The 139,615-nt window shown below is 43.7% G+C and overlaps 3 protein-coding genes across 3 annotated transcripts; all 3 read left to right on the top strand.

The window, feature by feature from the left end:
• The first annotated feature begins 4,237 nt into the window (after positions 1–4,237).
• Positions 4,238–9,606, top strand: LOC146610163 (kelch-like protein 10). The gene is made up of 5 exons (XM_085344063.1): positions 4,238–4,389; positions 5,477–5,957; positions 6,370–6,984; positions 7,704–7,853; positions 9,244–9,606. The coding sequence occupies exons 1-5, from the start codon at positions 4,238–4,240 to the stop codon at positions 9,604–9,606; spliced, it is 1,761 nt and encodes a 586-aa protein (XP_085200189.1).
• An 8,417-nt stretch (positions 9,607–18,023) lies between these two features.
• On the top strand, positions 18,024–75,651 carry LOC146610162 (uncharacterized). The gene is made up of 6 exons (XM_085344944.1): positions 18,024–18,033; positions 61,049–61,264; positions 63,290–63,505; positions 63,887–64,138; positions 74,574–75,548; positions 75,611–75,651. The coding sequence occupies exons 1-6, from the start codon at positions 18,024–18,026 to the stop codon at positions 75,649–75,651; spliced, it is 1,710 nt and encodes a 569-aa protein (XP_085201070.1).
• Positions 75,652–91,615: 15,964 nt separating this feature from the next.
• Positions 91,616–96,984, top strand: LOC146610161 (kelch-like protein 10). Its single transcript, XM_085345052.1, has 5 exons — positions 91,616–91,767; positions 92,855–93,335; positions 93,748–94,362; positions 95,082–95,231; positions 96,622–96,984. Exons 1-5 carry the CDS (start codon positions 91,616–91,618, stop codon positions 96,982–96,984), a joined length of 1,761 nt encoding a protein of 586 aa, XP_085201178.1.
• The last annotated feature ends 42,631 nt before the right edge of the window (positions 96,985–139,615 follow it).

Here is a 139,615-nt window from a genome sequence, read left to right as displayed (position 1 = left end):
ACCGAGCGTGACCGAAGAGAAAACAGATGATGGTTCCAATGCCGGAGAGATTGTCGAACGGAAGAGCCATAGAAGTTCCGTAGTGTGAAGGTATTTCGGCTATTTCAAGTCTGACAAAAAACAGAGCAGCGTGCACTGTAAATTGTGCCGAAAGCAAGTCTGGAAATACAATAAACTGGTGCATGCGTCACACTGTGCGCCACGTTATTGTTTCGGTGAAATGAATTTCTACAATACTGTTAATTCTACTCTCTGCAGTGTTTAAATGCTTACATATACACACAGTTACTGTCCCTCCACACATACGACTCGGTTCTGCTTCTATGCCGCAGCTTTGTTTACTTTTTCCCACCGAGGCTTCTAGACTTCTGATTGGCCAACATTTCTGCACAGTTAGGAATCTAGCGCCACCTGCTGCTTTGGCATGTTCATAGCAGCGTTTTTCTTCATTTCTGCCTTTATGTGTGGACGGGATTATTTTTTAAAACGAAAACGGAAAATCTCCGTTTTCAAAAATACCCGTGTACGTGTGGACGTAGCCTCAGTCTCTGACTGGAAGCGCTAATTCGTCATTCGGCTTTTGTCAGACTAAAGTAACTGTTAAAACTCAAATTCAAATTTCAAATTCAAATTTTATTTGTCACGTACACAGTCATACACAGTACGATATGTAGTGAAATGCTTGGACAACTGCTCGTGACCTAAAGAGAACAAAAAAGGAAAAGGCTATGAATAAGATAGGAAATAAATATGAAAAATTAAAAAGGGTAAATTTAACTAGGAAGGAATAAAATATAAATTAAGGTTAAAAATGAAATAACTGTACAACACAAATTAGAATGAAGGGTAAATTTAACTGGGAAGAATAAGATAAAGATAAATATATAAATTAAAGTTGAAAATAAAATAACTGTACAACAAAATACACAATATAGAACTATATAAGAATGTATGAAGAAATCTAAATATAAATAAATATATACACACTAACAGCAGCTGTACAAGTATTAACCGGAAATGAAGAATATAGTGACCAGTGTTGTGCAAAACCAAAGTCCAGAAAGTCCAGTGTGTGTGTAAGAACTGTATGTGTGGGTCAGGACTGTGTGGTGGTGTGATTGAGAGACCGTATCGCCTGCGGGAAGAAGCTCCTCCTCAGTCTCTCTGTGTTGGTCTTCAGGGAGCGGAATCGCTTTCCTGACCTCAACAGAGAGAACAGTCCGTTGTTGGGATGGCTGAGGTCCTTCACGATCTTCCTGGCCTTGGTCCAGCACCGCCTGCTGTAGATTGAGTGCAGGTCAGGGAGCTCGGAGCGGATGGTGCGCTCAGCTGACCGCACAAAACTGTTTGAAAAGCTCAGCTATACAACAAGGAGAGATTGAGAATTTCCTTTTAGTTCTCAGTTTATTTGATATTGACAAAAGTTTGTCAGTTTTGTCTGTTCTTCTGTAAAACAAACTAAGATTTATTTTTAGAATTAATATTTTGTTTCTAAGTGGAATTGACAATTTAGTCTGTTTCGTTTGTTCTATTTTGAAACTTAAACGCTTCAGCGGCTGCCTTTTGTGTAGTTTGCAATATTTGCCTTTATTTATCTGAAAAAGTCTCATGTTCCTTAAGTACATCTACCCTGTTGAACTTATTATGGGAAATAAATATTTAAATAAAAACAAGCTGCTGATTATTTCACATTTTACTTGTGAGCAACGGCACATTTAAATCTTACAAATATAGTTATTTGGCTTATATCGTGATAGATATCGTTATCGCCTGAAATGAAAAAAACATATCGTGATATGAAAAAATCTCATATCGCCCAGCTCTACATGGTAGCATTTACAGGATATTGTTTTTGATGATGTTATACAAAGGACCCTGTTTCTGCAATGCCCTTTGTTTGAACCTCATCTCCTCTTGCTGTGACCCCATGGGCGACTTCCCTTGGCCTGCTGGTCTGGAAAATCCAACAGTTCATCTATATGTAAAGAAGGCACTTAAACTGGAACAGGCATAGCTGCTTGATCCTGCCGTGGAACAATAGGACGGGGTGCAAGCTCTCATGCTCCCAGGACGTGGGGGTGCATTCCTGGAGTGCACACCAGGCTTGCAGCCTGCTAAGGATCACACACAATTGATTATGTGCCTCTGGGTATACATGGTTAAACATTTCCTAATGCAAATAACTACATGCAGTATTCTACCATGTGCAAACTTATATCACTAAAGGATTCTAACTGTCTAGTGTTTAACGGACCTTTCAAAGGTATGTTGAGATTATAGAAGGCCCCTTTCAGAGCTAGGGGGAACTTCCTTATATGGTTGTAACTTGAAACTTGTTGACACACAAACCCTTCTGCCTATAAAAACTGCTGCACAAAGAATAAACTTTGAGTTAGTTTGGGATGACAATTTAGAACAGTCTCCGCGTCTTTTTGTTCTTCCAAACTGCTCCCGGTACTCCGGCCGGTGCCGTAATTAACCGTTGATCATGCTTGAGAATATTTTAATTGTTATAGGAGGATGAACTCTGATGATGAAAGCCCACGCCTCAGAGAAACCCGGAATGGAGTTTCTTACAGTTTCCAAACCAAAGAAGATAAGATGAAGCATACCTGCGCAGCGGTGGGTGATGAGGAGAGGCCGCAGCGTGTCTGTCTTAAAGTGCAAGTTTGTGACAGTTTAAAGCTTAACAAGCTAAGACGCCAAACATCCAGAGCACAAAGACAAGTCAGAGGGCTTTTTCAGACACACACTTCTAAACCGTCGTGCTCAACAGTGTCTCTGCTAAAACTGCGTCTGTGCTCTACCCCTGTAAAGTTGCCTATCGAGTGCTTAATGATAAGGTGCATGGTAGCTGCTTTCCTCTGCAGGTGGATGAAGCCACTGATAGTGACAAAGGAATGACTTCTCTGGTGTATGCCTTATACCAGGGGTGTCAAACTCAAATACACAGTGGGCCAAAATTCAAAACTGGAACAAGGTCGCGGGCTAACATTAATATTTATTGAAAAAAAAATCTTCCTCCAGATTTAAGAATGAATCTCTTCTTATGGACTCAAACAAGTTTTGCTGAAAAACTGAATATGGAACAAGCAAAGTTTAATACTAAACAATATGTATATTAGTTGTATAATACCAGTAGGCCAGCTCTAATAATAATTTGGTATGGCTTCGCGGGCCAAATGTAATTAGGCTGCGGGCCAAATTTGGCCCGCGGGCCAGAGTTTGACACCTATGCCTTATACTGTCATCACTGCCACCCTGCTGCAACTGACTGAAGCATCCTGATGCCAGGCTGAGCATGCATGACGCATGATCCCGCGTGATCCCTTGCATGACCATCTGACTGTTCTTGGTGGAAGTGACTTGACAGAGCTATCGAGATGAAGTTCTCTAACCTGTACAACAACCTGGCCTGTGGCAGTTTGCGTGTCGCCTCCACATTGCCAAAGATCACTAGCATATCCAGACACTTCCTTGGCCAGCATTTAGTGTTGATGTCTCTCCCACTGAATATGCCTGGGTAATTTTGGGCTGGCATGTTCATTAGAGGCAACCAGAACCCATTGCAGCTGGATGCTGCATTTATCTATGAATGGAAAGAAATTGCTCAACAACAGATCTGCAGTCTGTGCTCAGACAGGTGACTGCTTGCACCTGTCTGAGGTAATACTGTCAAGCACCGTCATTATAACAGTCTTGTACTATACATACAGTGTATATATGTGTTTTGTTTCTTTCTTTCTTACTACTATTGTACATCAGTAAAGTGCAGGAGCCCATTTTTCCAACTAGATAAAAGTCTAATACAACCCAAGAAAACAGCTTAGCCATGAATCACACTTTGTAATATCTGTGTTTGGATATTACAAAGTGATTTTATTAAACAAAATGGCCTATTAAGGTTAAATATGAGCTAAATATGATATTGTAGTCCATTCGTAAGAGTGTTTTGAAGTGCTTATTTTACTAGGTGACCTCTGTGAGGCAAACATACAAAATGCTGTATGCTATCTGTGAGGCTCATATGCAATTTCTTAAATCCAAATCAAATCAAAACAAAGCTTTTTTTTTATGCAATGTAAATATACATTTCAAAACAATTCATGGCAACAGTTGCCAAGTCATGATGATGTCATGGGCTCCATTCCCCAAATTCCACAGTTAGGTTTGATTTTGAACACTTCAAGACAAACTGCAGACAAAAAAACTAAGAAAAGCAGTCACAAAACTCAAGATGAGTGAAGGAGGCCAGCTGCCATACAAGTCGAGCTCAGTAAATAATGAACTCTGTTTGGAGGGACAATTTTGTGATGCAATCATCAAAGTGGAGGATGTTGAATTTCCGGTCCACAGGATCATCCTATGTAACTGTACGCCGTACTTCAGGTGAGTTGCTTACCTGATAATGTGAAGGACAGTTGACTGATTTATACCTGTGAAAAATGTAATTCATGGTCTTAGTTGGTGAAACAGTGCCAACCAAAAGGAACAGGTTGAATCATAAAACTTTTCTGATAGAAAGACTTTGTCACGGTCAACTGACAGATACACCCAAAACATAATGCAAACATTTGCAGATTTCATCATTACCTTCACAGAGCTCCAGATTCCACTTCAGTAAATGTGCCATTTAAAAAGCACTGTGAATCACTTGGTGATTGTGTGAAGTCTAATTGAAGTGTTTTATTAAGTTACATTAATATCTTCCCCACTGTTATTGAGACAGTAAGACACACCAGACTTCCTGATACTAAAAAGGTTGAACTGTGTTATACAGTTATACGCTGAGCAAAAGTTTTGAGTTGCCTCTCATTTTTTTATATTTTGCTTTGAAACAGATGATTTTTTAAAAGTCCACTTGAGCAATAGTTCTGTGTTTTTTTGAAGACTTATAAAGGTTTGGTTTGGACATTTTTCACCCTTTTTAGTCCAGTGCTTGTACCCGATCATTTTCAGAGGAATGGTTTCCTCATCCTCATCAGAAATGGTTTCATGGTTCATGTAAAACCTGTTAAAACCAATAAATAAATGTTAAGAAAAAAAAAGAAAAGAAATGGTTGTGGAAGGGAAACAGAGACTGTAATTAAGCAACATGCACTGGAACTTCCATAAGGAAAGGAAACAGACTGAGGTATGCCAAATTACGCAATAACTAGACTAAATATCAGGGTAAACTGGCCCTATGGAGTTGATTTCAATATTTGTCATAGAGGTACAACAGTGAGTGTTTAGAGTTAACTTTAAAGCACGGTGGAGGCTCTGTCATGGTGTGGGACTGCATTGTGTTTGGCAATAGCTTCATAAACATGCTGCCAATGTAATAAAGACATTGAAAACCCAACAATCAAGTGCACTAAACATGTACAAACTCTGTTTTGGAGTTACTTGGAGTACTTGTGCATGACATAGTTTATTATCTTGTTGCCTCCACACCTTTTAATATTCTCTACTCTGTCTCCATCTCTACCCTCAGGGCTCTTTTCACCCACTGCAGCGACCCAGACAAACAGGTCTTCAACATACCTGGCTTGTCTTCTGAGATGATGGCACTCATCATTAACTTTGCATACACCGGCTCAGTTTCCATAACGGGGGAAAATGTAGTGGAACTTCTCATGGCAGCTGATCAATTCAATGCAATGGACATTGTGAAACTCTGCTCTGACTTCCTCGGGGAGCAACTGTGCCCAGAGAACTGCGTTGGCATTTGGCAGTTCACAAAAGTATGCTTATCACCCGAACTACGCACCAAGGCCTACCACTACATCATCAGTAACTTTGAGCAGGTTGTTCTTGAGGAGGAGTTCCTGCACCTAACTGTGGAGGAACTTGCTGACATCCTTGATAGAGAGGACCTCAATGTGTGGGAGACCACTTTGTATGAAGCGCTTACAAAGTGGATTAGCCATGTACCTGTACAACGGAAACAACACCTCACCGCTCTGTTGTCCAAGGTCTATAAACTTTCATTACTACATTTAGTTTGGACTTAAATCTTCAGCATTTAAGTCATAGATTGAGTCGATCCATCTGGGTATAAGGATGCTTTAATATCTTGAGATTTTGCTCTTTTCAGGTGTAGCCAAACCACATTTAAGAAATTCTCTTCAAGAGCATTAAAACCGTATCAGATCTCTACACACATACTATAGAATAAATTATATTTATTAAGTATAGTTGCTAGGGCTATGACTAAAAACTGTCCCTGTTGACGAAAAGGCTAATGGTGTCTGACTTTGGTCGCTCTCTTGCTAGCAATAAGAAAATTAAACAACATTAGGAGCATTATCCTAAAGAAGCTTGAGTTTACTAAAACTGATGTAGTTGAAATTCATAGTCACATTCTCTTCTGTCATCTCTCTATAGGTCCGACTGGGATTGATGACGTCAGACTACCTAAAGGACAATGTGCTGTCTAGTGAGCTGGTGGAGGCCAATTCTGAGTGCCTGTCCATGATAAGTAATGCCATCTTAGACATACATGATCTAGGAAGCAGACCCTTCATGTCTGCCTTGTATCACCCTCTTGCTCGTCCCCGCCTGCCTCATTCCATCCTGCTGGCCATTGGGGGGTGGAGTGGTGGTGAGCCAACTAACGGCATCGAGGCCTACGATTGCCGGGCTAACCGCTGGGTCAACGTAACGAACAACCTCGAGTGTCCTCGTGCTTATCATGGAGCCGCCTTCCTCAACGGGTACGTCTACTCCGTTGGTGGCTTCGACGGGGTGGAGCATTTCAACAGCGTCCGTAGGTTTGACCTGACCACTCACGCCTGGAATGAGGTGGCGCCCATGCACTCCCGCCGCTGCTATGTGAGCGTGACTGTGTTGAACGGGTTCATCTATGCCCTGGGAGGCCACGACGGGCATGTACGACTCAGCAGTGCAGAGCGCTATCAACCTGAAATCAACCAGTGGAGTCTTATTGCACCGATGCACGAACAGAGGAGCCACGCCAGCTGCACAACACTTAACAACCGGGTGGGTGAAGTAAAACAGTAGCAGAGAAATAGAGTAGGGTCTAAGGCACACAGGCCTAGAGACCTGTCAGCAACCTTTGGTAACAACCAGTTGCTAGGGGAAAATGTGTACTCCTCAGCTGGTTAGGCAGTGGTTGTATGAAAGACTCTACAGATTTCTACAGCAAATAGTTTGAGTATTTGCAGTAAGTCAGAGTACTCCATGCAAACCTCAACAGTCTGCTTACGACCAAAGGAAACACAAGGAGGCTTGTGGTGCAAAACCTTCCTGGTTACAATTTCACAGTAGTGACAGCCATCAACCTCCAGCAACCACTTGCCAACCAGTCAGGGAATACACATTTTTACAGTGAAGCGAGGTGCAAGATAGGTCACAAACTGGTTTCTATGTTCATGTTTTCAAATTTAAAAGTATAGTTTAAAAAGTTGAAAAATATACTAATATATATCTATTTTGTTTCTAACTGATCACAAGTGCATCTTTGCATTTATGTACAGTACTTTATTTGAGTTGACTTGTCAACTAAAATATAACAGATATTAAAAAAATTGTAAAACACACACATTTGTTAATTGTCATATTTTTCAGTTGGACACTTGGGTACTGAGTATCGGTCTTACTTCACAAATGATGTGGAAACATTTCACTTACAGGTAACATTGTTTCCAACTGAAATCTAAGAAATGTAAAAATTTTTAATGTCCCTTTTTTGTTTTCAGATTTACATTTGTGGTGGACTCAATGGCAACGAGTGTCTGCAGACAGCTGAATATTACAACCCAGAGAGCAACCAGTGGACGATGATCAGTCCCATGAACAGCCGCCGCAGCGGGATAGGTGTCATTGCATATGCGGATCATGTCTTTGCAGTAAGACCACAAAGTAGTGCTGACACTCACGTAACATACAAATCAAATCTGTAATGTGCTTTGATCAGCAAGGCTTAACACAGATTTGGCTGACACAGAATTTGGCTAACTTTGTTTTGTATTTATCAATGATCAGATTCCTATCCTGACCACAGGTTCAGAGAAGGCATTCTTACTCATTCTATGTATTAATTTAACTGATTAGTGATGTTTCTGCCTCTCTTTTTTTTTTCATGTGCCTCATTCCCAAAATGTTGTGTCTTTGATGATTTCACATTTCACTCAGTACAACAGAAATACTTATTCAAAACCAACATTGTCATCCTCATCGTTCCATAGAGGACATATGTTAGAGACAATTTCAAACTTATCCTGCAATACCTTTAGAAAAATGAGGGAATAAGCCAAGTGATTAGAACTCATCCTCTGGGGACGGTAGGCCTTTTAGCTGTAAATTTATCTTGCTATTTGCCTTAAAACCACTTATTTAGTTGTTTTGCAGCTGCACCCTTTGGTAAAAAGCAAAGATTTTAGTCTCACCTTCTGAGACACACTTCTTTATTTAGCTAGCTACCGTTTAGTATTTATTTTCTATTCAGACTAAGTCTCTATTCAAAAAAAGGAAAAGTTATCATCAGCAGAATGCAGTGACCTTACCCTGGTGCTGACCTCAGGGTCTTTGATCAGGCTTATAGGCACTTATAGCCTGTCAGGGCTACTTTAATCTGTTATAGGAAGAAAGGACTGGAACTCAGTGTTCCTTTTTGGACTAAAGGCAAAAGAGCTGTGAAGACATTTATACTGAAAACACAAATACTTTTTGTCGAGGGCTATTCATCTTTGTTGATAATAGCGTGGTGTAATAGACAACAGCACTTTAATAGCTGTAGTTGAGGCTTGAGTGAAAAAAGGTCTCATACAGACTTCCACAACAGCTGGCTTCTACTTTATTTTACTTTCTCCTTTTAATTCAGAAGTCATTTTCACACACCACTGCACCCTGATCTTTTCTAGACATTCCCAACAAATGCGGGCCTGTGAAAATGCAAATACTGGGACGTTAATGGGCCTTTTTTAAACAACTTTTATGTGTAAACTCCATATAACAGCATGAGAATATGTCAGGTAGCTGTTCGCTTTATCCAGGTAAAACCCTAAACCAATCAGAGTATTTCCAGTAGTCAGATCACACCTAAGGTAAACAATTTCCTTGTATCTGCTACATATTAAGGGCAACTTTGGACAATATTGCAACTTAATTCTTCCGTCACTTTCTGGAGTATCTGTGCAAAAGCAGCTAAAGACATATAGCAGGTGCATTTTCTTACAGGGGTACGGTGAAGCTGGTTACACTTACATTCAATCATTTGAGCCACGTATTTACTTTTAGGTTGGTGGCTTCGATGGAAACAACTATCTGCGCACCGCTGAGGCTTACAACCCGCATACCAACACGTGGAACCTCGTGTTCTCTATGCTGACCCCCCGCAGCAACTTTGGCATTGAGGTAATTGATGATCGCCTCTTTGTCGTCGGGGGTTTCAATGGCTTCACCACCACTTCGGACGTCGAGTACTACACCGCTTTAACCAATGAGTGGTATGAGGCGTGCGACATGGATATTTTCCGCACAGACTTGAGCTGCTGTGTGATGTCCGGACTTTCCAACCTGACTGAGTACACCTTTCCTCGTGACTTCCTGCCACTTGAGGATGTTCTGAAATTAGCAATGGAGTCAGCAGAGTCCACGTAAAATCTTTAAAGTGCAGTACTGCCATGTGTCAACATCTGAGTCTCGAACATGAAGGACTGAAATAAATCTTTAGAGCATTAAACTGCTGGTGAACTGGACATTTTATGTATGTATCTCAAAAACTTTCAGTAGGAGAGCCTGCACTGTAGATACTGGGTTTTATTAAGAGAATGCAATTGCAACAATAACAAATTGAAAAGATTTTTTCATTCCCTGTAATGTATGGCTGCTGAGCAGCCATACCAGACATGCACACAGGGTGACCAGATCACAATAAGCCGCATGTCGGACTTTTCAACTCTTGCTAGGTAAACACCATAAGAATAAAGGGAAGTTTTCACTCTCCCTTGTTATTTCAGCTGCGGTTCTGTCTGGTAACAGTCTATAGGTTTGAGTAAGGATGTATCCAATATTTTACAGTTGTACTAGCCAATACCCAATAAAGCAATTCTTACTTTTATACCAAACTAGTCAGTCTCAGCTTAGTCAATTTACTCTTTCACAGTAGAGCCTATTTTCTGAATAGTCTTCTGTCTAAACTCAAGATTAAAGAAAAAAAAAATCTTAAAATTAACTAAAAGCGAGGCTGTCTCTGCACTGCACAAACCAAACACAAAATGTCGGCATGTTAGCCAATATTATCGTGCACCCTTAATTATAACACTGGGCTAACCTGGCCAAATTACAAACAAAAATCAATCACAACCAACATGGACTGTAGTAGCCGTGGAAGGAGAGAGGAAGTCCTTTCCTATAGTCCATCTGACCATATTGGCTTTACTGGCCAATAAAAGCAGTCCACTCAGCCATGCTCTTCTTGTAAGATGATGTGAGATCTCTCTCATGGATTTTGTCCAAGAGAACCTCCGTCTGTATGACGGAAAGCAGAGTGGCTACACACTTTGGGTATGTAAGGTGAAGGGTGTAATAGTAGGCCATAAGGTATAAAGCACCCTCGGTAACCAAGTCTTTTGGAAATGTGGTTATTGGCACATCTCCTACCGCTAGGATGCAGTTGGATGGACTCACAATCAGGACTGGGCAGGAGAGAGGACGTTTCATCAGATAGGTATTAGGGTCTTCTTGGTCCTTTAACACATAACACAGACATACTTTTGTAAGGATGATGCACTTTTGTTTCAAACACATAACTAAAGCTAAATTACAACAAAAGTTGAGGTTCTGAGAAAACACATCTGAAATTGCTACTTTTAATTATTCTCGATGGAATTACTGTTCACATCTGTCTAGCCTTCCTGAAAAACAGAAAACCAAGGCTACATTTAATTAGGTATCATTGAGGTGATAAAAATGTGCTACCACGTAATGCATCCATGTTTGTATTTACTGGTCACAGAGATCTAACCTGTGAGAACCCTCATTCCAAAAATGTGTTTTAGGTGCCTTTTGAAGGCTTAGAACATATAATATGTGAATATAAAATACTTTGGCACTCATCAGAAGCATTTTTTAATACTGTTGTCCCAAAAAGAACAAAAACAAAAAACAACTACTACATTTTACACAACTCACCTCAAGGACATGCACCAGAGCCTCACTCGCATCCCGTGCCCTCTTTGGAGGAGCAGAGGTGGATGGGAAGAGTGATGGCAGCACATGTAGGATCTCAAGAGCCTGTTCAGCTATACAGAAAAAAGAATCATCATCTCATTACCACACTTAAACAAAATCCTCAAGCATGTCCAGCAAAATCGCTGGACATGCTCGTAGGCAAGAAGTGAAGCAGCACATGGCGGGGAGAAATGAGGGGTGAGAACAGACACAATTTTGCACCGGAGGTTTTCGGGAAGCTTTTATTTTGGTATTTCCGTTGATTCGTACAATAAATTTGCATATTAGCCTAAACATTTAGGTTTAACATTTAACATTTAGATTTAAATATAATATTTAGATTTAATATTTAACATTTAGATTTAATATTTAACATTTGATGAAAAGTTACAAATATTTTACTAAATGTTGTAAAAAATTACTCGAAAAAACATGTTTTTGTAAGGTTTTGAGCTAAATGTGGAAAAATGTTGCCGTTAATTTCAGCATGTTTCAGTTTACAAACGGCGCCCCATAATTATCAGACTATTTTTGCCGATTACTGCTCACAATTTCTTTGTATTTTGACTTCAAACAACATTTTTTTTTGCGATTAAGTGTCAACAGAGATACAGAAAAGTGGTTACACCTAAAAAGCAAGGTCACTGAAGGCAGCGGTGTGGTTGTACAATGGTGCTGTAACCTTGTCCTGTCACCAGGGGGCGACGTCAAAATATCTGCTGTTGTCTTGTTGGCCCTTGGCTTACGGTGCATTCCAGATTGAGTCGGAAGTCGGAATTCCTGAGCTCCCAGTAGTAATTTTCATCTGGAACTCCCCCTCAACTAGTATTTCCTTCTTGGAAAGTCAGAGCAGGCAGCCTCAACAATCCAAGATGGTGACAGAGAACATAAACATAATCTGCTCTGTCACTCACCTGTATTTGTGACTCATGATATAAGCCACATGCTAAGCACTTACCACATTCTATCAATGAACGTGCTGCAGCTAAAATAAATCCCATCTTACTTTGCTTTTCTGACTTTCCTGCTGGAATGCACAAACTCGGGAATGACGTCACTGCCAAAAAGGACCACAGACATCAGAACATTGACACAGCTGCCAGGTTGGAAAAGTGAAGCAACAAAACAAAAAAACTGTACTCCATTTACAGGCCACCAGGGGGCGACCCCTGCGTCTGTAAAAGACTTCTGGCCCTATAGAGGTCTCTGGGACCTCTGTGAACAGTTCCCTGATGTGTTCAAGGGTTCAGTTTCTCATTTCAGAACACAGCTGAAATGATCAAGACTCACTGAAGGGGTGTGAAATGTGTCTAAATCTAGGGAACAGAGGCCTGATCGACGATATGTTCTGCAGACTCGTGTCTTTGTTCATAAACAGAAAAATGAAGGTAAAACACAAAGGCTTCCTTCAGTTTGACCTCTCAAAGGTCAAGGTCAGTCCAGTCTAACATGTTTTACTTTAACATGAAACGCTGCTATGACCGAGTCTCAAACAACAGAAAATCCAGAGTCTGCTCATCAGCTAACGACTCTGTTTTATGCTGTCGGTGGGTTAAATATCATGAAACGCCTCATTCAGTCAGCTGCATGTTCTTTAGAACCAAACTGGCTGCTCGAACTGATGAATGATACCACACTGAGCTCTCTGCAAGGGAACGAATGAGCTCGATTCCCTAAAATATCAGCCAGCGAGTCCAAACACACTGATTTTTACTAACGGATAAAATGATGTTAACTTTTCTATCAACTTCTTTTGCTCGTTATCACCTTATTAACTGTTCGGGGGTGAGAATGAAGCCTTGTACAAACTCTGGGTAAAGTAGTGTTTAGAAACGAGAACACTGAACGGGAAGTTAAAACACATCATAGACACCTCAGCTTCACTACTGGAACTTCAACATTATGCACTACACACTGTACAGTAATGCCACTGTCTTGCACATGTCTCAACTCTGTATATTTTTATATATTTTATTTTATTTTTACTCTATTTAATTTGTAAAAATGTGTATACACACACACACACACACACACACAGAAAAACATTTAGTATACACATCCAGAAATGCATATACTATTATATATTGTACATATATTTATTAGTTTCAGATTAGCCATCCTTGTATTTTGCTTTGTTTACGTTATTGTATTTGCACAACTCTGTTGCTTGTGAAGCTCGCACACAAGAATTTCACTCACATGTACTGTACCAATGTACCTGCACATGTGATGTGACAATAAAAGTGATTTGATTTGATTTGATAAAAGAAAAAGGCGCAGCGGTGTTCCTTCTCCGAGTGGGGGGGCTTCTTCCGTCTCCAGGCGTCTTCAGGAGTTTTTAAGTTTCCTTGGTGTAGAGGCTAAGCCTACGCTTGAAGCCACTGAGGTGGTCGTTAACGGGGGTGACGCGATGTCACTGGTATGCATGAATGTTCACAGTCCAATAAATCCAGCAGTATGTATCTTGTCATTTTTGGTCTTTATTCCGTATCGACATAGCATAACAGCGCAACAGTCACAAACTGTTTGCCTTCTCAATGACACACCTGATGCCGATTACGTGCGTCTACCTTAAATACCTTTACATTACATAATCAAAACAGAAAAAGGTAACCTCTAGTGACCACATAAGGTATTAACCCAAGAATGGCTCCTACACCCCGGCCCCTAATTGAAATGGCTATCAGACATGGCAATTCTAATCACAAAGAAAATAAGGAGCCACTAATAGAGTCTACTTTAGACCTATACATTCACATAAATAAACATAAGTAACACACTTTTAGATTACAGTCTCATGTAACAAGCAAAGTTTGGTTACAGGTCTTTCCAGAATATTAGTCTTTGTTTTTAAACGTGCAGATCGCACGAGTCCTTTTTTGTCACAAATGGCTTCCAGAACTCTTCCAAGTGGCCAGGAACCACGCGGTGCAGAAGAATCCATTATAATGACTATATCTCCAGGTTTTAGATTCTTCTTCTTTTGGTTCCATTTTTGTCTCTCCTGTAACAAAGGCAGGTATTCGCGTATCCATCGTTTCCAAAAAAGGTCTGAGATGTACTGAGCCTGTTTCCATCTTCTCTTCAGATACATATCCTGAGGGTCAAATAGTCCGGGTGGTAAAGATGGTTTTCCTTTCATCAGGAGGATGTGATTTGGTGTAAGTGGCTCTAGGTCTTTTGGATCATCAGAAAGCTTTGTGATGGGTCTGTCATTTAAAATTGCTTCAATTTCACATAGAACCGTATTTAAGCCATCGTCGTCCAACTGTTGTTGCTGAAGAACGGATCTCAGAATCTTTCTGATCATACGAATTATCCGTTCCCAAATTCCACCATGATGTGATGCTCCAGGCGGATTAAAACTCCATCTTATTCCAATGTGTCGCAAAGCATCCGCTATTTGGGTATGTTTCAGCGATTCAAGAGCCTCCCTTAACTCTCTGTCTGCTCCGACAAAGTTGGTTCCATTGTCCGATTGGATGTGAGCGACTTGACCTCTTCGACTCACAAAACGACGCAAAGCATTAATGCAGGCATCTGTGTTTAGAGAGCTAGCCACTTCCAAGTGCACTGCTCGGCTGGCTAAACAGGTGAAAATGACTCCATAGCGTTTAGCTGTACCTCGTCCTCTTTTCACTTCAATAGGTCCGAAGTAATCAACCCCGACATTGGTGAATGGTGGGTTATCTGGCAAGATTCTTTCCTTGAGTAAATCTGCCATCTTTTGCTCCAAGGCTTTTCCATGATATTTCCTGCAAAAATTACATTCTGCGATAACCTTCCTTACAGCTGAGTTGGCCTTTGTGATCCAGTATCTTCTCCTTAGTGTGGATAAGGTGTGGTTACGACCGCTATGACCAAGCTGTTGATGAATGTGCTTTAGGATGAGACTTGCTACATGTTGATCCTTTGCAAGAACAAAGGGATGCTTTATTTCTTCTGGTAAGGAGCCCTTTGTCAGTCGTCCCCCAACTCTTAAGAGGCCTTTATCGTCAAGATAAGGATCTAATCTATAAATTGAGCTGTGCCTGCTCACAGAACCTTTCCCACTTGACAACGTAGCAACCTCCTCTCCAAATCGTTGTTGCTGGCAAAATCTAATAATGGCAAGCTCAGCTTCCAGAAGATCCTTTGAAGATAGTCTGTACAGTTGCGTTTTCTTTACTTTCTCCTTTGTAGTACCTTTACAAATTGGGTTATCTGAGTAAGGTTGCGGTCTTTTTTTCTTATTTCTCATTGAACGAAGGATTTCCTTCAGTCTAAGGAACCAAGCAACAGCAACCTTGAGCCTTCTCCAGTCTGAGAAGTACACCATCAATTGACATGTAGCATCTAGCAAGTCTTTTACCTGAGTAACATTTACTGTGGCCTCACCTTTGACTTCAGGGTCCTCTGGTTCTAAGGAGCATTCCATTAAATTGGTTGGCCAATCACTTTCCGGCTTCTGCAGAAAGCTTGGTCCTTCGATCCAGCGGCTGCTATGAACAACGTTCCCAGCCTTGAGCCCTCTTGTAGCATCATCTGCTGGGTTTTTCTTCGAGCTTACATATCTCCATTGTGATTGTTTAGTTGCAGTTGTAATGAATGAGACTCTGTTTGCCACAAAGGTAAGGAATCGTTTATCCTCATTCATTATATATTTTAATACAGATGTACTATCTGTCCAAAATATAGATTGCTCGAGTTTCATTCTCAACTGAGCCCTTAACATGAGATCCACTCGGACGGCAACTACAGCAGCTGTTAGTTCCAGACGTGGAATAGTGACAGGTTTTAGAGGTGTTACTCTTGCCTTGCCCATCAAGAACGCGACGTGGATGGATTTCCTATTATCTTGCATGCGCAGATATGACACGGTTCCATATCCAGATTCACCAGCATCTGAAAAATGGTGTAGCTGTGCATGTGAGAGAGGTCCAAACTCTCTTGGTTGTATACACCTTTTAACCTTGAAATGGGAAAGCATTTGCAAATCACTGAGCCAACCTTTCCACTTTTGCAACATGGTTTGGGGTATTGGTTCATCCCATCCCAGTTTCCTTTTGCAAAGCTCCTGCTGCATTCCTTTGGCAGGCAGCAGGACTGGTGCAAGAAATCCCAATGGATCGTAAATGGAACTTGATATTGATAACATTCCACGCCTAGTACAGGATTTTTGAGGGATATCCATTTTGAAGTTGAATGTATCAGTTTCCACGCACCACTGCAAGCCCAGAGCTCTTTCTACCGGAAGTTTGTCTCTGTCAAGATTTAATTCTTTCAAGTCTTTAGCCCTTTGCTCCTCAGAGATACTTTGCAACAGGGTGCGATTGTTACTGACCCACTTGGTCAGTGTAAATCCTCCCCTTTGACTGTGCTGAAAGATCTTTGACCAAATCGACAGCATCTGAGGTGGAGGCCACACTCTTTAAACAGTCGTCCACATAGAAGTTCTCTTTCAGCGTTTCACATACCTTGTCTAGGAATTCAGTCTTATTGTCCTCAGCTGTTTTTCTCAAAGCGAAACTGGCGCAGCTAGGGGAAGATACTGCACCGAACAGATGAACAGTCATGCGAAACTCAATTATGTCCTTGCTCAGATCTCCATCTGGCCACCATAAAAAACGCAGAAAGTCTCTGTCTTCTTTGGCAACTTTAACTTGATAAAACATTGCCTTTATGTCACCCATAAATGCGACTGGATCCTGTCGAAATCTAAGCAAAACCCCAAGCAATGTGCTTGTGAGATTAGGACCTTGTAAGAGCTGCTTGTTTAATGATGTCCCCTGGAATGATGCCCCACAGTCAAATACAATTCTTATGGATCGTTTTCTGGGATGGTAAACTGCGTGATGAGGAATGTACCACTTCTTTCCATTTTCGCAAGACAGCTGCTGTGAAGGTATTTGCTCTGCATATCCATTACTTATCATCTCGTCCATAAAGTTTTTATATTCTTTATGCAACTGTTCATTGTTGAGAAGTTTTCGTTGTAGACTTTGCAATCTTTGTTTAACTATGGAGAAATTGTTTGGCATCTTTATGTTATCCTTTTTAAAAGGTAACTTCAAACAGTAGTGTCCGTCTTCCATTGTTGCAGATTTTTCCATGATCTTCATGAACTTAAGGTCCTCCCTTGACAAACCCTTTTCCTCTGTAACCCTTTCATTAAAGTCATAGTTATATTGACTTTTCAGCATCTCCTCCAGCTTACAAACAGATATCCTATTTACAACTGTTGGTGGGTGCTCGCTGTCCAAGTTGCTTTTACCATCTTCCATGGGCCCATTTATGACCCAGCCCAATGCTGTTCTTATAGCATATGGGCCATTCCCCTGGCTATGAATGACCTCCCATGGTTCCAATAACTTGGGAGCGTTGCATCCAATCAGCAGGTCCACATTAGCCATTATGTGGGGAATTTGAACCTTTGACAGATATGGCCACCTGATCAGATCTTCTTCCTTTACAAAGTTATCCGTGGTGACAGGCATCCTTTCCTGTGTTAGGATTTCTGGAAGTTCATAGAAGGCATTGCTGCCTAAACCAGAAACTTCAAGACCAGTAAGTGAGTGGGCAGAGACGACCTTTTCTTGACCCATCGTTTGTAACAGGAAGTGAGTTCTTTTGCCCACAAGATTTAGCTTTTGCATGAGGTGCTCTGAACAGAAGCTAGCTGAACTGCCAGGATCTAAAAAAGCATATGTCTGTATGACATGACTACCTTTAACAGACTTTATTTGAACTGGCAGAATGGAAAGCAAACCGCTTTCTCTTCCGGCCCCTGTATGACCACAAGTTTTTACATTCTTTGAAGAGGAGGGCTCTCCATAGCATTCAGGGCTTACGCCATCGTTATCAATATGGAGGACAGTGGGATGACCTTTACCACACGTTCTACATATCAAACGCTTAGCACAGTCCTTGCTTATGTGCCCAGCACCTAAGCAACCAAAACACAGCCCTTTCTCCTTTAGAAAAAGCATTTTGTCTCTGTGCTTCTTCCGCTGAAACTGTTGACACTCCTCCAGTGTGTGTCATTGAGTACAGCAGACACAAGATGGCTTTACTGTAAAGTCATGGCTTGTTGTAGTAATCAGCCTTTCCGTACTGTAGGTTTTTTTCATGATCATGGGTGTGGCTGTAGCAGCAAAGCTGTTCCCTTTAATTTGTTTGCTTGGTTGTGACTTCAGTCTGTTGTCAACCTTTGAGACAGGGATTGTTGACGTTACATTCTGAATGTCCCCAAACAAAGGATCTGAAAGAATTTTCACCTGCTTTTCAATAAATGCAACCAAATCTTCAAACTGAGCTCTGTGTTTAGAGGTTTCCAATATATCATATGCGAACGCTCTCCATTTCTCTCTCATTTTATATGGCAACTTGCACAAAATGATTTTCATGTTCACTGGCATGTCCAGTTCCTGCATATGTTGCAATGTTTCCATGACATTACAACTCCCACGTAAGAAAAGAGAATATGCTTGCAATGATTTCACATCTTCATTTTTAATTGCAGGCCAAGATAACGCCTTGTCAATATAAGCAGTTGCAATTTTATATTCATTTCCAAAGTGTTCTTTGAGCAGTTGCTTTGCTTGTATATAGCCTTGTCCTGCAGCCATATGTTGACAACTGCGTACCAGCTCTCTCGGCTGTCCTGTTGTAAACTGCTCCAAATAATACAAGCAGTCCCTCTTATTGGCCTTTTCTTCCACTCCTTGTTCAAACACATTAATGAAAGAGATATACTGAAGAGGATCACCATCGAATACAGGTATTTTCCTGGATGGTAATGACGATGCACGCTGATGCTGAACAAGGGTTGCAGTTATTTCATTTTGTCTTTGTAAAATGGTACAAATGTCCTCCAACCGTCCTTCTGCCGCTGTAGGAATTGACCTGGGCGATGGAGGATCCACATTGTGAAATTGCATTGTGATGACCGTTTCAGCTTGTGGCTCACCTTCAATTTCCGTTCCTGGCAGGATCATTGCAGATATGTTGCTTTCAGTCTGTACTATTTGCACTGCAGGTTTATCTTCATTGACTGGTGTACTAGGCTTGACTGTGGCTGAAGCAGCTGTTTTCTTGATTTCCCTTTCATAATATGAATTCATAGCATTGGACGATATGTTAGATATACTTTGAACTTCAGCAGCTTGGAGAACAGCTAACTTTGCAGAAGAGGCAGAAAGCAGCGCTTCAAGCTCAAGCTGTTCACGTTTCCTCCTTAGCTTTAGCTCTTGCTCCTCCAAAGCATGCTTCTCTTTTAAGACTGCCATACAAGCGAGTAATGCTGCCTTTTCTGCTTTTGCCTTGATTTTGGCAGAAGAAGTTGTGCTCACTTTACCACTAGATGAGCTTTTAGTGACTGAAGATTTACCAACAACATTTGAAACACTGTCCTCTGGCTTAACGCCATCATCAACACCATGATCATCCTTTAAATGTAAATATATACAGAACTTGAGGACATTACCTACATGTAAATATCTAAATAATTATAAATTTGTTGTGTTTTCTTTAACAATGTCAGAAGGAGAGAGGCACTGAGGCACCGTCTTCCGCCCCCCGACGCTCCTGCTGCGCCTCCTCCTTCTGACAGGAACTGCCTACAGAACAAGCATGAATGATGCCTGAGTGGACACACACAACTCACAAGTTCCTGGCTCTGTCAGCTCCTCTGCAGAGGGTTTCCCTAAGAAGGTGGACCTAGCAGGGTCACCGGGGGACGGGGAGCTGTGCCTCACGGCCCTCACTTCGTCGGAGAAACCCTCATGCAGAGTTCAGAAACTTGTGTGTTGAGTATGTCGCTGTGAGCCTCCACCATTTAACTAGTGGGTGAAGCCTGAACTGTCTAGAGACAGACCAGACCAGCTGCACAACACAGACACTTCAAACCTGAGGACAAATCTGAGAGAACAGAAAAAGGAAAGGAAACTTAGCTTAGAAACATGCAGCGCTACAGGAGACGGCAGCACTGCAGAGGTGAGGACCGGCACCTGTTTGAAAGAGACAAATGCACACAAACACACACAACAACGAACGAGAAACAAACACAGAGAGAGGAAAAAGTGGTTATACAGAACTTGAGGACATTATCTACATGTAATTATCTACATAATTATAAATTTGTTGTGTTTTCTTTAACAATGTCAGAAGGAGAGAGGCACTGAGGCACCGTCTTCCGCCCCCCGACGCTCCTGCTGCGCCTCCTCCTTCTGACAGGAACTGCCTACAGAACAAGCATGAATGATGCCTGAGTGGACACACGCAACTCACAAGTTCCTGGCTCTGTCAGCTCCTCTGCAGAGGGTTTCCCTAAGAAGGTGGACCTAGCAGGGTCACCGGGGGACGGGGAGCTGTGCCTCACGGCCCTCACTTCATCATCCAGTGAACAAATGACTATCAGTGAATGTTTCTGTGGCAACATAAAACGCAAGCTAAATTCTCAATAGGTGACCGTTTTCATCCTTCTTGAGCTTTCTTATCATCACATTAGTCACTATTTTCTTGTGTCCTTTTGTTGAACACGAAGGTCTGGATGATCAGCAGTTCTGTGACCATGAGAGGAGCTCCAGTCTCAACCAGGAGGACCCAGAGCCTCTACAGACTAAAGAGGAACAGGAGGAAATCTCCACCAATAAGGGAGGAGAGCAGCTTGCACTGAAGCAGGAGGATGAAGGGATTAATGTCTGGACCGGAGAACAGCTGGATTTGTTGTGGAAACCTGGATCACGGCTGACCAGATTTGGTATGTAAAAGTGTAATAAGCAGATTTCATAATATAGAAATGAATATGACTTATAACAAAATGTCACAAAGACACATGGCGTGCATTACCGCCTGGGATACTGCCTCACTGGAGACATGTTTTCTGTTTCAGATTTAAGTCATGTTAGCCCAGAACTGTACGCAGAATGTAGAAAAATGTTGAGACAATGAAAACTGTGGATTATTGGCCACAAGGACCAAGTTGGAGTAGTGAGCTGTACGCCTCATAAATGATGACTTTCTGCATGTAAACAGAATTCTTCTCTGTTCGCTGCATGAGAGAGAATATTTAAATATCGCTCACATATCTGAGAGACCTGCTCACAGTGTGACTTTTTTCTTGTGTGTTCTGTCCATCAAGACCTCCCACAGCAACATGATTGTAAGGAAAATGAGGATCTGGATGACCCGCAGGTCTGTAGCCAGGAAAGGAACTCCAGTCTGGACCAGCAGAACACAGAAACACTATAAAATAAAACTACAATATAAGACGAGAAACGTCTTATATTGGGATATGAGATTTTGGTCATGTCGCACAGCCCTAGCTAATGTTAGTCTTTAAAAAAAGAATGTACTTCCAGATGTTTCTTTCGGGTGGAGTCTTTATAGTTGAGAGCAGCTCGGTTTCTGGGTCCATTGTATAACTGACGCCACCAACATTACCAAGAGACTTACACTAGAGCTTCTTGTTGCGTGTTTTGTTTGGGTTTCCGGTAATGCGTGAAATCAACAAAATTAGAGAGGGTATAGCCTGACATATGAAACAGGAAAAGACCATCGTGTAATCCATTTATTTAGAAGTAACTGTATTCTAATTATTACCAAATTATCGGTAACTATCGGCGGCACGGTGGTTAGCACTGTTGCCTCACAGCAAGAAAGTCCTGAGTTCAATTCCACCATCAGGCCGGGGTCTTTCTGTGTGGAGTTTGCATGTTCTCACCGTGTTTGCGTGGGTTCTCTCCGGGTACTCCGGCTTCCTCCCACCGTCCAAAGACATGCAGCTTGTGGGGATAGGTTAATTGGATAATCCAAATTGCCACTAGGTGTGAATGTGAGTGTGAATGGTTGTCTGTCCCTATGTGTTAGCCCTGCGACAGACTGGCGACCTGTCCAGGGTGTACCTCACCTTTCGCCCTATAACAGCTGGGATAGGCTCCAGCGCCCCCCGCGACCCTGAAAAGGATAAGCGAATGGATGGATGGATATCGGAATACAGTTACTCATGTTTTGTATTTTAAATGCATAATGCCGGTACATGTATGCCGTTACTCCCTAACACTGCATCTATGTAAACATACTTACGGCCACTTTGTTAACTACACCCGTTCAACTACTCTTTAATCCAAAATGTAATCAGCCAATCAGATGGCAGCAGTCCATGCATTTCAGCATATAGCGATCAGTGACGGTGATTGAAATCACTTTGATCATGGTGTGGGTGTTGGTGCCACATTGGCTGATCTGAGTATTTCAGAAACTGCTGATCTGTTTAAATTTCCAGCACAAACATCTGCATGATTTACAGAGAGTAGTCCAAAAAAGAGAAAATATGCAGTTCCCTTAAAATGACATTGAGTTCTCTGTACTCGGGTCTCCAGAGTTACCAGCTCTCAACCCAACAGAGCATCTTTGGAATGTAGTGGACCATGAGATTTGCATCATATTTATTAGTAAAATGTTAAAAGATTAGCATTAACAGCATATCTTACCTGCTGTCGTAAAATACTTTAAGCTTTCATGATCATATTCAGATCATGCTGCTGTTCATTTGTTTGTTTATTCACAGTGTGTGATGATCACTGGCAGTCACATCTAAAAATCAGACCCCAGACAGCTGTAAGGTTATCAACATCATCCAGTGAACAAATGACTATCAGTGAATGTTTCTGTGGCAACATAAAACGCAAGCTAAATTCTCAATAGGTGACCGTTTTCATCCTTCTTGAGCTTTCTTATCATCACATTAGTCACTATTTTCTTGTGTCCTTTTGTTGAACACGAAGGTCTGGATGATCAGCAGTTCTGTGACCAGGAGAGGAGCTCCAGTCTCAACCAGGAGGACCCAGAGCCTCTACAGACTAAAGAGGAACAGGAGGAAATCTCCACCAATCAGGAAGGAGAGCAGCTTGCACTGAAGCAGGAGGATGAAGGGATTAATGTCTGGACCGGAGAACAGCTGGATTTGTTGTGGAAACCTGGATCACGGGTGACCAGATTTGGTATGTAAAAGTGTAATAAGCAGATTTCATAATATAGAAATGAATATGACTTATAACAAAATGTCACAAAGACACATGGCGTGCATTACCGCCTGGGATACTGCCTCACTGGAGACATGTTTTCTGTTTCAGATTTAAGTCATGTTAGCCCAGAACTGTACGCAGAATGTAGAAAAATGTTGAGACAATGAAAACTGTGGATTATTGGCCACAAGGACCAAGTTGGAGTAGTGAGCTGTACGCCTCATAAATGATGACTTTCTGCATGTAAACAGAATTCTTCTCTGTTCGCTGCATGAGAGAGAATATTTAAATATCGCTCACATATCTGAGAGACCTGCTCACAGTGTGACTTTTTTCTTGTGTGTTCTGTCCATCAAGACCTCCCACAGCAACATGATTGTAAGGAAAATGAGGATCTGGATGACCCGCAGGTCTGTAGCCAGGAAAGGAACTCCAGTCTGGACCAGCAGAACACAGAAACACTATAAAATAAAACTACAATATAAGACGAGAAACGTCTTATATTGGGATATGAGATTTTGGTCATGTCGCACAGCCCTAGCTAATGTTAGTCTTTAAAAAAAGAATGTACTTCCAGATGTTTCTTTCGGGTGGAGTCTTTATAGTTGAGAGCAGCTCGGTTTCTGGGTCCATTGTATAACTGACGCCACCAACATTACCAAGAGACTTACACTAGAGCTTCTTGTTGCGTGTTTTGTTTGGGTTTCCGGTAATGCGTGAAATCAACAAAATTAGAGAGGGTATAGCCTGACATATGAAACAGGAAAAGACCATCGTGTAATCCATTTATTTAGAAGTAACTGTATTCTAATTATTACCAAATTATCGGTAACTATCGGCGGCACGGTGGTTAGCACTGTTGCCTCACAGCAAGAAAGTCCTGAGTTCAATTCCACCATCAGGCCGGGGTCTTTCTGTGTGGAGTTTGCATGTTCTCACCGTGTTTGCGTGGGTTCTCTCCGGGTACTCCGGCTTCCTCCCACCGTCCAAAGACATGCAGCTTGTGGGGATAGGTTAATTGGATAATCCAAATTGCCACTAGGTGTGAATGTGAGTGTGAATGGTTGTCTGTCCCTATGTGTTAGCCCTGCGACAGACTGGCGACCTGTCCAGGGTGTACCTCACCTTTCGCCCTATAACAGCTGGGATAGGCTCCAGCGCCCCCCGCGACCCTGAAAAGGATAAGCGAATGGATGGATGGATATCGGAATACAGTTACTCATGTTTTGTATTTTAAATGCATAACGCCGGTACATGTATGCCGTTACTCCCTAACACTGCATCTATGTAAACATACTTACGGCCACTTTGTTAACTACACCCGTTCAACTACTCTTTAATCCAAAATGTAATCAGCCAATCAGATGGCAGCAGTCCATGCATTTCAGCATATAGCGATCAGTGACGGTGATTGAAATCACTTTGATCATGGTGTGGGTGTTGGTGCCACATTGGCTGATCTGAGTATTTCAGAAACTGCTGATCTGTTTAAATTTCCAGCACAAACATCTGCATGATTTACAGAGAGTAGTCCAAAAAAGAGAAAATATGCAGTTCCCTTAAAATGACATTGAGTTCTCTGTACTCGGGTCTCCAGAGTTACCAGCTCTCAACCCAACAGAGCATCTTTGGAATGTAGTGGACCATGAGATTTGCATCATATTTATTAGTAAAATGTTAAAAGATTAGCATTAACAGCATATCTTACCTGCCGTCGTAAAATACTTTAAGCTTTCATGATCATATTCAGATCATGCTGCTGTTCATTTGTTTGTTTATTCACAGTGTGTGATGATCACTGGCAGTCACATCTAAAAATCAGACCCCAGACAGCTGTAAGGTTATCAACATCATCCAGTGAACAAATGACTATCAGTGAATGTTTCTGTGGCAACATAAAACGCAAGCTAAATTCTCAATAGGTGACCGTTTTCATCCTTCTTGAGCTTTCTTATCATCACATTAGTCACTATTTTCTTGTGTCCTTTTGTTGAACACGAAGGTCTGGATGATCAGCAGTTCTGTGACCATGAGAGGAGCTCCAGTCTCAACCAGGAGGACCCAGAGCCTCTACAGACTAAAGAGGAACAGGAGGAAATCTCCACCAATCAGGGAGGAGAGCAGCTTGCACTGAAGCAGGAGGATGAAGGGATTAATGTCTGGACCGGAGAACAGCTGGATTTGTTGTGGAAACCTGGATCACGGCTGACCAGATTTGGTATGTAAAAGTGTAATAAGCAGATTTCATAATATAGAAATGAATATGACTTATAACAAAATGTCACAAAGACACATGGCGTGCATTACCGCCTGGGATACTGCCTCACTGGAGACATGTTTTCTGTTTCAGATTTAAGTCATGTTAGCCCAGAACTGTACGCAGAATGTAGAAAAATGTTGAGACAATGAAAACTGTGGATTATTGGCCACAAGGACCAAGTTGGAGTAGTGAGCTGTACGCCTCATAAATGATGACTTTCTGCATGTAAACAGAATTCTTCTCTGTTCGCTGCATGAGAGAGAATATTTAAATATCGCTCACATATCTGAGAGACCTGCTCACAGTGTGACTTTTTTCTTGTGTGTTCTGTCCATCAAGACCTCCCACAGCAACATGATTGTAAGGAAAATGAGGATCTGGATGACCCGCAGGTCTGTAGCCAGGAAAGGAACTCCAGTCTGGACCAGCAGAACACAGAAACACTATAAAATAAAACTACAATATAAGACGAGAAACGTCTTATATTGGGATATGAGATTTTGGTCATGTCGCACAGCCCTAGCTAATGTTAGTCTTTAAAAAAAGAATGTACTTCCAGATGTTTCTTTCGGGTGGAGTCTTTATAGTTGAGAGCAGCTCGGTTTCTGGGTCCATTGTATAACTGACGCCACCAACATTACCAAGAGACTTACACTAGAGCTTCTTGTTGCGTGTTTTGTTTGGGTTTCCGGTAATGCGTGAAATCAACAAAATTAGAGAGGGTATAGCCTGACATATGAAACAGGAAAAGACCATCGTGTAATCCATTTATTTAGAAGTAACTGTATTCTAATTATTACCAAATTATCGGTAACTATCGGCGGCACGGTGGTTAGCACTGTTGCCTCACAGCAAGAAAGTCCTGAGTTCAATTCCACCATCAGGCCGGGGTCTTTCTGTGTGGAGTTTGCATGTTCTCACCGTGTTTGCGTGGGTTCTCTCCGGGTACTCCGGCTTCCTCCCACCGTCCAAAGACATGCAGCTTGTGGGGATAGGTTAATTGGATAATCCAAATTGCCACTAGGTGTGAATGTGAGTGTGAATGGTTGTCTGTCCCTATGTGTTAGCCCTGCGACAGACTGGCGACCTGTCCAGGGTGTACCTCACCTTTCGCCCTATAACAGCTGGGATAGGCTCCAGCGCCCCCCGCGACCCTGAAAAGGATAAGCGAATGGATGGATGGATATCGGAATACAGTTACTCATGTTTTGTATTTTAAATGCATAACGCCGGTACATGTATGCCGTTACTCCCTAACACTGCATCTATGTAAACATACTTACGGCCACTTTGTTAACTACACCCGTTCAACTACTCTTTAATCCAAAATGTAATCAGCCAATCAGATGGCAGCAGTCCATGCATTTCAGCATATAGCGATCAGTGACGGTGATTGAAATCACTTTGATCATGGTGTGGGTGTTGGTGCCACATTGGCTGATCTGAGTATTTCAGAAACTGCTGATCTGTTTAAATTTCCAGCACAAACATCTGCATGATTTACAGAGAGTAGTCCAAAAAAGAGAAAATATGCAGTTCCCTTAAAATGACATTGAGTTCTCTGTACTCGGGTCTCCAGAGTTACCAGCTCTCAACCCAACAGAGCATCTTTGGAATGTAGTGGACCATGAGATTTGCATCATATTTATTAGTAAAATGTTAAAAGATTAGCATTAACAGCATATCTTACCTGCCGTCGTAAAATACTTTAAGCTTTCATGATCATATTCAGATCATGCTGCTGTTCATTTGTTTGTTTATTCACAGTGTGTGATGATCACTGGCAGTCACATCTAAAAATCAGACCCCAGACAGCTGTAAGGTTATCAACATCATCCAGTGAACAAATGACTATCAGTGAATGTTTCTGTGGCAACATAAAACGCAAGCTAAATTCTCAATAGGTGACCGTTTTCATCCTTCTTGAGCTTTCTTATCATCACATTAGTCACTATTTTCTTGTGTCCTTTTGTTGAACACGAAGGTCTGGATGATCAGCAGTTCTGTGACCATGAGAGGAGCTCCAGTCTCAACCAGGAGGACCCAGAGCCTCTACAGACTAAAGAGGAACAGGAGGAAATCTCCACCAATCAGGGAGGAGAGCAGCTTGCACTGAAGCAGGAGGATGAAGGGATTAATGTCTGGACCGGAGAACAGCTGGATTTGTTGTGGAAACCTGGATCACGGCTGACCAGATTTGGTATGTAAAAGTGTAATAAGCAGATTTCATAATATAGAAATGAATATGACTTATAACAAAATGTCACAAAGACACATGGCGTGCATTACCGCCTGGGATACTGCCTCACTGGAGACATGTTTTCTGTTTCAGATTTAAGTCATGTTAGCCCAGAACTGTACGCAGAATGTAGAAAAATGTTGAGACAATGAAAACTGTGGATTATTGGCCACAAGGACCAAGTTGGAGTAGTGAGCTGTACGCCTCATAAATGATGACTTTCTGCATGTAAACAGAATTCTTCTCTGTTCGCTGCATGAGAGAGAATATTTAAATATCGCTCACATATCTGAGAGACCTGCTCACAGTGTGACTTTTTTCTTGTGTGTTCTGTCCATCAAGACCTCCCACAGCAACATGATTGTAAGGAAAATGAGGATCTGGATGACCCGCAGGTCTGTAGCCAGGAAAGGAACTCCAGTCTGGACCAGCAGAACACAGAAACACTATAAAATAAAACTACAATATAAGACGAGAAACGTCTTATATTGGGATATGAGATTTTGGTCATGTCGCACAGCCCTAGCTAATGTTAGTCTTTAAAAAAAGAATGTACTTCCAGATGTTTCTTTCGGGTGGAGTCTTTATAGTTGAGAGCAGCTCGGTTTCTGGGTCCATTGTATAACTGACGCCACCAACATTACCAAGAGACTTACACTAGAGCTTCTTGTTGCGTGTTTTGTTTGGGTTTCCGGTAATGCGTGAAATCAACAAAATTAGAGAGGGTATAGCCTGACATATGAAACAGGAAAAGACCATCGTGTAATCCATTTATTTAGAAGTAACTGTATTCTAATTATTACCAAATTATCGGTAACTATCGGCGGCACGGTGGTTAGCACTGTTGCCTCACAGCAAGAAAGTCCTGAGTTCAATTCCACCATCAGGCCGGGGTCTTTCTGTGTGGAGTTTGCATGTTCTCACCGTGTTTGCGTGGGTTCTCTCCGGGTACTCCGGCTTCCTCCCACCGTCCAAAGACATGCAGCTTGTGGGGATAGGTTAATTGGATAATCCAAATTGCCACTAGGTGTGAATGTGAGTGTGAATGGTTGTCTGTCCCTATGTGTTAGCCCTGCGACAGACTGGCGACCTGTCCAGGGTGTACCTCACCTTTCGCCCTATAACAGCTGGGATAGGCTCCAGCGCCCCCCGCGACCCTGAAAAGGATAAGCGAATGGATGGATGGATATCGGAATACAGTTACTCATGTTTTGTATTTTAAATGCATAACGCCGGTACATGTATGCCGTTACTCCCTAACACTGCATCTATGTAAACATACTTACGGCCACTTTGTTAACTACACCCGTTCAACTACTCTTTAATCCAAAATGTAATCAGCCAATCAGATGGCAGCAGTCCATGCATTTCAGCATATAGCGATCAGTGACGGTGATTGAAATCACTTTGATCATGGTGTGGGTGTTGGTGCCACATTGGCTGATCTGAGTATTTCAGAAACTGCTGATCTGTTTAAATTTCCAGCACAAACATCTGCATGATTTACAGAGAGTAGTCCAAAAAAGAGAAAATATGCAGTTCCCTTAAAATGACATTGAGTTCTCTGTACTCGGGTCTCCAGAGTTACCAGCTCTCAACCCAACAGAGCATCTTTGGAATGTAGTGGACCATGAGATTTGCATCATATTTATTAGTAAAATGTTAAAAGATTAGCATTAACAGCATATCTTACCTGCCGTCGTAAAATACTTTAAGCTTTCATGATCATATTCAGATCATGCTGCTGTTCATTTGTTTGTTTATTCACAGTGTGTGATGATCACTGGCAGTCACATCTAAAAATCAGACCCCAGACAGCTGTAAGGTTATCAACATCATCCAGTGAACAAATGACTATCAGTGAATGTTTCTGTGGCAACATAAAACGCAAGCTAAATTCTCAATAGGTGACCGTTTTCATCCTTCTTGAGCTTTCTTATCATCACATTAGTCACTATTTTCTTGTGTCCTTTTGTTGAACACGAAGGTCTGGATGATCAGCAGTTCTGTGACCAGGAGAGGAGCTCCAGTCTCAACCAGGAGGACCCAGAGCCTCTACAGACTAAAGAGGAACAGGAGGAAATCTCCACCAATCAGGGAGGAGAGCAGCTTGCACTGAAGCAGGAGGATGAAGGGATTAATGTCTGGACCGGAGAACAGCTGGATTTGTTGTGGAAACCTGGATCACGGCTGACCAGATTTGGTATGTAAAAGTGTAATAAGCAGATTTCATAATATAGAAATGAATATGACTTATAACAAAATGTCACAAAGACACATGGCGTGCATTACCGCCTGGGATACTGCCTCACTGGAGACATGTTTTCTGTTTCAGATTTAAGTCATGTTAGCCCAGAACTGTACGCAGAATGTAGAAAAATGTTGAGACAATGAAAACTGTGGATTATTGGCCACAAGGACCAAGTTGGAGTAGTGAGCTGTACGCCTCATAAATGATGACTTTCTGCATGTAAACAGAATTCTTCTCTGTTCGCTGCATGAGAGAGAATATTTAAATATCGCTCACATATCTGAGAGACCTGCTCACAGTGTGACTTTTTTCTTGTGTGTTCTGTCCATCAAGACCTCCCACAGCAACATGATTGTAAGGAAAATGAGGATCTGGATGACCCGCAGGTCTGTAGCCAGGAAAGGAACTCCAGTCTGGACCAGCAGAACACAGAAACACTATAAAATAAAACTACAATATAAGACGAGAAACGTCTTATATTGGGATATGAGATTTTGGTCATGTCGCACAGCCCTAGCTAATGTTAGTCTTTAAAAAAAGAATGTACTTCCAGATGTTTCTTTCGGGTGGAGTCTTTATAGTTGAGAGCAGCTCGGTTTCTGGGTCCATTGTATAACTGACGCCACCAACATTACCAAGAGACTTACACTAGAGCTTCTTGTTGCGTGTTTTGTTTGGGTTTCCGGTAATGCGTGAAATCAACAAAATTAGAGAGGGTATAGCCTGACATATGAAACAGGAAAAGACCATCGTGTAATCCATTTATTTAGAAGTAACTGTATTCTAATTATTACCAAATTATCGGTAACTATCGGCGGCACGGTGGTTAGCACTGTTGCCTCACAGCAAGAAAGTCCTGAGTTCAATTCCACCATCAGGCCGGGGTCTTTCTGTGTGGAGTTTGCATGTTCTCACCGTGTTTGCGTGGGTTCTCTCCGGGTACTCCGGCTTCCTCCCACCGTCCAAAGACATGCAGCTTGTGGGGATAGGTTAATTGGATAATCCAAATTGCCACTAGGTGTGAATGTGAGTGTGAATGGTTGTCTGTCCCTATGTGTTAGCCCTGCGACAGACTGGCGACCTGTCCAGGGTGTACCTCACCTTTTGCCCTATAACAGCTGGGATAGGCTCCAGCGCCCCCCGCGACCCTGAAAAGGATAAGCGAATGGATGGATGGATATCGGAATACAGTTACTCATGTTTTGTATTTTAAATGCATAACGCCGGTACATGTATGCCGTTACTCCCTAACACTGCATCTATGTAAACATACTTACGGCCACTTTGTTAACTACACCCGTTCAACTACTCTTTAATCCAAAATGTAATCAGCCAATCAGATGGCAGCAGTCCATGCATTTCAGCATATAGCGATCAGTGACGGTGATTGAAATCACTTTGATCATGGTGTGGGTGTTGGTGCCACATTGGCTGATCTGAGTATTTCAGAAACTGCTGATCTGTTTAAATTTCCAGCACAAACATCTGCATGATTTACAGAGAGTAGTCCAAAAAAGAGAAAATATGCAGTTCCCTTAAAATGACATTGAGTTCTCTGTACTCGGGTCTCCAGAGTTACCAGCTCTCAACCCAACAGAGCATCTTTGGAATGTAGTGGACCATGAGATTTGCATCATATTTATTAGTAAAATGTTAAAAGATTAGCATTAACAGCATATCTTACCTGCCGTCGTAAAATACTTTAAGCTTTCATGATCATATTCAGATCATGCTGCTGTTCATTTGTTTGTTTATTCACAGTGTGTGATGATCACTGGCAGTCACATCTAAAAATCAGACCCCAGACAGCTGTAAGGTTATCAACATCATCCAGTGAACAAATGACTATCAGTGAATGTTTCTGTGGCAACATAAAACGCAAGCTAAATTCTCAATAGGTGACCGTTTTCATCCTTCTTGAGCTTTCTTATCATCACATTAGTCACTATTTTCTTGTGTCCTTTTGTTGAACACGAAGGTCTGGATGATCAGCAGTTCTGTGACCATGAGAGGAGCTCCAGTCTCAACCAGGAGGACCCAGAGCCTCTACAGACTAAAGAGGAACAGGAGGAAATCTCCACCAATCAGGGAGGAGAGCAGCTTGCACTGAAGCAGGAGGATGAAGGGATTAATGTCTGGACCGGAGAACAGCTGGATTTGTTGTGGAAACCTGGATCACGGCTGACCAGATTTGGTATGTAAAAGTGTAATAAGCAGATTTCATAATATAGAAATGAATATGACTTATAACAAAATGTCACAAAGACACATGGCGTGCATTACCGCCTGGGATACTGCCTCACTGGAGACATGTTTTCTGTTTCAGATTTAAGTCATGTTAGCCCAGAACTGTACGCAGAATGTAGAAAAATGTTGAGACAATGAAAACTGTGGATTATTGGCCACAAGGACCAAGTTGGAGTAGTGAGCTGTACGCCTCATAAATGATGACTTTCTGCATGTAAACAGAATTCTTCTCTGTTCGCTGCATGAGAGAGAATATTTAAATATCGCTCACATATCTGAGAGACCTGCTCACAGTGTGACTTTTTTCTTGTGTGTTCTGTCCATCAAGACCTCCCACAGCAACATGATTGTAAGGAAAATGAGGATCTGGATGACCCGCAGGTCTGTAGCCAGGAAAGGAACTCCAGTCTGGACCAGCAGAACACAGAAACACTATAAAATAAAACTACAATATAAGACGAGAAACGTCTTATATTGGGATATGAGATTTTGGTCATGTCGCACAGCCCTAGCTAATGTTAGTCTTTAAAAAAAGAATGTACTTCCAGATGTTTCTTTCGGGTGGAGTCTTTATAGTTGAGAGCAGCTCGGTTTCTGGGTCCATTGTATAACTGACGCCACCAACATTACCAAGAGACTTACACTAGAGCTTCTTGTTGCGTGTTTTGTTTGGGTTTCCGGTAATGCGTGAAATCAACAAAATTAGAGAGGGTATAGCCTGACATATGAAACAGGAAAAGACCATCGTGTAATCCAGTTATTTAGAAGTAACTGTATTCTAATTATTACCAAATTATCGGTAACTATCGGCGGCACGGTGGTTAGCACTGTTGCCTCACAGCAAGAAAGTCCTGAGTTCAATTCCACCATCAGGCCGGGGTCTTTCTGTGTGGAGTTTGCATGTTCTCACCGTGTTTGCGTGGGTTCTCTCCGGGTACTCCGGCTTCCTCCCACCGTCCAAAGACATGCAGCTTGTGGGGATAGGTTAATTGGATAATCCAAATTGCCACTAGGTGTGAATGTGAGTGTGAATGGTTGTCTGTCCCTATGTGTTAGCCCTGCGACAGACTGGCGACCTGTCCAGGGTGTACCTCACCTTTCGCCCTATAACAGCTGGGATAGGCTCCAGCGCCCCCCGCGACCCTGAAAAGGATAAGCGAATGGATGGATGGATATCGGAATACAGTTACTCATGTTTTGTATTTTAAATGCATAACGCCGGTACATGTATGCCGTTACTCCCTAACACTGCATCTATGTAAACATACTTACGGCCACTTTGTTAACTACACCCGTTCAACTACTCTTTAATCCAAAATGTAATCAGCCAATCAGATGGCAGCAGTCCATGCATTTCAGCATATAGCGATCAGTGACGGTGATTGAAATCACTTTGATCATGGTGTGGGTGTTGGTGCCACATTGGCTGATCTGAGTATTTCAGAAACTGCTGATCTGTTTAAATTTCCAGCACAAACATCTGCATGATTTACAGAGAGTAGTCCAAAAAAGAGAAAATATGCAGTTCCCTTAAAATGACATTGAGTTCTCTGTACTCGGGTCTCCAGAGTTACCAGCTCTCAACCCAACAGAGCATCTTTGGAATGTAGTGGACCATGAGATTTGCATCATATTTATTAGTAAAATGTTAAAAGATTAGCATTAACAGCATATCTTACCTGCCGTCGTAAAATACTTTAAGCTTTCATGATCATATTCAGATCATGCTGCTGTTCATTTGTTTGTTTATTCACAGTGTGTGATGATCACTGGCAGTCACATCTAAAAATCAGACCCCAGACAGCTGTAAGGTTATCAACATCATCCAGTGAACAAATGACTATCAGTGAATGTTTCTGTGGCAACATAAAACGCAAGCTAAATTCTCAATAGGTGACCGTTTTCATCCTTCTTGAGCTTTCTTATCATCACATTAGTCACTATTTTCTTGTGTCCTTTTGTTGAACACGAAGGTCTGGATGATCAGCAGTTCTGTGACCATGAGAGGAGCTCCAGTCTCAACCAGGAGGACCCAGAGCCTCTACAGACTAAAGAGGAACAGGAGGAAATCTCCACCAATCAGGGAGGAGAGCAGCTTGCACTGAAGCAGGAGGATGAAGGGATTAATGTCTGGACCGGAGAACAGCTGGATTTGTTGTGGAAACCTGGATCACGGCTGACCAGATTTGGTATGTAAAAGTGTAATAAGCAGATTTCATAATATAGAAATGAATATGACTTATAACAAAATGTCACAAAGACACATGGCGTGCATTACCGCCTGGGATACTGCCTCACTGGAGACATGTTTTCTGTTTCAGATTTAAGTCATGTTAGCCCAGAACTGTACGCAGAATGTAGAAAAATGTTGAGACAATGAAAACTGTGGATTATTGGCCACAAGGACCAAGTTGGAGTAGTGAGCTGTACGCCTCATAAATGATGACTTTCTGCATGTAAACAGAATTCTTCTCTGTTCGCTGCATGAGAGAGAATATTTAAATATCGCTCACATATCTGAGAGACCTGCTCACAGTGTGACTTTTTTCTTGTGTGTTCTGTCCATCAAGACCTCCCACAGCAACATGATTGTAAGGAAAATGAGGATCTGGATGACCCGCAGGTCTGTAGCCAGGAAAGGAACTCCAGTCTGGACCAGCAGAACACAGAAACACTATAAAATAAAACTACAATATAAGACGAGAAACGTCTTATATTGGGATATGAGATTTTGGTCATGTCGCACAGCCCTAGCTAATGTTAGTCTTTAAAAAAAGAATGTACTTCCAGATGTTTCTTTCGGGTGGAGTCTTTATAGTTGAGAGCAGCTCGGTTTCTGGGTCCATTGTATAACTGACGCCACCAACATTACCAAGAGACTTACACTAGAGCTTCTTGTTGCGTGTTTTGTTTGGGTTTCCGGTAATGCGTGAAATCAACAAAATTAGAGAGGGTATAGCCTGACATATGAAACAGGAAAAGACCATCGTGTAATCCAGTTATTTAGAAGTAACTGTATTCTAATTATTACCAAATTATCGGTAACTATCGGCGGCACGGTGGTTAGCACTGTTGCCTCACAGCAAGAAAGTCCTGAGTTCAATTCCACCATCAGGCCGGGGTCTTTCTGTGTGGAGTTTGCATGTTCTCACCGTGTTTGCGTGGGTTCTCTCCGGGTACTCCGGCTTCCTCCCACCGTCCAAAGACATGCAGCTTGTGGGGATAGGTTAATTGGATAATCCAAATTGCCACTAGGTGTGAATGTGAGTGTGAATGGTTGTCTGTCCCTATGTGTTAGCCCTGCGACAGACTGGCGACCTGTCCAGGGTGTACCTCACCTTTCGCCCTATAACAGCTGGGATAGGCTCCAGCGCCCCCCGCGACCCTGAAAAGGATAAGCGAATGGATGGATGGATATCGGAATACAGTTACTCATGTTTTGTATTTTAAATGCATAACGCCGGTACATGTATGCCGTTACTCCCTAACACTGCATCTATGTAAACATACTTACGGCCACTTTGTTAACTACACCCGTTCAACTACTCTTTAATCCAAAATGTAATCAGCCAATCAGATGGCAGCAGTCCATGCATTTCAGCATATAGCGATCAGTGACGGTGATTGAAATCACTTTGATCATGGTGTGGGTGTTGGTGCCACATTGGCTGATCTGAGTATTTCAGAAACTGCTGATCTGTTTAAATTTCCAGCACAAACATCTGCATGATTTACAGAGAGTAGTCCAAAAAAGAGAAAATATGCAGTTCCCTTAAAATGACATTGAGTTCTCTGTACTCGGGTCTCCAGAGTTACCAGCTCTCAACCCAACAGAGCATCTTTGGAATGTAGTGGACCATGAGATTTGCATCATATTTATTAGTAAAATGTTAAAAGATTAGCATTAACAGCATATCTTACCTGCCGTCGTAAAATACTTTAAGCTTTCATGATCATATTCAGATCATGCTGCTGTTCATTTGTTTGTTTATTCACAGTGTGTGATGATCACTGGCAGTCACATCTAAAAATCAGACCCCAGACAGCTGTAAGGTTATCAACATCATCCAGTGAACAAATGACTATCAGTGAATGTTTCTGTGGCAACATAAAACGCAAGCTAAATTCTCAATAGGTGACCGTTTTCATCCTTCTTGAGCTTTCTTATCATCACATTAGTCACTATTTTCTTGTGTCCTTTTGTTGAACACGAAGGTCTGGATGATCAGCAGTTCTGTGACCAGGAGAGGAGCTCCAGTCTCAACCAGGAGGACCCAGAGCCTCTACAGACTAAAGAGGAACAGGAGGAAATCTCCACCAATCAGGAAGGAGAGCAGCTTGCACTGAAGCAGGAGGATGAAGGGATTAATGTCTGGACCGGAGAACAGCTGGATTTGTTGTGGAAACCTGGATCACGGCTGACCAGATTTGGTATGTAAAAGTGTAATAAGCAGATTTCATAATATAGAAATGAATATGACTTATAACAAAATGTCACAAAGACACATGGCGTGCATTACCGCCTGGGATACTGCCTCACTGGAGACATGTTTTCTGTTTCAGATTTAAGTCATGTTAGCCCAGAACTGTACGCAGAATGTAGAAAAATGTTGAGACAATGAAAACTGTGGATTATTGGCCACAAGGACCAAGTTGGAGTAGTGAGCTGTACGCCTCATAAATGATGACTTTCTGCATGTAAACAGAATTCTTCTCTGTTCGCTGCATGAGAGAGAATATTTAAATATCGCTCACATATCTGAGAGACCTGCTCACAGTGTGACTTTTTTCTTGTGTGTTCTGTCCATCAAGACCTCCCACAGCAACATGATTGTAAGGAAAATGAGGATCTGGATGACCCGCAGGTCTGTAGCCAGGAAAGGAACTCCAGTCTGGACCAGCAGAACACAGAAACACTATAAAATAAAACTACAATATAAGACGAGAAACGTCTTATATTGGGATATGAGATTTTGGTCATGTCGCACAGCCCTAGCTAATGTTAGTCTTTAAAAAAAGAATGTACTTCCAGATGTTTCTTTCGGGTGGAGTCTTTATAGTTGAGAGCAGCTCGGTTTCTGGGTCCATTGTATAACTGACGCCACCAACATTACCAAGAGACTTACACTAGAGCTTCTTGTTGCGTGTTTTGTTTGGGTTTCCGGTAATGCGTGAAATCAACAAAATTAGAGAGGGTATAGCCTGACATATGAAACAGGAAAAGACCATCGTGTAATCCATTTATTTAGAAGTAACTGTATTCTAATTATTACCAAATTATCGGTAACTATCGGCGGCACGGTGGTTAGCACTGTTGCCTCACAGCAAGAAAGTCCTGAGTTCAATTCCACCATCAGGCCGGGGTCTTTCTGTGTGGAGTTTGCATGTTCTCACCGTGTTTGCGTGGGTTCTCTCCGGGTACTCCGGCTTCCTCCCACCGTCCAAAGACATGCAGCTTGTGGGGATAGGTTAATTGGATAATCCAAATTGCCACTAGGTGTGAATGTGAGTGTGAATGGTTGTCTGTCCCTATGTGTTAGCCCTGCGACAGACTGGCGACCTGTCCAGGGTGTACCTCACCTTTCGCCCTATAACAGCTGGGATAGGCTCCAGCGCCCCCCGCGACCCTGAAAAGGATAAGCGAATGGATGGATGGATATCGGAATACAGTTACTCATGTTTTGTATTTTAAATGCATAATGCCGGTACATGTATGCCGTTACTCCCTAACACTGCATCTATGTAAACATACTTACGGCCACTTTGTTAACTACACCCGTTCAACTACTCTTTAATCCAAAATGTAATCAGCCAATCAGATGGCAGCAGTCCATGCATTTCAGCATATAGCGATCAGTGACGGTGATTGAAATCACTTTGATCATGGTGTGGGTGTTGGTGCCACATTGGCTGATCTGAGTATTTCAGAAACTGCTGATCTGTTTAAATTTCCAGCACAAACATCTGCATGATTTACAGAGAGTAGTCCAAAAAAGAGAAAATATGCAGTTCCCTTAAAATGACATTGAGTTCTCTGTACTCGGGTCTCCAGAGTTACCAGCTCTCAACCCAACAGAGCATCTTTGGAATGTAGTGGACCATGAGATTTGCATCATATTTATTAGTAAAATGTTAAAAGATTAGCATTAACAGCATATCTTACCTGCCGTCGTAAAATACTTTAAGCTTTCATGATCATATTCAGATCATGCTGCTGTTCATTTGTTTGTTTATTCACAGTGTGTGATGATCACTGGCAGTCACATCTAAAAATCAGACCCCAGACAGCTGTAAGGTTATCAACATCATCCAGTGAACAAATGACTATCAGTGAATGTTTCTGTGGCAACATAAAACGCAAGCTAAATTCTCAATAGGTGACCGTTTTCATCCTTCTTGAGCTTTCTTATCATCACATTAGTCACTATTTTCTTGTGTCCTTTTGTTGAACACGAAGGTCTGGATGATCAGCAGTTCTGTGACCATGAGAGGAGCTCCAGTCTCAACCAGGAGGACCCAGAGCCTCTACAGACTAAAGAGGAACAGGAGGAAATCTCCACCAATCAGGGAGGAGAGCAGCTTGCACTGAAGCAGGAGGATGAAGGGATTAATGTCTGGACCGGAGAACAGCTGGATTTGTTGTGGAAACCTGGATCACGGCTGACCAGATTTGGTATGTAAAAGTGTAATAAGCAGATTTCATAATATAGAAATGAATATGACTTATAACAAAATGTCACAAAGACACATGGCGTGCATTACCGCCTGGGATACTGCCTCACTGGAGACATGTTTTCTGTTTCAGATTTAAGTCATGTTAGCCCAGAACTGTACGCAGAATGTAGAAAAATGTTGAGACAATGAAAACTGTGGATTATTGGCCACAAGGACCAAGTTGGAGTAGTGAGCTGTACGCCTCATAAATGATGACTTTCTGCATGTAAACAGAATTCTTCTCTGTTCGCTGCATGAGAGAGAATATTTAAATATCGCTCACATATCTGAGAGACCTGCTCACAGTGTGACTTTTTTCTTGTGTGTTCTGTCCATCAAGACCTCCCACAGCAACATGATTGTAAGGAAAATGAGGATCTGGATGACCCGCAGGTCTGTAGCCAGGAAAGGAACTCCAGTCTGGACCAGCAGAACACAGAAACACTATAAAATAAAACTACAATATAAGACGAGAAACGTCTTATATTGGGATATGAGATTTTGGTCATGTCGCACAGCCCTAGCTAATGTTAGTCTTTAAAAAAAGAATGTACTTCCAGATGTTTCTTTCGGGTGGAGTCTTTATAGTTGAGAGCAGCTCGGTTTCTGGGTCCATTGTATAACTGACGCCACCAACATTACCAAGAGACTTACACTAGAGCTTCTTGTTGCGTGTTTTGTTTGGGTTTCCGGTAATGCGTGAAATCAACAAAATTAGAGAGGGTATAGCCTGACATATGAAACAGGAAAAGACCATCGTGTAATCCATTTATTTAGAAGTAACTGTATTCTAATTATTACCAAATTATCGGTAACTATCGGCGGCACGGTGGTTAGCACTGTTGCCTCACAGCAAGAAAGTCCTGAGTTCAATTCCACCATCAGGCCGTGGTCTTTCTGTGTGGAGTTTGCATGTTCTCACCGTGTTTGCGTGGGTTCTCTCCGGGTACTCCGGCTTCCTCCCACCGTCCAAAGACATGCAGCTTGTGGGGATAGGTTAATTGGATAATCCAAATTGCCACTAGGTGTGAATGTGAGTGTGAATGGTTGTCTGTCCCTATGTGTTAGCCCTGCGACAGACTGGCGACCTGTCCAGGGTGTACCTCACCTTTCGCCCTATAACAGCTGGGATAGGCTCCAGCGCCCCCCGCGACCCTGAAAAGGATAAGCGAATGGATGGATGGATATCGGAATACAGTTACTCATGTTTTGTATTTTAAATGCATAATGCCGGTACATGTATGCCGTTACTCCCTAACACTGCATCTATGTAAACATACTTACGGCCACTTTGTTAACTACACCCGTTCAACTACTCTTTAATCCAAAATGTAATCAGCCAATCAGATGGCAGCAGTCCATGCATTTCAGCATATAGCGATCAGTGACGGTGATTGAAATCACTTTGATCATGGTGTGGGTGTTGGTGCCACATTGGCTGATCTGAGTATTTCAGAAACTGCTGATCTGTTTAAATTTCCAGCACAAACATCTGCATGATTTACAGAGAGTAGTCCAAAAAAGAGAAAATATGCAGTTCCCTTAAAATGACATTGAGTTCTCTGTACTCGGGTCTCCAGAGTTACCAGCTCTCAACCCAACAGAGCATCTTTGGAATGTAGTGGACCATGAGATTTGCATCATATTTATTAGTAAAATGTTAAAAGATTAGCATTAACAGCATATCTTACCTGCCGTCGTAAAATACTTTAAGCTTTCATGATCATATTCAGATCATGCTGCTGTTCATTTGTTTGTTTATTCACAGTGTGTGATGATCACTGGCAGTCACATCTAAAAATCAGACCCCAGACAGCTGTAAGGTTATCAACATCATCCAGTGAACAAATGACTATCAGTGAATGTTTCTGTGGCAACATAAAACGCAAGCTAAATTCTCAATAGGTGACCGTTTTCATCCTTCTTGAGCTTTCTTATCATCACATTAGTCACTATTTTCTTGTGTCCTTTTGTTGAACACGAAGGTCTGGATGATCAGCAGTTCTGTGACCATGAGAGGAGCTCCAGTCTCAACCAGGAGGACCCAGAGCCTCTACAGACTAAAGAGGAACAGGAGGAAATCTCCACCAATCAGGGAGGAGAGCAGCTTGCACTGAAGCAGGAGGATGAAGGGATTAATGTCTGGACCGGAGAACAGCTGGATTTGTTGTGGAAACCTGGATCACGGCTGACCAGATTTGGTATGTAAAAGTGTAATAAGCAGATTTCATAATATAGAAATGAATATGACTTATAACAAAATGTCACAAAGACACATGGCGTGCATTACCGCCTGGGATACTGCCTCACTGGAGACATGTTTTCTGTTTCAGATTTAAGTCATGTTAGCCCAGAACTGTACGCAGAATGTAGAAAAATGTTGAGACAATGAAAACTGTGGATTATTGGCCACAAGGACCAAGTTGGAGTAGTGAGCTGTACGCCTCATAAATGATGACTTTCTGCATGTAAACAGAATTCTTCTCTGTTCGCTGCATGAGAGAGAATATTTAAATATCGCTCACATATCTGAGAGACCTGCTCACAGTGTGACTTTTTTCTTGTGTGTTCTGTCCATCAAGACCTCCCACAGCAACATGATTGTAAGGAAAATGAGGATCTGGATGACCCGCAGGTCTGTAGCCAGGAAAGGAACTCCAGTCTGGACCAGCAGAACACAGAAACACTATAAAATAAAACTACAATATAAGACGAGAAACGTCTTATATTGGGATATGAGATTTTGGTCATGTCGCACAGCCCTAGCTAATGTTAGTCTTTAAAAAAAGAATGTACTTCCAGATGTTTCTTTCGGGTGGAGTCTTTATAGTTGAGAGCAGCTCGGTTTCTGGGTCCATTGTATAACTGACGCCACCAACATTACCAAGAGACTTACACTAGAGCTTCTTGTTGCGTGTTTTGTTTGGGTTTCCGGTAATGCGTGAAATCAACAAAATTAGAGAGGGTATAGCCTGACATATGAAACAGGAAAAGACCATCGTGTAATCCAGTTATTTAGAAGTAACTGTATTCTAATTATTACCAAATTATCGGTAACTATCGGCGGCACGGTGGTTAGCACTGTTGCCTCACAGCAAGAAAGTCCTGAGTTCAATTCCACCATCAGGCCGGGGTCTTTCTGTGTGGAGTTTGCATGTTCTCACCGTGTTTGCGTGGGTTCTCTCCGGGTACTCCGGCTTCCTCCCACCGTCCAAAGACATGCAGCTTGTGGGGATAGGTTAATTGGATAATCCAAATTGCCACTAGGTGTGAATGTGAGTGTGAATGGTTGTCTGTCCCTATGTGTTAGCCCTGCGACAGACTGGCGACCTGTCCAGGGTGTACCTCACCTTTCGCCCTATAACAGCTGGGATAGGCTCCAGCGCCCCCCGCGACCCTGAAAAGGATAAGTGAATGGATGGATGGATATCGGAATACAGTTACTCATGTTTTGTATTTTAAATGCATAACGCCGGTACATGTATGCCGTTACTCCCTAACACTGCATCTATGTAAACATACTTACGGCCACTTTGTTAACTACACCCGTTCAACTACTCTTTAATCCAAAATGTAATCAGCCAATCAGATGGCAGCAGTCCATGCATTTCAGCATATAGCGATCAGTGACGGTGATTGAAATCACTTTGATCATGGTGTGGGTGTTGGTGCCACATTGGCTGATCTGAGTATTTCAGAAACTGCTGATCTGTTTAAATTTCCAGCACAAACATCTGCATGATTTACAGAGAGTAGTCCAAAAAAGAGAAAATATGCAGTTCCCTTAAAATGACATTGAGTTCTCTGTACTCGGGTCTCCAGAGTTACCAGCTCTCAACCCAACAGAGCATCTTTGGAATGTAGTGGACCATGAGATTTGCATCATATTTATTAGTAAAATGTTAAAAGATTAGCATTAACAGCATATCTTACCTGCCGTCGTAAAATACTTTAAGCTTTCATGATCATATTCAGATCATGCTGCTGTTCATTTGTTTGTTTATTCACAGTGTGTGATGATCACTGGCAGTCACATCTAAAAATCAGACCCCAGACAGCTGTAAGGTTATCAACATCATCCAGTGAACAAATGACTATCAGTGAATGTTTCTGTGGCAACATAAAACGCAAGCTAAATTCTCAATAGGTGACCGTTTTCATCCTTCTTGAGCTTTCTTATCATCACATTAGTCACTATTTTCTTGTGTCCTTTTGTTGAACACGAAGGTCTGGATGATCAGCAGTTCTGTGACCATGAGAGGAGCTCCAGTCTCAACCAGGAGGACCCAGAGCCTCTACAGACTAAAGAGGAACAGGAGGAAATCTCCACCAATCAGGAAGGAGAGCAGCTTGCACTGAAGCAGGAGGATGAAGGGATTAATGTCTGGACCGGAGAACAGCTGGATTTGTTGTGGAAACCTGGATCACGGCTGACCAGATTTGGTATGTAAAAGTGTAATAAGCAGATTTCATAATATAGAAATGAATATGACTTATAACAAAATGTCACAAAGACACATGGCGTGCATTACCGCCTGGGATACTGCCTCACTGGAGACATGTTTTCTGTTTCAGATTTAAGTCATGTTAGCCCAGAACTGTACGCAGAATGTAGAAAAATGTTGAGACAATGAAAACTGTGGATTATTGGCCACAAGGACCAAGTTGGAGTAGTGAGCTGTACGCCTCATAAATGATGACTTTCTGCATGTAAACAGAATTCTTCTCTGTTCGCTGCATGAGAGAGAATATTTAAATATCGCTCACATATCTGAGAGACCTGCTCACAGTGTGACTTTTTTCTTGTGTGTTCTGTCCATCAAGACCTCCCACAGCAACATGATTGTAAGGAAAATGAGGATCTGGATGACCCGCAGGTCTGTAGCCAGGAAAGGAACTCCAGTCTGGACCAGCAGAACACAGAAACACTATAAAATAAAACTACAATATAAGACGAGAAACGTCTTATATTGGGATATGAGATTTTGGTCATGTCGCACAGCCCTAGCTAATGTTAGTCTTTAAAAAAAGAATGTACTTCCAGATGTTTCTTTCGGGTGGAGTCTTTATAGTTGAGAGCAGCTCGGTTTCTGGGTCCATTGTATAACTGACGCCACCAACATTACCAAGAGACTTACACTAGAGCTTCTTGTTGCGTGTTTTGTTTGGGTTTCCGGTAATGCGTGAAATCAACAAAATTAGAGAGGGTATAGCCTGACATATGAAACAGGAAAAGACCATCGTGTAATCCATTTATTTAGAAGTAACTGTATTCTAATTATTACCAAATTATCGGTAACTATCGGCGGCACGGTGGTTAGCACTGTTGCCTCACAGCAAGAAAGTCCTGAGTTCAATTCCACCATCAGGCCGGGGTCTTTCTGTGTGGAGTTTGCATGTTCTCACCGTGTTTGCGTGGGTTCTCTCCGGGTACTCCGGCTTCCTCCCACCGTCCAAAGACATGCAGCTTGTGGGGATAGGTTAATTGGATAATCCAAATTGCCACTAGGTGTGAATGTGAGTGTGAATGGTTGTCTGTCCCTATGTGTTAGCCCTGCGACAGACTGGCGACCTGTCCAGGGTGTACCTCACCTTTCGCCCTATAACAGCTGGGATAGGCTCCAGCGCCCCCCGCGACCCTGAAAAGGATAAGCGAATGGATGGATGGATATCGGAATACAGTTACTCATGTTTTGTATTTTAAATGCATAATGCCGGTACATGTATGCCGTTACTCCCTAACACTGCATCTATGTAAACATACTTACGGCCACTTTGTTAACTACACCCGTTCAACTACTCTTTAATCCAAAATGTAATCAGCCAATCAGATGGCAGCAGTCCATGCATTTCAGCATATAGCGATCAGTGACGGTGATTGAAATCACTTTGATCATGGTGTGGGTGTTGGTGCCACATTGGCTGATCTGAGTATTTCAGAAACTGCTGATCTGTTTAAATTTCCAGCACAAACATCTGCATGATTTACAGAGAGTAGTCCAAAAAAGAGAAAATATGCAGTTCCCTTAAAATGACATTGAGTTCTCTGTACTCGGGTCTCCAGAGTTACCAGCTCTCAACCCAACAGAGCATCTTTGGAATGTAGTGGACCATGAGATTTGCATCATATTTATTAGTAAAATGTTAAAAGATTAGCATTAACAGCATATCTTACCTGCCGTCGTAAAATACTTTAAGCTTTCATGATCATATTCAGATCATGCTGCTGTTCATTTGTTTGTTTATTCACAGTGTGTGATGATCACTGGCAGTCACATCTAAAAATCAGACCCCAGACAGCTGTAAGGTTATCAACATCATCCAGTGAACAAATGACTATCAGTGAATGTTTCTGTGGCAACATAAAACGCAAGCTAAATTCTCAATAGGTGACCGTTTTCATCCTTCTTGAGCTTTCTTATCATCACATTAGTCACTATTTTCTTGTGTCCTTTTGTTGAACACGAAGGTCTGGATGATCAGCAGTTCTGTGACCATGAGAGGAGCTCCAGTCTCAACCAGGAGGACCCAGAGCCTCTACAGACTAAAGAGGAACAGGAGGAAATCTCCACCAATCAGGGAGGAGAGCAGCTTGCACTGAAGCAGGAGGATGAAGGGATTAATGTCTGGACCGGAGAACAGCTGGATTTGTTGTGGAAACCTGGATCACGGCTGACCAGATTTGGTATGTAAAAGTGTAATAAGCAGATTTCATAATATAGAAATGAATATGACTTATAACAAAATGTCACAAAGACACATGGCGTGCATTACCGCCTGGGATACTGCCTCACTGGAGACATGTTTTCTGTTTCAGATTTAAGTCATGTTAGCCCAGAACTGTACGCAGAATGTAGAAAAATGTTGAGACAATGAAAACTGTGGATTATTGGCCACAAGGACCAAGTTGGAGTAGTGAGCTGTACGCCTCATAAATGATGACTTTCTGCATGTAAACAGAATTCTTCTCTGTTCGCTGCATGAGAGAGAATATTTAAATATCGCTCACATATCTGAGAGACCTGCTCACAGTGTGACTTTTTTCTTGTGTGTTCTGTCCATCAAGACCTCCCACAGCAACATGATTGTAAGGAAAATGAGGATCTGGATGACCCGCAGGTCTGTAGCCAGGAAAGGAACTCCAGTCTGGACCAGCAGAACACAGAAACACTATAAAATAAAACTACAATATAAGACGAGAAACGTCTTATATTGGGATATGAGATTTTGGTCATGTCGCACAGCCCTAGCTAATGTTAGTCTTTAAAAAAAGAATGTACTTCCAGATGTTTCTTTCGGGTGGAGTCTTTATAGTTGAGAGCAGCTCGGTTTCTGGGTCCATTGTATAACTGACGCCACCAACATTACCAAGAGACTTACACTAGAGCTTCTTGTTGCGTGTTTTGTTTGGGTTTCCGGTAATGCGTGAAATCAACAAAATTAGAGAGGGTATAGCCTGACATATGAAACAGGAAAAGACCATCGTGTAATCCATTTATTTAGAAGTAACTGTATTCTAATTATTACCAAATTATCGGTAACTATCGGCGGCACGGTGGTTAGCACTGTTGCCTCACAGCAAGAAAGTCCTGAGTTCAATTCCACCATCAGGCCGTGGTCTTTCTGTGTGGAGTTTGCATGTTCTCACCGTGTTTGCGTGGGTTCTCTCCGGGTACTCCGGCTTCCTCCCACCGTCCAAAGACATGCAGCTTGTGGGGATAGGTTAATTGGATAATCCAAATTGCCACTAGGTGTGAATGTGAGTGTGAATGGTTGTCTGTCCCTATGTGTTAGCCCTGCGACAGACTGGCGACCTGTCCAGGGTGTACCTCACCTTTCGCCCTATAACAGCTGGGATAGGCTCCAGCGCCCCCCGCGACCCTGAAAAGGATAAGCGAATGGATGGATGGATATCGGAATACAGTTACTCATGTTTTGTATTTTAAATGCATAACGCCGGTACATGTATGCCGTTACTCCCTAACACTGCATCTATGTAAACATACTTACGGCCACTTTGTTAACTACACCCGTTCAACTACTCTTTAATCCAAAATGTAATCAGCCAATCAGATGGCAGCAGTCCATGCATTTCAGCATATAGCGATCAGTGACGGTGATTGAAATCACTTTGATCATGGTGTGGGTGTTGGTGCCACATTGGCTGATCTGAGTATTTCAGAAACTGCTGATCTGTTTAAATTTCCAGCACAAACATCTGCATGATTTACAGAGAGTAGTCCAAAAAAGAGAAAATATGCAGTTCCCTTAAAATGACATTGAGTTCTCTGTACTCGGGTCTCCAGAGTTACCAGCTCTCAACCCAACAGAGCATCTTTGGAATGTAGTGGACCATGAGATTTGCATCATATTTATTAGTAAAATGTTAAAAGATTAGCATTAACAGCATATCTTACCTGCCGTCGTAAAATACTTTAAGCTTTCATGATCATATTCAGATCATGCTGCTGTTCATTTGTTTGTTTATTCACAGTGTGTGATGATCACTGGCAGTCACATCTAAAAATCAGACCCCAGACAGCTGTAAGGTTATCAACATCATCCAGTGAACAAATGACTATCAGTGAATGTTTCTGTGGCAACATAAAACGCAAGCTAAATTCTCAATAGGTGACCGTTTTCATCCTTCTTGAGCTTTCTTATCATCACATTAGTCACTATTTTCTTGTGTCCTTTTGTTGAACACGAAGGTCTGGATGATCAGCAGTTCTGTGACCATGAGAGGAGCTCCAGTCTCAACCAGGAGGACCCAGAGCCTCTACAGACTAAAGAGGAACAGGAGGAAATCTCCACCAATCAGGGAGGAGAGCAGCTTGCACTGAAGCAGGAGGATGAAGGGATTAATGTCTGGACCGGAGAACAGCTGGATTTGTTGTGGAAACCTGGATCACGGCTGACCAGATTTGGTATGTAAAAGTGTAATAAGCAGATTTCATAATATAGAAATGAATATGACTTATAACAAAATGTCACAAAGACACATGGCGTGCATTACCGCCTGGGATACTGCCTCACTGGAGACATATTTTCTGTTTCAGATTTAAGTCATGTTAGCCCAGAACTGTACGCAGAATGTAGAAAAATGTTGAGACAATGAAAACTGTGGATTATTGGCCACAAGGACCAAGTTGGAGTAGTGAGCTGTACGCCTCATAAATGATGACTTTCTGCATGTAAACAGAATTCTTCTCTGTTCGCTGCATGAGAGAGAATATTTAAATATCGCTCACATATCTGAGAGACCTGCTCACAGTGTGACTTTTTTCTTGTGTGTTCTGTCCATCAAGACCTCCCACAGCAACATGATTGTAAGGAAAATGAGGATCTGGATGACCCGCAGGTCTGTAGCCAGGAAAGGAACTCCAGTCTGGACCAGCAGAACACAGAAACACTATAAAATAAAACTACAATATAAGACGAGAAACGTCTTATATTGGGATATGAGATTTTGGTCATGTCGCACAGCCCTAGCTAATGTTAGTCTTTAAAAAAAGAATGTACTTCCAGATGTTTCTTTCGGGTGGAGTCTTTATAGTTGAGAGCAGCTCGGTTTCTGGGTCCATTGTATAACTGACGCCACCAACATTACCAAGAGACTTACACTAGAGCTTCTTGTTGCGTGTTTTGTTTGGGTTTCCGGTAATGCGTGAAATCAACAAAATTAGAGAGGGTATAGCCTGACATATGAAACAGGAAAAGACCATCGTGTAATCCATTTATTTAGAAGTAACTGTATTCTAATTATTACCAAATTATCGGTAACTATCGGCGGCACGGTGGTTAGCACTGTTGCCTCACAGCAAGAAAGTCCTGAGTTCAATTCCACCATCAGGCCGGGGTCTTTCTGTGTGGAGTTTGCATGTTCTCACCGTGTTTGCGTGGGTTCTCTCCGGGTACTCCGGCTTCCTCCCACCGTCCAAAGACATGCAGCTTGTGGGGATAGGTTAATTGGATAATCCAAATTGCCACTAGGTGTGAATGTGAGTGTGAATGGTTGTCTGTCCCTATGTGTTAGCCCTGCGACAGACTGGCGACCTGTCCAGGGTGTACCTCACCTTTCGCCCTATAACAGCTGGGATAGGCTCCAGCGCCCCCCGCGACCCTGAAAAGGATAAGCGAATGGATGGATGGATATCGGAATACAGTTACTCATGTTTTGTATTTTAAATGCATAATGCCGGTACATGTATGCCGTTACTCCCTAACACTGCATCTATGTAAACATACTTACGGCCACTTTGTTAACTACACCCGTTCAACTACTCTTTAATCCAAAATGTAATCAGCCAATCAGATGGCAGCAGTCCATGCATTTCAGCATATAGCGATCAGTGACGGTGATTGAAATCACTTTGATCATGGTGTGGGTGTTGGTGCCACATTGGCTGATCTGAGTATTTCAGAAACTGCTGATCTGTTTAAATTTCCAGCACAAACATCTGCATGATTTACAGAGAGTAGTCCAAAAAAGAGAAAATATGCAGTTCCCTTAAAATGACATTGAGTTCTCTGTACTCGGGTCTCCAGAGTTACCAGCTCTCAACCCAACAGAGCATCTTTGGAATGTAGTGGACCATGAGATTTGCATCATATTTATTAGTAAAATGTTAAAAGATTAGCATTAACAGCATATCTTACCTGCCGTCGTAAAATACTTTAAGCTTTCATGATCATATTCAGATCATGCTGCTGTTCATTTGTTTGTTTATTCACAGTGTGTGATGATCACTGGCAGTCACATCTAAAAATCAGACCCCAGACAGCTGTAAGGTTATCAACATCATCCAGTGAACAAATGACTATCAGTGAATGTTTCTGTGGCAACATAAAACGCAAGCTAAATTCTCAATAGGTGACCGTTTTCATCCTTCTTGAGCTTTCTTATCATCACATTAGTCACTATTTTCTTGTGTCCTTTTGTTGAACACGAAGGTCTGGATGATCAGCAGTTCTGTGACCATGAGAGGAGCTCCAGTCTCAACCAGGAGGACCCAGAGCCTCTACAGACTAAAGAGGAACAGGAGGAAATCTCCACCAATCAGGGAGGAGAGCAGCTTGCACTGAAGCAGGAGGATGAAGGGATTAATGTCTGGACCGGAGAACAGCTGGATTTGTTGTGGAAACCTGGATCACGGCTGACCAGATTTGGTATGTAAAAGTGTAATAAGCAGATTTCATAATATAGAAATGAATATGACTTATAACAAAATGTCACAAAGACACATGGCGTGCATTACCGCCTGGGATACTGCCTCACTGGAGACATGTTTTCTGTTTCAGATTTAAGTCATGTTAGCCCAGAACTGTACGCAGAATGTAGAAAAATGTTGAGACAATGAAAACTGTGGATTATTGGCCACAAGGACCAAGTTGGAGTAGTGAGCTGTACGCCTCATAAATGATGACTTTCTGCATGTAAACAGAATTCTTCTCTGTTCGCTGCATGAGAGAGAATATTTAAATATCGCTCACATATCTGAGAGACCTGCTCACAGTGTGACTTTTTTCTTGTGTGTTCTGTCCATCAAGACCTCCCACAGCAACATGATTGTAAGGAAAATGAGGATCTGGATGACCCGCAGGTCTGTAGCCAGGAAAGGAACTCCAGTCTGGACCAGCAGAACACAGAAACACTATAAAATAAAACTACAATATAAGACGAGAAACGTCTTATATTGGGATATGAGATTTTGGTCATGTCGCACAGCCCTAGCTAATGTTAGTCTTTAAAAAAAGAATGTACTTCCAGATGTTTCTTTCGGGTGGAGTCTTTATAGTTGAGAGCAGCTCGGTTTCTGGGTCCATTGTATAACTGACGCCACCAACATTACCAAGAGACTTACACTAGAGCTTCTTGTTGCGTGTTTTGTTTGGGTTTCCGGTAATGCGTGAAATCAACAAAATTAGAGAGGGTATAGCCTGACATATGAAACAGGAAAAGACCATCGTGTAATCCATTTATTTAGAAGTAACTGTATTCTAATTATTACCAAATTATCGGTAACTATCGGCGGCACGGTGGTTAGCACTGTTGCCTCACAGCAAGAAAGTCCTGAGTTCAATTCCACCATCAGGCCGGGGTCTTTCTGTGTGGAGTTTGCATGTTCTCACCGTGTTTGCGTGGGTTCTCTCCGGGTACTCCGGCTTCCTCCCACCGTCCAAAGACATGCAGCTTGTGGGGATAGGTTAATTGGATAATCCAAATTGCCACTAGGTGTGAATGTGAGTGTGAATGGTTGTCTGTCCCTATGTGTTAGCCCTGCGACAGACTGGCGACCTGTCCAGGGTGTACCTCACCTTTCGCCCTATAACAGCTGGGATAGGCCCCCGCGACCCTGAAAAGGATAAGCGAATGGATGGATGGATATCGGAATACAGTTACTCATGTTTTGTATTTTAAATGCATAATGCCGGTACATGTATGCCGTTACTCCCTAACACTGCATCTATGTAAACATACTTACGGCCACTTTGTTAACTACACCCGTTCAACTACTCTTTAATCCAAAATGTAATCAGCCAATCAGATGGCAGCAGTCCATGCATTTCAGCATATAGCGATCAGTGACGGTGATTGAAATCACTTTGATCATGGTGTGGGTGTTGGTGCCACATTGGCTGATCTGAGTATTTCAGAAACTGCTGATCTGTTTAAATTTCCAGCACAAACATCTGCATGATTTACAGAGAGTAGTCCAAAAAAGAGAAAATATGCAGTTCCCTTAAAATGACATTGAGTTCTCTGTACTCGGGTCTCCAGAGTTACCAGCTCTCAACCCAACAGAGCATCTTTGGAATGTAGTGGACCATGAGATTTGCATCATATTTATTAGTAAAATGTTAAAAGATTAGCATTAACAGCATATCTTACCTGCCGTCGTAAAATACTTTAAGCTTTCATGATCATATTCAGATCATGCTGCTGTTCATTTGTTTGTTTATTCACAGTGTGTGATGATCACTGGCAGTCACATCTAAAAATCAGACCCCAGACAGCTGTAAGGTTATCAACATCATCCAGTGAACAAATGACTATCAGTGAATGTTTCTGTGGCAACATAAAACGCAAGCTAAATTCTCAATAGGTGACCGTTTTCATCCTTCTTGAGCTTTCTTATCATCACATTAGTCACTATTTTCTTGTGTCCTTTTGTTGAACACGAAGGTCTGGATGATCAGCAGTTCTGTGACCATGAGAGGAGCTCCAGTCTCAACCAGGAGGACCCAGAGCCTCTACAGACTAAAGAGGAACAGGAGGAAATCTCCACCAATCAGGGAGGAGAGCAGCTTGCACTGAAGCAGGAGGATGAAGGGATTAATGTCTGGACCGGAGAACAGCTGGATTTGTTGTGGAAACCTGGATCACGGCTGACCAGATTTGGTATGTAAAAGTGTAATAAGCAGATTTCATAATATAGAAATGAATATGACTTATAACAAAATGTCACAAAGACACATGGCGTGCATTACCGCCTGGGATACTGCCTCACTGGAGACATGTTTTCTGTTTCAGATTTAAGTCATGTTAGCCCAGAACTGTACGCAGAATGTAGAAAAATGTTGAGACAATGAAAACTGTGGATTATTGGCCACAAGGACCAAGTTGGAGTAGTGAGCTGTACGCCTCATAAATGATGACTTTCTGCATGTAAACAGAATTCTTCTCTGTTCGCTGCATGAGAGAGAATATTTAAATATCGCTCACATATCTGAGAGACCTGCTCACAGTGTGACTTTTTTCTTGTGTGTTCTGTCCATCAAGACCTCCCACAGCAACATGATTGTAAGGAAAATGAGGATCTGGATGACCCGCAGGTCTGTAGCCAGGAAAGGAACTCCAGTCTGGACCAGCAGAACACAGAAACACTATAAAATAAAACTACAATATAAGACGAGAAACGTCTTATATTGGGATATGAGATTTTGGTCATGTCGCACAGCCCTAGCTAATGTTAGTCTTTAAAAAAAGAATGTACTTCCAGATGTTTCTTTCGGGTGGAGTCTTTATAGTTGAGAGCAGCTCGGTTTCTGGGTCCATTGTATAACTGACGCCACCAACATTACCAAGAGACTTACACTAGAGCTTCTTGTTGCGTGTTTTGTTTGGGTTTCCGGTAATGCGTGAAATCAACAAAATTAGAGAGGGTATAGCCTGACATATGAAACAGGAAAAGACCATCGTGTAATCCATTTATTTAGAAGTAACTGTATTCTAATTATTACCAAATTATCGGTAACTATCGGCGGCACGGTGGTTAGCACTGTTGCCTCACAGCAAGAAAGTCCTGAGTTCAATTCCACCATCAGGCCGGGGTCTTTCTGTGTGGAGTTTGCATGTTCTCACCGTGTTTGCGTGGGTTCTCTCCGGGTACTCCGGCTTCCTCCCACCGTCCAAAGACATGCAGCTTGTGGGGATAGGTTAATTGGATAATCCAAATTGCCACTAGGTGTGAATGTGAGTGTGAATGGTTGTCTGTCCCTATGTGTTAGCCCTGCGACAGACTGGCGACCTGTCCAGGGTGTACCTCACCTTTCGCCCTATAACAGCTGGGATAGGCTCCAGCGCCCCCCGCGACCCTGAAAAGGATAAGCGAATGGATGGATGGATATCGGAATACAGTTACTCATGTTTTGTATTTTAAATGCATAACGCCGGTACATGTATGCCGTTACTCCCTAACACTGCATCTATGTAAACATACTTACGGCCACTTTGTTAACTACACCCGTTCAACTACTCTTTAATCCAAAATGTAATCAGCCAATCAGATGGCAGCAGTCCATGCATTTCAGCATATAGCGATCAGTGACGGTGATTGAAATCACTTTGATCATGGTGTGGGTGTTGGTGCCACATTGGCTGATCTGAGTATTTCAGAAACTGCTGATCTGTTTAAATTTCCAGCACAAACATCTGCATGATTTACAGAGAGTAGTCCAAAAAAGAGAAAATATGCAGTTCCCTTAAAATGACATTGAGTTCTCTGTACTCGGGTCTCCAGAGTTACCAGCTCTCAACCCAACAGAGCATCTTTGGAATGTAGTGGACCATGAGATTTGCATCATATTTATTAGTAAAATGTTAAAAGATTAGCATTAACAGCATATCTTACCTGCCGTCGTAAAATACTTTAAGCTTTCATGATCATATTCAGATCATGCTGCTGTTCATTTGTTTGTTTATTCACAGTGTGTGATGATCACTGGCAGTCACATCTAAAAATCAGACCCCAGACAGCTGTAAGGTTATCAACATCATCCAGTGAACAAATGACTATCAGTGAATGTTTCTGTGGCAACATAAAACGCAAGCTAAATTCTCAATAGGTGACCGTTTTCATCCTTCTTGAGCTTTCTTATCATCACATTAGTCACTATTTTCTTGTGTCCTTTTGTTGAACACGAAGGTCTGGATGATCAGCAGTTCTGTGACCATGAGAGGAGCTCCAGTCTCAACCAGGAGGACCCAGAGCCTCTACAGACTAAAGAGGAACAGGAGGAAATCTCCACCAATCAGGGAGGAGAGCAGCTTGCACTGAAGCAGGAGGATGAAGGGATTAATGTCTGGACCGGAGAACAGCTGGATTTGTTGTGGAAACCTGGATCACGGCTGACCAGATTTGGTATGTAAAAGTGTAATAAGCAGATTTCATAATATAGAAATGAATATGACTTATAACAAAATGTCACAAAGACACATGGCGTGCATTACCGCCTGGGATACTGCCTCACTGGAGACATGTTTTCTGTTTCAGATTTAAGTCATGTTAGCCCAGAACTGTACGCAGAATGTAGAAAAATGTTGAGACAATGAAAACTGTGGATTATTGGCCACAAGGACCAAGTTGGAGTAGTGAGCTGTACGCCTCATAAATGATGACTTTCTGCATGTAAACAGAATTCTTCTCTGTTCGCTGCATGAGAGAGAATATTTAAATATCGCTCACATATCTGAGAGACCTGCTCACAGTGTGACTTTTTTCTTGTGTGTTCTGTCCATCAAGACCTCCCACAGCAACATGATTGTAAGGAAAATGAGGATCTGGATGACCCGCAGGTCTGTAGCCAGGAAAGGAACTCCAGTCTGGACCAGCAGAACACAGAAACACTATAAAATAAAACTACAATATAAGACGAGAAACGTCTTATATTGGGATATGAGATTTTGGTCATGTCGCACAGCCCTAGCTAATGTTAGTCTTTAAAAAAAGAATGTACTTCCAGATGTTTCTTTCGGGTGGAGTCTTTATAGTTGAGAGCAGCTCGGTTTCTGGGTCCATTGTATAACTGACGCCACCAACATTACCAAGAGACTTACACTAGAGCTTCTTGTTGCGTGTTTTGTTTGGGTTTCCGGTAATGCGTGAAATCAACAAAATTAGAGAGGGTATAGCCTGACATATGAAACAGGAAAAGACCATCGTGTAATCCATTTATTTAGAAGTAACTGTATTCTAATTATTACCAAATTATCGGTAACTATCGGCGGCACGGTGGTTAGCACTGTTGCCTCACAGCAAGAAAGTCCTGAGTTCAATTCCACCATCAGGCCGGGGTCTTTCTGTGTGGAGTTTGCATGTTCTCACCGTGTTTGCGTGGGTTCTCTCCGGGTACTCCGGCTTCCTCCCACCGTCCAAAGACATGCAGCTTGTGGGGATAGGTTAATTGGATAATCCAAATTGCCACTAGGTGTGAATGTGAGTGTGAATGGTTGTCTGTCCCTATGTGTTAGCCCTGCGACAGACTGGCGACCTGTCCAGGGTGTACCTCACCTTTCGCCCTATAACAGCTGGGATAGGCTCCAGCGCCCCCCGCGACCCTGAAAAGGATAAGCGAATGGATGGATGGATATCGGAATACAGTTACTCATGTTTTGTATTTTAAATGCATAACGCCGGTACATGTATGCCGTTACTCCCTAACACTGCATCTATGTAAACATACTTACGGCCACTTTGTTAACTACACCCGTTCAACTACTCTTTAATCCAAAATGTAATCAGCCAATCAGATGGCAGCAGTCCATGCATTTCAGCATATAGCGATCAGTGACGGTGATTGAAATCACTTTGATCATGGTGTGGGTGTTGGTGCCACATTGGCTGATCTGAGTATTTCAGAAACTGCTGATCTGTTTAAATTTCCAGCACAAACATCTGCATGATTTACAGAGAGTAGTCCAAAAAAGAGAAAATATGCAGTTCCCTTAAAATGACATTGAGTTCTCTGTACTCGGGTCTCCAGAGTTACCAGCTCTCAACCCAACAGAGCATCTTTGGAATGTAGTGGACCATGAGATTTGCATCATATTTATTAGTAAAATGTTAAAAGATTAGCATTAACAGCATATCTTACCTGCCGTCGTAAAATACTTTAAGCTTTCATGATCATATTCAGATCATGCTGCTGTTCATTTGTTTGTTTATTCACAGTGTGTGATGATCACTGGCAGTCACATCTAAAAATCAGACCCCAGACAGCTGTAAGGTTATCAACATCATCCAGTGAACAAATGACTATCAGTGAATGTTTCTGTGGCAACATAAAACGCAAGCTAAATTCTCAATAGGTGACCGTTTTCATCCTTCTTGAGCTTTCTTATCATCACATTAGTCACTATTTTCTTGTGTCCTTTTGTTGAACACGAAGGTCTGGATGATCAGCAGTTCTGTGACCATGAGAGGAGCTCCAGTCTCAACCAGGAGGACCCAGAGCCTCTACAGACTAAAGAGGAACAGGAGGAAATCTCCACCAATCAGGGAGGAGAGCAGCTTGCACTGAAGCAGGAGGATGAAGGGATTAATGTCTGGACCGGAGAACAGCTGGATTTGTTGTGGAAACCTGGATCACGGCTGACCAGATTTGGTATGTAAAAGTGTAATAAGCAGATTTCATAATATAGAAATGAATATGACTTATAACAAAATGTCACAAAGACACATGGCGTGCATTACCGCCTGGGATACTGCCTCACTGGAGACATGTTTTCTGTTTCAGATTTAAGTCATGTTAGCCCAGAACTGTACGCAGAATGTAGAAAAATGTTGAGACAATGAAAACTGTGGATTATTGGCCACAAGGACCAAGTTGGAGTAGTGAGCTGTACGCCTCATAAATGATGACTTTCTGCATGTAAACAGAATTCTTCTCTGTTCGCTGCATGAGAGAGAATATTTAAATATCGCTCACATATCTGAGAGACCTGCTCACAGTGTGACTTTTTTCTTGTGTGTTCTGTCCATCAAGACCTCCCACAGCAACATGATTGTAAGGAAAATGAGGATCTGGATGACCCGCAGGTCTGTAGCCAGGAAAGGAACTCCAGTCTGGACCAGCAGAACACAGAAACACTATAAAATAAAACTACAATATAAGACGAGAAACGTCTTATATTGGGATATGAGATTTTGGTCATGTCGCACAGCCCTAGCTAATGTTAGTCTTTAAAAAAAGAATGTACTTCCAGATGTTTCTTTCGGGTGGAGTCTTTATAGTTGAGAGCAGCTCGGTTTCTGGGTCCATTGTATAACTGACGCCACCAACATTACCAAGAGACTTACACTAGAGCTTCTTGTTGCGTGTTTTGTTTGGGTTTCCGGTAATGCGTGAAATCAACAAAATTAGAGAGGGTATAGCCTGACATATGAAACAGGAAAAGACCATCGTGTAATCCATTTATTTAGAAGTAACTGTATTCTAATTATTACCAAATTATCGGTAACTATCGGCGGCACGGTGGTTAGCACTGTTGCCTCACAGCAAGAAAGTCCTGAGTTCAATTCCACCATCAGGCCGGGGTCTTTCTGTGTGGAGTTTGCATGTTCTCACCGTGTTTGCGTGGGTTCTCTCCGGGTACTCCGGCTTCCTCCCACCGTCCAAAGACATGCAGCTTGTGGGGATAGGTTAATTGGATAATCCAAATTGCCACTAGGTGTGAATGTGAGTGTGAATGGTTGTCTGTCCCTATGTGTTAGCCCTGCGACAGACTGGCGACCTGTCCAGGGTGTACCTCACCTTTCGCCCTATAACAGCTGGGATAGGCTCCAGCGCCCCCCGCGACCCTGAAAAGGATAAGCGAATGGATGGATGGATATCGGAATACAGTTACTCATGTTTTGTATTTTAAATGCATAACGCCGGTACATGTATGCCGTTACTCCCTAACACTGCATCTATGTAAACATACTTACGGCCACTTTGTTAACTACACCCGTTCAACTACTCTTTAATCCAAAATGTAATCAGCCAATCAGATGGCAGCAGTCCATGCATTTCAGCATATAGCGATCAGTGACGGTGATTGAAATCACTTTGATCATGGTGTGGGTGTTGGTGCCACATTGGCTGATCTGAGTATTTCAGAAACTGCTGATCTGTTTAAATTTCCAGCACAAACATCTGCATGATTTACAGAGAGTAGTCCAAAAAAGAGAAAATATGCAGTTCCCTTAAAATGACATTGAGTTCTCTGTACTCGGGTCTCCAGAGTTACCAGCTCTCAACCCAACAGAGCATCTTTGGAATGTAGTGGACCATGAGATTTGCATCATATTTATTAGTAAAATGTTAAAAGATTAGCATTAACAGCATATCTTACCTGCCGTCGTAAAATACTTTAAGCTTTCATGATCATATTCAGATCATGCTGCTGTTCATTTGTTTGTTTATTCACAGTGTGTGATGATCACTGGCAGTCACATCTAAAAATCAGACCCCAGACAGCTGTAAGGTTATCAACATCATCCAGTGAACAAATGACTATCAGTGAATGTTTCTGTGGCAACATAAAACGCAAGCTAAATTCTCAATAGGTGACCGTTTTCATCCTTCTTGAGCTTTCTTATCATCACATTAGTCACTATTTTCTTGTGTCCTTTTGTTGAACACGAAGGTCTGGATGATCAGCAGTTCTGTGACCATGAGAGGAGCTCCAGTCTCAACCAGGAGGACCCAGAGCCTCTACAGACTAAAGAGGAACAGGAGGAAATCTCCACCAATCAGGGAGGAGAGCAGCTTGCACTGAAGCAGGAGGATGAAGGGATTAATGTCTGGACCGGAGAACAGCTGGATTTGTTGTGGAAACCTGGATCACGGCTGACCAGATTTGGTATGTAAAAGTGTAATAAGCAGATTTCATAATATAGAAATGAATATGACTTATAACAAAATGTCACAAAGACACATGGCGTGCATTACCGCCTGGGATACTGCCTCACTGGAGACATGTTTTCTGTTTCAGATTTAAGTCATGTTAGCCCAGAACTGTACGCAGAATGTAGAAAAATGTTGAGACAATGAAAACTGTGGATTATTGGCCACAAGGACCAAGTTGGAGTAGTGAGCTGTACGCCTCATAAATGATGACTTTCTGCATGTAAACAGAATTCTTCTCTGTTCGCTGCATGAGAGAGAATATTTAAATATCGCTCACATATCTGAGAGACCTGCTCACAGTGTGACTTTTTTCTTGTGTGTTCTGTCCATCAAGACCTCCCACAGCAACATGATTGTAAGGAAAATGAGGATCTGGATGACCCGCAGGTCTGTAGCCAGGAAAGGAACTCCAGTCTGGACCAGCAGAACACAGAAACACTATAAAATAAAACTACAATATAAGACGAGAAACGTCTTATATTGGGATATGAGATTTTGGTCATGTCGCACAGCCCTAGCTAATGTTAGTCTTTAAAAAAAGAATGTACTTCCAGATGTTTCTTTCGGGTGGAGTCTTTATAGTTGAGAGCAGCTCGGTTTCTGGGTCCATTGTATAACTGACGCCACCAACATTACCAAGAGACTTACACTAGAGCTTCTTGTTGCGTGTTTTGTTTGGGTTTCCGGTAATGCGTGAAATCAACAAAATTAGAGAGGGTATAGCCTGACATATGAAACAGGAAAAGACCATCGTGTAATCCATTTATTTAGAAGTAACTGTATTCTAATTATTACCAAATTATCGGTAACTATCGGCGGCACGGTGGTTAGCACTGTTGCCTCACAGCAAGAAAGTCCTGAGTTCAATTCCACCATCAGGCCGGGGTCTTTCTGTGTGGAGTTTGCATGTTCTCACCGTGTTTGCGTGGGTTCTCTCCGGGTACTCCGGCTTCCTCCCACCGTCCAAAGACATGCAGCTTGTGGGGATAGGTTAATTGGATAATCCAAATTGCCACTAGGTGTGAATGTGAGTGTGAATGGTTGTCTGTCCCTATGTGTTAGCCCTGCGACAGACTGGCGACCTGTCCAGGGTGTACCTCACCTTTTGCCCTATAACAGCTGGGATAGGCTCCAGCGCCCCCCGCGACCCTGAAAAGGATAAGCGAATGGATGGATGGATATCGGAATACAGTTACTCATGTTTTGTATTTTAAATGCATAACGCCGGTACATGTATGCCGTTACTCCCTAACACTGCATCTATGTAAACATACTTACGGCCACTTTGTTAACTACACCCGTTCAACTACTCTTTAATCCAAAATGTAATCAGCCAATCAGATGGCAGCAGTCCATGCATTTCAGCATATAGCGATCAGTGACGGTGATTGAAATCACTTTGATCATGGTGTGGGTGTTGGTGCCACATTGGCTGATCTGAGTATTTCAGAAACTGCTGATCTGTTTAAATTTCCAGCACAAACATCTGCATGATTTACAGAGAGTAGTCCAAAAAAGAGAAAATATGCAGTTCCCTTAAAATGACATTGAGTTCTCTGTACTCGGGTCTCCAGAGTTACCAGCTCTCAACCCAACAGAGCATCTTTGGAATGTAGTGGACCATGAGATTTGCATCATATTTATTAGTAAAATGTTAAAAGATTAGCATTAACAGCATATCTTACCTGCCGTCGTAAAATACTTTAAGCTTTCATGATCATATTCAGATCATGCTGCTGTTCATTTGTTTGTTTATTCACAGTGTGTGATGATCACTGGCAGTCACATCTAAAAATCAGACCCCAGACAGCTGTAAGGTTATCAACATCATCCAGTGAACAAATGACTATCAGTGAATGTTTCTGTGGCAACATAAAACGCAAGCTAAATTCTCAATAGGTGACCGTTTTCATCCTTCTTGAGCTTTCTTATCATCACATTAGTCACTATTTTCTTGTGTCCTTTTGTTGAACACGAAGGTCTGGATGATCAGCAGTTCTGTGACCATGAGAGGAGCTCCAGTCTCAACCAGGAGGACCCAGAGCCTCTACAGACTAAAGAGGAACAGGAGGAAATCTCCACCAATCAGGGAGGAGAGCAGCTTGCACTGAAGCAGGAGGATGAAGGGATTAATGTCTGGACCGGAGAACAGCTGGATTTGTTGTGGAAACCTGGATCACGGCTGACCAGATTTGGTATGTAAAAGTGTAATAAGCAGATTTCATAATATAGAAATGAATATGACTTATAACAAAATGTCACAAAGACACATGGCGTGCATTACCGCCTGGGATACTGCCTCACTGGAGACATGTTTTCTGTTTCAGATTTAAGTCATGTTAGCCCAGAACTGTACGCAGAATGTAGAAAAATGTTGAGACAATGAAAACTGTGGATTATTGGCCACAAGGACCAAGTTGGAGTAGTGAGCTGTACGCCTCATAAATGATGACTTTCTGCATGTAAACAGAATTCTTCTCTGTTCGCTGCATGAGAGAGAATATTTAAATATCGCTCACATATCTGAGAGACCTGCTCACAGTGTGACTTTTTTCTTGTGTGTTCTGTCCATCAAGACCTCCCACAGCAACATGATTGTAAGGAAAATGAGGATCTGGATGACCCGCAGGTCTGTAGCCAGGAAAGGAACTCCAGTCTGGACCAGCAGAACACAGAAACACTATAAAATAAAACTACAATATAAGACGAGAAACGTCTTATATTGGGATATGAGATTTTGGTCATGTCGCACAGCCCTAGCTAATGTTAGTCTTTAAAAAAAGAATGTACTTCCAGATGTTTCTTTCGGGTGGAGTCTTTATAGTTGAGAGCAGCTCGGTTTCTGGGTCCATTGTATAACTGACGCCACCAACATTACCAAGAGACTTACACTAGAGCTTCTTGTTGCGTGTTTTGTTTGGGTTTCCGGTAATGCGTGAAATCAACAAAATTAGAGAGGGTATAGCCTGACATATGAAACAGGAAAAGACCATCGTGTAATCCATTTATTTAGAAGTAACTGTATTCTAATTATTACCAAATTATCGGTAACTATCGGCGGCACGGTGGTTAGCACTGTTGCCTCACAGCAAGAAAGTCCTGAGTTCAATTCCACCATCAGGCCGGGGTCTTTCTGTGTGGAGTTTGCATGTTCTCACCGTGTTTGCGTGGGTTCTCTCCGGGTACTCCGGCTTCCTCCCACCGTCCAAAGACATGCAGCTTGTGGGGATAGGTTAATTGGATAATCCAAATTGCCACTAGGTGTGAATGTGAGTGTGAATGGTTGTCTGTCCCTATGTGTTAGCCCTGCGACAGACTGGCGACCTGTCCAGGGTGTACCTCACCTTTCGCCCTATAACAGCTGGGATAGGCTCCAGCGCCCCCCGCGACCCTGAAAAGGATAAGCGAATGGATGGATGGATATCGGAATACAGTTACTCATGTTTTGTATTTTAAATGCATAACGCCGGTACATGTATGCCGTTACTCCCTAACACTGCATCTATGTAAACATACTTACGGCCACTTTGTTAACTACACCCGTAAACTACTCTTTAATCCAAAATGTAATCAGCCAATCAGATGGCAGCAGTCCATGCATTTCAGCATATAGCGATCAGTGACGGTGATTGAAATCACTTTGATCATGGTGTGGGTGTTGGTGCCACATTGGCTGATCTGAGTATTTCAGAAACTGCTGATCTGTTTAAATTTCCAGCACAAACATCTGCATGATTTACAGAGAGTAGTCCAAAAAAGAGAAAATATGCAGTTCCCTTAAAATGACATTGAGTTCTCTGTACTCGGGTCTCCAGAGTTACCAGCTCTCAACCCAACAGAGCATCTTTGGAATGTAGTGGACCATGAGATTTGCATCATATTTATTAGTAAAATGTTAAAAGATTAGCATTAACAGCATATCTTACCTGCCGTCGTAAAATACTTTAAGCTTTCATGATCATATTCAGATCATGCTGCTGTTCATTTGTTTGTTTATTCACAGTGTGTGATGATCACTGGCAGTCACATCTAAAAATCAGACCCCAGACAGCTGTAAGGTTATCAACATCATCCAGTGAACAAATGACTATCAGTGAATGTTTCTGTGGCAACATAAAACGCAAGCTAAATTCTCAATAGGTGACCGTTTTCATCCTTCTTGAGCTTTCTTATCATCACATTAGTCACTATTTTCTTGTGTCCTTTTGTTGAACACGAAGGTCTGGATGATCAGCAGTTCTGTGACCATGAGAGGAGCTCCAGTCTCAACCAGGAGGACCCAGAGCCTCTACAGACTAAAGAGGAACAGGAGGAAATCTCCACCAATCAGGGAGGAGAGCAGCTTGCACTGAAGCAGGAGGATGAAGGGATTAATGTCTGGACCGGAGAACAGCTGGATTTGTTGTGGAAACCTGGATCACGGCTGACCAGATTTGGTATGTAAAAGTGTAATAAGCAGATTTCATAATATAGAAATGAATATGACTTATAACAAAATGTCACAAAGACACATGGCGTGCATTACCGCCTGGGATACTGCCTCACTGGAGACATGTTTTCTGTTTCAGATTTAAGTCATGTTAGCCCAGAACTGTACGCAGAATGTAGAAAAATGTTGAGACAATGAAAACTGTGGATTATTGGCCACAAGGACCAAGTTGGAGTAGTGAGCTGTACGCCTCATAAATGATGACTTTCTGCATGTAAACAGAATTCTTCTCTGTTCGCTGCATGAGAGAGAATATTTAAATATCGCTCACATATCTGAGAGACCTGCTCACAGTGTGACTTTTTTCTTGTGTGTTCTGTCCATCAAGACCTCCCACAGCAACATGATTGTAAGGAAAATGAGGATCTGGATGACCCGCAGGTCTGTAGCCAGGAAAGGAACTCCAGTCTGGACCAGCAGAACACAGATCCTCCACAGACTAAAGAGGAACAGGAGGAAATCTCCACCAATCAGGAAGGAGAGCAGCTTGCACTGAAGCAGGAAACCAAAGGCATCATCATCTGGACCGGGCAGGAGCTGGGCATCATGTGGAACCCTGAAGTAAAGTTGCACAGAATAGGTATGCAAAACTTTAATAGATAGATTCAGTTTTGTATTAAGAAATCTAACTCATGTTGGGTCCTAATCAGACCTCCAATATACTTTATAGAGGCACATGAAGAATTTAAAGACCGACTGCAATAAGGAAACTGACGTAATATTCTAAGAGCCAAAATGTCTAGCCCTCCCAGTGTCGCCCCTGTCAGGACTGTCTTATGTTGAAAATAATTGAGTACAAGAGAGAGGAAGACACCCTACAATGAGTTGAAACGTCAGCTTGTTATTTATTCCTCCATATTCATATTTGTCATTCATATGGTCACTTTGTTTGTCCCTCCAAATTGCAGTCGTCACTCCTTCGCCTGTGCTTCGCCCCTGCACCTGCAGGCACACTTACAGTGAATATCAAATTTAATAACAGGAAATTAACTAGGCATGTACTTTTCTTTCTTTTTTTGGCCACATTTTTCAAGTGACCTATATTTGACAACAGCATATAAAAAAATAAAACAAAAAAAAGAACTTTAAATTATGTTTTTGGTGTGCCATCTCAATGTTTTCAGTGGCCCCCATATGGCCACCCATATGAAAAAATTCTGGAGCCGCCCCTGTACATTATGACTGAGTACATCCACTAAACCTTTTGTGGATAACATAACAATCCCCATGAGGACTGAACGATCAATTTAAAAATAAAATATATCGATTTGAAACTAAGCTTTTAGCAAACCACACAACACTATGATAGGTGTGTCCTTGTGCCATGTGTTTCTGGGTCTTTCTTCTTCTTTCCCTTTGGATTCCAGCACAAGGCCTGTGTAGTGATGTTATTGGTGGACTTCCTGATTGTGTGGCCAATCCAGCACCACTTTCTCTCAGAACTGTATTGCTATTGGTTTCTGGTTTGTACTTGTCCACAGTTTGTAATCCTCTCTGGCCACTGGATACGGAGGATTTGTTTTAAGCAGCTGCTGATGAATGTCTGCAACATACAAAGCGCTGTCTTTGCTTCATGTTTACGAGCTATAGAGAAGTATAGGTGTGACCCTGATTTTAAAAATGCTCAGCTTCAGAATCAGAATACTTTATTCATCCCGAGGGAAATTAGGGTTACAGCAGGCAGCACGCTAATGGCGCATGCGCACTTACAAAGGAACCTTCTGACCAACTTTACACAAACATCACATTGGGCAGACATGGACATTATGGACAATGCTGGGCATCCTCTGCACACGGCCATTAACAACCAGAAGAGTCTGTTCAGTGACAGGTTGCTTCTCCCAAAGACAAGAACTAACAGACTTAAAAACTCCTTTGTCCCACACGCCATCAGACTGTTTAACTCCTCCCTGGAGGGGAGAGGGAGGGGAAACAGGAGGACAAAGGAGGGGGGAACAACTAAGCTGTAGTGCCTCTTCACCTCACTGTGCAATACCTTTTGTGCAATACTTTTGTAAATAGTCAACGGTGCAATAGACTCAATACTTGAAATGTGCAATTCACTTGTATTTTTATTTTTATTCCTATTTATTCTATTTATCCCCTTCGTATATTTTATTTATATTGTCTCTGTATTTATATATATGTGTGTGTGTGTGTGTGTGTGTGTGTGTGTGTGTGTGTGTGTGTGTGTGTGTGTATATATATATATATATATATATATATATATATATATAATATTCTGTAACTCTGTAACTTCTGTCGGTGCTGTGCTTTTTTGGAAATCGAATTTCCCAGAGGAACCCACCCGAGGGATTAATAAAGTTCTATCTAATCTAATCTAATCTAACATGTCAGAAAGGTAGGCTGATAGGAAAAAACAACGAAAATACACTACATGAGGTAAGAGGAGGAGAAAAAAAACTCCACTCAGACTGAGCTCCTAGTGGGAGAACAGTTTGATAACAGAAAAAACACCTCAGCACAAAAGCACATGACTATCAATACACCATAGAAACACAAGACAAGCAACAGGGGCGGGTAAAGGGTAAGAGAGAGCCGGTGTAGACAGCGCATCCGGTCCTGCAGCATCTGTGCTGGTCCAGTTGACTGCTATCTTCCCCGGTAGGGCACAAGCATCGAAGGCGTTGGAAAGGGAGAGGGGATGAGTGAGTGCTTATCAGTGTAAGTGTGTGTGTCTGCGTGTCCATAGTTTAGTTGAGACAGTGTCCTTCGGCCTATCAGGCTAAGTAAACAGTCCTCCAGCCAATCCAGGTGTCCTTGCATGGGATGGGAAGAATAGCCGTAACACAGCTTGGTGAAATTTCTGACCTCTTGAGTTTCAAACATTTTTTAAAATGATGTTGTTTATTTTTTCTTACTTTTTTTTACACTAAATTTACTAACCCAAGGTGTTATTCACCCCTACTGAGATTTTCAAAGGTCGTCAGCTCAATTCTCCTGCTTTTGTTGTGCAAACCACCCATTATCTTTGAGGCCTGGCACGTTTACTCAGAGTAGCTCAGATCCAAGGCAGGCCAAACCTCTGTGTTACAACCTTCAGAAATGCCTGCCGTATCTATACAAAATATCCCACACATTGACTGACCTGCAAATGTGTAAGACACATTCACAATATATGGAAACACAAGTCTGTTTTATTTATAAAAAATTGTGTGAAAACAGAATGAAAAGTTGCTAATACAATGACATGAGTGACATGTGTGATCTCCCCAGCGTTGCATGTTCTCTCCTTTGCCTGTTCATGTAAAAATAGCAAAACATAAAAAATTAATTCTGTCCCTCAGTTCCAGGTTGGTTCATCTCTTCATCTTTCTGCCTTTTGTCTTAGGTTACTCTCCCACACAGTCTGTCTGTCTGTGTCATAGTCTGTTTGCAGCATTCAGCAATGCAGTTCCTTGACTCTCACCAGAGATCTTCCATTGTGACTGTGTATGTGAGGGAGTGGCATTGCATTACTTCAGCACAGTGCTGTGCATAAAAGCAGACAGCCCAGGCTGGAGAATCATTTCTTCTTCGCATTTCTGACAAGGCACATCAGGATGGCCTCTGTATCACTGCCTCACAGGAAGAACATCTGCGCGCAACAGGCGCGCATCCATTTCCTTGCTTCAGGAAATGGATGAAGCAGACTCTGATGGAGGAGAGGTTTCATTTGTCCAGCAGGCCACTGATACCTCCTCAGAAGAATCTAAAAAGGAGACGGAACAAGAACCCAACATGCCTCCATGGAAGAGGCACCGTGGTACTGGGAAGCCCAGTCTGAGCCACACGGCAAAAGACGGCACTGTGTGGGTAGAGGAGGACATTGGAATGCCCAGTGCAGTAGCAAATCGCTCGTGCTTCACTCGTGCTGGACCCACAGAGTCTGCTAAGGTCTGTCATTGCCATAGTACGTAGGGCTGCTCAATTAATCGAATTTTAATCACGATTACGATCTGGGCTTTCAACGATCATTAAAAATGACTGAGCCGATTATTAGCCCCTCCCTAATTTATCCGCGACACCTTAAAGGCCGGTCCGTGAAAATATTGTCGGGCATAAACTGGTCCGTGGCGCAAAAAAGGTTGGAGACCGCTGATTAAGAGGACCCGAGGGAAGCTCGGAAAGCTAAGCAGAAGTTATTTGGAGAGTGACTGCCGTTGGTTGAAAAGAGAGTTTAAAAAAAAACAAACTTCAGTGGTGTTGCACACTATTTTATATTATTTTTTTAAAGTCATTGTTAACCCTTTAAAGCCGGTCAGAGCAGCACGCTCCGTTTTGCGTAACTATTTTTAAATCCCTGTAGAACCTGAACCGTGTAAGCTAGCGCAATAATTTGTTTTGCATATGAAACCGGAGGAGTTGTACTTACATCTGATGCCATCAGCTTGTCCTCGGTCACGGTTTCGTTCCACATATAGCTTTGCAAAAATTGCATAAAAAGCGCTTGCAGGAACAAAAACATAATATTCCAGAAACACGCTTTGCCGTTCCTATCAGCTGTTCGTAACACTTCCCACAGTGAAATGATGCACATGCTGTTTTCTTTGCAAATTTGCATCATAGGATTGTTTTTTGTTTTTCCTGCAGTATATAAAAATTGCTGTATCTCCAAAATAAAACTATGAAGACACTCAAAATAAATTTCCTGTGGTGGGAAACTATTTTTTGCAACTTTATTGTATTTAAAGTTTTGAGGGATAAGCCCCTTAAATTTCTCCAAGTAGAAATATACAGTGGGGCAAAAAAGTATTTAGTCAGCCACCGACTGTGCAAGTTCCCCCACTTAAAATGATGACAGAGGTCAGTAATTTGCACCAGAGGTACACTTCAACTGTGAGAGACAGAATGTGAAAAAAAAATCCATGAATTCACATGGTAGGATTTGTAAAGAATTTCTTCGTAAATTAGGGTGGAAAATAAGTATTTGGTCACCTCAAACAAGGAAAATCTCTGGCTCTCACAGACCTGTAACGTCTTCTGTAAGAAGCTTTTCCGTCCCCCACTCGTTACCTGTATGAATGGCACCTGTTTGAACTCATCATCTGTATAAAAGACACCTGTCCACAGCCTCAAACAGTCAGACTCCAAACGCCGCCATGGCCAAGACCAAAGAGCTTTCGAAGGACACCAGGAAAAGTATTGTAGACTTGCACCAGACTGGGAAGAGTGAATCTACAATAGGCAAGCAGCTTGGTGTGAAAAAAATCAACTGTGGGAGCAATCATCAGAAAATGGAAGACATACAAGACCACTGATAATCTCCCTCGATCTGGGGCTCCACGCAAGATCTCATCCCGTGGGGTCAAAATGATCATGAGAACGGTGAGCAAAGATCCCAGAACCACACGGGGGGACCTGGTGAATGACCTGCAGAGAGCTGGGACCAAAGTAACAAAGGTCACCATCAGTAACACACTACAACGGCAGGGAATCAAATCCCGCAGTGCCAGACGTGTTCCGCTGCTGAAGCCAGTGCATGTCCAGGCCCGTCTGAAGTTTGCCAGAGAGCACATGGATGATACAGCAGAGGATTGGGAGAATGTCATGTGGTCAGATGAAACCAAAGTAGAACTTTTTGGTATAAACTCAACTCGTCGTGTTTGGAGGAAGAAGAATACTGAGTTGCATCCCAAGAACACCATACCTACTGTGAAGCATGGGGGTGGAAACATCATGCTATGGGGCTGTTTTTCTGCCAAGGGGACAGGACGACTGATCCGTGTTAAGGACAGAATGAATGGGGCCATGTATCGTGAGATTTTGAGCCAAAACCTCCTTCCATCAGTGAGAACTTTGAAGATGAAACGAGGCTGGGTCTTCCAACATGACAATGATCCAAAACACACCGCCCGGGCAACAAAGGAGTGGCTCCGTAAGAAGCATTTGAAAGTCCTGGAGTGGCCTAGCCAGTCTCCAGACCTCAACCCCATAGAAAATCTGTGGCGGAAGTTGAAAGTCCGTGTTGCTCGGCGACAGCCCCAAAACATCACTGCTCTCGAGAAGATCTGCATGGAGGAATGGGCCAAAATACCAGCTACTGTGTGTGCAAACCTGGTAGAGACCTATAGTAAACGTTTGACCTCTGTTAATGCCAACAAAGGTTATGTTACAAAGTATTGAGTTGTATTTTTGTTATTGACCAAATACTTATTTTCCACCCTGATTTACCAATAAATTCTTTACAAATCCTACCATGTGGATTCATGGATTTTTTTTTCACATTCTGTCTCTCACAGTTGAAGTGTACCTCTGGTGCAAATTACTGACCTCTGTCATCATTTTAGGTGGGGGAACTTGCACGATTGGTGGCTGACTAAATACTTTTTTGCCCCACTGTATTTGTGTGGGCTGAGATTTTACTTTCAAAGAAAACACAGTAATGATCAGATAAGCCCACATCAGACACAGTAATGTTTGAAATGCTCAGGCTCTTGGAGATCAGTAGGTCAAGAGTGTGTCCTCTATTATGTGTGGCCTCTGTTACATGCTGAGTCAGCCCAAAGTTGCCCAGAGTGTTACTCAGGTCTTTAGTCCCTTTGTCCTGAGGGTTGTCCACATGGATGTTAAAATCCCCAACAATAATTACACAGTCGAAATCAACACAGATCACAGACAGCAGTTCACTGAGGTCATTAAAAAAGTCTGTGCAGTATTTGGGAGGCCTGTAAACATTAAGAAACACAACTTTGGACGGGGCCTTCAGCTGTAAAGCCACATATTCAAAAGACTGAAAACTTCCAGGAGATAGCTGCTTACATTGAAATGATTCATTAAATAAGACAGCAACCCCTCCTCCTCTCCTGCTCACCCTGGCCTCACTGATAAAACTGTAGTTAGGAGGGGTCGTCTCGATGAGAACAGCTCCACTAAGCGAGTCATGGACTAAAGTAAAACAGTATGTTGGATGTGCCATGCAATGCTCAATTACATGGGTGGGAACTAGTGTGTTAGCGCAGTTAGCTCGTTAACGTGTTGGCCGTCTAGCCCCATGCACGGGGCGATCGGTGGTAGCTCGTTAACGGAGATTTGCCGTGTTGTGGCGTTAAGGTCATTTCAACGAGATTAACCTGAAAGCACTAGTGGGAACACAACGACTATGACTGCACATTTACGCCGACATCATCCTAGTGCAAAGACAAAAACAACAAGCATGCTACTAACTATAGCCGAGTCATTTAGACAGCTGTTAGCACATGATTCTCCTTATGGGGACCTGATATGTTTAATATGCTGCTGAGAATATAGCCCAGAAGAAGCGGATAGTATAGCTTTTATTTTGGAAAGAGACATTTCTCTGTAATAAACTCTCTTTTCCAAAGATGAGTGATTCCTCAATCAGATACAGGGCTCGCAAAATCGCTAGCCCGACATCCTGGGGCTAGCAATTTTTTCAGTCGGGCTACCAAAATCTATCTCTGCCCTGCCCGTCGGGCTATTGTAGGAAGGAAAAATATATGTCAATGCTTTTGCATTCTTTCAGAAATGTAGCTGGGTAATTATGTCATTGGCATCGGTGAGCCACTGTCAATATGTGACATATTGAAATCCCGTTTGAATTTGCGCTTGTTTTTTTGCTTTCACTTTGCAATTTTACAGGTCACCAGAGAACTTCAATCTATACATCTAAAAACCACAGACCAGGCGAGAAATTTGGGTGTAGTGATGGATGCAGACCTAAACTTAGAAAAACACATTAAGACAATAACAAAATCAGCTTACTATCACCTCAAGAATATTTCAAGGATAAAAGATCTGATGTCTCAACAGGACCTGGAAAAACTAGTCCATGCATTCATCTTTAGTAGGCTTGATTACTGTAACAGCATCTTTACAGGTCTACCTAAAAAATCAGTCAGACAACTACAGCTCATTCAGAACTCTGCTGCTCGAGTCCTCACTAAGACCAAAAAAGTGGACCACATCAGTCCAGCTCTGAGGTCTTTACACTGGCTGCCTGTCCGTCAGAGGATAGACTTTAAAGTTCTGATGCTGGCCTATAAAGCTCTGAATGGTTTAGGACCAAAATACATCAGTGACCTCCTAACCCAGTATGAACCTTCCAGATCCCTCAGGTCATCTGGATCCGGTCTTTTATCAGTTCTCAGAGTCAGAACCAGACACGGAGAAGCTGCATTCAGCTTTTATGCTCCTTATATCTGGAACAAACTCCCAGAAAGCCTCAGATCAGCTGAAACACTCAGTTTATTTAAATCCAGGTTGAAGACTCACCTGTTCTCAGCTGCATTTGAATAAAGCACCAAATCCACACTTTTAAGCTTAAATTTCAAAACTTACACTAACTACTGATCTTATCTATTTCTGATTTTATCTGTCTTGATTTTATATACTGTTTTGTTTGTTTGTTAATTAGTTAAGCTTAAATTTCAAAACTTACATTAACTACTGATTTTATCTACTGTTCTGATTTTATCTGTTTTGATTTTATATACTGTTTTGTTTGTTTGTTTGTTTGTTAAGTGGGATTAGAGCTCTGGGTAGCTCCCCAGCTGGGTCTAGACTGGGTCTAGAGAGTATTTTAAATTCGGGGAATTTAAAACAGAAAGTAGCTCGTCCACATAAGGACTGGTAGCTCCCCTTACGATAAGGGTTCAGATCGCGCGAACAGGTGTGGGATTAGAGCTCTGGGTAGCTCCCCAACTGGGTCTAGACTGGGTCTAGAGAGTACTTTAAATTCAGGGAATTTAAAATAGAAAGTAGCTCGTCCACAGAAGGACTGGTAGCTCCCCTTACGATAAGGGTTCAGATCGCGCGAACAGGTGTGAAATGTGTGTGTTTAGTTAGTTTGTTTGTTTGCTTGTTTTAATCAATTTTAAATCATGCTTTTTATTTGTTTTTGTTTCTAATGTCTCTGTAAAGCACTTTGAATCACCTTGTTGTTGAATTGTGCTATACAAATAAATTTGCCTTGCCTTGCCTTGCCTTGCCTTGCTTACCTTCAGGGTCATACGTCACATGAAAACCAAAATAATTCCAAACGCCAGATCTGAATGAGGGTGGGGGAGGTTCATGTTGCAAGGAGAGCTTAACTTCTGTCTTGCTAGCTTGCCCTGCGCTCTTCATTCTGACTATGCTGTCTGTGTTGAGCGCTCAGTGGATCTGCGTTCGACTACTCCGCCTAGGCTGCACTGTCGAGCGCAGATCCACTGAGCGCTCCACACAGACAGCATAGTCAGAAGGAAGAGCACAGGGCAAGCTAGCGAGACAGAAGTTAAGCTCTCCTTGCAACAGGCAAATTGACCCTCATTCAGATCTGGCGTTTGGAATTATTTTGGTTTTCATGTGACGTATGACCCTGAAGGTAAGCGAGTCATGGACTAAAGTAAAACAGTATGTTGGATGTGCCACGCAATGCTCAATTACATGGGTGTGAACTAGTGTGTTAGCGCAGTTAGCTCGTTAACGTGTTGGCCGTCTAGCCCCATGCACGGAGCGATCGGCGGTAGCTCGTTAACGGAGATTTGCCGTGTTGTGGCGTTAAGGTCATTTGAACGAGATTAACCTGAAAGCACTAGTGGGAACACAACGAATATGACTGCACATTTACACCGACATCATCCTAGTGCAAAGACAAAAACAACAAGCATGCTACTAACTTTAGCCGAGTCATTTAGACAGCTGTTAGCACATGATTCTCCTTATGCTGCTGAGAATATAGCCCAGAAGAAGCGGATAGTATAGCTTTTATTTTGGAAAGAGCCATTTCTCTGTAATAAACTCTCTTTTCCAAAGATGAGTGATTCCTCACCAATTCCTCTGACATCGTCTTATTAATCGTTAGCTTACTATGCAAACATGACAAGTGAAATCTCCCGCAGCTTAAACATGTGAGAGGTTGATCGCGCAGAGAATCGCTGAGCTTATGTGAGTGCGCGTGTAAAAGCATTTCAGTTCTGCTGAGCCAAATAAGACAGGTCAGGGTGAAGAAGTGACAGCCAAATAAAAGCTTACCACAAAACGGAGAAGTTATGACAAATCAGACTATAAGGCAAAAAGAAAGTGCAGCTTTATGGTTTCATGGACAAAATAATTTCTGTGGCTGCAATATGACGAGCTATATAACCAGGGCTGCACATAAGTGGTCCACAGGTGCGCATTCGCTGTCAAAATAAAAAACGCGCACAAGGGTTAGGGTTAAATTTAAAAACTGTACTTTTGAGTTAAAATATATATTTATAATTTTAATAAATGACAAATTAAAAAGGCATGAACATTTTTTTTTGTATCGAAAAAATATCGAACCGTGACACCAAAGTATCGAACCGAACCGAACCGTGAATTTTGTGTATCGTTGCACCCCTAATATATATATATTGGGGGTGCTAGTAGGTGTTAGGTTCAGGGAATTTACGCAAATTTGCACGGGGTTAGTAAATCTAGTGGTAGGGACTTGCACCAAGAAAAAAGTCAGTATTTCTAGTGTTAACCATAATGTAAACCAACAAGAGGCCACCAGACAGGAAAACATACAAAGAGACTTTAAGAGAATGCTAACTGCCCCAACAGTACTGACCTAAGCCTAATCTTAAAAGTAGAGAGGGTATCTGTCTTCCGAATCCAAATTGGCAGCTGTTTTCACAGAAGAGGGACCTGAAAGGTGAAGGTTCTACCTGCCATTCTCCCCAACTTTCAGGTAATGAATGGTTAATCTAAAAAATAAACAAAAAAATACTGCAGTGAGTGTCCTGTAAAGTTTTTAACTAATTTTAAATAAACTTTTAAATGTTTTGTGCACTTTGATTAAAAATTTTCAGGGATACGACTTTGTTTTGTTTGATTATATATCGTCTTTATTTTCTCATCGTAGATGGTCTGTTTATATTATTTGTAGAGTTTGTAAATGAGCAGCCAAAATGGTTTTCACTGAGTCAGCAAAACTGTTTCTCCCCACAACATGATTTTCATTGGTATATCTAAGCAACATGCTTACCATGTGGAGATTTGCTAATGGTTAAGGCAAAAAATGTATGCTTTTTGATCTGTCCCTTCAGATTTTCCACAACATGACTGTAAGGATGTGGAGGGGCTCACAAATCAGCAGGTCTGTAACCAGGAGAAGAACTCCAGTTTAGGCCAGGAGGATCCTTCACAGATTAAAGGGGAACAGGAGGAACTCAGTACCACTGAAGAGGAAAAACCGCTTGTACTAATGCAGGAGACTGCAAATTTTCCATCTCGTGAAAAAAGTGACCACAGTGAATCAGAACCATGCTGTGACCAGTGCCTTTCTCACAACTCTTCTGACACAGATGAGGATGAAAGCAAGGATGGTAACTCACACAGAAATAAGTCGGAGCAAATCGTATCAGGCTTGTCAGTTCAAAATTCCAAGACAGCTAAGTTATGTAGAACCTGTGGGAAAAGATTTATTTGGAAGTCAGACTTAACTAAACACATGCGAATTCACACAGGCGAGAAGCCACATTGCTGTAGTAGTTGTGGGAAAAGATTTACTAGGAAGAGTCACTTGAATATGCACATGCAAATTCACACAGGTGATAAGCCACATTGCTGTAGCACCTGTGGGAAAAGATTTACTAGGAAGAGTCACTTGAAGAGACACATGCAAATTCACACAGGTGATAAGCCACATTGCTGTAGTAGTTGTGGGAAAAGATTTCATGTAAAATCAAATTTGAAAACACACATGCGAATTCACACAGGCGAGAAGCCACATTGCTGTAGTAGTTGTGGGAAAAGATTTACTGTGAAGGGTCATTTGAATATGCACATGCGAATTCACACAGGCGAGAAGCCACATTGCTGTAGTAGTTGTGGGAAAAGATTTCATGTAAAATCTAATTTGAATATGCACATGCGAATTCACACAGGCGAGAAGCCACATTGCTGTAGCACCTGTGGGAAAAGATTTACTAGGAAGAGTCACTTGAATATACACATGCGAATTCACACAGGTGAGAAGCCACATTGCTGTAGCACCTGTGGGAAAAGATTTACTAGGAAGAGTCACTTGAATATGCACATGCGAATTCACACAGGTGAGAAGCCACATTCTGTATTACTTTAGTACAGTTGAAAATGCATTTCGGAAACCATCCTACATGCTAAGTTTCATTCTTAGAAAATGGTGATGGCAGATCACATAAACAGTGTTTGGATCATTTAAAAATGAGCATTCGGGAAAAAAAACTTCATTTTGAAAAGGTTTTCAGAAGCTCAGTTTCTTTTTTCACACATGGACAAGAAAAAGTGTTTGTCTCGCAACATGAAATGTTTGCACCTTTATCACATTTTCTGACATCATTTTTTATTGTTTATGGGCTTTGTCTTTACTGAAGTTTCTTCATTTTCTTTGGCATGGCCTCAACAGTGCTTGAGATATTTTTGGGTCTTGACATAAAAGAACTATTTCTCAGAATCACACTTGGAAATATCAGTTTAAAAAAACTACCCGTGTACATGCGGTAGCCTTTATTGAAATCAGTTTTTTCTCTGAAGTTCACAGTTTGAAGGTGTTTAAAGCATGAGACAGTTTACTAACTGTACACTGTTCGCTAACTTGCACACTGCCAGAACTCCTGTTGGGATTTTGTTTTTGTTTTTAATGAATTTATACACTAGATTGACATTAATGGGAAGTGCTTTGTAGATGGAAAGGGAATATTTTAGGGAATGACAATGTTAGGCGGTTGATTCAAGTTCTCGTATTGTTTGTGACCCATATACTTAGGTCATTTATTATTCATATTTTTAACATAGCTTGCACTACTGTTATGTGAACACCTGTTGATACCCAGCTGTTGTTTTGTAAAAGGACCTCAGAAGAGTCCCGGGAGTCTTCATCTTTATTTATCTTGATTGGTGTTTGGCCTGCATGTACTTATGGCGAACACCCTAGTGGGCTTTTCTTTCTTCTAAATCTTTGTTAATCTTGTATGTTCAATAAAACTGTTGGCATCACACTTCACTCATCTCCTGTAGATTTTGTGTTTTGGTTTCAATTGTGTTCCAAAAGCCTGAATCAACATCTTTCCAGCCTATAGAAATTCTGCAAAGCCTTTAAAATTTGCGACCCCACAATCCTGCTGCTCTTTGAAAAACTAACAGTACTTCCAAACGAGCTGTTAAACAGGGCTTCGTGTGATCTGCCTTTTGGTGATCAACTGGTCAGAAAGATTCAACGCATTCAAGTGGATAATCATGCTAACTTCCTTGATTCTTGTCCTCACTTTCCAGGTCCTCAACGGTACTCCATCAATGTCTCCTGAAGTTGTGTGTTTCAGAACAAAAGTGGAGCAAATAATAGCAAACACTGAACACACACCTCCCCTGTCTGCCAAGAGCATGTCTAAGACTTTTCTATACCACCATCAGTGACGTGAAGACAGATTGTTCAATATTAGATTATTCTGTTATTATATGTTACCTTATATATGTAATCAAAGTAGTTGAATTAGAATACTGCTGTAGATCACATTATACCCTTTAATATAGAGTGTGTGAGCTGTATGTAGTTTAGTTCTCATTATACTTTTGAGTTAACAGAACATATTCACATATTAGTTCATTAGATAAATGTGCAGAAATGAAATAGAAGTTGATTTAAGGAAAAGCAGATGCTGGCTTCACGGTGCAGTTGAACGCTGGCAACGCGAGAGCGAAACACGTCCGTAGGTTTGGTTTATGATACGGCGTGTTCCGGTGGTGCGGCCGTGAAGTGCAGTAGTGGTTGGTGCTAGTTTTAGTACATTGGATAGAGGTTTTGACGGTGGTTTGTGGCGTCAGTCGAGTTTTAAGGGCTGCGGTCATAATACAAAGTAAAATTTTAAGTACATAGAGCAAAACCTGGTTTATGATGTCAGGTATAACTTCGGGGATGCAAGCATCACTTTTATGATGCGACTTTGCCCTGTTGTGGCGGTCATAAGCGCAGAGAAAGGGGTATTTTGGTCTATGGTGCAGTGTGCTTTAAGAAGATCTAACAGTTGAGCTCAGAAGTTTCTGTGTAATCTTCCACTGATGAGGAACGCTCTCTGTGTGTCTCACTGATGGTGTAACGCGCTGTGTGTGTAAGGCGCGCTCTGGCTATGTGTGAGGCACGCGCTGAGTGTGTTTCTGTGTGTGAAGTGTGAACACAGTGACAGTGACGGTTGATGTGTTTGATTAGGAGGACATTAGAGCAAAGACACATTTTAGGATCAAAGGTTGATGCCTAGTGTACCTGTGGAAATAATTTTGCCCTAGGAGTGGCGACCCTCCTGTTCGTGGACGCGCGGCCAGGACCGGCGGCGTCCGGGTGCCGAGGTGGTGACTTGGGGAGGTGAGGGCCCCCGCATAGCTACGGAAATAACACTGGAACGGCCGTGTAATCACGGGTTCACATTTATTCCGGACTAGAACAAGACACATTTTGCGAACAAAGGTTGAGTCTAGATTAGTAAAGAAATATAAAAAGGTTGAATTCCTCGTTTCAGTGGTTGAAATTGTTGTGTGCCTGTCCCCTGACGAGTGTGAAATTAAAATAAAGAGGGAATTTGGAGCCACATAGAGATAGACGGGCATAATTGGGTGTATTACTCTGTGGTGTAATAAAAATAAAAAGGAGAGATAGTAAGAGGTGCAGTGGAGAATTATGGAGGAGTACAGAGAGGAATGTGTTGGGAGACTGACGTACAGTTTACGCTGTCAAGGTAGGCGGGTTGCCTGCTTATCTGTTTAACATGTGATGAAAATGAAATTAAATAAATCTCTTAGTGTGTTAATACAGGAAGCTGCGGACCTGGACCAACTGCCCCCACAAGCACAGCGGTCGAAGCAAAATTATAGGTAATGGGAACCACACCCAGCACGAATCAGCAGCTGTGAAAAAGACAGCAGCGAGGAGAGAATTAGAGGAGAAATTAAGAGAAGTTTTAACACATAAAATTGGGGCCAACGGACTTGTGGAGGTTGGGAAGGCGTCCGGAGCATCACAACAAAAAGGTGAAACAAAAACACACAAGCAGAGAAATCTGAGAGAAAGGCTCCTTTTAAGGTAACGCCTAGTTTGAGAAAAGATAAAATTAACCTGCTTTTATACAAATGCACATACACGCAATGAAGAAACAGCTTACACTCATGAACACGTGAAGATTTTCCAGCAAGGTTAAAGAAAAATTAACATACTTAAATGATGAAGTCTATACATTACTGACAAAGAAACCCTCTGGGTTGCAGGACAACAATTTAACTAAAAAAAAAAAAAAAAAAAAAGGAACACTGGTCTAACCAACCAGGCAAGACACAACAAATTTAGTGGTTAAAAGATTCAAATTGTGACATGTTTTCTGTTGATTGATTAATAAAAGTGATTACTGAATGAAAGAAAGTTCCTTTTTTGGGCTTTTAAACATGATCTTAAGAATTTTAACAGGTGCATGTTGTCCTGTCAACTTGGTGGGTTAGGAGTTGATTATATCGGGAGACAAAAAACAAAAAAAAGGGGGAAAGAAGGCTGACACAGGGCCTGGCCCCATTGTCTCCCCTCTGAATAACACAGCCAACACAACATCATTTTCCTGTTCGTTTGTTTTTGTTTGTTTTTGTTTTGTTTTGTTTTTGTTTTTTCTATATATATTTAATTACAGGCTGCTTTGCCGGCCCTGAAAGCCGAGGCTGACTGGACTCCTGCTCTCCCCCATACGTGACACTGACCAAATGCTGCAACAGCTGGACCCACAACAACGACCTGAGAATGTCAACAGACCTGCAGGAATGTGATCTCATGCAGCCGAGACGGAGAGCACTAAACCTAAGGCCCGTTTCACTACACGGGGGAAAATTCCCAGACTGCGTCAGCTGACAGAGCTCAGCTGTGACGAGACGCCCGCCAAGCCCGAATGAAAAGTAAGGCCGAGCGAAAGAATGCTGACCTTGATAACTTTGCATTCACACTGTGCAGGACAGTGATGGACCAACACGGATGATCGGGTGGCGAAAAAGGGCGTGACCGAGACAAGAGGAGTAACTGAGGACAGAAGGCACCTCAGAATGGACAAAAACACAGAAGAAGATGCAGGTTTCACCTGCGGTGAACATCGACACTGGAGAAAGGACTGCCCCAATTGGGGTCAGAACCAGGACGGACTGAATTTTGAGCAGCAGCAGCAGCAATGGTCGCAAACAAACTGAAAAGGAGGGGGGCAGGACCCCAGGGCATGCTTCAGGCCGTGGTTTACCCAGAACACCAGAACAGGAAAGTGATGAACACACACACACACACACACACACACACACACACACACACACGGGAATGCTGATTCACTGAGAAGTGATGCACACACATACACATGCACACGCTTGTGCAATGAAGAGTGATCCACACGCACACACACATACACGCTGATGCAATGAAGAATGCTTTGCTTATGCTGATATGCAAAATGCTGCACACAAACATCCCAATGCATAATTTTTATGAGGAGCCATTGATTACCATTAAATACTTAGAATGTGTTATATGTCACCCAGAGGGCATTTATGTAGATTTTAGGAATAAGGTCTAAAAAAGTTTGGTTATGAAAACAATGTCTGTGCGTGATGTCTGTTTATGGCTCAAGGCCTTGACTGAATTCTTTGCTGTGCTTCACACAGCCCTGATGAGGAACAGTGGCACAGAGTGAAAATGATGAATTAATAGTGTAAGTTTAGGTCGGAGTACGGCATTTTCTGTGATTGAGTTTTAATTCAAGGAGGAACAAAAGGTGTTACGGCACCTGAGGTTCTCATTCCCACACAATATTGTCCCGGCAGGAAGCAAAATGTTCCTGTGAATTTCTGGTTGATTGTTTGGTTTTGTTTAGCGCTAGCTTGATTTTATCAGTGAGCTTTGGCTTGTGTTCTTTCTCGTAAGCGAGAGAGGGATAGTTTTATGCTTGGACATGTCTGCAACGGGCCCTAGTTTGTGTTATTTTAGTAGTATTTTGTTGGTTATGTCTGTTTTCGTTTTTGTTACAGTGCACTGAGATAAGAAAATCTGAGAGGTGTGATCCACCGGTGGTGATATGGTGATATGGTGATATGTTGATATTTTGTGAGTTCATGATTTAACAATCAGCTCTTTAAACAAGGCCTGAAAGATTGAAATTTAAAGCGCTATAAAATATTCTTACAAAAACAGTTGCAAAGTGTGCTTCTCCATGATTGTAATTGGCTTGGGAGAAATTCACTTATAGGGAACACTGAGAAGTTCTGAGTCTAAAAGGATTGCACCGAGTCAATCCGGCCCAAAAAACAACAAGGAATTGTTTTCCTTTAAAATGATGACGTCATCTTGCTGGTGATGAAGGCTCGAATAGGTTGCGCGGGAGACTCCATTATCAGCAACATCTGGTATGAATGTGTATGGAGGTATGCATGTGAATGGACTGTGATGGACTGACGACTAAAAGTTTTGACTGACTTGATACTGAGACAATGACTGCACCAACTTTAGGATTCGTAAATGCCAATAAACAATTCACCCAGCCGACAAGAGAAGGGTGGATGCTTCGCTTTGTTTTGTTTTGTTTTTTCAGGAGCAGGAGGATAAGAGAGACTGGAGGAGGAGACTCTAGCTTCACATAAGTATGAACTGCAGACTTAACACTGTGGTTGCTGATTTTGAGTTACCGATGTTTGCATTAAGAAAACTGTGCTATATTAGCTGTGTTTTGAGTAAGGTATCATGATATATTATTGGGAATGCCAAATGCTACAGTGGAGAAGACTTTTGATACCACTCATGACTGGAATATGTTATTATTAACCATAGCAGGCCACTGTAAAAAGTCAATTAAATTTTATAGAGGAAAATCGCCAAAATTGAACAATACCTATGAATGACTGGCCACATTCAGAATAGAGATATGCAATAATAAACATTGGTCCACGTGATTTAGGTTCTCACTTGAAATAGTAAGTTATTAGATGTAGAATATAATTGACAGGGACATTTGATAGGATGTGGTACTGAAAAAGAACAAGAGCAAAGTAAATAAAGAAAATATTGTGTTTAGTTTGGATAAATTCAAATTAAAATGTACCATTACACTCAGAGGATCAATATGAAATAAAACATATGCAAAATTTGTAGGAAGTACATGACTGATAACTGTTCTGTCCTGAGCGTTTGTTTCTAGAGCACCCACTTGACCACACCAACAGTTTCTCGCCACCGAGGAGGGGGACTTGCAAAAAGAATAAAATAAAAATCTGAGTTTAACAAAACATTTTAAATGTAAATATCAAGCTTACCTTTCTTTTTCCATGAAATGTGCTTGTGGGCACGCCAGCCATTTTGAAAAGGTGGGCAAAACAATTGGCAAGGCCACACCCCCACACATGTGATATAATTTTAAAGGTACTGTTGCCCTCTCTAAGAAACATCAGGAATTAGAGGAGTGGCAAGTAGAGTATGCGAGCTACAAGCAAAAACTAAAATGTGTACTACAGTGTGCAAAAAATGAAATACTGGGTCATCAGGGGGTCATGAGGGACATTTATAAAACTAAAAGTCCCACTAACCTTAAAGTGCACTTGAAAAGCCCACACAAGAAGGTTAACCTAGCTTACCTAGAAGACCTCATCAGGGGGAGCACACTCCCCCTCCTTGAAGAGCTCACCCACTCAACCCGCATCCCCAGAAAACAGCTAACCCCAGATAAGGCAGCGTGATGTATCCCGAGACAACAGGACTGGGACATCTAAATAAAGGTGTGAAACAATCGCCTTCAAAAGGTTATCAATTCACTTCAACGAAAATTAGGACCACTCGGTGCGGCAAGAGTTAATAGTTATTAGTCTCAACACCCAAGGATAACCAGAAGAGCTTGACTGATATGATGGAACTGGGATTTTGTTACACTTAATTTTTTGCAAAACACAAATAAAACTAAATTGAAACTAAGGATTTTCAGAAAATAAAAACTAAACTAAACTAGCAAACAATTGGTAAAAACTGATTAAAACTGATGAAAATTGCAAAACTATTACAACCCTGGTCCAGACTAAGATGGTGTTGGACATCTTCAGGGCAGAAAAGGGTTGGTGTGACCAGGGTGTGGTTTGGCTTGTTGTATGTATATTTGAGATCATATGGCTCTGGATGGACCAGTTACCAGGGCATGGAAGGATGACAGACTTTATTACATGAGGAGAAGGGACATTTTCGGGATCGAAGATCCTCAGGGATGACAAGGCTGGAGCAACGGTACTCGAGAGAAGAATTTCTGATACTTTCTGAGATATGATGTCACCAACCTTCTCTTTTAAGTGTCTAGCTCCAATGAATTGACACATGGGAGTGTGTCAAAACGGGGGAGTTGAGTTTGAACATTATATGGTAAAACTTAAGCATATAATGGGTTAGACTTAGAGATGACTCATTAATTTTTGATTTCTTTTACACACACATAGATTATGATTAGAATAAGTCCTGAACATAATATTTTGAACCAAATTTGAATCATTAGAAGAACAATGGATAACAATATTAGATTATCAAGGCTAGGGAGAGAGGTGTTTTGGTTTTCTGTCTCTTGCAGAGAAAGGAACAGACACCAGACGGGGACCCGGAGATGTGAGGACCCTTCACAGCAGGGACAGATGTAGGGACTGCCGAGACAGCAACTGGGATCAAGTGTCATGACGTTTGGGCTCCTGGAGAAGATGGATCCCACAAACACAGCAATAACCATGAAGGGGTTGGCGAAAACCAGGAACACCAGACCAACGAGGTTCAAGAGGCTCTTGGCAAAAAGGGGGACACGCCGGTGACCCCAAAATACACAGATCTTTGTTTGAAATCGGGGCAGAATAATCCCCAGAACTGTGCAATGACTAAAGGGTGGTCTAACCCCGGAGGTCGAAGAAAGAAGCTGAGAATCACCCAACTGGAAGACACTGGTAGCTGCAGCAATAAAAATAAAGGTTAAAAGCTCCTTAGACAGAGGTTCTAGTCTAAGTACATTTGAAAGGTATAAGGGGGCATTAAAATGGGAGTGGAAAACTGGAGCACCAAAATAAAGCTGTGGGAGAATTGGGGAGTGATGGGAGAGTCATCTGTAACTGCTGTTATGGTTGTAAATCTAACTTTGCTTGCATCTGAACTGCGTGAACACAGAGGTCATCCCACATATGGTCCACCCGTTAAAGGGGGACAGAGGGCCTCAGGATCAAGAAAACTTGGACCTTGCGACCCTGGAGTGCATGTTGTAAGTGATCTCTTTCAGAGATCAAAAGGGGGAATTATTAGATTATTCTGTTATTATATGTTACCTTATATATGTAATCAAAGTAGTTGAATTAGAATACTGCTGTAGATCATATTATACCCTTTAATATAGAGTGTGTGAGCTGTATGTAGTTTAGTTCTCATTATACTTTTGAGTTAACAGAACATATTCACATATTAGTTCATTAGATAAATGTGCATCACTCTGTATCCTTGATCTGCTGGGAATGTGTTACACTGTTTTCTTGACATGCTTAATTGTTGAATCATGAAGAGAAGGTTGTAAGCAGGAGACTCTGTGTCTAAAGACAGGGGAGCTAGATAGACCACATTCCACACCCCCACCTTACAGAAAGCAGAGAAACAACTGCCGAGGTCATAACTTAGGCGCTGTAACAGAGAAAAAATGTGATGTTTTGGCTTTTACGACTAGCTGGGGGCCACTAGAGACTATAAAAAGCTGAGCAACCCGTCACCATTTTGAGACATGTGCCTGACCCTCTGGTAGCATCTCTCCCGTCCGGACGTTGTAATGCTCTGACTGTTGAATTATATGGAAATAAATGATTGTTGATTGAGCATTGATACACCGAGTATTGTCCCTCCTTCAGCCCAAAGATTCAAAGAATTGGGAGAATTCAACATCAAACAAATCTGCGATGGTATTTTCAGATTAAGTTAGCCAATTAAACATCAAAGTGGACTTAATTAATGCAGTCAACAATTCCTTAGGAGGTATCATGGCTCGTGGGGTGAGCTGTGTGGAATTTAACTAGGACCCAAGATGCTGGCAGCTGAGATGCAGGAGAGTTTTATTGAGAAGATGGAGATACAAACAGAAACGGCGGAGGTGTGTAGGAAACTAAGCATAACCTAAACTGTAGAAAACTAACAAAACGAACCTGAAGCGCTAACTGGAGACCCGGGAACATAGAAATATGCAGGGAGGAACACAGGTTGACACAGGGAATTAACGCAGACGAACTAGCAACAGGCAAGAGAACACACAGGGCTTAAATACACACAGCAGTAACCAAGGGATGGGAGACAGGAGGGGAACACACCTGGGACAAATCAGAGCTGACGAGACAGGGGAAACGTAAACTGACCACACTCACATGAGACAAAGACCTTCAGAATATAACAGGAAACTTACAGACACAAAGAACCAGACAAGACACTGAACTCAACAGACAGACTCACAAGCAGACACAGTAACACCATGGACAGACAGTCAATAAATAAATGTTTAATAAAAAATGTCATGTAGGCTATTACAAGTAAACTAGTGTGAAATAAGAGGACTGTTGATCAGCCTACGCTGTGGAAAGCTGTGACTCTGTCACTGACACGTGTGGCATGATGGATGCAGTCATGCTGGGAGAAGCTACGTGAGTGCAGAAACCTCTGATCACCAGACGATCACGTGGTCATCAGTTTTCAAACAGCTCATTGCAGTTTTATAAATCATCTTCAGAGGTTATTTGAACCTTGTCTTTGCAGAGACCTGCAGACCTGAGGCAGTAATGCAGTGATAATGACCAGCACACAGTGTAAGTCATGCTGCAGCTGCCCTGAATCTACAGTGTTGGTTATTCCCACCATGTCTCTATGTTTCTGATCCAGTGTGGACGAGCTCTTTATTCAGTCTGAACTGGTTTTAAAACTAAAATACAATTGATTTGTTATTCATAGATTTTCAGATTTACTCTTACACAAAAAAGTAAAACATTTTTGTTGCCAGATCACACGTATTTACTTCCAGTCCTGAACAGAAGGAAATCGTTTTGATGCCTAAATGACATTTTATGTTCAGTGACAACCTGGTGTGCTTGGGTCCATGAATGCAGTGGTGTCGTGAGTGGGCCCTGTTACAGTCGTCAGTGCCAGCATGAGGTGTCAGTGAATATATTTACACATTACTTCATTTAAAGTACGAGTTTGTGTCTCTGTCCACAGGCAGTCAACCCCGGCTGTGTCCTGGAGGATTTTGTGCGCTGGTATTCACCTCGGGATTACGTAGAAGAGGAAGTGGTCGATGAGAAGGGCAACACGATGGTGACGGGGACACTCAGTCCCAGGATGAAGATCCCAGGCAACATGTGGGTGGAGGCTTGGGAGACTGCCAGGGTCACACCTGCACGACGCAAAAAAAGACTTTTTGATGACACCAAGGAGGCCGAGAAGGTCTGAAGCAGGTCGTTCGTTTTGCCGCATGCGTGTTTTTAAGCCAAACGTGTTTACTAAGTGGATCACAAAGTGTTTTCATGAATGTTTCTGCTGATTTTCAGGATCAGCTTCTGCCATGGGACCGTTTTGGCTCATGTATGTTGAAGCATTTTCACATGTTGATGAAAAAGGATCTGATGCTGTCACACACGATGTTTAACTGACACACAGCAGCTCTCTGTGGTGTGATGGTGTTAAATGAAGAACAACTTTAAACCAGCTTCTATTAATGATCCGGTCGGCTTTATGGGAAAGGGACAAACAGTAACTGGGGTTAGTTGTTTCCTCACCCAAAGAGGGTCCTGGATTTGGACCCGGGCAGGTCCCTGCCAAGCGTTTGCATGTTCTTCCTGCACATATGAAAGCAGAGCTCGGAGCTCCAGTTTGCACCATCACTGAAAATGTTGCCTGTCTTTTAAAGACATTGTTTATCCAAAAAGAGAAAGTTAAAAATAATGCTCACTGATAGTCTTATGACAGATTTAAAGATCTGGGTATGACCGGTCCCTCTGTGAATAACCATCATAGAGAAAGGTCACCGTTTATCTGGAGTCTTCTTCAGAGGCAGCCTGTTGGCTGTGCAAAAATATTCTGTTGATCTGAAAGAGCAAAAAGAAAACAGAAGCCAGGAAGACTAAACTTTTTGGGGGTTTGTCTTTAGGTTCTGCACTACATGGCGATGCAGAAACCTGCAGACCTGGCCCGTCACCTCCTGCCCTGTATACTTCATGCAACTATTCTGAAGTTGAAGGAAGAAGGTAAGTCCTCACCGTTTGGTTGAAAAACACGTTTATATGAAATAAAATCAGGGAAAATAACTCTGAGCCCACAGCAGGTAAATTACAGTAAGACCGAAATACAAAAAACTAAAGATATTAAAATAAGTACTAAGAAAATGAAATGCAACCCGAGATGTTAATGCAGAAAAAAAACCAGAAGCTGCATCTTGGACGCTGCCAGCATAATGCACAGGCTTTTGACGGGGCTCGCACACAAACACAAAGCAGATGATGAAGCATCACCAAATATGTTTCTGTTGTGATATTTTGATACCATGGTAGTAGAGCTGGGCGATAGAACGATAACGATATGTATCGCGATATAACTTTTACTCGATAGAGAAATTAAGCTATCGCGATAGACCTCGCCGCTCTTGTCCTCTTAAAATTAAAAAATTAAAAAATTTTTTTTAAAAAAGGTCAGCCAATCCAAACTAAGTAGCGCAGAGCCGAACCAATCACAGCCGCAGCGTCACGTCGCGTGACTTGTTCAGCACAAGTGCCAAGCCGCACGTGTTTGTTTGGGAAGCAGCCAGCGCGTAATGGAGGAAATGAGTGTGCCGACTAGAAAAATCAACCGAGCGTGACCGAAGAGAAAACAGATGATGGTTCCAATGCCGGAGAGATTGTCGAACGGAAGAGCCATAGAAGTTCCGTAGTGTGAAGGTATTTCGGCTATTTCAAGTCTGACAAAAAACAGAGCAGCGTGCACTGTAAATTGTGCCGAAAGCAAGTCTGGAAATACAATAAACTGGTGCATGCGTCACACTGTGCGCCACGTTATTGTTTCGGTGAAATGAATTTCTACAATACTGTTAATTCTACTCTCTGCAGTGTTTAAATGCTTACATATACACACAGTTACTGTCCCTCCACACATACGACTCGGTTCTGCTTCTATGCCGCAGCTTTGTTTACTTTTTCCCACCGAGGCTTCTAGACTTCTGATTGGCCAACATTTCTGCACAGTTAGGAATCTAGCGCCACCTGCTGCTTTGGCATGTTCATAGCAGCGTTTTTCTTCATTTCTGCCTTTATGTGTGGACGGGATTATTTTTTAAAACGAAAACGGAAAATCTCCGTTTTCAAAAATACCCGTGTACGTGTGGACGTAGCCTCAGTCTCTGACTGGAAGCGCTAATTCGTCATTCGGCTTTTGTCAGACTAAAGTAACTGTTAAAACTCAAATTCAAATTTCAAATTCAAATTTTATTTGTCACGTACACAGTCATACACAGTACGATATGTAGTGAAATGCTTGGACAACTGCTCGTGACCTAAAGAGAACAAAAAAGGAAAAGGCTATGAATAAGATAGGAAATAAATATGAAAAATTAAAAAGGGTAAATTTAACTAGGAAGGAATAAAATATAAATTAAGGTTAAAAATGAAATAACTGTACAACACAAATTAGAATGAAGGGTAAATTTAACTGGGAAGAATAAGATAAAGATAAATATATAAATTAAAGTTGAAAATAAAATAACTGTACAACAAAATACACAATATAGAACTATATAAGAATGTATGAAGAAATCTAAATATAAATAAATATATACACACTAACAGCAGCTGTACAAGTACTAACCGGAAATGAAGAATATAGTGACCAGTGTTGTGCAAAACCAAAGTCCAGAAAGTCCAGTGTGTGTGTAAGAACTGTATGTGTGGGTCAGGACTGTGTGGTGGTGTGATTGAGAGACCGTATCGCCTGCGGGAAGAAGCTCCTCCTCAGTCTCTCTGTGTTGGTCTTCAGGGAGCGGAATCGCTTTCCTGACCTCAACAGAGAGAACAGTCCGTTGTTGGGATGGCTGAGGTCCTTCACGATCTTCCTGGCCTTGGTCCAGCACCGCCTGCTGTAGATTGAGTGCAGGTCAGGGAGCTCGGAGCGGATGGTGCGCTCAGCTGACCGCACAAAACTGTTTGAAAAGCTCAGCTATACAACAAGGAGAGATTGAGAATTTCCTTTTAGTTCTCAGTTTATTTGATATTGACAAAAGTTTGTCAGTTTTGTCTGTTCTTCTGTAAAACAAACTAAGATTTATTTTTAGAATTAATATTTTGTTTCTAAGTGGAATTGACAATTTAGTCTGTTTCGTTTGTTCTATTTTGAAACTTAAACGCTTCAGCGGCTGCCTTTTGTGTAGTTTGCAATATTTGCCTTTATTTATCTGAAAAAGTCTCATGTTCCTTAAGTACATCTACCCTGTTGAACTTATTATGGGAAATAAATATTTAAATAAAAACAAGCTGCTGATTATTTCACATTTTACTTGTGAGCAACGGCACATTTAAATCTTACAAATATAGTTATTTGGCTTATATCGTGATAGATATCGTTATCGCCTGAAATGAAAAAAACATATCGTGATATGAAAAAATCTCATATCGCCCAGCTCTACATGGTAGCATTTACAGGATATTGTTTTTGATGATGTTATACAAAGGACCCTGTTTCTGCAATGCCCTTTGTTTGAACCTCATCTCCTCTTGCTGTGACCCCATGGGCGACTTCCCTTGGCCTGCTGGTCTGGAAAATCCAACAGTTCATCTATATGTAAAGAAGGCACTTAAACTGGAACAGGCATAGCTGCTTGATCCTGCCGTGGAACAATAGGACGGGGTGCAAGCTCTCATGCTCCCAGGACGTGGGGGTGCATTCCTGGAGTGCACACCAGGCTTGCAGCCTGCTAAGGATCACACACAATTGATTATGTGCCTCTGGGTATACATGGTTAAACATTTCCTAATGCAAATAACTACATGCAGTATTCTACCATGTGCAAACTTATATCACTAAAGGATTCTAACTGTCTAGTGTTTAACGGACCTTTCAAAGGTATGTTGAGATTATAGAAGGCCCCTTTCAGAGCTAGGGGGAACTTCCTTATATGGTTGTAACTTGAAACTTGTTGACACACAAACCCTTCTGCCTATAAAAACTGCTGCACAAAGAATAAACTTTGAGTTAGTTTGGGATGACAATTTAGAACAGTCTCCGCGTCTTTTTGTTCTTCCAAACTGCTCCCGGTACTCCGGCCGGTGCCGTAATTAACCGTTGATCATGCTTGAGAATATTTTAATTGTTATAGGAGGATGAACTCTGATGATGAAAGCCCACGCCTCAGAGAAACCCGGAATGGAGTTTCTTACAGTTTCCAAACCAAAGAAGATAAGATGAAGCATACCTGCGCAGCGGTGGGTGATGAGGAGAGGCCGCAGCGTGTCTGTCTTAAAGTGCAAGTTTGTGACAGTTTAAAGCTTAACAAGCTAAGACGCCAAACATCCAGAGCACAAAGACAAGTCAGAGGGCTTTTTCAGACACACACTTCTAAACCGTCGTGCTCAACAGTGTCTCTGCTAAAACTGCGTCTGTGCTCTACCCCTGTAAAGTTGCCTATCGAGTGCTTAATGATAAGGTGCATGGTAGCTGCTTTCCTCTGCAGGTGGATGAAGCCACTAATAGTGACAAAGGAATGACTTCTCTGGTGTATGCCTTATACCAGGGGTGTCAAACTCAAATACACAGTGGGCCAAAATTCAAAACTGGAACAAGGTCGCGGGCTAACATTAATATTTATTGAAAAAAAAATCTTCCTCCAGATTTAAGAATGAATCTCTTCTTATGGACTCAAACAAGTTTTGCTGAAAAACTGAATATGGAACAAGCAAAGTTTAATACTAAACAATATGTATATTAGTTGTATAATACCAGTAGGCCAGCTCTAATAATAATTTGGTATGGCTTCGCGGGCCAAATGTAATTAGGCTGCGGGCCAAATTTGGCCCGCGGGCCAGAGTTTGACACCTATGCCTTATACTGTCATCACTGCCACCCTGCTGCAACTGACTGAAGCATCCTGATGCCAGGCTGAGCATGCATGACGCATGATCCCGCGTGATCCCTTGCATGACCATCTGACTGTTCTTGGTGGAAGTGACTTGACAGAGCTATCGAGATGAAGTTCTCTAACCTGTACAACAACCTGGCCTGTGGCAGTTTGCGTGTCGCCTCCACATTGCCAAAGATCACTAGCATATCCAGACACTTCCTTGGCCAGCATTTAGTGTTGATGTCTCTCCCACTGAATATGCCTGGGTAATTTTGGGCTGGCATGTTCATTAGAGGCAACCAGAACCCATTGCAGCTGGATGCTGCATTTATCTATGAATGGAAAGAAATTGCTCAACAACAGATCTGCAGTCTGTGCTCAGACAGGTGACTGCTTGCACCTGTCTGAGGTAATACTGTCAAGCACCGTCATTATAACAGTCTTGTACTATACATACAGTGTATATATGTGTTTTGTTTCTTTCTTTCTTACTACTATTGTACATCAGTAAAGTGCAGGAGCCCATTTTTCCAACTAGATAAAAGTCTAATACAACCCAAGAAAACAGCTTAGCCATGAATCACACTTTGTAATATCTGTGTTTGGATATTACAAAGTGATTTTATTAAACAAAATGGCCTATTAAGGTTAAATATGAGCTAAATATGATATTGTAGTCCATTCGTAAGAGTGTTTTGAAGTGCTTATTTTACTAGGTGACCTCTGTGAGGCAAACATACAAAATGCTGTATGCTATCTGTGAGGCTCATATGCAATTTCTTAAATCCAAATCAAATCAAAACAAAGCTTTTTTTTTATGCAATGTAAATATACATTTCAAAACAATTCATGGCAACAGTTGCCAAGTCATGATGATGTCATGGGCTCCATTCCCCAAATTCCACAGTTAGGTTTGATTTTGAACACTTCAAGACAAACTGCAGACAAAAAAACTAAGAAAAGCAGTCACAAAACTCAAGATGAGTGAAGGAGGCCAGCTGCCATACAAGTCGAGCTCAGTAAATAATGAACTCTGTTTGGAGGGACAATTTTGTGATGCAATCATCAAAGTGGAGGATGTTGAATTTCCGGTCCACAGGATCATCCTATGTAACTGTACGCCGTACTTCAGGTGAGTTGCTTACCTGATAATGTGAAGGACAGTTGACTGATTTATACCTGTGAAAAATGTAATTCATGGTCTTAGTTGGTGAAACAGTGCCAACCAAAAGGAACAGGTTGAATCATAAAACTTTTCTGATAGAAAGACTTTGTCACGGTCAACTGACAGATACACCCAAAACATAATGCAAACATTTGCAGATTTCATCATTACCTTCACAGAGCTCCAGATTCCACTTCAGTAAATGTGCCATTTAAAAAGCACTGTGAATCACTTGGTGATTGTGTGAAGTCTAATTGAAGTGTTTTATTAAGTTACATTAATATCTTCCCCACTGTTATTGAGACAGTAAGACACACCAGACTTCCTGATACTAAAAAGGTTGAACTGTGTTATACAGTTATACGCTGAGCAAAAGTTTTGAGTTGCCTCTCATTTTTTTATATTTTGCTTTGAAACAGATGATTTTTTAAAAGTCCACTTGAGCAATAGTTCTGTGTTTTTTTGAAGACTTATAAAGGTTTGGTTTGGACATTTTTCACCCTTTTTAGTCCAGTGCTTGTACCCGATCATTTTCAGAGGAATGGTTTCCTCATCCTCATCAGAAATGGTTTCATGGTTCATGTAAAACCTGTTAAAACCAATAAATAAATGTTAAGAAAAAAAAAGAAAAGAAATGGTTGTGGAAGGGAAACAGAGACTGTAATTAAGCAACATGCACTGGAACTTCCATAAGGAAAGGAAACAGACTGAGGTATGCCAAATTACGCAATAACTAGACTAAATATCAGGGTAAACTGGCCCTATGGAGTTGATTTCAATATTTGTCATAGAGGTACAACAGTGAGTGTTTAGAGTTAACTTTAAAGCACGGTGGAGGCTCTGTCATGGTGTGGGACTGCATTGTGTTTGGCAATAGCTTCATAAACATGCTGCCAATGTAATAAAGACATTGAAAACCCAACAATCAAGTGCACTAAACATGTACAAACTCTGTTTTGGAGTTACTTGGAGTACTTGTGCATGACATAGTTTATTATCTTGTTGCCTCCACACCTTTTAATATTCTCTACTCTGTCTCCATCTCTACCCTCAGGGCTCTTTTCACCCACTGCAGCGACCCAGACAAACAGGTCTTCAACATACCTGGCTTGTCTTCTGAGATGATGGCACTCATCATTAACTTTGCATACACCGGCTCAGTTTCCATAACGGGGGAAAATGTAGTGGAACTTCTCATGGCAGCTGATCAATTCAATGCAATGGACATTGTGAAACTCTGCTCTGACTTCCTCGGGGAGCAACTGTGCCCAGAGAACTGCGTTGGCATTTGGCAGTTCACAAAAGTATGCTTATCACCCGAACTACGCACCAAGGCCTACCACTACATCATCAGTAACTTTGAGCAGGTTGTTCTTGAGGAGGAGTTCCTGCACCTAACTGTGGAGGAACTTGCTGACATCCTTGATAGAGAGGACCTCAATGTGTGGGAGACCACTTTGTATGAAGCGCTTACAAAGTGGATTAGCCATGTACCTGTACAACGGAAACAACACCTCACCGCTCTGTTGTCCAAGGTCTATAAACTTTCATTACTACATTTAGTTTGGACTTAAATCTTCAGCATTTAAGTCATAGATTGAGTCGATCCATCTGGGTATAAGGATGCTTTAATATCTTGAGATTTTGCTCTTTTCAGGTGTAGCCAAACCACATTTAAGAAATTCTCTTCAAGAGCATTAAAACCGTATCAGATCTCTACACACATACTATAGAATAAATTATATTTATTAAGTATAGTTGCTAGGGCTATGACTAAAAACTGTCCCTGTTGACGAAAAGGCTAATGGTGTCTGACTTTGGTCGCTCTCTTGCTAGCAATAAGAAAATTAAACAACATTAGGAGCATTATCCTAAAGAAGCTTGAGTTTACTAAAACTGATGTAGTTGAAATTCATAGTCACATTCTCTTCTGTCATCTCTCTATAGGTCCGACTGGGATTGATGACGTCAGACTACCTAAAGGACAATGTGCTGTCTAGTGAGCTGGTGGAGGCCAATTCTGAGTGCCTGTCCATGATAAGTAATGCCATCTTAGACATACATGATCTAGGAAGCAGACCCTTCATGTCTGCCTTGTATCACCCTCTTGCTCGTCCCCGCCTGCCTCATTCCATCCTGCTGGCCATTGGGGGGTGGAGTGGTGGTGAGCCAACTAACGGCATCGAGGCCTACGATTGCCGGGCTAACCGCTGGGTCAACGTAACGAACAACCTCGAGTGTCCTCGTGCTTATCATGGAGCCGCCTTCCTCAACGGGTACGTCTACTCCGTTGGTGGCTTCGACGGGGTGGAGCATTTCAACAGCGTCCGTAGGTTTGACCTGACCACTCACGCCTGGAATGAGGTGGCGCCCATGCACTCCCGCCGCTGCTATGTGAGCGTGACTGTGTTGAACGGGTTCATCTATGCCCTGGGAGGCCACGACGGGCATGTACGACTCAGCAGTGCAGAGCGCTATCAACCTGAAATCAACCAGTGGAGTCTTATTGCACCGATGCACGAACAGAGGAGCCACGCCAGCTGCACAACACTTAACAACCGGGTGGGTGAAGTAAAACAGTAGCAGAGAAATAGAGTAGGGTCTAAGGCACACAGGCCTAGAGACCTGTCAGCAACCTTTGGTAACAACCAGTTGCTAGGGGAAAATGTGTACTCCTCAGCTGGTTAGGCAGTGGTTGTATGAAAGACTCTACAGATTTCTACAGCAAATAGTTTGAGTATTTGCAGTAAGTCAGAGTACTCCATGCAAACCTCAACAGTCTGCTTACGACCAAAGGAAACACAAGGAGGCTTGTGGTGCAAAACCTTCCTGGTTACAATTTCACAGTAGTGACAGCCATCAACCTCCAGCAACCACTTGCCAACCAGTCAGGGAATACACATTTTTACAGTGAAGCGAGGTGCAAGATAGGTCACAAACTGGTTTCTATGTTCATGTTTTCAAATTTAAAAGTATAGTTTAAAAAGTTGAAAAATATACTAATATATATCTATTTTGTTTCTAACTGATCACAAGTGCATCTTTGCATTTATGTACAGTACTTTATTTGAGTTGACTTGTCAACTAAAATATAACAGATATTAAAAAAATTGTAAAACACACACATTTGTTAATTGTCATATTTTTCAGTTGGACACTTGGGTACTGAGTATCGGTCTTACTTCACAAATGATGTGGAAACATTTCACTTACAGGTAACATTGTTTCCAACTGAAATCTAAGAAATGTAAAAATTTTTAATGTCCCTTTTTTGTTTTCAGATTTACATTTGTGGTGGACTCAATGGCAACGAGTGTCTGCAGACAGCTGAATATTACAACCCAGAGAGCAACCAGTGGACGATGATCAGTCCCATGAACAGCCGCCGCAGCGGGATAGGTGTCATTGCATATGCGGATCATGTCTTTGCAGTAAGACCACAAAGTAGTGCTGACACTCACGTAACATACAAATCAAATCTGTAATGTGCTTTGATCAGCAAGGCTTAACACAGATTTGGCTGACACAGAATTTGGCTAACTTTGTTTTGTATTTATCAATGATCAGATTCCTATCCTGACCACAGGTTCAGAGAAGGCATTCTTACTCATTCTATGTATTAATTTAACTGATTAGTGATGTTTCTGCCTCTCTTTTTTTTTTCATGTGCCTCATTCCCAAAATGTTGTGTCTTTGATGATTTCACATTTCACTCAGTACAACAGAAATACTTATTCAAAACCAACATTGTCATCCTCATCGTTCCATAGAGGACATATGTTAGAGACAATTTCAAACTTATCCTGCAATACCTTTAGAAAAATGAGGGAATAAGCCAAGTGATTAGAACTCATCCTCTGGGGACGGTAGGCCTTTTAGCTGTAAATTTATCTTGCTATTTGCCTTAAAACCACTTATTTAGTTGTTTTGCAGCTGCACCCTTTGGTAAAAAGCAAAGATTTTAGTCTCACCTTCTGAGACACACTTCTTTATTTAGCTAGCTACCGTTTAGTATTTATTTTCTATTCAGACTAAGTCTCTATTCAAAAAAAGGAAAAGTTATCATCAGCAGAATGCAGTGACCTTACCCTGGTGCTGACCTCAGGGTCTTTGATCAGGCTTATAGGCACTTATAGCCTGTCAGGGCTACTTTAATCTGTTATAGGAAGAAAGGACTGGAACTCAGTGTTCCTTTTTGGACTAAAGGCAAAAGAGCTGTGAAGACATTTATACTGAAAACACAAATACTTTTTGTCGAGGGCTATTCATCTTTGTTGATAATAGCGTGGTGTAATAGACAACAGCACTTTAATAGCTGTAGTTGAGGCTTGAGTGAAAAAAGGTCTCATACAGACTTCCACAACAGCTGGCTTCTACTTTATTTTACTTTCTCCTTTTAATTCAGAAGTCATTTTCACACACCACTGCACCCTGATCTTTTCTAGACATTCCCAACAAATGCGGGCCTGTGAAAATGCAAATACTGGGACGTTAATGGGCCTTTTTTAAACAACTTTTATGTGTAAACTCCATATAACAGCATGAGAATATGTCAGGTAGCTGTTCGCTTTATCCAGGTAAAACCCTAAACCAATCAGAGTATTTCCAGTAGTCAGATCACACCTAAGGTAAACAATTTCCTTGTATCTGCTACATATTAAGGGCAACTTTGGACAATATTGCAACTTAATTCTTCCGTCACTTTCTGGAGTATCTGTGCAAAAGCAGCTAAAGACATATAGCAGGTGCATTTTCTTACAGGGGTACGGTGAAGCTGGTTACACTTACATTCAATCATTTGAGCCACGTATTTACTTTTAGGTTGGTGGCTTCGATGGAAACAACTATCTGCGCACCGCTGAGGCTTACAACCCGCATACCAACACGTGGAACCTCGTGTTCTCTATGCTGACCCCCCGCAGCAACTTTGGCATTGAGGTAATTGATGATCGCCTCTTTGTCGTCGGGGGTTTCAATGGCTTCACCACCACTTCGGACGTCGAGTACTACACCGCTTTAACCAATGAGTGGTATGAGGCGTGCGACATGGATATTTTCCGCACAGACTTGAGCTGCTGTGTGATGTCCGGACTTTCCAACCTGACTGAGTACACCTTTCCTCGTGACTTCCTGCCACTTGAGGATGTTCTGAAATTAGCAATGGAGTCAGCAGAGTCCACGTAAAATCTTTAAAGTGCAGTACTGCCATGTGTCAACATCTGAGTCTCGAACATGAAGGACTGAAATAAATCTTTAGAGCATTAAACTGCTGGTGAACTGGACATTTTATGTATGTATCTCAAAAACTTTCAGTAGGAGAGCCTGCACTGTAGATACTGGGTTTTATTAAGAGAATGCAATTGCAACAATAACAAATTGAAAAGATTTTTTCATTCCCTGTAATGTATGGCTGCTGAGCAGCCATACCAGACATGCACACAGGGTGACCAGATCACAATAAGCCGCATGTCGGACTTTTCAACTCTTGCTAGGTAAACACCATAAGAATAAAGGGAAGTTTTCACTCTCCCTTGTTATTTCAGCTGCGGTTCTGTCTGGTAACAGTCTATAGGTTTGAGTAAGGATGTATCCAATATTTTACAGTTGTACTAGCCAATACCCAATAAAGCAATTCTTACTTTTATACCAAACTAGTCAGTCTCAGCTTAGTCAATTTACTCTTTCACAGTAGAGCCTATTTTCTGAATAGTCTTCTGTCTAAACTCAAGATTAAAGAAAAAAAAAATCTTAAAATTAACTAAAAGCGAGGCTGTCTCTGCACTGCACAAACCAAACACAAAATGTCGGCATGTTAGCCAATATTATCGTGCACCCTTAATTATAACACTGGGCTAACCTGGCCAAATTACAAACAAAAATCAATCACAACCAACATGGACTGTAGTAGCCGTGGAAGGAGAGAGGAAGTCCTTTCCTATAGTCCATCTGACCATATTGGCTTTACTGGCCAATAAAAGCAGTCCACTCAGCCATGCTCTTCTTGTAAGATGATGTGAGATCTCTCTCATGGATTTTGTCCAAGAGAACCTCCGTCTGTATGACGGAAAGCAGAGTGGCTACACACTTTGGGTATGTAAGGTGAAGGGTGTAATAGTAGGCCATAAGGTATAAAGCACCCTCGGTAACCAAGTCTTTTGGAAATGTGGTTATTGGCACATCTCCTACCGCTAGGATGCAGTTGGATGGACTCACAATCAGGACTGGGCAGGAGAGAGGACGTTTCATCAGATAGGTATTAGGGTCTTCTTGGTCCTTTAACACATAACACAGACATACTTTTGTAAGGATGATGCACTTTTGTTTCAAACACATAACTAAAGCTAAATTACAACAAAAGTTGAGGTTCTGAGAAAACACATCTGAAATTGCTACTTTTAATTATTCTCGATGGAATTACTGTTCACATCTGTCTAGCCTTCCTGAAAAACAGAAAACCAAGGCTACATTTAATTAGGTATCATTGAGGTGATAAAAATGTGCTACCACGTAATGCATCCATGTTTGTATTTACTGGTCACAGAGATCTAACCTGTGAGAACCCTCATTCCAAAAATGTGTTTTAGGTGCCTTTTGAAGGCTTAGAACATATAATATGTGAATATAAAATACTTTGGCACTCATCAGAAGCATTTTTTAATACTGTTGTCCCAAAAAGAACAAAAACAAAAAACAACTACTACATTTTACACAACTCACCTCAAGGACATGCACCAGAGCCTCACTCGCATCCCGTGCCCTCTTTGGAGGAGCAGAGGTGGATGGGAAGAGTGATGGCAGCACATGTAGGATCTCAAGAGCCTGTTCAGCTATACAGAAAAAAGAATCATCATCTCATTACCACACTTAAACAAAATCCTCAAGCATGTCCAGCAAAATCGCTGGACATGCTCGTAGGCAAGAAGTGAAGCAGCACATGGCGGGGAGAAATGAGGGGTGAGAACAGACACAATTTTGCACCGGAGGTTTTCGGGAAGCTTTTATTTTGGTATTTCCGTTGATTCGTACAATAAATTTGCATATTAGCCTAAACATTTAGGTTTAACATTTAACATTTAGATTTAAATATAATATTTAGATTTAATATTTAACATTTAGATTTAATATTTAACATTTGATGAAAAGTTACAAATATTTTACTAAATGTTGTAAAAAATTACTCGAAAAAACATGTTTTTGTAAGGTTTTGAGCTAAATGTGGAAAAATGTTGCCGTTAATTTCAGCATGTTTCAGTTTACAAACGGCGCCCCATAATTATCAGACTATTTTTGCCGATTACTGCTCACAATTTCTTTGTATTTTGACTTCAAACAACATTTTTTTTTGCGATTAAGTGTCAACAGAGATACAGAAAAGTGGTTACACCTAAAAAGCAAGGTCACTGAAGGCAGCGGTGTGGTTGTACAATGGTGCTGTAACCTTGTCCTGTCACCAGGGGGCGACGTCAAAATATCTGCTGTTGTCTTGTTGGCCCTTGGCTTACGGTGCATTCCAGATTGAGTCGGAAGTCGGAATTCCTGAGCTCCCAGTAGTAATTTTCATCTGGAACTCCCCCTCAACTAGTATTTCCTTCTTGGAAAGTCAGAGCAGGCAGCCTCAACAATCCAAGATGGTGACAGAGAACATAAACATAATCTGCTCTGTCACTCACCTGTATTTGTGACTCATGATATAAGCCACATGCTAAGCACTTACCACATTCTATCAATGAACGTGCTGCAGCTAAAATAAATCCCATCTTACTTTGCTTTTCTGACTTTCCTGCTGGAATGCACAAACTCGGGAATGACGTCACTGCCAAAAAGGACCACAGACATCAGAACATTGACACAGCTGCCAGGTTGGAAAAGTGAAGCAACAAAACAAAAAAACTGTACTCCATTTACAGGCCACCAGGGGGCGACCCCTGCGTCTGTAAAAGACTTCTGGCCCTATAGAGGTCTCTGGGACCTCTGTGAACAGTTCCCTGATGTGTTCAAGGGTTCAGTTTCTCATTTCAGAACACAGCTGAAATGATCAAGACTCACTGAAGGGGTGTGAAATGTGTCTAAATCTAGGGAACAGAGGCCTGATCGACGATATGTTCTGCAGACTCGTGTCTTTGTTCATAAACAGAAAAATGAAGGTAAAACACAAAGGCTTCCTTCAGTTTGACCTCTCAAAGGTCAAGGTCAGTCCAGTCTAACATGTTTTACTTTAACATGAAACGCTGCTATGACCGAGTCTCAAACAACAGAAAATCCAGAGTCTGCTCATCAGCTAACGACTCTGTTTTATGCTGTCGGTGGGTTAAATATCATGAAACGCCTCATTCAGTCAGCTGCATGTTCTTTAGAACCAAACTGGCTGCTCGAACTGATGAATGATACCACACTGAGCTCTCTGCAAGGGAACGAATGAGCTCGATTCCCTAAAATATCAGCCAGCGAGTCCAAACACACTGATTTTTACTAACGGATAAAATGATGTTAACTTTTCTATCAACTTCTTTTGCTCGTTATCACCTTATTAACTGTTCGGGGGTGAGAATGAAGCCTTGTACAAACTCTGGGTAAAGTAGTGTTTAGAAACGAGAACACTGAACGGGAAGTTAAAACACATCATAGACACCTCAGCTTCACTACTGGAACTTCAACATTATGCACTACACACTGTACAGTAATGCCACTGTCTTGCACATGTCTCAACTCTGTATATTTTTATATATTTTATTTTATTTTTACTCTATTTAATTTGTAAAAATGTGTATACACACACACACACACACACACACAGAAAAACATTTAGTATACACATCCAGAAATGCATATACTATTATATATTGTACATATATTTATTAGTTTCAGATTAGCCATCCTTGTATTTTGCTTTGTTTACGTTATTGTATTTGCACAACTCTGTTGCTTGTGAAGCTCGCACACAAGAATTTCACTCACATGTACTGTACCAATGTACCTGCACATGTGATGTGACAATAAAAGTGATTTGATTTGATTTGATAAAAGAAAAAGGCGCAGCGGTGTTCCTTCTCCGAGTGGGGGGGCTTCTTCCGTCTCCAGGCGTCTTCAGGAGTTTTTAAGTTTCCTTGGTGTAGAGGCTAAGCCTACGCTTGAAGCCACTGAGGTGGTCGTTAACGGGGGTGACGCGATGTCACTGGTATGCATGAATGTTCACAGTCCAATAAATCCAGCAGTATGTATCTTGTCATTTTTGGTCTTTATTCCGTATCGACATAGCATAACAGCGCAACAGTCACAAACTGTTTGCCTTCTCAATGACACACCTGATGCCGATTACGTGCGTCTACCTTAAATACCTTTACATTACATAATCAAAACAGAAAAAGGTAACCTCTAGTGACCACATAAGGTATTAACCCAAGAATGGCTCCTACACCCCGGCCCCTAATTGAAATGGCTATCAGACATGGCAATTCTAATCACAAAGAAAATAAGGAGCCACTAATAGAGTCTACTTTAGACCTATACATTCACATAAATAAACATAAGTAACACACTTTTAGATTACAGTCTCATGTAACAAGCAAAGTTTGGTTACAGGTCTTTCCAGAATATTAGTCTTTGTTTTTAAACGTGCAGATCGCACGAGTCCTTTTTTGTCACAAATGGCTTCCAGAACTCTTCCAAGTGGCCAGGAACCACGCGGTGCAGAAGAATCCATTATAATGACTATATCTCCAGGTTTTAGATTCTTCTTCTTTTGGTTCCATTTTTGTCTCTCCTGTAACAAAGGCAGGTATTCGCGTATCCATCGTTTCCAAAAAAGGTCTGAGATGTACTGAGCCTGTTTCCATCTTCTCTTCAGATACATATCCTGAGGGTCAAATAGTCCGGGTGGTAAAGATGGTTTTCCTTTCATCAGGAGGATGTGATTTGGTGTAAGTGGCTCTAGGTCTTTTGGATCATCAGAAAGCTTTGTGATGGGTCTGTCATTTAAAATTGCTTCAATTTCACATAGAACCGTATTTAAGCCATCGTCGTCCAACTGTTGTTGCTGAAGAACGGATCTCAGAATCTTTCTGATCATACGAATTATCCGTTCCCAAATTCCACCATGATGTGATGCTCCAGGCGGATTAAAACTCCATCTTATTCCAATGTGTCGCAAAGCATCCGCTATTTGGGTATGTTTCAGCGATTCAAGAGCCTCCCTTAACTCTCTGTCTGCTCCGACAAAGTTGGTTCCATTGTCCGATTGGATGTGAGCGACTTGACCTCTTCGACTCACAAAACGACGCAAAGCATTAATGCAGGCATCTGTGTTTAGAGAGCTAGCCACTTCCAAGTGCACTGCTCGGCTGGCTAAACAGGTGAAAATGACTCCATAGCGTTTAGCTGTACCTCGTCCTCTTTTCACTTCAATAGGTCCGAAGTAATCAACCCCGACATTGGTGAATGGTGGGTTATCTGGCAAGATTCTTTCCTTGAGTAAATCTGCCATCTTTTGCTCCAAGGCTTTTCCATGATATTTCCTGCAAAAATTACATTCTGCGATAACCTTCCTTACAGCTGAGTTGGCCTTTGTGATCCAGTATCTTCTCCTTAGTGTGGATAAGGTGTGGTTACGACCGCTATGACCAAGCTGTTGATGAATGTGCTTTAGGATGAGACTTGCTACATGTTGATCCTTTGCAAGAACAAAGGGATGCTTTATTTCTTCTGGTAAGGAGCCCTTTGTCAGTCGTCCCCCAACTCTTAAGAGGCCTTTATCGTCAAGATAAGGATCTAATCTATAAATTGAGCTGTGCCTGCTCACAGAACCTTTCCCACTTGACAACGTAGCAACCTCCTCTCCAAATCGTTGTTGCTGGCAAAATCTAATAATGGCAAGCTCAGCTTCCAGAAGATCCTTTGAAGATAGTCTGTACAGTTGCGTTTTCTTTACTTTCTCCTTTGTAGTACCTTTACAAATTGGGTTATCTGAGTAAGGTTGCGGTCTTTTTTTCTTATTTCTCATTGAACGAAGGATTTCCTTCAGTCTAAGGAACCAAGCAACAGCAACCTTGAGCCTTCTCCAGTCTGAGAAGTACACCATCAATTGACATGTAGCATCTAGCAAGTCTTTTACCTGAGTAACATTTACTGTGGCCTCACCTTTGACTTCAGGGTCCTCTGGTTCTAAGGAGCATTCCATTAAATTGGTTGGCCAATCACTTTCCGGCTTCTGCAGAAAGCTTGGTCCTTCGATCCAGCGGCTGCTATGAACAACGTTCCCAGCCTTGAGCCCTCTTGTAGCATCATCTGCTGGGTTTTTCTTCGAGCTTACATATCTCCATTGTGATTGTTTAGTTGCAGTTGTAATGAATGAGACTCTGTTTGCCACAAAGGTAAGGAATCGTTTATCCTCATTCATTATATATTTTAATACAGATGTACTATCTGTCCAAAATATAGATTGCTCGAGTTTCATTCTCAACTGAGCCCTTAACATGAGATCCACTCGGACGGCAACTACAGCAGCTGTTAGTTCCAGACGTGGAATAGTGACAGGTTTTAGAGGTGTTACTCTTGCCTTGCCCATCAAGAACGCGACGTGGATGGATTTCCTATTATCTTGCATGCGCAGATATGACACGGTTCCATATCCAGATTCACCAGCATCTGAAAAATGGTGTAGCTGTGCATGTGAGAGAGGTCCAAACTCTCTTGGTTGTATACACCTTTTAACCTTGAAATGGGAAAGCATTTGCAAATCACTGAGCCAACCTTTCCACTTTTGCAACATGGTTTGGGGTATTGGTTCATCCCATCCCAGTTTCCTTTTGCAAAGCTCCTGCTGCATTCCTTTGGCAGGCAGCAGGACTGGTGCAAGAAATCCCAATGGATCGTAAATGGAACTTGATATTGATAACATTCCACGCCTAGTACAGGATTTTTGAGGGATATCCATTTTGAAGTTGAATGTATCAGTTTCCACGCACCACTGCAAGCCCAGAGCTCTTTCTACCGGAAGTTTGTCTCTGTCAAGATTTAATTCTTTCAAGTCTTTAGCCCTTTGCTCCTCAGAGATACTTTGCAACAGGGTGCGATTGTTACTGACCCACTTGGTCAGTGTAAATCCTCCCCTTTGACTGTGCTGAAAGATCTTTGACCAAATCGACAGCATCTGAGGTGGAGGCCACACTCTTTAAACAGTCGTCCACATAGAAGTTCTCTTTCAGCGTTTCACATACCTTGTCTAGGAATTCAGTCTTATTGTCCTCAGCTGTTTTTCTCAAAGCGAAACTGGCGCAGCTAGGGGAAGATACTGCACCGAACAGATGAACAGTCATGCGAAACTCAATTATGTCCTTGCTCAGATCTCCATCTGGCCACCATAAAAAACGCAGAAAGTCTCTGTCTTCTTTGGCAACTTTAACTTGATAAAACATTGCCTTTATGTCACCCATAAATGCGACTGGATCCTGTCGAAATCTAAGCAAAACCCCAAGCAATGTGCTTGTGAGATTAGGACCTTGTAAGAGCTGCTTGTTTAATGATGTCCCCTGGAATGATGCCCCACAGTCAAATACAATTCTTATGGATCGTTTTCTGGGATGGTAAACTGCGTGATGAGGAATGTACCACTTCTTTCCATTTTCGCAAGACAGCTGCTGTGAAGGTATTTGCTCTGCATATCCATTACTTATCATCTCGTCCATAAAGTTTTTATATTCTTTATGCAACTGTTCATTGTTGAGAAGTTTTCGTTGTAGACTTTGCAATCTTTGTTTAACTATGGAGAAATTGTTTGGCATCTTTATGTTATCCTTTTTAAAAGGTAACTTCAAACAGTAGTGTCCGTCTTCCATTGTTGCAGATTTTTCCATGATCTTCATGAACTTAAGGTCCTCCCTTGACAAACCCTTTTCCTCTGTAACCCTTTCATTAAAGTCATAGTTATATTGACTTTTCAGCATCTCCTCCAGCTTACAAACAGATATCCTATTTACAACTGTTGGTGGGTGCTCGCTGTCCAAGTTGCTTTTACCATCTTCCATGGGCCCATTTATGACCCAGCCCAATGCTGTTCTTATAGCATATGGGCCATTCCCCTGGCTATGAATGACCTCCCATGGTTCCAATAACTTGGGAGCGTTGCATCCAATCAGCAGGTCCACATTAGCCATTATGTGGGGAATTTGAACCTTTGACAGATATGGCCACCTGATCAGATCTTCTTCCTTTACAAAGTTATCCGTGGTGACAGGCATCCTTTCCTGTGTTAGGATTTCTGGAAGTTCATAGAAGGCATTGCTGCCTAAACCAGAAACTTCAAGACCAGTAAGTGAGTGGGCAGAGACGACCTTTTCTTGACCCATCGTTTGTAACAGGAAGTGAGTTCTTTTGCCCACAAGATTTAGCTTTTGCATGAGGTGCTCTGAACAGAAGCTAGCTGAACTGCCAGGATCTAAAAAAGCATATGTCTGTATGACATGACTACCTTTAACAGACTTTATTTGAACTGGCAGAATGGAAAGCAAACCGCTTTCTCTTCCGGCCCCTGTATGACCACAAGTTTTTACATTCTTTGAAGAGGAGGGCTCTCCATAGCATTCAGGGCTTACGCCATCGTTATCAATATGGAGGACAGTGGGATGACCTTTACCACACGTTCTACATATCAAACGCTTAGCACAGTCCTTGCTTATGTGCCCAGCACCTAAGCAACCAAAACACAGCCCTTTCTCCTTTAGAAAAAGCATTTTGTCTCTGTGCTTCTTCCGCTGAAACTGTTGACACTCCTCCAGTGTGTGTCATTGAGTACAGCAGACACAAGATGGCTTTACTGTAAAGTCATGGCTTGTTGTAGTAATCAGCCTTTCCGTACTGTAGGTTTTTTTCATGATCATGGGTGTGGCTGTAGCAGCAAAGCTGTTCCCTTTAATTTGTTTGCTTGGTTGTGACTTCAGTCTGTTGTCAACCTTTGAGACAGGGATTGTTGACGTTACATTCTGAATGTCCCCAAACAAAGGATCTGAAAGAATTTTCACCTGCTTTTCAATAAATGCAACCAAATCTTCAAACTGAGCTCTGTGTTTAGAGGTTTCCAATATATCATATGCGAACGCTCTCCATTTCTCTCTCATTTTATATGGCAACTTGCACAAAATGATTTTCATGTTCACTGGCATGTCCAGTTCCTGCATATGTTGCAATGTTTCCATGACATTACAACTCCCACGTAAGAAAAGAGAATATGCTTGCAATGATTTCACATCTTCATTTTTAATTGCAGGCCAAGATAACGCCTTGTCAATATAAGCAGTTGCAATTTTATATTCATTTCCAAAGTGTTCTTTGAGCAGTTGCTTTGCTTGTATATAGCCTTGTCCTGCAGCCATATGTTGACAACTGCGTACCAGCTCTCTCGGCTGTCCTGTTGTAAACTGCTCCAAATAATACAAGCAGTCCCTCTTATTGGCCTTTTCTTCCACTCCTTGTTCAAACACATTAATGAAAGAGATATACTGAAGAGGATCACCATCGAATACAGGTATTTTCCTGGATGGTAATGACGATGCACGCTGATGCTGAACAAGGGTTGCAGTTATTTCATTTTGTCTTTGTAAAATGGTACAAATGTCCTCCAACCGTCCTTCTGCCGCTGTAGGAATTGACCTGGGCGATGGAGGATCCACATTGTGAAATTGCATTGTGATGACCGTTTCAGCTTGTGGCTCACCTTCAATTTCCGTTCCTGGCAGGATCATTGCAGATATGTTGCTTTCAGTCTGTACTATTTGCACTGCAGGTTTATCTTCATTGACTGGTGTACTAGGCTTGACTGTGGCTGAAGCAGCTGTTTTCTTGATTTCCCTTTCATAATATGAATTCATAGCATTGGACGATATGTTAGATATACTTTGAACTTCAGCAGCTTGGAGAACAGCTAACTTTGCAGAAGAGGCAGAAAGCAGCGCTTCAAGCTCAAGCTGTTCACGTTTCCTCCTTAGCTTTAGCTCTTGCTCCTCCAAAGCATGCTTCTCTTTTAAGACTGCCATACAAGCGAGTAATGCTGCCTTTTCTGCTTTTGCCTTGATTTTGGCAGAAGAAGTTGTGCTCACTTTACCACTAGATGAGCTTTTAGTGACTGAAGATTTACCAACAACATTTGAAACACTGTCCTCTGGCTTAACGCCATCATCAACACCATGATCATCCTTTAAATGTAAATATATACAGAACTTGAGGACATTACCTACATGTAAATATCTAAATAATTATAAATTTGTTGTGTTTTCTTTAACAATGTCAGAAGGAGAGAGGCACTGAGGCACCGTCTTCCGCCCCCCGACGCTCCTGCTGCGCCTCCTCCTTCTGACAGGAACTGCCTACAGAACAAGCATGAATGATGCCTGAGTGGACACACACAACTCACAAGTTCCTGGCTCTGTCAGCTCCTCTGCAGAGGGTTTCCCTAAGAAGGTGGACCTAGCAGGGTCACCGGGGGACGGGGAGCTGTGCCTCACGGCCCTCACTTCGTCGGAGAAACCCTCATGCAGAGTTCAGAAACTTGTGTGTTGAGTATGTCGCTGTGAGCCTCCACCATTTAACTAGTGGGTGAAGCCTGAACTGTCTAGAGACAGACCAGACCAGCTGCACAACACAGACACTTCAAACCTGAGGACAAATCTGAGAGAACAGAAAAAGGAAAGGAAACTTAGCTTAGAACCATGCAGCGCTACAGGAGACGGCAGCACTGCAGAGGTGAGGACCGGCACCTGTTTGAAAGAGACAAATGCACACAAACACACACAACAACGAACGAGAAACAAACACAGAGAGAGGAAAAAGTGGTTATACAGAACTTGAGGACATTATCTACATGTAATTATCTACATAATTATAAATTTGTTGTGTTTTCTTTAACAATGTCAGAAGGAGAGAGGCACTGAGGCACCGTCTTCCGCCCCCCGACGCTCCTGCTGCGCCTCCTCCTTCTGACAGGAACTGCCTACAGAACAAGCATGAATGATGCCTGAGTGGACACACACAACTCACAAGTTCCTGGCTCTGTCAGCTCCTCTGCAGAGGGTTTCCCTAAGAAGGTGGACCTAGCAGGGTCACCGGGGGACGGGGAGCTGTGCCTCACGGCCCTCACTTCGCCGGAGAAACCCTCATGCAGAGTTCAGAAACTTGTGTGTTGAGTATGTCGCTGTGAGCCTCCACCATTTAACTAGTGGGTGAAGCCTGAACTGTCTAGAGACAGACCAGACCAGCTGCACAACACAGACACTTCAAACCTGAGGACAAATCTGAGAGAACAGAAAAAGGAAAGGAAACTTAGCTTAGAACCATGCAGCGCTACAGGAGACGGCAGCACTGCAGAGGTGAGGACCGGCACCTGTTTGAAAGAGACAAATGCACACAAACACACACAACAACGAACGAGAAACAAACACAGAGAGAGGACAAAGTGGTTATACAGAACTTGAGGACATTATCTACATGTAATTATCTACATAATTATAAATTTGTTGTGTTTTCTTTAACAATGTCAGAAGGAGAGAGGCACTGAGGCACCGTCTTCGGCCCCCCGACGCTCCTGCTGCGCCTCCTCCTTCTGACAGGAACTGCCTACAGAACAAGCATGAATGATGCCTGAGTGGACACACACAACTCACAAGTTCCTGGCTCTGTCAGCTCCTCTGCAGAGGGTTTCCCTAAGAAGGTGGACCTAGCAGGGTCACCGGGGGACGGGGAGCTGTGCCTCACGGCCCTCACTTCGTCGGAGAAACCCTCATGCAGAGTTCAGAAACTTGTGTGTTGAGTATGTCGCTGTGAGCCTCCACCATTTAACTAGTGGGTGAAGCCTGAACTGTCTAGAGACAGACCAGACCAGCTGCACAACACAGACACTTCAAACCTGAGGACAAATCTGAGAGAACAGAAAAAGGAAAGGAAACTTAGCTTAGAACCATGCAGCGCTACAGGAGACGGCAGCACTGCAGAGGTGAGGACCGGCACCTGTTTGAAAGAGACAAATGCACACAAACACACACAACAACGAACGAGAAACAAACACAGAGAGAGGACAAAGTGGTTATACAGAACTTGAGGACATTATCTACATGTAATTATCTACATAATTATAAATTTGTTGTGTTTTCTTTAACAATGTCAGAAGGAGAGAGGCACTGAGGCACCGTCTTCCGCCCCCCGACGCTCCTGCTGCGCCTCCTCCTTCTGACAGGAACTGCCTACAGAACAAGCATGAATGATGCCTGAGTGGACACACGCAACTCACAAGTTCCTGGCTCTGTCAGCTCCTCTGCAGAGGGTTTCCCTAAGAAGGTGGACCTAGCAGGGTCACCGGGGGACGGGGAGCTGTGCCTCACGGCCCTCACTTCGTCGGAGAAACCCTCATGCAGAGTTCAGAAACTTGTGTGTTGAGTATGTCGCTGTGAGCCTCCACCATTGAACTAGTGGGTGAAGCCTGAACTGTCTAGAGACAGACCAGACCAGCTGCACAACACAGACACTTCAAACCTGAGGACAAATCTGAGAGAACAGAAAAAGGAAAGGAAACTTAGCTTAGAACCATGCAGCGCTACAGGACACGGCAGCACTGCAGAGGTGAGGACCGGCACCTGTTTGAAAGAGACAAATGCACACAAACACACACAACAACGAACGAGAAACAAACACAGAGAGAGGACAAAGTGGTTATACAGAACTTGAGGACATTATCTACATGTAATTATCTACATAATTATAAATTTGTTGTGTTTTCTTTAACAATGTCAGAAGGAGAGAGGCACTGAGGCACCGTCTTCCGCCCCCCGACGCTCCTGCTGCGCCTCCTCCTTCTGACAGGAACTGCCTACAGAACAAGCATGAATGATGCCTGAGTGGACACACACAACTCACAAGTTCCTGGCTCTGTCAGCTCCTCTGCAGAGGGTTTCCCTAAGAAGGTGGACCTAGCAGGGTCACCGGGGGACGGGGAGCTGTGCCTCACGGCCCTCACTTCGTCGGAGAAACCCTCATGCAGAGTTCAGAAACTTGTGTGTTGAGTATGTCGCTGTGAGCCTCCACCATTTAACTAGTGGGTGAAGCCTGAACTGTCTAGAGACAGACCAGATCAGCTGCACAACACAGACACTTCAAACCTGAGGACAAATCCGAGAGAACAGAAAAAGGAAAGGAAACTTAGCTTAGAACCATGCAGCGCTACAGGAGACGGCAGCACTGCAGAGGTGAGGACCGGCACCTGTTTGAAAGAGACAAATGCACACAAACACACACAACAACGAACGAGAAACAAACACAGAGAGAGGAAAAAGTGGTTACACAGAACTTGAGGACATTATCTACATGTAATTATCTACATAATTATAAATTTGTTGTGTTTTCTTTAACAATGTCAGAAGGAGAGAGGCACTGAGGCACCGTCTTCCGCCCCCCGACGCTCCTGCTGCGCCTCCTCCTTCTGACAGGAACTGCCTACAGAACAAGCATGAATGATGCCTGAGTGGACACACGCAACTCACAAGTTCCTGGCTCTGTCAGCTCCTCTGCAGAGGGTTTCCCTAAGAAGGTGGACCTAGCAGGGTCACCGGGGGACGGGGAGCTGTGCCTCACGGCCCTCACTTCGCCGGAGAAACCCTCATGCAGAGTTCAGAAACTTGTGTGTTGAGTATGTCGCTGTGAGCCTCCACCATTTAACTAGTGGGTGAAGCCTGAACTGTCTAGAGACAGACCAGACCAGCTGCACAACACAGACACTTCAAACCTGAGGACAAATCTGAGAGAACAGAAAAAGGAAAGGAAACTTAGCTTAGAACCATGCAGCGCTACAGGAGACGGCAGCACTGCAGAGGTGAGGACCGGCACCTGTTTGAAAGAGACAAATGCACGCAAACACACACAACAACGAACGGGAAACAAACACAGAGAGAGGACAAAGTGGTTATACAGAACTTGAGGACATTATCTACATGTAATTATCTACATAATTATAAATTTGTTGTGTTTTCTTTAACAATGTCAGAAGGAGAGAGGCACTGAGGCACCGTCTTCCGCCCCCCGACGCTCCTGCTGCGCCTCCTCCTTCTGACAGGAACTGCCTACAGAACAAGCATGAATGATGCCTGAGTGGACACACACAACTCACAAGTTCCTGGCTCTGTCAGCTCCTCTGCAGAGGGTTTCCCTAAGAAGGTGGACCTAGCAGGGTCACCGGGGGACGGGGAGCTGTGCCTCACGGCCCTCACTTCATCGGAGAAACCCTCATGCAGAGTTCAGAAACTTGTGTGTTGAGTATGTCGCTGTGAGCCTCCACCATTTAACTAGTGGGTGAAGCCTGAACTGTCTAGAGACAGACCAGACCAGCTGCACAACACAGACACTTCAAACCTGAGGACAAATCTGAGAGAACAGAAAAAGGAAAGGAAACTTAGCTTAGAACCATGCAGCGCTACAGGAGACGGCAGCACTGCAGAGGTGAGGACCGGCACCTGTTTGAAAGAGACAAATGCACGCAAACACACACAACAACGAACGGGAAACAAACACAGAGAGAGGACAAAGTGGTTATACAGAACTTGAGGACATTATCTACATGTAATTATCTACATAATTATAAATTTGTTGTGTTTTCTTTAACAATGTCAGAAGGAGAGAGGCACTGAGGCACCGTCTTCCGCCCCCCGACGCTCCTGCTGCGCCTCCTCCTTCTGACAGGAACTGCCTACAGAACAAGCATGAATGATGCCTGAGTGGACACACACAACTCACAAGTTCCTGGCTCTGTCAGCTCCTCTGCAGAGGGTTTCCCTAAGAAGGTGGACCTAGCAGGGTCACCGGGGGACGGGGAGCTGTGCCTCACGGCCCTCACTTCGTCGGAGAAACCCTCATGCAGAGTTCAGAAACTTGTGTGTTGAGTATGTCGCTGTGAGCCTCCACCATTTAACTAGTGGGTGAAGCCTGAACTGTCTAGAGACAGACCAGACCAGCTGCACAACACAGACACTTCAAACCTGAGGACAAATCTGAGAGAACAGAAAAAGGAAAGGAAACTTAGCTTAGAACCATGCAGCGCTACAGGAGACGGCAGCACTGCAGAGGTGAGGACCGGCACCTGTTTGAAAGAGACAAATGCACGCAAACACACACAACAACGAACGGGAAACAAACACAGAGAGAGGACAAAGTGGTTATACAGAACTTGAGGACATTATCTACATGTAATTATCTACATAATTATAAATTTGTTGTGTTTTCTTTAACAATGTCAGAAGGAGAGAGGCACTGAGGCACCGTCTTCCGCCCCCCGACGCTCCTGCTGCGCCTCCTCCTTCTGACAGGAACTGCCTACAGAACAAGCATGAATGATGCCTGAGTGGACACACACAACTCACAAGTTCCTGGCTCTGTCAGCTCCTCTGCAGAGGGTTTCCCTAAGAAGGTGGACCTAGCAGGGTCACCGGGGGACGGGGAGCTGTGCCTCACGGCCCTCACTTCGTCGGAGAAACCCTCATGCAGAGTTCAGAAACTTGTGTGTTGAGTATGTCGCTGTGAGCCTCCACCATTTAACTAGTGGGTGAAGCCTGAACTGTCTAGAGACAGACCAGACCAGCTGCACAACACAGACACTTCAAACCTGAGGACAAATCTGAGAGAACAGAAAAAGGAAAGGAAACTTAGCTTAGAACCATGCAGCGCTACAGGAGACGGCAGCACTGCAGAGGTGAGGACCGGCACCTGTTTGAAAGAGACAAATGCACGCAAACACACACAACAACGAACGGGAAACAAACACAGAGAGAGGACAAAGTGGTTATACAGAACTTGAGGACATTATCTACATGTAATTATCTACATAATTATAAATTTGTTGTGTTTTCTTTAACAATGTCAGAAGGAGAGAGGCACTGAGGCACCGTCTTCCGCCCCCCGACGCTCCTGCTGCGCCTCCTCCTTCTGACAGGAACTGCCTACAGAACAAGCATGAATGATGCCTGAGTGGACACACGCAACTCACAAGTTCCTGGCTCTGTCAGCTCCTCTGCAGAGGGTTTCCCTAAGAAGGTGGACCTAGCAGGGTCACCGGGGGACGGGGAGCTGTGCCTCACGGCCCTCACTTCGCCGGAGAAACCCTCATGCAGAGTTCAGAAACTTGTGTGTTGAGTATGTCGCTGTGAGCCTCCACCATTTAACTAGTGGGTGAAGCCTGAACTGTCTAGAGACAGACCAGACCAGCTGCACAACACAGACACTTCAAACCTGAGGACAAATCTGAGAGAACAGAAAAAGGAAAGGAAACTTAGCTTAGAACCATGCAGCGCTACAGGAGACGGCAGCACTGCAGAGGTGAGGACCGGCACCTGTTTGAAAGAGACAAATGCACGCAAACACACACAACAACGAACGAGAAACAAACACAGAGAGAGGACAAAGTGGTTATAAAGAACTTGAGGACATTATCTACATGTAATTATCTACATAATTATAAATTTGTTGTGTTTTCTTTAACAATGTCAGAAGGAGAGAGGCACTGAGGCACCGTCTTCCGCCCCCCGACGCTCCTGCTGCGCCTCCTCCTTCTGACAGGAACTGCCTACAGAACAAGCATGAATGATGCCTGAGTGGACACACACAACTCACAAGTTCCTGGCTCTGTCAGCTCCTCTGCAGAGGGTTTCCCTAAGAAGGTGGACCTAGCAGGGTCACCGGGGGACGGGGAGCTGTGCCTCACGGCCCTCACTTCATCGGAGAAACCCTCATGCAGAGTTCAGAAACTTGTGTGTTGAGTATGTCGCTGTGAGCCTCCACCATTTAACTAGTGGGTGAAGCCTGAACTGTCTAGAGACAGACCAGACCAGCTGCACAACACAGACACTTCAAACCTGAGGACAAATCTGAGAGAACAGAAAAAGGAAAGGAAACTTAGCTTAGAACCATGCAGCGCTACAGGAGACGGCAGCACTGCAGAGGTGAGGACCGGCACCTGTTTGAAAGAGACAAATGCACGCAAACACACACAACAACGAACGGGAAACAAACACAGAGAGAGGACAAAGTGGTTATACAGAACTTGAGGACATTATCTACATGTAATTATCTACATAATTATAAATTTGTTGTGTTTTCTTTAACAATGTCAGAAGGAGAGAGGCACTGAGGCACCGTCTTCCGCCCCCCGACGCTCCTGCTGCGCCTCCTCCTTCTGACAGGAACTGCCTACAGAACAAGCATGAATGATGCCTGAGTGGACACACACAACTCACAAGTTCCTGGCTCTGTCAGCTCCTCTGCAGAGGGTTTCCCTAAGAAGGTGGACCTAGCAGGGTCACCGGGGGACGGGGAGCTGTGCCTCACGGCCCTCACTTCGCCGGAGAAACCCTCATGCAGAGTTCAGAAACTTGTGTGTTGAGTATGTCGCTGTGAGCCTCCACCATTTAACTAGTGGGTGAAGCCTGAACTGTCTAGAGACAGACCAGACCAGCTGCACAACACAGACACTTCAAACCTGAGGACAAATCTGAGAGAACAGAAAAAGGAAAGGAAACTTAGCTTAGAACCATGCAGCGCTACAGGAGACGGCAGCACTGCAGAGGTGAGGACCGGCACCTGTTTGAAAGAGACAAATGCACACAAACACACACAACAACGAACGAGAAACAAACACAGAGAGAGGACAAAGTGGTTATACAGAACTTGAGGACATTATCTACATGTAATTATCTACATAATTATAAATTTGTTGTGTTTTCTTTAACAATGTCAGAAGGAGAGAGGCACTGAGGCACCGTCTTCGGCCCCCCGACGCTCCTGCTGCGCCTCCTCCTTCTGACAGGAACTGCCTACAGAACAAGCATGAATGATGCCTGAGTGGACACACACAACTCACAAGTTCCTGGCTCTGTCAGCTCCTCTGCAGAGGGTTTCCCTAAGAAGGTGGACCTAGCAGGGTCACCGGGGGACGGGGAGCTGTGCCTCACGGCCCTCACTTCGTCGGAGAAACCCTCATGCAGAGTTCAGAAACTTGTGTGTTGAGTATGTCGCTGTGAGCCTCCACCATTTAACTAGTGGGTGAAGCCTGAACTGTCTAGAGACAGACCAGACCAGCTGCACAACACAGACACTTCAAACCTGAGGAGAAATCTGAGAGAACAGAAAAAGGAAAGGAAACTTAGCTTAGAACCATGCAGCGCTACAGGAGACGGCAGCACTGCAGAGGTGAGGACCGGCACCTGTTTGAAAGAGACAAATGCACGCAAACACACACAACAACGAACGGGAAACAAACACAGAGAGAGGACAAAGTGGTTATACAGAACTTGAGGACATTATCTACATGTAATTATCTACATAATTATAAATTTGTTGTGTTTTCTTTAACAATGTCAGAAGGAGAGAGGCACTGAGGCACCGTCTTCCGCCCCCCGACGCTCCTGCTGCGCCTCCTCCTTCTGACAGGAACTGCCTACAGAACAAGCATGAATGATGCCTGAGTGGACACACACAACTCACAAGTTCCTGGCTCTGTCAGCTCCTCTGCAGAGGGTTTCCCTAAGAAGGTGGACCTAGCAGGGTCACCGGGGGACGGGGAGCTGTGCCTCACGGCCCTCACTTCGCCGGAGAAACCCTCATGCAGAGTTCAGAAACTTGTGTGTTGAGTATGTCGCTGTGAGCCTCCACCATTTAACTAGTGGGTGAAGCCTGAACTGTCTAGAGACAGACCAGACCAGCTGCACAACACAGACACTTCAAACCTGAGGACAAATCTGAGAGAACAGAAAAAGGAAAGGAAACTTAGCTTAGAACCATGCAGCGCTACAGGAGACGGCAGCACTGCAGAGGTGAGGACCGGCACCTGTTTGAAAGAGACAAATGCACGCAAACACACACAACAACGAACGAGAAACAAACACAGAGAGAGGACAAAGTGGTTATACAGAACTTGAGGACATTATCTACATGTAATTATCTACATAATTATAAATTTGTTGTGTTTTCTTTAACAATGTCAGAAGGAGAGAGGCACTGAGGCACCGTCTTCCGCCCCCCGACGCTCCTGCTGCGCCTCCTCCTTCTGACAGGAACTGCCTACAGAACAAGCATGAATGATGCCTGAGTGGACACACACAACTCACAAGTTCCTGGCTCTGTCAGCTCCTCTGCAGAGGGTTTCCCTAAGAAGGTGGACCTAGCAGGGTCACCGGGGGACGGGGAGCTGTGCCTCACGGCCCTCACTTCGTCGGAGAAACCCTCATGCAGAGTTCAGAAACTTGTGTGTTGAGTATGTCGCTGTGAGCCTCCACCATTTAACTAGTGGGTGAAGCCTGAACTGTCTAGAGACAGACCAGACCAGCTGCACAACACAGACACTTCAAACCTGAGGACAAATCTGAGAGAACAGAAAAAGGAAAGGAAACTTAGCTTAGAACCATGCAGCGCTACAGGAGACGGCAGCACTGCAGAGGTGAGGACCGGCACCTGTTTGAAAGAGACAAATGCACGCAAACACACACAACAACGAACGGGAAACAAACACAGAGAGAGGACAAAGTGGTTATACAGAACTTGAGGACATTATCTACATGTAATTATCTACATAATTATAAATTTGTTGTGTTTTCTTTAACAATGTCAGAAGGAGAGAGGCACTGAGGCACCGTCTTCCGCCCCCCGACGCTCCTGCTGCGCCTCCTCCTTCTGACAGGAACTGCCTACAGAACAAGCATGAATGATGCCTGAGTGGACACACGCAACTCACAAGTTCCTGGCTCTGTCAGCTCCTCTGCAGAGGGTTTCCCTAAGAAGGTGGACCTAGCAGGGTCACCGGGGGACGGGGAGCTGTGCCTCACGGCCCTCACTTCGCCGGAGAAACCCTCATGCAGAGTTCAGAAACTTGTGTGTTGAGTATGTCGCTGTGAGCCTCCACCATTTAACTAGTGGGTGAAGCCTGAACTGTCTAGAGACAGACCAGACCAGCTGCACAACACAGACACTTCAAACCTGAGGACAAATCTGAGAGAACAGAAAAAGGAAAGGAAACTTAGCTTAGAACCATGCAGCGCTACAGGAGACGGCAGCACTGCAGAGGTGAGGACCGGCACCTGTTTGAAAGAGACAAATGCACGCAAACACACACAACAACGAACGGGAAACAAACACAGAGAGAGGACAAAGTGGTTATACAGAACTTGAGGACATTATCTACATGTAATTATCTACATAATTATAAATTTGTTGTGTTTTCTTTAACAATGTCAGAAGGAGAGAGGCACTGAGGCACCGTCTTCCGCCCCCCGACGCTCCTGCTGCGCCTCCTCCTTCTGACAGGAACTGCCTACAGAACAAGCATGAATGATGCCTGAGTGGACACACGCAACTCACAAGTTCCTGGCTCTGTCAGCTCCTCTGCAGAGGGTTTCCCTAAGAAGGTGGACCTAGCAGGGTCACCGGGGGACGGGGAGCTGTGCCTCACGGCCCTCACTTCGCCGGAGAAACCCTCATGCAGAGTTCAGAAACTTGTGTGTTGAGTATGTCGCTGTGAGCCTCCACCATTTAACTAGTGGGTGAAGCCTGAACTGTCTAGAGACAGACCAGACCAGCTGCACAACACAGACACTTCAAACCTGAGGACAAATCTGAGAGAACAGAAAAAGGAAAGGAAACTTAGCTTAGAACCATGCAGCGCTACAGGAGACGGCAGCACTGCAGAGGTGAGGACCGGCACCTGTTTGAAAGAGACAAATGCACGCAAACACACACAACAACGAACGGGAAACAAACACAGAGAGAGGACAAAGTGGTTATACAGAACTTGAGGACATTATCTACATGTAATTATCTACATAATTATAAATTTGTTGTGTTTTCTTTAACAATGTCAGAAGGAGAGAGGCACTGAGGCACCGTCTTCCGCCCCCCGACGCTCCTGCTGCGCCTCCTCCTTCTGACAGGAACTGCCTACAGAACAAGCATGAATGATGCCTGAGTGGACACACGCAACTCACAAGTTCCTGGCTCTGTCAGCTCCTCTGCAGAGGGTTTCCCTAAGAAGGTGGACCTAGCAGGGTCACCGGGGGACGGGGAGCTGTGCCTCACGGCCCTCACTTCGCCGGAGAAACCCTCATGCAGAGTTCAGAAACTTGTGTGTTGAGTATGTCGCTGTGAGCCTCCACCATTTAACTAGTGGGTGAAGCCTGAACTGTCTAGAGACAGACCAGACCAGCTGCACAACACAGACACTTCAAACCTGAGGACAAATCTGAGAGAACAGAAAAAGGAAAGGAAACTTAGCTTAGAACCATGCAGCGCTACAGGAGACGGCAGCACTGCAGAGGTGAGGACCGGCACCTGTTTGAAAGAGACAAATGCACGCAAACACACACAACAACGAACGGGAAACAAACACAGAGAGAGGACAAAGTGGTTATACAGAACTTGAGGACATTATCTACATGTAATTATCTACATAATTATAAATTTGTTGTGTTTTCTTTAACAATGTCAGAAGGAGAGAGGCACTGAGGCACCGTCTTCCGCCCCCCGACGCTCCTGCTGCGCCTCCTCCTTCTGACAGGAACTGCCTACAGAACAAGCATGAATGATGCCTGAGTGGACACACGCAACTCACAAGTTCCTGGCTCTGTCAGCTCCTCTGCAGAGGGTTTCCCTAAGAAGGTGGACCTAGCAGGGTCACCGGGGGACGGGGAGCTGTGCCTCACGGCCCTCACTTCGCCGGAGAAACCCTCATGCAGAGTTCAGAAACTTGTGTGTTGAGTATGTCGCTGTGAGCCTCCACCATTTAACTAGTGGGTGAAGCCTGAACTGTCTAGAGACAGACCAGACCAGCTGCACAACACAGACACTTCAAACCTGAGGACAAATCTGAGAGAACAGAAAAAGGAAAGGAAACTTAGCTTAGAACCATGCAGCGCTACAGGAGACGGCAGCACTGCAGAGGTGAGGACCGGCACCTGTTTGAAAGAGACAAATGCACGCAAACACACACAACAACGAACGGGAAACAAACACAGAGAGAGGACAAAGTGGTTATACAGAACTTGAGGACATTATCTACATGTAATTATCTACATAATTATAAATTTGTTGTGTTTTCTTTAACAATGTCAGAAGGAGAGAGGCACTGAGGCACCGTCTTCCGCCCCCCGACGCTCCTGCTGCGCCTCCTCCTTCTGACAGGAACTGCCTACAGAACAAGCATGAATGATGCCTGAGTGGACACACACAACTCACAAGTTCCTGGCTCTGTCAGCTCCTCTGCAGAGGGTTTCCCTAAGAAGGTGGACCTAGCAGGGTCACCGGGGGACGGGGAGCTGTGCCTCACGGCCCTCACTTCGCCGGAGAAACCCTCATGCAGAGTTCAGAAACTTGTGTGTTGAGTATGTCGCTGTGAGCCTCCACCATTTAACTAGTGGGTGAAGCCTGAACTGTCTAGAGACAGACCAGACCAGCTGCACAACACAGACACTTCAAACCTGAGGACAAATCTGAGAGAACAGAAAAAGGAAAGGAAACTTAGCTTAGAACCATGCAGCGCTACAGGAGACGGCAGCACTGCAGAGGTGAGGACCGGCACCTGTTTGAAAGAGACAAATGCACGCAAACACACACAACAACGAACGAGAAACAAACACAGAGAGAGGACAAAGTGGTTATACAGAACTTGAGGACATTATCTACATGTAATTATCTACATAATTATAAATTTGTTGTGTTTTCTTTAACAATGTCAGAAGGAGAGAGGCACTGAGGCACCGTCTTCCGCCCCCCGACGCTCCTGCTGCGCCTCCTCCTTCTGACAGGAACTGCCTACAGAACAAGCATGAATGATGCCTGAGTGGACACACACAACTCACAAGTTCCTGGCTCTGTCAGCTCCTCTGCAGAGGGTTTCCCTAAGAAGGTGGACCTAGCAGGGTCACCGGGGGACGGGGAGCTGTGCCTCACGGCCCTCACTTCGTCGGAGAAACCCTCATGCAGAGTTCAGAAACTTGTGTGTTGAGTATGTCGCTGTGAGCCTCCACCATTTAACTAGTGGGTGAAGCCTGAACTGTCTAGAGACAGACCAGACCAGCTGCACAACACAGACACTTCAAACCTGAGGACAAATCTGAGAGAACAGAAAAAGGAAAGGAAACTTAGCTTAGAACCATGCAGCGCTACAGGAGACGGCAGCACTGCAGAGGTGAGGACCGGCACCTGTTTGAAAGAGACAAATGCACGCAAACACACACAACAACGAACGGGAAACAAACACAGAGAGAGGACAAAGTGGTTATACAGAACTTGAGGACATTATCTACATGTAATTATCTACATAATTATAAATTTGTTGTGTTTTCTTTAACAATGTCAGAAGGAGAGAGGCACTGAGGCACCGTCTTCCGCCCCCCGACGCTCCTGCTGCGCCTCCTCCTTCTGACAGGAACTGCCTACAGAACAAGCATGAATGATGCCTGAGTGGACACACGCAACTCACAAGTTCCTGGCTCTGTCAGCTCCTCTGCAGAGGGTTTCCCTAAGAAGGTGGACCTAGCAGGGTCACCGGGGGACGGGGAGCTGTGCCTCACGGCCCTCACTTCGCCGGAGAAACCCTCATGCAGAGTTCAGAAACTTGTGTGTTGAGTATGTCGCTGTGAGCCTCCACCATTTAACTAGTGGGTGAAGCCTGAACTGTCTAGAGACAGACCAGACCAGCTGCACAACACAGACACTTCAAACCTGAGGACAAATCTGAGAGAACAGAAAAAGGAAAGGAAACTTAGCTTAGAACCATGCAGCGCTACAGGAGACGGCAGCACTGCAGAGGTGAGGACCGGCACCTGTTTGAAAGAGACAAATGCACGCAAACACACACAACAACGAACGGGAAACAAACACAGAGAGAGGACAAAGTGGTTATACAGAACTTGAGGACATTATCTACATGTAATTATCTACATAATTATAAATTTGTTGTGTTTTCTTTAACAATGTCAGAAGGAGAGAGGCACTGAGGCACCGTCTTCCGCCCCCCGACGCTCCTGCTGCGCCTCCTCCTTCTGACAGGAACTGCCTACAGAACAAGCATGAATGATGCCTGAGTGGACACACGCAACTCACAAGTTCCTGGCTCTGTCAGCTCCTCTGCAGAGGGTTTCCCTAAGAAGGTGGACCTAGCAGGGTCACCGGGGGACGGGGAGCTGTGCCTCACGGCCCTCACTTCGCCGGAGAAACCCTCATGCAGAGTTCAGAAACTTGTGTGTTGAGTATGTCGCTGTGAGCCTCCACCATTTAACTAGTGGGTGAAGCCTGAACTGTCTAGAGACAGACCAGACCAGCTGCACAACACAGACACTTCAAACCTGAGGACAAATCTGAGAGAACAGAAAAAGGAAAGGAAACTTAGCTTAGAACCATGCAGCGCTACAGGAGACGGCAGCACTGCAGAGGTGAGGACCGGCACCTGTTTGAAAGAGACAAATGCACGCAAACACACACAACAACGAACGGGAAACAAACACAGAGAGAGGACAAAGTGGTTATACAGAACTTGAGGACATTATCTACATGTAATTATCTACATAATTATAAATTTGTTGTGTTTTCTTTAACAATGTCAGAAGGAGAGAGGCACTGAGGCACCGTCTTCCGCCCCCCGACGCTCCTGCTGCGCCTCCTCCTTCTGACAGGAACTGCCTACAGAACAAGCATGAATGATGCCTGAGTGGACACACACAACTCACAAGTTCCTGGCTCTGTCAGCTCCTCTGCAGAGGGTTTCCCTAAGAAGGTGGACCTAGCAGGGTCACCGGGGGACGGGGAGCTGTGCCTCACGGCCCTCACTTCATCGGAGAAACCCTCATGCAGAGTTCAGAAACTTGTGTGTTGAGTATGTCGCTGTGAGCCTCCACCATTTAACTAGTGGGTGAAGCCTGAACTGTCTAGAGACAGACCAGACCAGCTGCACAACACAGACACTTCAAACCTGAGGACAAATCTGAGAGAACAGAAAAAGGAAAGGAAACTTAGCTTAGAACCATGCAGCGCTACAGGAGACGGCAGCACTGCAGAGGTGAGGACCGGCACCTGTTTGAAAGAGACAAATGCACGCAAACACACACAACAACGAACGGGAAACAAACACAGAGAGAGGACAAAGTGGTTATACAGAACTTGAGGACATTATCTACATGTAATTATCTACATAATTATAAATTTGTTGTGTTTTCTTTAACAATGTCAGAAGGAGAGAGGCACTGAGGCACCGTCTTCCGCCCCCCGACGCTCCTGCTGCGCCTCCTCCTTCTGACAGGAACTGCCTACAGAACAAGCATGAATGATGCCTGAGTGGACACACACAACTCACAAGTTCCTGGCTCTGTCAGCTCCTCTGCAGAGGGTTTCCCTAAGAAGGTGGACCTAGCAGGGTCACCGGGGGACGGGGAGCTGTGCCTCACGGCCCTCACTTCGTCGGAGAAACCCTCATGCAGAGTTCAGAAACTTGTGTGTTGAGTATGTCGCTGTGAGCCTCCACCATTTAACTAGTGGGTGAAGCCTGAACTGTCTAGAGACAGACCAGACCAGCTGCACAACACAGACACTTCAAACCTGAGGACAAATCTGAGAGAACAGAAAAAGGAAAGGAAACTTAGCTTAGAACCATGCAGCGCTACAGGAGACGGCAGCACTGCAGAGGTGAGGACCGGCACCTGTTTGAAAGAGACAAATGCACGCAAACACACACAACAACGAACGGGAAACAAACACAGAGAGAGGACAAAGTGGTTATACAGAACTTGAGGACATTATCTACATGTAATTATCTACATAATTATAAATTTGTTGTGTTTTCTTTAACAATGTCAGAAGGAGAGAGGCACTGAGGCACCGTCTTCCGCCCCCCGACGCTCCTGCTGCGCCTCCTCCTTCTGACAGGAACTGCCTACAGAACAAGCATGAATGATGCCTGAGTGGACACACACAACTCACAAGTTCCTGGCTCTGTCAGCTCCTCTGCAGAGGGTTTCCCTAAGAAGGTGGACCTAGCAGGGTCACCGGGGGACGGGGAGCTGTGCCTCACGGCCCTCACTTCGCCGGAGAAACCCTCATGCAGAGTTCAGAAACTTGTGTGTTGAGTATGTCGCTGTGAGCCTCCACCATTTAACTAGTGGGTGAAGCCTGAACTGTCTAGAGACAGACCAGACCAGCTGCACAACACAGACACTTCAAACCTGAGGACAAATCTGAGAGAACAGAAAAAGGAAAGGAAACTTAGCTTAGAACCATGCAGCGCTACAGGAGACGGCAGCACTGCAGAGGTGAGGACCGGCACCTGTTTGAAAGAGACAAATGCACACAAACACACACAACAACGAACGAGAAACAAACACAGAGAGAGGACAAAGTGGTTATACAGAACTTGAGGACATTATCTACATGTAATTATCTACATAATTATAAATTTGTTGTGTTTTCTTTAACAATGTCAGAAGGAGAGAGGCACTGAGGCACCGTCTTCCGCCCCCCGACGCTCCTGCTGCGCCTCCTCCTTCTGACAGGAACTGCCTACAGAACAAGCATGAATGATGCCTGAGTGGACACACACAACTCACAAGTTCCTGGCTCTGTCAGCTCCTCTGCAGAGGGTTTCCCTAAGAAGGTGGACCTAGCAGGGTCACCGGGGGACGGGGAGCTGTGCCTCACGGCCCTCACTTCGTCGGAGAAACCCTCATGCAGAGTTCAGAAACTTGTGTGTTGAGTATGTCGCTGTGAGCCTCCACCATTTAACTAGTGGGTGAAGCCTGAACTGTCTAGAGACAGACCAGACCAGCTGCACAACACAGACACTTCAAACCTGAGGACAAATCTGAGAGAACAGAAAAAGGAAAGGAAACTTAGCTTAGAACCATGCAGCGCTACAGGAGACGGCAGCACTGCAGAGGTGAGGACCGGCACCTGTTTGAAAGAGACAAATGCACGCAAACACACACAACAACGAACGGGAAACAAACACAGAGAGAGGACAAAGTGGTTATACAGAACTTGAGGACATTATCTACATGTAATTATCTACATAATTATAAATTTGTTGTGTTTTCTTTAACAATGTCAGAAGGAGAGAGGCACTGAGGCACCGTCTTCCGCCCCCCGACGCTCCTGCTGCGCCTCCTCCTTCTGACAGGAACTGCCTACAGAACAAGCATGAATGATGCCTGAGTGGACACACGCAACTCACAAGTTCCTGGCTCTGTCAGCTCCTCTGCAGAGGGTTTCCCTAAGAAGGTGGACCTAGCAGGGTCACCGGGGGACGGGGAGCTGTGCCTCACGGCCCTCACTTCGCCGGAGAAACCCTCATGCAGAGTTCAGAAACTTGTGTGTTGAGTATGTCGCTGTGAGCCTCCACCATTTAACTAGTGGGTGAAGCCTGAACTGTCTAGAGACAGACCAGACCAGCTGCACAACACAGACACTTCAAACCTGAGGACAAATCTGAGAGAACAGAAAAAGGAAAGGAAACTTAGCTTAGAACCATGCAGCGCTACAGGAGACGGCAGCACTGCAGAGGTGAGGACCGGCACCTGTTTGAAAGAGACAAATGCACGCAAACACACACAACAACGAACGGGAAACAAACACAGAGAGAGGACAAAGTGGTTATACAGAACTTGAGGACATTATCTACATGTAATTATCTACATAATTATAAATTTGTTGTGTTTTCTTTAACAATGTCAGAAGGAGAGAGGCACTGAGGCACCGTCTTCCGCCCCCCGACGCTCCTGCTGCGCCTCCTCCTTCTGACAGGAACTGCCTACAGAACAAGCATGAATGATGCCTGAGTGGACACACACAACTCACAAGTTCCTGGCTCTGTCAGCTCCTCTGCAGAGGGTTTCCCTAAGAAGGTGGACCTAGCAGGGTCACCGGGGGACGGGGAGCTGTGCCTCACGGCCCTCACTTCATCGGAGAAACCCTCATGCAGAGTTCAGAAACTTGTGTGTTGAGTATGTCGCTGTGAGCCTCCACCATTTAACTAGTGGGTGAAGCCTGAACTGTCTAGAGACAGACCAGACCAGCTGCACAACACAGACACTTCAAACCTGAGGACAAATCTGAGAGAACAGAAAAAGGAAAGGAAACTTAGCTTAGAACCATGCAGCGCTACAGGAGACGGCAGCACTGCAGAGGTGAGGACCGGCACCTGTTTGAAAGAGACAAATGCACGCAAACACACACAACAACGAACGAGAAACAAACACAGAGAGAGGACAAAGTGGTTATAAAGAACTTGAGGACATTATCTACATGTAATTATCTACATAATTATAAATTTGTTGTGTTTTCTTTAACAATGTCAGAAGGAGAGAGGCACTGAGGCACCGTCTTCCGCCCCCCGACGCTCCTGCTGCGCCTCCTCCTTCTGACAGGAACTGCCTACAGAACAAGCATGAATGATGCCTGAGTGGACACACACAACTCACAAGTTCCTGGCTCTGTCAGCTCCTCTGCAGAGGGTTTCCCTAAGAAGGTGGACCTAGCAGGGTCACCGGGGGACGGGGAGCTGTGCCTCACGGCCCTCACTTCATCGGAGAAACCCTCATGCAGAGTTCAGAAACTTGTGTGTTGAGTATGTCGCTGTGAGCCTCCACCATTTAACTAGTGGGTGAAGCCTGAACTGTCTAGAGACAGACCAGACCAGCTGCACAACACAGACACTTCAAACCTGAGGACAAATCTGAGAGAACAGAAAAAGGAAAGGAAACTTAGCTTAGAACCATGCAGCGCTACAGGAGACGGCAGCACTGCAGAGGTGAGGACCGGCACCTGTTTGAAAGAGACAAATGCACGCAAACACACACAACAACGAACGGGAAACAAACACAGAGAGAGGACAAAGTGGTTATACAGAACTTGAGGACATTATCTACATGTAATTATCTACATAATTATAAATTTGTTGTGTTTTCTTTAACAATGTCAGAAGGAGAGAGGCACTGAGGCACCGTCTTCCGCCCCCCGACGCTCCTGCTGCGCCTCCTCCTTCTGACAGGAACTGCCTACAGAACAAGCATGAATGATGCCTGAGTGGACACACACAACTCACAAGTTCCTGGCTCTGTCAGCTCCTCTGCAGAGGGTTTCCCTAAGAAGGTGGACCTAGCAGGGTCACCGGGGGACGGGGAGCTGTGCCTCACGGCCCTCACTTCGCCGGAGAAACCCTCATGCAGAGTTCAGAAACTTGTGTGTTGAGTATGTCGCTGTGAGCCTCCACCATTTAACTAGTGGGTGAAGCCTGAACTGTCTAGAGACAGACCAGACCAGCTGCACAACACAGACACTTCAAACCTGAGGACAAATCTGAGAGAACAGAAAAAGGAAAGGAAACTTAGCTTAGAACCATGCAGCGCTACAGGAGACGGCAGCACTGCAGAGGTGAGGACCGGCACCTGTTTGAAAGAGACAAATGCACGCAAACACACACAACAACGAACGGGAAACAAACACAGAGAGAGGACAAAGTGGTTATACAGAACTTGAGGACATTATCTACATGTAATTATCTACATAATTATAAATTTGTTGTGTTTTCTTTAACAATGTCAGAAGGAGAGAGGCACTGAGGCACCGTCTTCCGCCCCCCGACGCTCCTGCTGCGCCTCCTCCTTCTGACAGGAACTGCCTACAGAACAAGCATGAATGATGCCTGAGTGGACACACACAACTCACAAGTTCCTGGCTCTGTCAGCTCCTCTGCAGAGGGTTTCCCTAAGAAGGTGGACCTAGCAGGGTCACCGGGGGACGGGGAGCTGTGCCTCACGGCCCTCACTTCGCCGGAGAAACCCTCATGCAGAGTTCAGAAACTTGTGTGTTGAGTATGTCGCTGTGAGCCTCCACCATTTAACTAGTGGGTGAAGCCTGAACTGTCTAGAGACAGACCAGACCAGCTGCACAACACAGACACTTCAAACCTGAGGACAAATCTGAGAGAACAGAAAAAGGAAAGGAAACTTAGCTTAGAACCATGCAGCGCTACAGGAGACGGCAGCACTGCAGAGGTGAGGACCGGCACCTGTTTGAAAGAGACAAATGCACGCAAACACACACAACAACGAACGAGAAACAAACACAGAGAGAGGACAAAGTGGTTATACAGAACTTGAGGACATTATCTACATGTAATTATCTACATAATTATAAATTTGTTGTGTTTTCTTTAACAATGTCAGAAGGAGAGAGGCACTGAGGCACCGTCTTCCGCCCCCCGACGCTCCTGCTGCGCCTCCTCCTTCTGACAGGAACTGCCTACAGAACAAGCATGAATGATGCCTGAGTGGACACACACAACTCACAAGTTCCTGGCTCTGTCAGCTCCTCTGCAGAGGGTTTCCCTAAGAAGGTGGACCTAGCAGGGTCACCGGGGGACGGGGAGCTGTGCCTCACGGCCCTCACTTCGTCGGAGAAACCCTCATGCAGAGTTCAGAAACTTGTGTGTTGAGTATGTCGCTGTGAGCCTCCACCATTTAACTAGTGGGTGAAGCCTGAACTGTCTAGAGACAGACCAGACCAGCTGCACAACACAGACACTTCAAACCTGAGGACAAATCTGAGAGAACAGAAAAAGGAAAGGAAACTTAGCTTAGAACCATGCAGCGCTACAGGAGACGGCAGCACTGCAGAGGTGAGGACCGGCACCTGTTTGAAAGAGACAAATGCACGCAAACACACACAACAACGAACGGGAAACAAACACAGAGAGAGGACAAAGTGGTTATACAGAACTTGAGGACATTATCTACATGTAATTATCTACATAATTATAAATTTGTTGTGTTTTCTTTAACAATGTCAGAAGGAGAGAGGCACTGAGGCACCGTCTTCCGCCCCCCGACGCTCCTGCTGCGCCTCCTCCTTCTGACAGGAACTGCCTACAGAACAAGCATGAATGATGCCTGAGTGGACACACGCAACTCACAAGTTCCTGGCTCTGTCAGCTCCTCTGCAGAGGGTTTCCCTAAGAAGGTGGACCTAGCAGGGTCACCGGGGGACGGGGAGCTGTGCCTCACGGCCCTCACTTCGCCGGAGAAACCCTCATGCAGAGTTCAGAAACTTGTGTGTTGAGTATGTCGCTGTGAGCCTCCACCATTTAACTAGTGGGTGAAGCCTGAACTGTCTAGAGACAGACCAGACCAGCTGCACAACACAGACACTTCAAACCTGAGGACAAATCTGAGAGAACAGAAAAAGGAAAGGAAACTTAGCTTAGAACCATGCAGCGCTACAGGAGACGGCAGCACTGCAGAGGTGAGGACCGGCACCTGTTTGAAAGAGACAAATGCACGCAAACACACACAACAACGAACGGGAAACAAACACAGAGAGAGGACAAAGTGGTTATACAGAACTTGAGGACATTATCTACATGTAATTATCTACATAATTATAAATTTGTTGTGTTTTCTTTAACAATGTCAGAAGGAGAGAGGCACTGAGGCACCGTCTTCCGCCCCCCGACGCTCCTGCTGCGCCTCCTCCTTCTGACAGGAACTGCCTACAGAACAAGCATGAATGATGCCTGAGTGGACACACACAACTCACAAGTTCCTGGCTCTGTCAGCTCCTCTGCAGAGGGTTTCCCTAAGAAGGTGGACCTAGCAGGGTCACCGGGGGACGGGGAGCTGTGCCTCACGGCCCTCACTTCATCGGAGAAACCCTCATGCAGAGTTCAGAAACTTGTGTGTTGAGTATGTCGCTGTGAGCCTCCACCATTTAACTAGTGGGTGAAGCCTGAACTGTCTAGAGACAGACCAGACCAGCTGCACAACACAGACACTTCAAACCTGAGGACAAATCTGAGAGAACAGAAAAAGGAAAGGAAACTTAGCTTAGAACCATGCAGCGCTACAGGAGACGGCAGCACTGCAGAGGTGAGGACCGGCACCTGTTTGAAAGAGACAAATGCACGCAAACACACACAACAACGAACGAGAAACAAACACAGAGAGAGGACAAAGTGGTTATAAAGAACTTGAGGACATTATCTACATGTAATTATCTACATAATTATAAATTTGTTGTGTTTTCTTTAACAATGTCAGAAGGAGAGAGGCACTGAGGCACCGTCTTCCGCCCCCCGACGCTCCTGCTGCGCCTCCTCCTTCTGACAGGAACTGCCTACAGAACAAGCATGAATGATGCCTGAGTGGACACACACAACTCACAAGTTCCTGGCTCTGTCAGCTCCTCTGCAGAGGGTTTCCCTAAGAAGGTGGACCTAGCAGGGTCACCGGGGGACGGGGAGCTGTGCCTCACGGCCCTCACTTCATCGGAGAAACCCTCATGCAGAGTTCAGAAACTTGTGTGTTGAGTATGTCGCTGTGAGCCTCCACCATTTAACTAGTGGGTGAAGCCTGAACTGTCTAGAGACAGACCAGACCAGCTGCACAACACAGACACTTCAAACCTGAGGACAAATCTGAGAGAACAGAAAAAGGAAAGGAAACTTAGCTTAGAACCATGCAGCGCTACAGGAGACGGCAGCACTGCAGAGGTGAGGACCGGCACCTGTTTGAAAGAGACAAATGCACGCAAACACACACAACAACGAACGGGAAACAAACACAGAGAGAGGACAAAGTGGTTATACAGAACTTGAGGACATTATCTACATGTAATTATCTACATAATTATAAATTTGTTGTGTTTTCTTTAACAATGTCAGAAGGAGAGAGGCACTGAGGCACCGTCTTCCGCCCCCCGACGCTCCTGCTGCGCCTCCTCCTTCTGACAGGAACTGCCTACAGAACAAGCATGAATGATGCCTGAGTGGACACACACAACTCACAAGTTCCTGGCTCTGTCAGCTCCTCTGCAGAGGGTTTCCCTAAGAAGGTGGACCTAGCAGGGTCACCGGGGGACGGGGAGCTGTGCCTCACGGCCCTCACTTCGCCGGAGAAACCCTCATGCAGAGTTCAGAAACTTGTGTGTTGAGTATGTCGCTGTGAGCCTCCACCATTTAACTAGTGGGTGAAGCCTGAACTGTCTAGAGACAGACCAGACCAGCTGCACAACACAGACACTTCAAACCTGAGGACAAATCTGAGAGAACAGAAAAAGGAAAGGAAACTTAGCTTAGAACCATGCAGCGCTACAGGAGACGGCAGCACTGCAGAGGTGAGGACCGGCACCTGTTTGAAAGAGACAAATGCACACAAACACACACAACAACGAACGAGAAACAAACACAGAGAGAGGACAAAGTGGTTATACAGAACTTGAGGACATTATCTACATGTAATTATCTACATAATTATAAATTTGTTGTGTTTTCTTTAACAATGTCAGAAGGAGAGAGGCACTGAGGCACCGTCTTCGGCCCCCCGACGCTCCTGCTGCGCCTCCTCCTTCTGACAGGAACTGCCTACAGAACAAGCATGAATGATGCCTGAGTGGACACACACAACTCACAAGTTCCTGGCTCTGTCAGCTCCTCTGCAGAGGGTTTCCCTAAGAAGGTGGACCTAGCAGGGTCACCGGGGGACGGGGAGCTGTGCCTCACGGCCCTCACTTCGTCGGAGAAACCCTCATGCAGAGTTCAGAAACTTGTGTGTTGAGTATGTCGCTGTGAGCCTCCACCATTTAACTAGTGGGTGAAGCCTGAACTGTCTAGAGACAGACCAGACCAGCTGCACAACACAGACACTTCAAACCTGAGGACAAATCTGAGAGAACAGAAAAAGGAAAGGAAACTTAGCTTAGAACCATGCAGCGCTACAGGAGACGGCAGCACTGCAGAGGTGAGGACCGGCACCTGTTTGAAAGAGACAAATGCACGCAAACACACACAACAACGAACGAGAAACAAACACAGAGAGAGGACAAAGTGGTTATACAGAACTTGAGGACATTATCTACATGTAATTATCTACATAATTATAAATTTGTTGTGTTTTCTTTAACAATGTCAGAAGGAGAGAGGCACTGAGGCACCGTCTTCCGCCCCCCGACGCTCCTGCTGCGCCTCCTCCTTCTGACAGGAACTGCCTACAGAACAAGCATGAATGATGCCTGAGTGGACACACACAACTCACAAGTTCCTGGCTCTGTCAGCTCCTCTGCAGAGGGTTTCCCTAAGAAGGTGGACCTAGCAGGGTCACCGGGGGACGGGGAGCTGTGCCTCACGGCCCTCACTTCGTCGGAGAAACCCTCATGCAGAGTTCAGAAACTTGTGTGTTGAGTATGTCGCTGTGAGCCTCCACCATTTAACTAGTGGGTGAAGCCTGAACTGTCTAGAGACAGACCAGACCAGCTGCACAACACAGACACTTCAAACCTGAGGACAAATCTGAGAGAACAGAAAAAGGAAAGGAAACTTAGCTTAGAACCATGCAGCGCTACAGGAGACGGCAGCACTGCAGAGGTGAGGACCGGCACCTGTTTGAAAGAGACAAATGCACGCAAACACACACAACAACGAACGAGAAACAAACACAGAGAGAGGACAAAGTGGTTATACAGAACTTGAGGACATTATCTACATGTAATTATCTACATAATTATAAATTTGTTGTGTTTTCTTTAACAATGTCAGAAGGAGAGAGGCACTGAGGCACCGTCTTCCGCCCCCCGACGCTCCTGCTGCGCCTCCTCCTTCTGACAGGAACTGCCTACAGAACAAGCATGAATGATGCCTGAGTGGACACACACAACTCACAAGTTCCTGGCTCTGTCAGCTCCTCTGCAGAGGGTTTCCCTAAGAAGGTGGACCTAGCAGGGTCACCGGGGGACGGGGAGCTGTGCCTCACGGCCCTCACTTCGTCGGAGAAACCCTCATGCAGAGTTCAGAAACTTGTGTGTTGAGTATGTCGCTGTGAGCCTCCACCATTTAACTAGTGGGTGAAGCCTGAACTGTCTAGAGACAGACCAGACCAGCTGCACAACACAGACACTTCAAACCTGAGGACAAATCTGAGAGAACAGAAAAAGGAAAGGAAACTTAGCTTAGAACCATGCAGCGCTACAGGAGACGGCAGCACTGCAGAGGTGAGGACCGGCACCTGTTTGAAAGAGACAAATGCACGCAAACACACACAACAACGAACGGGAAACAAACACAGAGAGAGGACAAAGTGGTTATACAGAACTTGAGGACATTATCTACATGTAATTATCTACATAATTATAAATTTGTTGTGTTTTCTTTAACAATGTCAGAAGGAGAGAGGCACTGAGGCACCGTCTTCCGCCCCCCGACGCTCCTGCTGCGCCTCCTCCTTCTGACAGGAACTGCCTACAGAACAAGCATGAATGATGCCTGAGTGGACACACGCAACTCACAAGTTCCTGGCTCTGTCAGCTCCTCTGCAGAGGGTTTCCCTAAGAAGGTGGACCTAGCAGGGTCACCGGGGGACGGGGAGCTGTGCCTCACGGCCCTCACTTCGCCGGAGAAACCCTCATGCAGAGTTCAGAAACTTGTGTGTTGAGTATGTCGCTGTGAGCCTCCACCATTTAACTAGTGGGTGAAGCCTGAACTGTCTAGAGACAGACCAGACCAGCTGCACAACACAGACACTTCAAACCTGAGGACAAATCTGAGAGAACAGAAAAAGGAAAGGAAACTTAGCTTAGAACCATGCAGCGCTACAGGAGACGGCAGCACTGCAGAGGTGAGGACCGGCACCTGTTTGAAAGAGACAAATGCACGCAAACACACACAACAACGAACGGGAAACAAACACAGAGAGAGGACAAAGTGGTTATACAGAACTTGAGGACATTATCTACATGTAATTATCTACATAATTATAAATTTGTTGTGTTTTCTTTAACAATGTCAGAAGGAGAGAGGCACTGAGGCACCGTCTTCCGCCCCCCGACGCTCCTGCTGCGCCTCCTCCTTCTGACAGGAACTGCCTACAGAACAAGCATGAATGATGCCTGAGTGGACACACGCAACTCACAAGTTCCTGGCTCTGTCAGCTCCTCTGCAGAGGGTTTCCCTAAGAAGGTGGACCTAGCAGGGTCACCGGGGGACGGGGAGCTGTGCCTCACGGCCCTCACTTCGCCGGAGAAACCCTCATGCAGAGTTCAGAAACTTGTGTGTTGAGTATGTCGCTGTGAGCCTCCACCATTTAACTAGTGGGTGAAGCCTGAACTGTCTAGAGACAGACCAGACCAGCTGCACAACACAGACACTTCAAACCTGAGGACAAATCTGAGAGAACAGAAAAAGGAAAGGAAACTTAGCTTAGAACCATGCAGCGCTACAGGAGACGGCAGCACTGCAGAGGTGAGGACCGGCACCTGTTTGAAAGAGACAAATGCACGCAAACACACACAACAACGAACGGGAAACAAACACAGAGAGAGGACAAAGTGGTTATACAGAACTTGAGGACATTATCTACATGTAATTATCTACATAATTATAAATTTGTTGTGTTTTCTTTAACAATGTCAGAAGGAGAGAGGCACTGAGGCACCGTCTTCCGCCCCCCGACGCTCCTGCTGCGCCTCCTCCTTCTGACAGGAACTGCCTACAGAACAAGCATGAATGATGCCTGAGTGGACACACACAACTCACAAGTTCCTGGCTCTGTCAGCTCCTCTGCAGAGGGTTTCCCTAAGAAGGTGGACCTAGCAGGGTCACCGGGGGACGGGGAGCTGTGCCTCACGGCCCTCACTTCATCGGAGAAACCCTCATGCAGAGTTCAGAAACTTGTGTGTTGAGTATGTCGCTGTGAGCCTCCACCATTTAACTAGTGGGTGAAGCCTGAACTGTCTAGAGACAGACCAGACCAGCTGCACAACACAGACACTTCAAACCTGAGGACAAATCTGAGAGAACAGAAAAAGGAAAGGAAACTTAGCTTAGAACCATGCAGCGCTACAGGAGACGGCAGCACTGCAGAGGTGAGGACCGGCACCTGTTTGAAAGAGACAAATGCACGCAAACACACACAACAACGAACGGGAAACAAACACAGAGAGAGGACAAAGTGGTTATACAGAACTTGAGGACATTATCTACATGTAATTATCTACATAATTATAAATTTGTTGTGTTTTCTTTAACAATGTCAGAAGGAGAGAGGCACTGAGGCACCGTCTTCCGCCCCCCGACGCTCCTGCTGCGCCTCCTCCTTCTGACAGGAACTGCCTACAGAACAAGCATGAATGATGCCTGAGTGGACACACACAACTCACAAGTTCCTGGCTCTGTCAGCTCCTCTGCAGAGGGTTTCCCTAAGAAGGTGGACCTAGCAGGGTCACCGGGGGACGGGGAGCTGTGCCTCACGGCCCTCACTTCGTCGGAGAAACCCTCATGCAGAGTTCAGAAACTTGTGTGTTGAGTATGTCGCTGTGAGCCTCCACCATTTAACTAGTGGGTGAAGCCTGAACTGTCTAGAGACAGACCAGACCAGCTGCACAACACAGACACTTCAAACCTGAGGACAAATCTGAGAGAACAGAAAAAGGAAAGGAAACTTAGCTTAGAACCATGCAGCGCTACAGGAGACGGCAGCACTGCAGAGGTGAGGACCGGCACCTGTTTGAAAGAGACAAATGCACGCAAACACACACAACAACGAACGAGAAACAAACACAGAGAGAGGACAAAGTGGTTATACAGAACTTGAGGACATTATCTACATGTAATTATCTACATAATTATAAATTTGTTGTGTTTTCTTTAACAATGTCAGAAGGAGAGAGGCACTGAGGCACCGTCTTCCGCCCCCCGACGCTCCTGCTGCGCCTCCTCCTTCTGACAGGAACTGCCTACAGAACAAGCATGAATGATGCCTGAGTGGACACACACAACTCACAAGTTCCTGGCTCTGTCAGCTCCTCTGCAGAGGGTTTCCCTAAGAAGGTGGACCTAGCAGGGTCACCGGGGGACGGGGAGCTGTGCCTCACGGCCCTCACTTCGTCGGAGAAACCCTCATGCAGAGTTCAGAAACTTGTGTGTTGAGTATGTCGCTGTGAGCCTCCACCATTTAACTAGTGGGTGAAGCCTGAACTGTCTAGAGACAGACCAGACCAGCTGCACAACACAGACACTTCAAACCTGAGGACAAATCTGAGAGAACAGAAAAAGGAAAGGAAACTTAGCTTAGAACCATGCAGCGCTACAGGAGACGGCAGCACTGCAGAGGTGAGGACCGGCACCTGTTTGAAAGAGACAAATGCACGCAAACACACACAACAACGAACGAGAAACAAACACAGAGAGAGGACAAAGTGGTTATACAGAACTTGAGGACATTATCTACATGTAATTATCTACATAATTATAAATTTGTTGTGTTTTCTTTAACAATGTCAGAAGGAGAGAGGCACTGAGGCACCGTCTTCCGCCCCCCGACGCTCCTGCTGCGCCTCCTCCTTCTGACAGGAACTGCCTACAGAACAAGCATGAATGATGCCTGAGTGGACACACACAACTCACAAGTTCCTGGCTCTGTCAGCTCCTCTGCAGAGGGTTTCCCTAAGAAGGTGGACCTAGCAGGGTCACCGGGGGACGGGGAGCTGTGCCTCACGGCCCTCACTTCGTCGGAGAAACCCTCATGCAGAGTTCAGAAACTTGTGTGTTGAGTATGTCGCTGTGAGCCTCCACCATTTAACTAGTGGGTGAAGCCTGAACTGTCTAGAGACAGACCAGACCAGCTGCACAACACAGACACTTCAAACCTGAGGACAAATCTGAGAGAACAGAAAAAGGAAAGGAAACTTAGCTTAGAACCATGCAGCGCTACAGGAGACGGCAGCACTGCAGAGGTGAGGACCGGCACCTGTTTGAAAGAGACAAATGCACGCAAACACACACAACAACGAACGGGAAACAAACACAGAGAGAGGACAAAGTGGTTATACAGAACTTGAGGACATTATCTACATGTAATTATCTACATAATTATAAATTTGTTGTGTTTTCTTTAACAATGTCAGAAGGAGAGAGGCACTGAGGCACCGTCTTCCGCCCCCCGACGCTCCTGCTGCGCCTCCTCCTTCTGACAGGAACTGCCTACAGAACAAGCATGAATGATGCCTGAGTGGACACACGCAACTCACAAGTTCCTGGCTCTGTCAGCTCCTCTGCAGAGGGTTTCCCTAAGAAGGTGGACCTAGCAGGGTCACCGGGGGACGGGGAGCTGTGCCTCACGGCCCTCACTTCGCCGGAGAAACCCTCATGCAGAGTTCAGAAACTTGTGTGTTGAGTATGTCGCTGTGAGCCTCCACCATTTAACTAGTGGGTGAAGCCTGAACTGTCTAGAGACAGACCAGACCAGCTGCACAACACAGACACTTCAAACCTGAGGACAAATCTGAGAGAACAGAAAAAGGAAAGGAAACTTAGCTTAGAACCATGCAGCGCTACAGGAGACGGCAGCACTGCAGAGGTGAGGACCGGCACCTGTTTGAAAGAGACAAATGCACGCAAACACACACAACAACGAACGGGAAACAAACACAGAGAGAGGACAAAGTGGTTATACAGAACTTGAGGACATTATCTACATGTAATTATCTACATAATTATAAATTTGTTGTGTTTTCTTTAACAATGTCAGAAGGAGAGAGGCACTGAGGCACCGTCTTCCGCCCCCCGACGCTCCTGCTGCGCCTCCTCCTTCTGACAGGAACTGCCTACAGAACAAGCATGAATGATGCCTGAGTGGACACACACAACTCACAAGTTCCTGGCTCTGTCAGCTCCTCTGCAGAGGGTTTCCCTAAGAAGGTGGACCTAGCAGGGTCACCGGGGGACGGGGAGCTGTGCCTCACGGCCCTCACTTCATCGGAGAAACCCTCATGCAGAGTTCAGAAACTTGTGTGTTGAGTATGTCGCTGTGAGCCTCCACCATTTAACTAGTGGGTGAAGCCTGAACTGTCTAGAGACAGACCAGACCAGCTGCACAACACAGACACTTCAAACCTGAGGACAAATCTGAGAGAACAGAAAAAGGAAAGGAAACTTAGCTTAGAACCATGCAGCGCTACAGGAGACGGCAGCACTGCAGAGGTGAGGACCGGCACCTGTTTGAAAGAGACAAATGCACGCAAACACACACAACAACGAACGGGAAACAAACACAGAGAGAGGACAAAGTGGTTATACAGAACTTGAGGACATTATCTACATGTAATTATCTACATAATTATAAATTTGTTGTGTTTTCTTTAACAATGTCAGAAGGAGAGAGGCACTGAGGCACCGTCTTCCGCCCCCCGACGCTCCTGCTGCGCCTCCTCCTTCTGACAGGAACTGCCTACAGAACAAGCATGAATGATGCCTGAGTGGACACACACAACTCACAAGTTCCTGGCTCTGTCAGCTCCTCTGCAGAGGGTTTCCCTAAGAAGGTGGACCTAGCAGGGTCACCGGGGGACGGGGAGCTGTGCCTCACGGCCCTCACTTCGCCGGAGAAACCCTCATGCAGAGTTCAGAAACTTGTGTGTTGAGTATGTCGCTGTGAGCCTCCACCATTTAACTAGTGGGTGAAGCCTGAACTGTCTAGAGACAGACCAGACCAGCTGCACAACACAGACACTTCAAACCTGAGGACAAATCTGAGAGAACAGAAAAAGGAAAGGAAACTTAGCTTAGAACCATGCAGCGCTACAGGAGACGGCAGCACTGCAGAGGTGAGGACCGGCACCTGTTTGAAAGAGACAAATGCACACAAACACACACAACAACGAACGAGAAACAAACACAGAGAGAGGACAAAGTGGTTATACAGAACTTGAGGACATTATCTACATGTAATTATCTACATAATTATAAATTTGTTGTGTTTTCTTTAACAATGTCAGAAGGAGAGAGGCACTGAGGCACCGTCTTCGGCCCCCCGACGCTCCTGCTGCGCCTCCTCCTTCTGACAGGAACTGCCTACAGAACAAGCATGAATGATGCCTGAGTGGACACACACAACTCACAAGTTCCTGGCTCTGTCAGCTCCTCTGCAGAGGGTTTCCCTAAGAAGGTGGACCTAGCAGGGTCACCGGGGGACGGGGAGCTGTGCCTCACGGCCCTCACTTCGTCGGAGAAACCCTCATGCAGAGTTCAGAAACTTGTGTGTTGAGTATGTCGCTGTGAGCCTCCACCATTTAACTAGTGGGTGAAGCCTGAACTGTCTAGAGACAGACCAGACCAGCTGCACAACACAGACACTTCAAACCTGAGGACAAATCTGAGAGAACAGAAAAAGGAAAGGAAACTTAGCTTAGAACCATGCAGCGCTACAGGAGACGGCAGCACTGCAGAGGTGAGGACCGGCACCTGTTTGAAAGAGACAAATGCACGCAAACACACACAACAACGAACGAGAAACAAACACAGAGAGAGGACAAAGTGGTTATACAGAACTTGAGGACATTATCTACATGTAATTATCTACATAATTATAAATTTGTTGTGTTTTCTTTAACAATGTCAGAAGGAGAGAGGCACTGAGGCACCGTCTTCCGCCCCCCGACGCTCCTGCTGCGCCTCCTCCTTCTGACAGGAACTGCCTACAGAACAAGCATGAATGATGCCTGAGTGGACACACACAACTCACAAGTTCCTGGCTCTGTCAGCTCCTCTGCAGAGGGTTTCCCTAAGAAGGTGGACCTAGCAGGGTCACCGGGGGACGGGGAGCTGTGCCTCACGGCCCTCACTTCGTCGGAGAAACCCTCATGCAGAGTTCAGAAACTTGTGTGTTGAGTATGTCGCTGTGAGCCTCCACCATTTAACTAGTGGGTGAAGCCTGAACTGTCTAGAGACAGACCAGACCAGCTGCACAACACAGACACTTCAAACCTGAGGACAAATCTGAGAGAACAGAAAAAGGAAAGGAAACTTAGCTTAGAACCATGCAGCGCTACAGGAGACGGCAGCACTGCAGAGGTGAGGACCGGCACCTGTTTGAAAGAGACAAATGCACGCAAACACACACAACAACGAACGAGAAACAAACACAGAGAGAGGACAAAGTGGTTATACAGAACTTGAGGACATTATCTACATGTAATTATCTACATAATTATAAATTTGTTGTGTTTTCTTTAACAATGTCAGAAGGAGAGAGGCACTGAGGCACCGTCTTCCGCCCCCCGACGCTCCTGCTGCGCCTCCTCCTTCTGACAGGAACTGCCTACAGAACAAGCATGAATGATGCCTGAGTGGACACACACAACTCACAAGTTCCTGGCTCTGTCAGCTCCTCTGCAGAGGGTTTCCCTAAGAAGGTGGACCTAGCAGGGTCACCGGGGGACGGGGAGCTGTGCCTCACGGCCCTCACTTCGTCGGAGAAACCCTCATGCAGAGTTCAGAAACTTGTGTGTTGAGTATGTCGCTGTGAGCCTCCACCATTTAACTAGTGGGTGAAGCCTGAACTGTCTAGAGACAGACCAGACCAGCTGCACAACACAGACACTTCAAACCTGAGGACAAATCTGAGAGAACAGAAAAAGGAAAGGAAACTTAGCTTAGAACCATGCAGCGCTACAGGAGACGGCAGCACTGCAGAGGTGAGGACCGGCACCTGTTTGAAAGAGACAAATGCACGCAAACACACACAACAACGAACGGGAAACAAACACAGAGAGAGGACAAAGTGGTTATACAGAACTTGAGGACATTATCTACATGTAATTATCTACATAATTATAAATTTGTTGTGTTTTCTTTAACAATGTCAGAAGGAGAGAGGCACTGAGGCACCGTCTTCCGCCCCCCGACGCTCCTGCTGCGCCTCCTCCTTCTGACAGGAACTGCCTACAGAACAAGCATGAATGATGCCTGAGTGGACACACGCAACTCACAAGTTCCTGGCTCTGTCAG

Source organism: Diplotaxodon limnothrissa, linkage group LG20 (genome assembly GCF_057381915.1).
Source record: "Diplotaxodon limnothrissa isolate DT_005_m linkage group LG20, D_limnothrissa_male_GT1.1, whole genome shotgun sequence".
Taxonomy (NCBI): domain Eukaryota; kingdom Metazoa; phylum Chordata; class Actinopteri; order Cichliformes; family Cichlidae; genus Diplotaxodon; species Diplotaxodon limnothrissa.
The sequence above is the reverse complement of the archived record's forward strand: the minus strand, read 5'-3'. Positions and strand labels throughout refer to the sequence as shown.

Excerpts from the sequence above, each read along its gene's own strand:
- LOC146610163 (XM_085344063.1), top strand. The coding sequence starts at position 4,238 with ATGAGTGAAGGAGGCCAGCTGCCATACAAGTCGAGCTCAGTAAATAAT. Across the intron at positions 4,390-5,476 it reads AACTGTACGCCGTACTTCAG|GGCTCTTTTCACCCACTGCA; the intron begins GTGAGTTGCTTA and ends CTCTACCCTCAG. Across the intron at positions 5,958-6,369 it reads TCACCGCTCTGTTGTCCAAG|GTCCGACTGGGATTGATGAC; the intron begins GTCTATAAACTT and ends ATCTCTCTATAG.
- LOC146610162 (XM_085344944.1), top strand. Across the intron at positions 63,506-63,886 it reads ATCACGGCTGACCAGATTTG|ACCTCCCACAGCAACATGAT; the intron begins GTATGTAAAAGT and ends CTGTCCATCAAG. Across the intron at positions 64,139-74,573 it reads AGTAAAGTTGCACAGAATAG|ATTTTCCACAACATGACTGT; the intron begins GTATGCAAAACT and ends CTGTCCCTTCAG.
- LOC146610161 (XM_085345052.1), top strand. The coding sequence starts at position 91,616 with ATGAGTGAAGGAGGCCAGCTGCCATACAAGTCGAGCTCAGTAAATAAT. Across the intron at positions 91,768-92,854 it reads AACTGTACGCCGTACTTCAG|GGCTCTTTTCACCCACTGCA; the intron begins GTGAGTTGCTTA and ends CTCTACCCTCAG. Across the intron at positions 95,232-96,621 it reads ATGCGGATCATGTCTTTGCA|GTTGGTGGCTTCGATGGAAA; the intron begins GTAAGACCACAA and ends ATTTACTTTTAG.